A 144179-nucleotide genomic window follows, 5' to 3' on the forward strand; every position below is an offset into this window, starting at 1 on the left:
CTCATCCAGATAGACTGACTGACTTCAAGACTTAGACGTCCATCGAATATTATAACTTCACTCCGAATCTTAATCTTATACTTCGAAACTATTATATTCATCGTCTCCCGTCATATCCGAATCTTCATGTACTTCGAACTGTCTGTAGCTGAATATTGATAATTAAATACTTTGTGATTTGAACTGTACAACTTTCTCCAAAGTTTCTTCATTACGAGTCCCTAATTACCGATCCCATTCCCCAACACGACATGGCGGAGAACCCGGTTTTCTAATTGAAAAATACTTCATCATGGATATGTGCTTCGAGAAAAGACTGAGAATTGCTCTCATAAAAAGACAGTTAAGATATCATTTATCCTACGAGTGTTAGCACCGGCATGAACCCCTGTTAGAACTAGCTGAGCTACATCGGATGACAAAAAAAAAATCAACGACTACAATTACCGCACTACAGAAACGCACAGACGGAAGACAAAGACGGATGAACAGACGGAAGATACAGACGGAAGAGCAGACGGACGATACAGACGGAGGGACAACAGGACAAGGACATCAATGACAACAGAGATGACAATGGCAATAACTGGAAACGACAAGATGCCATCGTCAACGCCATGACGCCGACCACTACGACAACAACATAAATCATGAACTATTGAATGAATGACTTGGACTCTTCCCCTGAATATTTAAAAACACTGGACATTACTATAATTGTGCTATTCATTATACTTAATTTTATAATCATTCTTTGAAGACATCTTCTTCATCTCTGATCGGTAAGTGAAACCATTTTCTTTATTGTTCCACTGGCATATGAGAGAGTGCGAGAGGCTATATTTGATTTAATGTCCATTACATGTGTATAATTGTATTTTCATTGTACACAGTTACATTGATTTGTTGTGATAACATCATCTTTATCCTTTTTGATTTGACATTGGAAATAGCAATATTTGACAAACACTGACTCTCACCAGTCTCATTTAAAACTGACCACGATGAATATTAAACCACCTTTAAAACTTAAGACGAAGTCATTGACATTGACAATTCCAAATACTGAGCTAGATAAGGATTAACTAAGTTTATGTAACATGTGATATTTCATTATTTCTCAAACAACATTGGATGTGATGTAATCAAAGTAGATGATATTACGAAGCAAGAATATTTTATATTTCAATCAAAATCATGATGATGTTGTATTTGGTTAACATTAACATGTAAAGCAAAGCATTTTCCAGTGATGAATGATACTGGACTACACATAGGCCTAGTGTGTCAAGAAATACAATTTTATTTTGGTTTTTATTATTTTCTTTTAGTATTTCGCCGCTTTGTGTATAGCATGAAACTTGTCAAGTTTGAATGTACTTGAAAATGACCATTAAGACATTATCAGAGCAAATTAGGAGTGAAACTCATATAGAAGATTTGGTGCATAATCCTATGACATAAATATACTTCGGAATTTGAAGTGAAAATAGAAGCACATTTCCCTATGATGAGGACGCCCACCGCTCACAAATTGATTGATTTATATAATATTGTTGCGGAGTGTATAGAAACTACTTTGGTGACATCACTATTTTCTGGAATCTTACAAGTGTGAATATGCCCTTATCCTCAACACAAGGCAAGCTTTACCCCAATCCACCTGTTCTATTACAATATTCAGACTAGTTGACAGGTACAATGACATTAATGACATAAATGACCATTACTGAGAATTGCCCTATGACCTTTAAATTCCATCGAGACCACTAAAGTTTACTGTGACCTACTGACAAACTTATCAGACAGAGATTTTTCAGACAAATGTATTTGATGTAAATAAGTGATTGTTTAATGTTTTGCTAAATGTGTGATATGTATGTGATTGAATTAGAACTTAGTAGTAATTGTTGACAATGTGTTTAATTTAGTTTAGAATAATAAATATTTTATTGAACAAATATTTATCATCGCAAGGTTGATTACCAAGATAAGTTTGAATTTATACTTGTCATAATGATGATATCTATCAAGTTTGAAAGTACTTGTTTATTTTGTTCTTTTATAACATGAATAAGGAAAGATATTCTCCAACAGGATAGGAGTGATAGTAATAATTGAAATCTATGTTGATTGCTTCATTTGAATGAAGTACATACTGGCCTTCCTAACATAGAGAACTGTCAATTCTAGAGCGCACCTGTTAACTTTCCACTAATTATCATGTTGATCATATGCTAGGATTTATATAGCATACATTTTTTTCTTGTTATTACTGTTATTGCTTGAACTAATTTAGTGTTATAGTTAGAGTGAAATTGATCTGTATTCTTCATTTGATTTGAAGGAGTTTGTACTATGTAATTAATGAACGTTGATTTAATAATATTTGCTAATTGTTTCAAAGTGCATTTATAAGTCTGCACGAGTTAATGTATATAGTATCATTATTGGTTGATCAGTTGATTAATTTACTTTATTTCAATATTTTTTTGTGAATGTGTTCGATGTGTTAGTTATATCTTTACATTAAGTTGGAATTAGTTAAGTAGAATAAGTTTAATCCTCTTAGTATAAACAGTACGTGTGAGAGAGAGAGAGTGAAAGTACAGTGGACAATTGAGATACACTATTCTGGTTTCACTCACTTTTCAAAATATTTTTTGTAATCTATTTGTATACAATTCGTTTCCCAAATGAGGAGAGGAGCCTCATTTTCCAAAGAAAGGGGATGTTATGTAGGATGAATATAACTTCCTGTTATCCTTTCAGTCATTCACCCTCACTTGTTTACAAACTCCCCCAATGCCATCTTAGAATCCCAAAACCCCCAATACCATTTAACTGCTAAGCCTTGACCATAAAAAGACCAACCCTCAGTGACGTCAGCTAACTTCATGGAAGAAGTATGACTCACACTCCAACCCCAGTCACTTGCACAGAGCATCACCACACCCCTTGATACCAGAGAAAGTTTGATAGACAGTGAGCTGTAGACCAATCAGATCAAGTTTAGATCACTCCCACCTTTAATAGTTACACCCCAAAACCAATGATATAAATAAGACTTCTTGATTATTAGAATAGAGAACACCAACGATAGAAGACTAGACCCACACTCATCCAGATAGACTGACTGACTTCAAGACTTAGACGTCCATCGAATATTATAACTTCACTCCGAATCTTAATCTTATACTTCGAAACTATTATATTCATCGTCTCCCGTCATATCCGAATCTTCATGTACTTCGAACTGTCTGTAGCTGAATATTGATAATTAAATACTTTGTGATTTGAACTGTACAACTTTCTCCAAAGTTTCTTCATTACGAGTCCCTAATTACCGATCCCATTCCCCAACACGACAGCAAGTCCCCTGAAGGTGGCTGCACGATAGCGAGCCGTCTGTGTGTACGAGGAGAATTAAAAAAAAAATGTTAAAAAACTCCTCGAAACAGACGGCTGCCAGCTGTCTACATGCTGTAGCGCTGGCATTCGCACATACTGGCCGGTGCTATGCTAGCGCGAGCTAGCTATCATCGAGGGCTAGGGGGGAGGAGGGTTGCTTTGCTGCTGTTGTTGTTTTAGTTTATTTTAACGGCGCAGCTTGAATAATCGAGTTCTGTGCTCAAATATATCTCCTCAAAAGAGTTTCATATGAAGTTTCCGAAAGTTCTCATGTCGGGAATATTGTATTGCTATATATAGACTTTTATACAAATAAATGATGTCATAATAATAACAATAATAATAGCCAATTTTTATTAAGCGCTTTTCCCAGGATGGCCTGACAGCATATCATTACCCCGGTCATTGGATTCATTTCAATCAAGCATGAAAAGTGCACAATTTCCACTCCCTGGGGAACATTCTTTGCATTCATCGCAGCCACATTATATGGCGCTGGCAAAATCAAACATACAATATCTTTCGCATCCTACCTGGTACCCATTTAGCACGGGTCGTGTGGTCCAGTGGTTAGAGCATTGGACTCATAATCGCAAGGTTGTGAGTTCGAATCCCAACTCTGCCATTGTCTCCACTTTGATAAAAAGGCCCGAGAGTGATATCTGTCGTCTATAACGTCAGCCACTATGACTGATTAACCTAGACGTAAAATGTTTCCAAGGTAATTGGTTACATACCAGCTTGGCGTTTACCAGCAAAATGCTGTCCTGCCGAGTTCCTATACGGGAGTTACCACAAACAGAAACAGAAACAGGTTCGAGAGTGGCAAAGTCCCGGGGCAAAGTGTGAATTATAACAGATGTCAAAACATTTATCCCACATAGATAGACATCCCTCTTTCGTACAATTAGATGGATTCTCGACTGCACACGATGAAATTTATGCCTCCTTTTACACATGCCCCCATGCCCCAACTAAAATGTTTTAAAAATGACATATGTGACCATTGACATCGACCTAATTATTACCCCAATTCAAATTTAGGGGTTTTTCATCCTGAATTTCACGTTCTAGAGCGATTTGTTTTGTAATAGTTGGAATACTTCCTTTCTTGCTGGGAGGGACGTACACCCCCATTTTTTTTTTTGGGGGGGGGGTCGGGGCCAAAATCGATGATCCCACTCGTATGATGAGGGGGAGGGGCTGGTCCGCTTCCGGTGCCTAATGGACTTATATCCCCTAGCTATACCGTCCCTACGGCATTCATAATCATATATCTTCACTGTAATCCTACTACTTGTTTTTTTATTTGGCCTATCGGTTGACATGATTTTCATTAAAACATTCATAGGCGCAGGCTCATCAAATCAAGTTAATATCTATATATCTGCTGAAGTTTATTAGTTTTGAGGGACGATTTGAAGAGGTCAATACTGCCAATTTCGAGAGGGAACATAAAAAGAGTTCCAAAGGCGTGGAGCGATAGATGAAAAGGCAAGGTGCAGGGGCGTCGATCCATTTTCAGATGGGGTTAATGGGGGGGGGGGCAAAATCATGAATCAACGTCCCAAAGGCGCTCCATCGAAAAAACAAACAACCTTACCCAACCACACATATATGTGAGTGAGTATGTGTGTTTGCCCCGCCCCCCCCCCCCCAGGATCGACGCTTCTGCTGGCAAGGTGTATACTCGATCTTAATTAGGTGTGTCGTAATGGGTACATTAAGAACAACACTAGTGCCAGATGAGCACCAGTCAGGACCAGGGGCGTCGATCCATTTTTCAGATGGGGAGGGGGGGGGGGGCAAAATCATGAATCAACGTTCCAAAGGCGCTCGATCACACAAAACGAACAAACTCACCCACACACCCCTACACCCCCACACATAGGCCCATATTTTATATATATGGCTCATGAGAAAGATACACATAATCTCACCCTCACCAACAATGCGAGCGCTAAGTGCGAGCTGTTTTTTTTTAGTATGACATGAAAACAGGAAAATGTACCTGTTTAGATTTGTTTGTAGTAACTCATGAGGAGGATAGATACATGTATCTCACTAGAGAGTGAGCTGAAATTTCTTTATATTCTGACCTGAAAGCTTGATATTTTTGGTACCAATGATTAAGATGGGTTATCTAGAAGAACAATAAATGTGAGCGTGAAGCGCGAACGGAAAATCTTTATATTTCGATCTGGAAAAAAAAGACAGTTTAATGGACGCTTTTAATAAAGAACAAGATATATCCAACAGAAGATTATTGCAAATCGAAGCGGGAGTTCTTTTGAGGTTTAGAACTGAAAACAGGACATTCTATTCACCTATTTAATCATGTAAAGTATGGGGTTTTTGGTACAGAAATGATGTGAGCGCGAAGCGCGAGCTGAAAATTTTGAATTCCAATCTGAAAAGCAGACATTTGGAGTACGATAAATCAAAATCGAGTTGGTATCTCAATCTCGCTTGTTGATTTCAGTGTAGCATTACGATATTATTTTTTTTTTTAGTTGCACATGCGGAATTATTGGGGGGCAAAACGATTTTTTGCCCCCTATATTTTCAATGGTGGGATAGATCAACGTCCAACTTGAAGATTTCGTTGAACAATCTTGTTTCGCATTAGTCTTGATAAAATTCAGTACCATCCACTGCCGGATTTCTGCGAGGTAGGTAGTCAGACGTGAAATAGCATCAGCATCGTCATCTTTCAACCTAACTGGGTCGAAGTTCACATACAATTGCTTATCATCCGCATCTTGATAGAAATGAACTTGCAATCCATGATGACGAGTAATTTATCCAAGAGGTGTAATGTACAGAATAATAGCGGCCTGAGGACGGAATGTTGCGGGACACCATGCTTTGAGAGAGCCTCCTCTCACAAATTTTCTTTGATGTTCACCAAGCATTTGTCGTCTAAAGTTGAGATATACCACCGGCACCATGCTGATCGAGGCAGTGGCATCAACCTTAAAATCAACTCTTGAAAGAAATATCATTCAATCTTATTCATCCCATACTTCAAATAGTCCATATACCATTTGGTCTAATTGGACTAAGTGTTAATTGTGCAAAATGAATGAAAACGAAATGGATATTAATTAGACCAACTGGTTATGAGACGAAATAGTGTTTAGACGATGTGGTGATTGGACTAAATGGTTATTGGACGAAATGGTTGGTAGACGAAATGTTGATGGACGGAGTGGCATTAGATTAAATGAAGGTAGCCCATAAGTTTGTGGGGGGGGGGGAACCAAACTATTTCTGGTAGAGTAAGAGACTCTTCATAAATGTGGAAGGATTAAAAGGCCCTATTACAAGTACAGTGCAACAAAAACCATAAAAAGAAACTGCTTTTGACAAATTAACTTAAGAATCATATACATTTAATAAGATAAAACAATCATTTACAATAACACACTATTAACTGGACAACAATCAATTCCTATACACAACAGATAAATAAATAACTCGATAAAATATACTATCAAAGACATAATAATAAATGAAGTACGATAACGTCAGTTAAGTATTAGGATGTTGAAAATTCCTGTATCATTTTTAATCATCGTTAAAACTAATGATTCGCTTTTATATGGCCCTTAATACATCGGAACGATGTGTCTAAGCGCTAACGTTCAAAATGAAAGTTAATACGATTAAGATCCATAATATTCTGTCATTACGTATAGATATACAGTGTGCTAGAAATTTAGTGAACCCCACCACAAAATGCACTCCTTCATCAGGGGCCCGTTGAAGAAAGAGTTGCAATCAATCGCAACTCTAAAAATCATGCGCAATTTGATTTTCAACCAATCAACAGTGCGCATTTGGGACTTACGATTGATTTTTTGACTTGCGTTTAAACGCAACTCTTTCTGCAACGGGCCCCTGAAGTGTTGAATGGAGACAAGAACGCTACAATGGCAGGTGAGCCCATCAGAGAAACAAACATAATATTGAATGTAATATTTCATCATCTGACTTCACAATATATCTATAAAGGCAGACCTTGAACACTTTTAAATATGTTTATTTTTGGATGGGGTTCACTAACTTTAATGTTTCTCTGATTCTGGAGTATTTAATAACAAAAAAGAAAATAAAAATAGGGTAATGTTTTAATGAAAATTTTACAGGCCCATCGGACTTTGAGCTAAATAAAAAGAAATGTTCGGGGACACAAAATTTTACAAATAAACGCAGCATCATTACAGTATAATTGAAAAGCCACATAAAGATTCTTGGTAATAGGGGACATACGAGCTGGATTAAGTCCATTTACATTCTGCTCATGTTTAGCCCTCTCAGAGTCTCAGTACACCGTAAACTGGACATACCATTCTTTATACCATGGTCACATTTGTTCTACGGCGGCCGTACGGCGAGTCAAAAACAGCCGTTTTAACATTTTTGTACCAGCTAAATATAGGTGGTTTGAATAAAAATGAATAAAACGGCTGTTTTCGACTCGCCGTACGGCCGCCGTAGAGCAAATGTGACCATGGTATTAACCGCGTGTAGTTCGTTCAAAATGTCACTTAAGAAATTGTCGTACTTGATTGGAATCGCCATATAAATTTGTATAGCTTAAAGGGGAATGAAACCTTTGGAATAAGTAGGCTTGTGTCGAAAGAAAAATCAAAGAATAAGAACATAAAAAGTTTGAGAAAAATCGGACAAATAATGAGAAAGTTATGAGCATTTGACTATTGCAATCTCTAATCATAGAGCTATCTCTGTTGGCTCCATGCTCTAATGCTATGGAGATCCTCCCATTGGCAACGCGACAAGGATGTGTGATGTCACTGATGAACAACTTTCCCTTTGATGGACTATGAAATACCCTGAAAATGTGTCTTTTTGCTTTTTCGTATGGTGATACAAACTCTTTATCCATGATGTATTCTTTAAAAATCTGTATTACATGCCCTCCTATAGAAAGAATACATGTTCTACTGATAGATGTAATAAAAGAGGCAATTTAAGTGAAATATATACTAAAGTAATGGGGAGAGTTGTTCAAGAGTGACATCACACATGTTTGTCGCATTGCCAATGTGAGGATCTCCATAGCATTAGTGATTGCAATATTCAAAAGCTCATAACTTTCTTATTACTTGTCCGATTTTTCTCAAACTTTCGTTGATCTGTTTCTTTGATTTTTCTGTTTTCAAACAAGCTATCTCGGTCCAAAGGTTTCATTCTCCTTTAAAATTTGGTAAATCTACAAATCGTTTATGGAAGTTGGCTGCTTGTAGTTGAAGACAAACCGCGCCCATCCAAAGGAAAAGCGGATCCGTGAGTGCCGGCACTTGAGCTTTCCGTTTGTCCTGAAGATTTACCCCCTGTTAATGGCCTTGACTTCATGTAGTTAATTGAACGTCGACTTTTCTCGTCTTCACAACATTGACAACGGAAGAAACGGAGCCACTCATTCCGCACTGACTTCAGCCTAAGACCGAACATGATGAAGATAAATAGTCCTTGGAGGGAGTTAAAGACCAGGAATAACACATTGAAAACGGAGCGAGCACCGCCGATAGCGAGAAACCCAAATGCCCACGTCAGTCCAAGGAGAAGAGTGAAAGCCACCAGATTTTGTAGCCGGCGCCATGTTTCGCTTCGCTTATCTTCACCCGTGCTTTTGTTTGCCGAAATCGTCCACCGTCCACAAGTTAAGCGATATGCGACGAGGATAAATATGATAGTATTGATGAGGACAATGGCGGCTACGGGGAGGAGCACGGAGTAATAGAGAACTGGTCCTGGTTGCACAAAACAACTGCAATGAAATAAGGGAAATGTTTATCTTCATACTTTTGTATAAGGAATATGATTTTGTTTTGTAGCTATTTCTATTTGTATTCCCATCTGTTATGCTATTTTCTTTCAACGTTCATGGAAGTATCTTTTTTTAATAAATCCTCATAATGGAGCCAAGAGAACACATCAAAAACTGTGGTGTTAACCGGTGTACATAGAGGACCACATCAGTTATTTTACACCGGTGTTAAATTGGTGGTGTTAGTTTTACACCTATAGGTGTTATTACAACACCTATGGTTTCTTACATTAACACTCTTTGGTGTTATGTTCAATCTCTAGGGTGTCATTTTAACACCTCAGGGTGTAGTCCTCTATTAATACAATTGGTGTCATTTTTAACACCAGTGTTTACAATGAACGATGCGTTTCAATTCTACAAAAATCTTCATAATCAGTGTCGTTAATGTGGATAGGACTAAAAAATATACCCTTTCCGTGTATATCGAATTAGCATCATCACTCAATAAGAAGGTGATACTTAAGGATCTCCTATCCAACGAGTAATATAAGATATTATGAAAAAATATTAGTGGTGCCATACAGGCATACGTACTATGTGTTATCTCCAAGATAGAATTCTCTGTCGATACAAACTATGATGATACATACTATTAACGGAGAACCTGTGGAAATACAAAGGGATATACATTATGCACTCACTAACCCTTTCTAAAGACATGTGATTGCATCAAATATAAAGAGAATAACATGACGAGGTTCGGGGTTTTATTTTTCTCATCATCATGCTAAACAAACGACGAAATTTGGGAAAATATCTAGAATTCACAAATTTCTTTAAAAAGGGTGTTCTCTGATGATCTGAAATAGGAATGTTAAACAATAAAAGCGTTGTATCACAACATGTTCACACTAAAAAAATTATTCAGCCAATGACATGGCAAAATTATTTGCAAATTTGTACAGTAAACTTGGGAGTACTGAAATGAATCTAAAATCATAATTACGTCTTCAACAACATCAGTGGTCTTTGACAATCCTCTTTGAGGAAGCACTGTGAGGACCAAGATAAGAAAGAGGCAAACCTACCCCATGCTAAGACACTTGATGTCCTTATGTACTTTGAGACAGTACCACTGTGAACGTTGACGAATAGGATATACATGTAGACAGCTTCTACTAACATCCATGCCATGGATGAGAGCAAGAAGAAATGAAGAATGAACCCAGCAATGACACAGCCAATGGTTGGGTATCGGAGATCAATTCCCACCAGGAAGTCTAGATATAGACCAAGTAAAGCCAAGCATAGATTTATATGGATCCGTTGAGGTTGACTGCTTCGGAGTTTTCTGTTTCAAAGTTGAACAATGAAAATAGAACGAATAAAAGTTGAACATATAGAACGAATGAAAGTTGAACAATGAAAATAGACTTGATTTTGACAATGCAATCAGAATAATGATGATGATGATGATGATAATGATAACGATGATAATGACAATACTGATAATAATTACAGCAGTATAGCGCTTTATGTAAAATATACAATCAGGGGCCCGTTGCATAAAACTTTTTACCTGAGAAAACTCAGGTTGTTTTTACCGGAGTTTTTGCCTTGTGTTAAAGTCAATGGCATAAATCAGACTAACCTTAGTCTTCAGTTTTTACCAGGGTTTTCTCAGGTAAAAAGTTTTATGCAACAGGCTCCTGACCCCACAGAACGCAGTCTTTAAAAAATCAGTTGATTGTATTTTTGTGCAATAAATTTACATTAAATTGTGCATATAAAGGGGTTCCATCAGCCTTTACATTTCGATGTATACATTACACTGATAATCATCAGGGTTTTTGTTCACAGGATCATACCAGTTTATCTTTTAAGAAACGTCACATTAAGAAATTTGCTTCCCCAGTTTTCACCTTCCTCGTTGAAAAGTGCACAGTTGAGTAATAATTGCCAAGATCATGGTGCCCTCCCCCCCAAAAAAAAAACAACTTTGCCGACTTAAGATGAAGTCGGGTTATTCTCACTAAAATAAAATAGTGAAATTACATCGTTTTAAGTAAATTGGCCAAAACATATTCTTAATGAGGATTCATTATCTTTGAACATCTAAGCTAGTCATATCTCTAAACCAAAACCATTCTCATTTCCTGCATGGTCATCTTGGACTATGACTATTATAGTAGCTGGTGGTGGGACTGTTCACAGCGTCAGTTCCCATTTTCTTTAGTATGTTCTAAGTCTTCATCATTATCTGCCATCGCTTTTCCCTCTCCCGTATCTGTCTAAACATTCACTGAATAGTGCGTGATTTACATCAAGATATTTTGACTAACATGGAACTGAGTAGGGTTACACTTACTTAACACATATAAAGGTGATCAGTAGGATGACGAGACATAGAGAAGAGATACCGCAGCCGATCATGCTCAGAATATCCAAAACAAAAATATTAATGTCACCAGATACGTCCTGTCAATAAATAATTCATATCATGAACAATAAATAACTATACCATTTTCGATTAACAAATGTATAGAATGAATAAACGAGAAAGCAAAACTCCAGCATTATCAGACGAATAATGTTAATATATTATCACGGTTATATATTTAATTATTTTCGCAGTTTAGGAAATAACGTTTAACGAAGAAGTTACTACGACGTTGATTAAATTCAACGTTTTTTCACCCCCATATTCGTGGAAATGAAAAGGGTACATGTGGAGAATAGCGTCTGAATAAATCATAATAAAAATGCAAGATTACGCCCTCGAATTCATAATACAATTCAAAATCGTATCAAGTACTAAATGTGATAAACACTAAAGATCTATTTATTGAAAGTTTATAAGCCCTCGTGAAGTCAATTGTGTTAATAATGTACACACACTTGGATGACGTAATGACACTACACACATTTTGAATAAAACGGAAAATCCGTCGAATACCCGTACCAATAGAACAGCAAAACTCGTAAGATGATCGCAAAGACATCGTATTCTATCGATCTCCGGTAAATCTTCCCGTCGACACCCTCTCGTCGACCACTGACCACCAATAATGGTCTTTTCCCAGAATACACACGACCTATTATCAACTGTTTCATCGTCATCCGTGACCTGCCATAAAAAAAATATGTAGAAAGATGTAATACTCATTAATTCATATTAAATATTGGCATATTATTGGACTAAAACAATTGTTGTTTAACAACCCTAATGTTCTGAAACGCTCTCTCACTCTTTTTGAAAATTTCTACACTGTCCATTCAAATTATCCTTTGATTTCAACACTTTCCTCATTTTCTTATCGATTCAATATTGTGTTAGGCCTTCTTAACGTAACTGTGACACACTAGTATCGATAACCAATGCATCACTTTCCCAAGATTTCTAGTTAAAGACAAGTTGCTTGAAACAGTCATCGATGTGCAAGTGCAAGTTCCAGCGGTAAGTTTTGAAAAAAAAAGGCGGTAACTTTCATATCAGCGGTCAACGGTAAGATTACTTCTACTCACTGACCTTTTACTGTAGTAACACTAATTATACCGTAATCATGGTATGGTAACTATGAACATAATTCTAGTTGTTTGTTTCTGAGAGATCAAGGAGTCACTTATCTTTACCCATAAGTCATCCATATTGTTTTACATCATCTTTATCACATATTGTTTTTGATCACTCATGTCGCACGCTACACCCCTTTATTTTATTTATTTATTTTCAGTTTTATTTAAACAGGGTGGCTTCCTCAGTTAACAATCTGCTGTCCTTGAGGGCCCTGATTCATATTACGAGTAATTTATTATTTTTTAATTATTAATATACATTGTAAATCAACCATTGGAATTGGGACAGGAGGCTTCATGCCACACTTATTCTATTAAATTGTTTCTGTCCCTGGCGTTCCAATGGTTGATATTTCTTATTTTGTATTGTTTATACCGAAATGTATTTTTGTATTATTTGCCGAATAAATAATAATAATGATAAATAATGATTTTTATATATCACAGCCAGATACTGAAACAAGAGGGGCAGCGCCAGTATATTTTGAGAGAGGGCCAGAACTATTTGGTTATTTTCCCACTTGGTTTGCTAGTGCCCTTTGGTAACGCAAGAGCTCCCCCGGAGAGGACCTTAAGCCATCGATCCTCCGGTTGCTTGCTCATAAGCATTCATGTTTTCTTAGTAATCAGGTCTATAATCACAACCGCGTACAATTTATTACAACATTGTTTACATTAAAATTTATTGCATCGTACTTAACATTATGTTTGATGATAGTTACCATATATCAGCATTTGCGCTTATGGTAATTCAAATGATATGCAAAGGGAACCTGACCTTTCTAAGGATTATCTCGTTGCTCTCTCTGTCAAGAAAATTTGGACGGAAAGTCGAGGGAATAGATGGGAGAATTTCATCGGAAGTAAATAACAATTTGACTCCTACTTTAAGAAATCATGACCTGAAAACTTTTCAGTAAGTCCTCTGTACATTCATTTTTGGCTAAGTTGCAGGAGATGCATCTTGTTTGTCCTTTCTGTTTATTTAGAGACAAAGCAGTATTTGACATGTAATTACTTTCTCGACCTTTGCAAAGATTGACAGGAGTTAGGAATTTACATTAAGTTCCAGGAAGGCGGTTTCGATTTCCTGTCCCATCGGTAAATTCTGGACATCGAATCCCTCAATGGTTGCCGAGATGATTCGAGAACCAACGGCTTGTCGACGGCCAGGTTCTAAGGTGTTATGTTGGTTGCCACTCTGGAACAGTCGGCTGTTTTGGAATACGAAGAAAGTAATTGGTACCATGCTCTCGCCTGGTGATTGAAAGAAAAGGCTAGTTTAAATCACAAGAAAATCATGTTAATTTCACATTGGTGCTAATATTATCATAATGAGAATTCATAGTGGATATTCTGTCTACGTTTTGTCCTTTCCCTGCTCTAAGCAAACGAAACGCATGGCAGTGAGGGCATATGCCATTCAAAGCATTATACTTTATTTTCTTCATCTGGTATATATCGTATTATAATATTTCATGGGGTCCAATCAATGATTTGAAGCTCTTTAGTTTTTAATAACATATAAATATATATAAATTTTCAAATGTTTGAATGCTCTTCGATTACTAATCCAGTTCCCGAACTTTAATATATCAATTTATCTTCAATCAATACCTGAAGATATGGAATCCAGAATGCCGCTAGGGAGGCTAACAACAGCTTCAAACTCGTTAATGGGCATCGCATCTAAATCGAAAAACACCATAGTACTGTTTTCTCCAAGGACTTCATTGTAAGCATTGTTTCCTGATCCAACAACACTTTGACTTCCAAACCCGATACCTCCCTGTACTGTTGTTCTTGGAATATTCAGGGCCACTACGGCAATGCTATCATCAACGACAGTCAGGTTTGAACCATCACCCTGGGTTTGGAAGAGGGTTAGTTGATCTTCCAAAGAATCGAGGATGCGAGTAGGTGCTCCGGCATCGATGGCGATTACGAAATCCTCGTCACTAACCTGCAGAACGTTGTTGACAGTGTTGATCACGTTCACTGTTACCTGAAATTAAAAAAAAAGCGGTAGCAATTCTCAATGCACTTAAGCCATCTATGAACAGACTAAACGACAGTCTGAATTTGAAGATAGCAGGACAGAAATTGTGAGTTTCAGATATGAACGTGTAAACTAACCTAAACTATTAAAAAATGTATTACGCTTTTGAGAATCGCTAGGTTATCCTTATAGGCCCTAACTTATTTTCTGAAGGTGTAGTGAAGAGAAAAATAAAACGACAGTCCAGTAACCTAGTTACTACGCTATCCTTTCTAAATGACATATCCTTCATCAGGACCAGACAGGGTCGCATATTGACGTATGCCTATCTGTCCTGAGCCAAAGGAGAGTTACACGACGGAGTTGGACGCAACTGAGCAGCACTAGTAGACCATGTGCAATACATCTTGACAAGCGATCTAATTCTGTCTATTAACAAAAGCCTCTGAATGAAATAGAAATGATACTCTTGGAATAATCCCGAAAGCAATTTCGGACAAGCTTTGTGCATTTAATTTAAATTAATTTTGCTCGTACACGTAGGGCTAATATCCATCGAATTGCAAATTCAGACAAAAAAAAAGTATTTTCCTAATCGTAGCCAAAGCTACCAACATAGTCGATCAGAAAGTTGGGTGTAAGCATGGACCCAAAGGTCCCCATAGATAGCAGGTCCAGAAGGCCTACAAGGGAGAGGGTGGGGGATCTGAATATTCTATCATACCTACCTCCATTGACGAGTCCTGTACGCTGACAATGTTTTCCAGTGATGTCGCAATAGATTCAAGTCCATCGGCTGTGATCGAGGAAGTGTCATTGGTGACTTTGGCGAGGTCACTTGAGTATTCCGTTACGTTGTCTTTTGAAATGGGTGCCTTCGAAACGAATAAAATATTTAAAAAATCATTTTATATCACTTTTGTTTTATTATTGCTTCTTTATTTTTAATCAAATACCTCCAAATGGCGCCATTAACCTTTTATCAAATTTCATACATCATTTTTGTTCTCACAATATAACTTGTATTGCTCGTAATATAAAAAAAATCCCGATGACGAATCTTCGAAGTGTAATAGTGAATAATAATCCATGATATCACGAATCATAATATTCTTTATTTTCAATAGTCGAATTTAGCCACGTATATATCAATGTTGTCGCCAACTGAATTATGATTATCAGTCACGTCCAAGTACTGAATGGTTCATTAAGAGTTCTGAGAGGGATAACCTATCCATATCTGTCAGATCCTTCTCAGCAATGCATGGTAATGAATTATTGATACAAGCAATGATATTTTGCGTCCTAATCATGTAGAGATTAAATTATTGTAGGAAATGCTGTCATAACTCACATTCGCTATGTCATCAAGGACTTGATTAGTATTATCATTTTCGTCGAAGCATTCAGAGGGGACAGGGTCGGCCCAGTAAGCTTGGGTAATGAAATCACCCAAGCAAGTCCTTCTGGCTCGAGGTACAGGAGCTGAAGAGAAAACAACATGAAATGTGGGTTTTATATGTTGCAAAAAAGAATACAGATATAATAATAGTAATTATAAAGAGAGGGAGAGAGGGAGAGAGTATGTGTGTGGGGTGTTGGTGTATTTATGTAGGTTTTGTATTGGAAAAAAAAGAACGTACATTAAGCGAGAGTGATGGGCCGGTGTGTGTGTGGGGAGGGTGTGCGTACATGTATGGAATGTGTGCGCGGATGTTTTGTTTTGCAAAGAATAAAAGAAATTGAGAGATAGATGGATGGTACGTGTCAGGGGCGTCGATCTATTTTATAGACGGGGGCAAAATAATGAGTCATAAATCAACATTACAAAGACGATCGATCGCACAAAACAAACAAATTCACCCCGACACACACCCCTCACCCATACATAATACATGATATATATACACAACAAAAAAGTAAGTCCCCCCTAAATCAAATTGCTGTAACGTTTGAACCAAATTAGTTTGAGATATGAGATTTCATAGGTGGTTTTCTGCACTCATTAAGCAACTTCTGAGGAAAAGTGAGATCGATAGGTTGAGTCATGCACTCGCATCATGACCTTCGCCGAGTGAAGACGCAACCTTGCAGCGGCTCCAAAACAGCTCACCCACGTGTAATTGGAATAAGAAAATTTTGTGAGGAACACGCGGCAACACGAGTGAAAGAACGAGAACTATGGAATCTGGAAGGGGGAAGCGGCCGCGCCCTGCTAAAACGCCAACCAACCCTCTTTCTTCTGAGGCGGCAATTTTACCGGCTATTCAGCTTATGTTGAATGAACAGTCAACTAAATTTGAAAATCGTTTTTCGGTTTTGGAAAACAAAATTTTGAAAGAAATTAAGCTGATACGTGAACAATGCGCTGAGGTGGTTGCCACTGTTGAACATCATTCCATAGAGCTGAAGGAAATGAAACAGGAAATGGAAAAGCTAAAAGAAGAAATGGCTATCGCCGAAAAAGAAAATAAGGAGGAGCTCGACAAAATGGAAACCTATGTAGCAAGAGAGAACTTGGTATTCCTTAATGTACCGGTGCCTGAAAAGGTAACAAGAGAAGGAGGAAATGAAAATGTGGAAGAAACAATGAAAGAGTTTATGATAAATAAACTACAGTTCACAGAGCAGGAGGTGGAAGGTATCGAGTACCAACGTATACACCGTGTCCAAGCCGGAACGTCACCAAGGCCAATCAAAGTAAGATATCTACGTTATGCGGATAAGGTGTCTATTCAGCAGAGGGCGAATCTCTTGAAAAATACGAGGATGTATATAACGGATGATCTATCTCGGAGGGTGAGAATGGAAAGGAGGAGCCAGGTCGAGGCGTTAAAGGCAGCGACGAGGGGAGCGTGAAAGGAAAATTAGATTATGCAGAAAAAAAAGCGATTAAAAATATTCAAATTCAAGAGGAAAATCCTGTGAAATTATCTTCAACTCCATCAGATTATTTGGTCTCCTGAAGCACTTGGGAAATACATCGTTGGAAATAAACTGTGAAGACGGAGATGCTGAAACATTGTAAGTGAAGTTTGTTTATTTCGACACACAGTATCAAAAGGAAACTTGCTTCAAGATGTGAGATATAAATTTTATTTGAGAGTAATAGACATTTATTCATATCTGTTTGAGTATTGGTTAGGATGGTTAGTATGGATAACATGGATAATGAGACCAAATGTTTAAAACTTTTTGGGGGGTCAGTATATATGGTGGACACAGAAAAGAAACTTACTTAATAAGAAAGTGTAAAGAGTTTCTGGGAAATTGCCAGAGAAAGAAAGTGCTTGGAAACGTAGATAGAAAGAACGATTTATTTGCAAAGTCTATATAGGTAAATCTAGGAAAAAGGTGATTTGATTTTAGATATGATATCCTTTATTAAACTATACGTGAAACTGATGTTTATAGGCAACGGAGGTCCTGGTAAACTGTAGCAACATCCAAAAAAAAAGAGTAAAAAGGATTGTACAGAAAGGGAAGTGCTGTTTGATAGCTGTACAATATTTTTTTTCATTTGCTTGCTAAGTATACAGTACTTAAGTCATTTGTTTTTATTGTGAGATACATGTTTTTCATATCGTTGTGCAATTTGTTTTAAATCCCAAAGAGAAATACAGGGCGCCCCTTTGCCTGGTTCAGGCAAGGATTACTGAAATGGATAATTTTAGTGTTTTAGTAGAAATTATACTTTTTAGAGAAAAATTGCACATTTTGGAGGGTAACTAGTATCAGAAGATAATTACTTAGTCTCTTTAGAAATGGATGTGTTCATTGCAATATTGGGTATCATTTTGAATATATATACATATAACCTCCGCTTGTATGTCGCTGTTCATCCTTGCTTGAACAAATAAAAACCAAAATGAAGAATAAAATTGTCAATAGGCCTATTTCGCTATCCGGTTAGAGGTCTATTGTATGCAACGAAGTTTTGTTTAAAGGGCGAAATGGCGAATGTTTCAGGTATTGAATGAACATCGCAGTGACTTGCGGTAGGGAGTGGCCCATGATTGCACATCCTTTTCATCCTTGTATTATCGGAGTAGACTATAGTGAATTTATACAAATGAACAACTCTTATGACATTTTTATGTTTATTTTCAAAGCCAGTAGAATAGAAGGGCATATATTTTGAGAGTATTTGTAAAAAGAAATCACACAGTCCGGCCATTTTGTATCAGGCATATAGTGGCAGTTAAAAATAAGAGAGAGAAGTTTGAAAAATGTTGCAAATCCTCAAGAATGGCAAATTTTCTTGTTGTAAATGTAAACCTATTATGTTTGTTGAATAGTTGCAAGTGCCTATTTGGTTAGATTTCAAAATCAAAAGGAATAACAGTGTATCCTTTTCCCCCAATCAATGCAATGATGAATTTGGAACATCTGAAGGGGGATATCCTGAAATATCTTTCCCAAGAAATGCAAAGTTTATTCTTTTGAAGAACGATTATTTGGAACGTAAAGCATCGTATTGATTGTTAGAAGTATTTAATGTTAGATAAGCATTTCTTTCTCATAAGGCCTATAGAATTGGAGTGCCTATTTATACAGGATCAACACTATTAATATTGCTTGTCCCGGGGAATGTTGCTCATATTCAAGGAGGGATAATACGAAGTTTTTGTTTAAAAGTAGAACCATAAGATGGAATTTGGAGAGTTCGAGGCATTGATTGGGTACAAAACATTGCATTAACTTGACTAAAATTATTGTATGGTGAGTTGCGCATGATCGCTTCTCGTTTCATCCTCTATGAATTACCAAAGTGACACTATATAGAAACAAATAACACCTTGAATTTTCAATGCGTTATTAATCCAGTAGGTGAAAAGAAATAACTCTTGAGAGTACCCTACAAAAAATAAGCAGTCCAGTCATTCTTGTACTTAGGTACAGTAGAAATTAAAAAAAGAGAATTTTGAAAAGGACTGCAAATTCTTGAGATGGAAAGCTTTCATGTTGTAATGTGTTTAATAGATGAATAGCAGGAGTATGTATGCTTAAGTGTCTGTATGTTTGGTTATTAAAAAGGAACAACAAAGTGTTTCCTTTTCTTCTCCCCCAATAGATGCAAGGATGAATTTGAAATAAAAGAGTAGCCTGAAATGTATTAAGAAATGCAAGTTTATTGTCTTGAAGCATTGATTAGGAACACAAAGTATTGTATTGCTTGCTATAAGCAAGCATTTTTTTTTTGTTCTTCATTACACAAATTAGGCCAATAGAATTAGAGAAATGGCCATCAGCATGCTCACATGCATGCTTTAGGAATGTTGCACAAATACCAGAGAGACACTGAAGTTTTTTTGTTTGTTTATTATTAGGAACATGAGGCATTGATTGAGGTATGGTGACTTGCGTTAGGAGTTGCGCTTGGTCGCATCTCTTATTCATGCTTGCATCAGTTGGGTAAACCAAAGTGAATTCAAACAAATATGTAACGGTTTGGATCTCTATTTTTTCAGCAATATGAAAAAATCACAATTCTTGAGAGTTTCTTATAAACAACAACATTTGCAACATTACTGCAACTTTGCAATGATATATATATATATATATATATATATATTGAGCATAACGGACGTAGAAATGTTATTTCTGACGATGGTCCAACAACCATAGGTTTGAAATTTGTCTAGTGATAATGTTACTTGAATACTTTCTGTATATTACAAGAGCTTACTTGTTTAGATTTCAAAAGGGAACAATAAAGATTTTCTTATTAATGCAGGTTTGAATCTGAAACAATCAAAGGGCAATGCCATGATATATTCTCACCAACGAGAGGATTGTTGTGTAATATTGAAAAGAGGGAAACGATGATTGCTTTTGCGTTCATGATGGAAATGGAGTGATTGATTAGTAGGGGTATAAACAACAATATATGAAAGCATTATTGGTGAGTTGAGCAAGATTGTATCTCATTTTCAACCTTGCATTAATTAAGTAAACTAAAATGTGTATACAACTTGGTGAAATTATATCAACGAGCAATACTGACTTTGTTTCTCACATTCACAAGAAGAAAGGGACGTAAGTCTTGAGTTTCTTACGAAAGAACAGCATGTTGAATACCGCAGTTTAGACATTTTGTATAGAGCATTCATATATTTAAAAAGGAAAAGTTTAGAGAATGTATAACAATTTCAAGATGTGGAACATGCCTATTATTAGTTTGCTTTTTCATATTTTTTGGCTCGTGTATGCTCCAAGTGTTTGTTTGCTTAGTTTTTAAGAAAGAAAAGAATACCAGGTGTTCCTTTATGTAAGATGGAACTAAATAGTCAAAAGGAGGATATCCTCGATACAATGTCCAAAACTGCATGGTTTATTGATTTGAACCAGATTAGGTACATTACCAGCAGTGGAATTTATTGCCACATAAGTATTTTGTCCTTTATTCCTGACATTAATATGGAAACTAGTGTGTGTTTTTTTTTTTTTTTCTCTTTTAAGTATAACCCTTTAATATGCTAATATGGAATCCAATATCAGGACTAGCTTTTGTACATTGTTATATAGGAATTGGGTATTTAGTTACAGAAAGGTGAATCTCAGGACTGTTTGATTTTTTTTATCTATAGAGACTGGGGGTTGGGAGTGCCTTAATTGGGGCCTTGTTTGGCTATGTTTCAATGGAGCACGTGTCATTGTTTACTTGTGTTGTTTTTGTCGGGGATATAGTCTGTGTATTACCGGCGGAGGCAATGCGGGTGGGGTAGTGGCAACTGCGTGTTTGAGTTGGTGCGGCCGAGCAGGGTCCCCGGGCGTTCCTAGTCCCCTTGTTTCTATCATATAAGTTCTTATTAACAAGAAAAAATATTCTGGCTTAGTAGATATAAGTTTGAAATTTAACTTATTAATGTGGGATATGCTGATTGAATGCCAGTTGTTTTTTTTCATTATTAATCTTATTGACAGCTATTTCTTTATATTTAATAAGACAAAGAAAAAAGTCAAGAAGGGGTAGATTTTTATTATTGGAAATACTACAGCAACCTGTGAAGTAGGGTGAGCTGTGAGGGAGTGCTGCTTTGGAGAGGGTCGTATAGATGGGATTTCTTCCCTTTTTTTTTTACCTGCAGGAATTACGAGCAACTTATTTAGGATTTTTAGAGATAATGTTCTACATGGAAGGGATAACAATACTCGAATTAATCGACATTCATTTTTGTTTTAAACAATGTCGCAATAAATTAGATTTTATCATTCAATTATGTACTGCAGTTACACTAGGAAATCCAATCCTCACTCTCCCTATAAATAGCATAGTGAAAATCTTAGTTTTTATACAAAAAAATGGTGGAATGATCTTTTTAGATTTTTTTAATGAATAGATGTTTAAATTGTAATTTTGTTCCTTAAATGTTAGAGGAATAAGAGAATGCTCGAAAAGGGGACGAATACTTTAATGGTGCAAAGAAAAGGGGATGTAATTTTTTTACAGGAGACGTATAGTACAAAAGAAGTAGAGGATAGATGGAGTTCTGGGTGGGATGGGTCATGTTATTATAGTCATGGAACAAATCACAGCAAAGGAGTACTCATTCTTATCAAAATTTCGCTAGACTTTAAACTTATAAATATAAAACAAGATGACGAAGGGCGATACATACTCATTGATTGTGAAATCCAAGGACATAGAATGGTCCTTTGTAATGTATACTTACCGACGAGGGATAAAGAAAATCATCAAATAAAATTTTTAAAGGATATGATTATAAAGTTAAAAAAAATAATAATTGTAACAAACCTGTTTTAATGGGAGGAGATTTTAATATAATGAATTCTGATTTAGATTATAATGGAACAGTGAAACAAAAATTACATGATAAGGTTAGTAAAGAAGAAGAAAATTTTATGGAGGAACTACAATTGATAGACATATGGAGGAAGAGAAATCCATTGAAAAGAAAATTTACCTTCACTAAGAATAATCCATTTAGGAAAAGCAGATTAGATCATTGGCTAATATCATATGATTTTGTAAATGTTGTTATTAGGTGCAAAATTTTACCATCTATAGCTCCTGACCATTCAGCTATATTTATGTTTTTGTTTGATAAAATTGAGAAGGAAATGCGTAAAAAGAATGGTTCTTATTGGAAATTTAATAATAGCCTTTGTGGTAATGTAGAATATGTGAAAAAAATGAAAATAGAAATACTTACATTAAAGGAGTAAATAAAAACAGAAGTTAAAGATAGAAGAGTTGTATGGGATTATTTGAAAATGAAAATAATGTCTTTCACAAGAACTTTTTCGAAAAAAACTGGCTAAGGAAAAAAAATGAAAAAGAATCTCTCGAAAAGGAATTGGAATGTTTAGAGAGTAGTTGCGTAAATTCAGTAGATGAAGAATTAATTAAAAAGATAGAAAAGAAAAGGAAAGAACTTGCAGACAGTTACGATTACATTAATGAAGGTATTAAAATTCGGTCTCGTGCGACATGGTACGAAAGTGGAGAAAGGGATACAAGGTACTTTAGTCAACTATTACAATCTAACAAAAAGAAAAGTACTATAACAAAATTAGTTAAGGTTAACGGAGAAATTACTGAAAATGAGAAGGAAGTTTTAAATGAAATTAAATCATTTTATACCCACCTTTATGCAAGGGAATACACGGGAGATTTTAGGGATTTCTTTAAAAATGTACCAACGTTATCATCTGAAGATTCTGAAAGCTGTGAAGGGGATATACTAGAAGAGGAGTGTATTTCGGTACTGAAAGAAATGAAGCAAAATAAATCCCCTGGAAACGATGGGTTAGCAGTTGAATTTTATTGTACATTTTGGGCTGAAATAAAGGATGTATTGATTGGGGCATTCAATGAAGCTTTTGTTCTTGGAGAACTTTCGGCATCACAAAAACAAGCAATTATTATTTTATTAGCTAAAGAAGGGAAAGACCCACATTACGTAAAGAATTATAGACCCATTTCGTTATTGAATACAGATTATAAGATCATATCCAAAGTTTTAGCAAAACGAATTAAAGAGGTTTTGGAGAGCGTTGTGTTAGCAGATCAAATAGGATTCATTAAAAACAGGAATATAGGAGAAGCTATTAGATTAATTGATGATATGCTTTTTCATACGTTATATAATAATATCCCTGGGTATATGATAGCAATTGATTTAGAAAAAGCCTTTGATTCGATATCCCACAAATTTTTACATCAAACATTAGGTTATGTATGCAGATGATATGTCTATATTTGTCCGAGATCTAGATTCAGTAAAAAAAGTAATAGAAATTTTAGAAAAATTCAGAAAAGTGTCAGGACTCAAAGTTAATAACGATAAGACGAAGGTTTTATTATTAGGTTCCTCCCAAGGAAAATCATATGATTTATCTTTTGGCCAAAAGGTGGATTTTATAAAGATTCTTGGTGTATTTTTTTCTTTAGATGTAGAAGTAAAAGAAAGATTGAAAGTCGGGAAAACATTGCTATGTATAAAACATTATAAAGAAATATTAAGTAAAATAAAGAAGTTGTTAAACTGGTGGAAGCAAAGAGATTTAACTTTGATGGGCAAAATACAACTATTAAAGCAGTTTATCTTTTCAAAATTCATATATGTGGCATCTCTTACACCAATTCCAGAATGGGTTTATGTTGAGCTTGATCAGTTGAATTTTACTTTTGTGGGATGGCAGAAATAAGATTAACAACAGAACGATGTATTTAGATTACCATCAAGGTGGCTTGAAAATGATGAATTTTCAATGGTTAATAAAGGCACAGAGAGTTATGTGGATTAAAAGACTAAACTAAAATAATGCAGTGAAATGGAAACAATATTTCAATTATGCCACAAAACATCTGGGAGGAAATTTTATATTTTCATGTCATTACTTGCTTGGATTGTTGGAGATAGCATTGCCGCAATTTTATATAGATTTGTTAGAAGTATGGATAGAGACGAAGGATTTTCGTTTAAAATCTGAAACATTTAAAGGAAATGAGATATTTTTTAACAATAAATTTGTACGAATTGAAGGGAAATGCATATTTAACCAAAAAATATATGAAAAAAATATTTACAGATTGAAACATATTATGGATTATGATGGAAACTAAAGGCCATTTTCGTACTTCCAAAGACAGGGTTTAAACATAGATGATTTTTATTTGATAGAGTCAATTTATAAAACTTTTCCAGTCAACGAAATATGAAAATAGATAGCAAAGAGGCTTCTCTTAGGGAAGAAATATCATTTATATCTGGAAAAAGAATTTTGTCAATGGAGGAGTAAGTATCTAAAAACGTTTATGCAAATTTTATGAAATGCAACTTCTCAATACCTGATGTTTTCGAAAGGTTAAAATACAAATATAGTTTCTCTTATGAAAAGATTGAACACATTTTTATGAGACCAAGACAATGTACTCTGAACAGTAGACTAACAGAATTTCACTTTAAAATGTTACACGGCACTGCTTACACAAATCATCACTTGTTCCGTTTTAAAATCTCACAAAATAACCTTTGTTGTTATTGTAAAAAAGAGGAGGAAACATATCGCCATCTTTTTTGGGAATGTGAATATGCTTGTCTGGTTTGGGATAATTGTAAGGAGATGTTTGGTTTTGTTTCTACGGGTAATTTAAGCTGGGAGAAAATTCTTGTAGGGGTAGAATTAAAGGACGAAGGAAAAGAACGCTTAATCAATCACTTTTTAATCTTTGTTAAATTTTTAATCTTCAAAGGGAGGGAAAAGGGTGCACATATAACCATGGATGAATTAAAAGGAAATTTAAAGAAGAAGAATGGGAAGAAAGAAGGCTGGCGCTAGGTAGAGGCAAGATGTCTCTTCATTTAAGGAAATGGGAAAATCTAAAAAGAATAAATAGGGAGAGTGAGGCAAAGGTATACATACGAGAGACAAAGCCACAAAACAAAATAAATAAAACACAGAAAAAAAAACCAATACGGAGAATTGCAGTCCCTTCCATGTAGAGTATAGGCATAAATGGGAGAATGCTCCTAACCTGGGGACGGAGGGGAGGGGGGGGGGTGGGAGGTGGAACAACATTTTTATCTTTTTTTTCTCTCTGATCATGTCATACATTTTTTTTAATATTTCATTTTGTAATTGCTGAAATGCATTAGTATTAATTTCTAGTATTTTTGAAGTTTGATGTATAAGTTGTATAATTATATTGTAATGGATTTATTGTATAATTTATAATTATGTTTCAAATAGTTTGTACAAATTGTTTATAGAATCTGATTGTGTATTTTGATTTGAGAGAATATAATAAAACATCCTTAAAAAAATGCATGAGTAATTAAAGATTGAATTAAAAATGACAATTTTTAAAAGTCACAAGAGTCGTTTTTCAGTTTGTTCAAAAACAAAGTTGGGCAAAAGTTGTTTTCAGGTGAATTTTATGGTGTTATGCTGTTTTACTATCCATCATTCAACCACTTCAGACCAGATTTTGATATCGTATTGCAGGGGCTGCGGAAGCGGGGGGGGGGGGGGGCTTCGGCCCCAACTTTTTTCCAAAAGCATGTACAAAAATGTAAAAATTACCCTACGATTTTGATTTTTTTGCATGATCAGTCCCCCTAACTTTTGGCTCAGTCTCCCCCCTTCCCACTTTGAAAACCGTTCTGAATTGTGACGTATCATAGGGGTTTATGGTAGTATCCTCTACAACTTGTTAGATCATGTTAAAATTTGAAAATGTTGGTGGCTCCCCCGATTATAGGCCCCTCCCCCATTTTAAAATTCTGGATCCACCACTGATTTGTCCATACACTCAACTGATCCTGAGAAATTGTAAGGAAAAGAATACATTTATGCAGTATAAAGAGTATTCATTCTAAGTTTTCGATTGTGCTCGCTCAACCATGAAAATGTTTAAAATTCGGAAAGTGCGTGGTGATAGAAATGATGGATGATAAAAACAGCAATTAAAGTCACATTAAATTTGAAACCGAATTTGCCCCCAATAATTACTTTAAAATGCGTCTGTGACATTGAAAATACAAATTTTCCCATTTTGATGCATGCTCACTCATCCATAAATAAACAAATCGATTTCATTTTTGCACAGAATTTTGTCCATAGGTTGATAAACATTACTGCCAAACGACATTGCTAAAGACAGCCTTGAAAAAAAGTTCCACCATATTAAATAAGGGGTTACTTATTCGTTAACATATGCACCCATAATGTACACAAGTCTATGAGAGAGGAAGTCAACATTTTGAAATGAGGGTTTGTTTCATGGACGATTTTTGTCGTTACTTCTGCCAACAGTTATTTCATGAAACTTCGCACATGGCTTCAGAGTAACACTATCCAAAAGCTGCGCACACCAAAAAACCATTCGATATGGCACAGAGTGGGGCCAAGGCCTTGAACTTTTTTCTCATTTGCATTTTTTTCTCATTTTTCGAGTATTGTGTGCTCACTGATGTATATACATCGGGATTTTCACAAAAATCAAGTCAAATGAACTATGCAAGGAGGTTTGTGACAGATATCCATAGCATGAACATTCTGAGCAATGTTTCTGATCCTGAACAAGATGTGTATCAAGTGAATAATTCTTGCGAGCAGAAAATTGTTGTTATTCCGACCTAAAAACGGGAAATTCTAGGCTTGTGATCATGAACAAAATAGGGAAAAACTAAATAATTGATGCGAGCGGGGAAAATGACAGACCTATTGATGTTTTGGAAATCTTGAAAATGACGGGTATCTTCCTACATCCTTACATCTTGCAGGGCTACAATTTATATTTTTTGCCATATTCTAATTTCTGCTTTTGTTTGTGAAACTATTTATCACATTGAAATTCGGTCTATAATGTTTTAACAATGTATATACCATAATAGATTAGATAAAAAATTTCGGAAGTTCTTATCAACGAGAAGAGAAATTAGCGCGTAATGAAGCTATATTTGAGGGATATTGATGATATTTAGGGTGAAATTATTTTTCACATTGAAATTCGGTCTATAATGTTTTAACAATGTATATACCATAATTCATTAATCATGTTAATGAAACAGGCAACATGATTCAAAAGTAGAAAACATTCTTTATACCGGCCGAGATTCATCTAATTTCTAAATTATACTGATAAAGAAAAGTGACCTGTAGATGAACTTTACCCTTACGTAATATCAATTCTATTTCTAAACATGTTTATTTGAAATTTTTAAATGAATTTTGTTATTGTGTTTTTATAATTGCCAAATTAAAAATTTTACCTTGTACATATCAGTGCCTGTATTCTCATTTTGCAATATATTATGTGATCTTTTATCTTCTTGTTATTCTTCTTCAACTTTCTTCTTTTTTCATTGTTTTCTTCTTCTTCTCCAACTTCTTTTTCTTACTCTTTTTCCCCCCCCTCCTTCTCCCACTTATACTTCTCCCTCTTCTTTTCTTCTTCCTCTTCTTCTCTTTCTCCTTCTTCTCTTCTTCTTTTTCTTCTTCTTCTCGGCCGGTACAAAGAATGTTTTCTACTTTTGAATCATGTTTCATTAATGAATTATGGTATATACATTGTTAAAACATTATAGACCGAATTTCAATGTGAAAAATAATTTCACCCTAAATATCATCAATATCCCTCAAATATAGCTTCATTTACGCGCTAATTTCTCTTCTCGTTGATAAGAATTTCCGAAATTTTTTATCTAATTAGCTAAAGGACTCATGATTTATCTTCTTATTAAAGACACTTCATAGAAAAGACTATTTTACATGTAAATCAGATGGCGGGATCATGCCCGTTTTTCACTTGCAAAATTGGAATTGTAATTCTCAAAATTGCTTACGTGTAATCTCTATGTTATTGTTCTTCTTCTCCTTCCTCCTCCTCTTCTTTGTTTTAAATATGAATGTGCTTTACATTACTCTTTATCGTAAATGATATGTATGGTTTAATACGCAGTAGTATGTTATTTATTGCATTCAGTCTGTGATATATGTGTAGTTTATTTTTTTTTAGATTTTGTATATCCATGTGCAATTCAGTCTTTGAAACTGTGATTCATGATTGGATAAATACCAAAAAGAGTGAGAGAAGTGACTGATTTCTCTATTGGCGCACGAGTTTTCATATTGGCGCTTTGTCTCTGCGCCTTTGAATGTTTTTAACAGTTAAATGACACAATATAAATGCTGTGGATCATCGTCTCAGTCGTGAATTTTACACTCGTTAAAACCATGATCGACACACTGACAATCCCTGGACAGCAGGATCAATACAATTACATTCAGTATACTTACTATTTCCAGTATATACAGGGCAATGTTCCACGCTCTCCGATATCTGTCCTAAACCGACTGATGGGAATGTAAATGTACCTTCACTTCCAACGTAGACTGATTCAGGACACGCGGCTAAAGGAAACAATACAATGGTCCGAACGTATCAGTTTTCAAATCTATACCACCCTTAATCCAATCCTAAAAGGCGAGTGGAACATTTGTTAGACTTACAGGCGCGCAAAGACTACTTTTTGGAAACAGTTGGACAAAAGTCATCATTCTGGCGCATGTGTATTGTAGCGACTACTGAGGGACACATGTACATGAGAGAATGTGTCTAGCCCACATTTTGCTGTTTGAATTTTTTTCAAATAAAATGGAAACATACATATATTACTTTACAAACTAAATATCATAATACTGCAGGGGGTTCTTTCAATATGATACTAGAAGATGTGAAATACATGGACAGTCTATATTTATGTTTTATATTAAAAGTGCACTTACAAACACTTCCAACAGTGATGGAATCGAGAATAAGATCACGAGGAGTGGCGTCAGAACTCCCAAGATTATCCCTCAAAGCTGTCGTTACTTCCTCAATAAGATCAGTTCCATTTGCATTGGAAAAAGTAGCCTGATAGTCAACGATCATACTACCATTTCGAGTATTGATGATAGTTGGTACGTCCCCACCAAAGCCTAATCCACCACCTACGAGCATTTGCCAGATCGTTGAATCACGAAACAGTGCAATGCGAACCTAAGAAAGATAAAAACCGCAGCAAGATCAGCGATCAGGCACGTATGGGGGGGGGGGGGGCTAGGCGTGCCTTAAAACAAGTAAAAACTGTGGGAATTAAAGGACTATGAAAAACTGGTTGAAAAGTTATTCTCCCCTATTTGTCAGAGAATTTTGAAGGCCAGATCAACATTTTTTTTTCATGCTTGTCAGAATTTTTGAAGAAAAGTGGGTCTAGCTAGCTCTCTTGTCCCCTCAGACAATCCTGGATCCGCACTTTTGATAAAGCGGGAATACCACACTTCTCGTCTAATTTTTATTTTCCACATGTAGTCTGGTGTCGGGTCTGGTGTTCATTAAGACCATGGACCTATTACCTATTCGTAATAGGTCCATGGTAAGACTGAGAGTATAGGGTCCTGTTATTCGAACCAGAATCATCACCTCACTAGTCGACAATAACACTCATTCATGTCCAACTAGAGAAAGTATGAAAATTAATATACTGTAGTTATAACCTCCCTGACAATGAACAAAAAGGCTGGTGTATTGAGATTACAAATATCAACAGCATGGGACTATTGCGTGACTGGATGTACACATAAACGAGTGTGCCTTTGAATTAAATGAATATCACTTTAACCTCCAAAATATGAATATTGAGCGTGAATTAAGTGGGCAGAAAATTCATATACACGATTTGTCCCGAGGCCCGTAACACAAATTTAAAGCCAAGAACATTTTTTTTACTATCGATTGCATGAACTACAATAATGATCGTAAAAAGCGTATGATTAATCGTTAACCTTTGTGTTACGGGACCCAGGTTATATTCATCATCCTTTTGTAACTATACCATCGCCTCCACCACCACCACCGCTATCATCGTCATGTCATTATAATCATGACATCATCATCACATCACCACCACCATAGTCATTTCATTATAATGACGACATCATCACCACCACCACCACCATCATCATCGTCATGTCATTATAATCATGACATCATCACCATATCTCCACCACCACCACTATCATCACCATGTCATTATAATCATGACATCATCACCACAGTGATCATCAATCATCACTACAACCACCACAACCACCACTATCATCGTCATGTCATTATAATCATGACATCATCATCACATCACCACCACCATCGTCATTTCATTATAATAATGACATCATCACCACCACCACCACCACCACCATCATCATCGTCATGTCATTATAATCATGACATCATCACCATATCACCACCACCACCACTATCATCGTCATGTCATTATAATCATGACATCATCACCATATCACCACCACCACCACCACCACTATCATCGTCATGTCATAATCATGACATCATCACCATATCACCACCACCACTATCATCGTCATGTGATTATAATCATGATATAATCACCACAGTGATTATAATCATAAAATCATCACCATAACCACCATCACTGTCATGATATTGTAACTATGGCATCATCATGATCAATACCATCATCAATAATGATTAGCATTGCCCTTATTGTAATTAACTTGTATAGATACTTACAGGAGAAAGAAGGTCAAATGAAGAATCTGGGAAGATGGGATCGTCGATATCTATATAGGGTCGATCATATGTTATCGAGAATCCTAGCGTTGTAAACTCAGATGCTGTTGATAAGGAAAAAGAAACACTTTCTCATTTTCTAGCAATAAAGAGATTTGAACATAGTGATAATACCCATATGTGAGCATGAAATGGTAATATGTACCACTAACGGCGATAACTCAAAAAAAGGAATTATTTAATAATGATAAAGGAATTATCATAACCAGCAAATGCTGAGTCGTAGGAATGGAAAATATTTTATGGAGGTTAGTTACGTCACGATGTATTATGTAAATATAGATTTGTACGTAAATAAGTGAAATTTGCCATCATCGTCATGTCATTATGATAAGGAAGAATATGATAATGATAAAGGAATAATCATAACCAGCAAATGCTGAGTCGTAGGAATGGAAAATAATTTATGGAAGTTTACTTCACGATGCATTATGTCAATATAGATTTGTATGTAAATAAGTGAAATTTGCCATATATTTTCCACATAAATTTGATAACACCATGCATGACAACATCTAAAACTTTTCTCGACATCTTAAAAAACACAAATGAGTAAAACGGACAGATTTGAAAAAAAATGGCAAATGCTCCAACCGCTTTGGGATTAGTCTTTGATTTGAAAGAAAAAAAGGTTTTTCCATACGAAGCCAATATCTTACTTATCTTACTTATGACAAGCTTTCTTTCGTTAGGTTTTTATCAAATAACTGGGATGTTAATCAGATGTTTACCTTTATATGCGAGCAATACGGGTTCTGTTTCCAGAGTTTGATTATTACTTCCAACTCCTCTGCAGAAGTAATAACCTTGATTTTGAGAGTTGAAAAATTCAAATTGTAGAATGGGAGACTGTCTCACAAAGGGTAATACGTCTTCTCTACTGGTCCTTTTCATCCAGTAAGATTGCAAGTCCCCCGTTATAGGACAACGAAGGGTAAAGTTGTCATCAACTTTTATATCAGGGATGGTGAGTGGAAGTTCCATAAGAGCTGAACAAATAATGAAAAAGAAAAAATATCTTATTATTGGGCAAATATATATATTATGAATATCAGCAATTGTGGTGGCCATGAATTATATCAGACGACGTGATGTTTGTCAAATGTGTATTGCTGTCAGTTAAAAGAGTATATTCCATCGACATTTGAGTACAAATTGATCTTGAATTATTAATGGATTTATCAACTTTAATTCGGACGGTTTACAACTTACATATGTTGATCCAGACAGATACTCAGATACTAAATGTGGCCATTAGAAACAATTGTATAACACAAACGAAATAATGGGCATGATTCATTTGAGTGACACCACCTCCCCCACCCCTGAAATGTATTTCTTAACGCATTTGAGAGTTTGAGGTGTACGAGAATATATCCTTGTTAAAGTGATTAAGAAACGTCATGACTAGTGACTTGTAAACCCAGGTTCGAATGCAAATATTTGTAGTGACAAACGGTTGCCAGATTGTAACACTCACGTTCATCCTTTATCCCTAAGCAGTTCTGATAAAGGTTGAAGAGTGGAGAAGTTCTTCTCGTGCAACCCAACTCTATTAATTCCTCCTCGACCTCACGCCATTGATCATATATTGTGAAACACATAGTATCGTTGATTCTGTCTATTACAGTTGGACATTCTAAGTATCTTAAGGTAACCGGTCCTTCCGGTGGAAATGTCTCCTGGCTGCTCTCAAGACTTTCATAACTGATGTAGAACTGTTGAGATGTTATGGAAACCGGATCCAAGAAATGTATGCGAACAAGGTCATTTCCATTTTGTGTGATATCAAAGTAATCTCTCTCGTATAAGATAGGGACTACATATCGCTTTCTTCGTCTGCTTGGTGGTCCTAATAGGAAGTTATCTACGATGACCGATATCCGAAGACCAGCAATGGTATTACCATACGAGAAGGAGAATAAATACCAAGGTAGATCAATGGAAAAGAGATACCCATTTGATGGTGAACTATAAGCAATTGCTCTGAGCGAAGAAGAATAGAAAAATTGTGTATAAATAGCTCGTACATTAGGACATGATTGGTTAGGATCAGACGATGCTAGGAAATTATTTCGCAACTCCAACTTCTCAACACATTCATTACCTGAAAGCAAAAAAAAAAAAACAATTAAAACGTGTCATAGATCTCCATGTTTTATTTACGTACGTAATAAATGCCTGGGCTCCGTAACACAAATGTTTGCGATGGATTGCAAGCGATTGCAATTATGAAACAATCTTACTGATTGGTCCCTGGTCAGTATTTTAAACCAAATGCGCGTGTAACATTGATACTGATTGGTCAGTCTATTTAGCGATTGATCATTAATCTTTGTGTTACGGAGCCTAAGTCACACCGCCCGAGCGTTGTTGGAGCGGTCGTGGAGCGGTAGGGAGAGAGGGTCGAATTTCGCTCACAAAATTGGGGAATATCGAAAACAACGATCGAAAAAAAAAATCGAAATCGAAAATGGTGAACGGTAGCGAGCGGTGATCATTTTTTTTTCTCTCCGCTCCATGAACGCTCCAACAACGCTCGGGCGGTGTGACCAGGCCTTTAGATAATGCAACTCAATACAAAGGTGTGATTTAGATCGACTTGAAAACGCCCTGTTTCTATGTTCGTCTAATCATGAACATGATGAAGCATACCAAAGCAACCTAAACAAAATAATTGACATTGATCAATATTTTTAATGAATTCACGCAACTGAATGTTACAAAAAATATCACATTGACATTCGTAACACCCAACACGTTTCCCTGTTTTGAAGTTATCACTTTGAACAATCTTAGCAAAAAATATATATATTCTGAGAGAGAACACTGGAAGCAACTGTCATTCGGTGGACAGCATGCTCGTACTGGACTTTCATAATGGAGCCTAGACAAAGAATAATCCGTCCCTCCCTCACAGTGCACTAAACAGCATTTTTTTCATGTTTTCATCAAGCTAGAACATGCTTAAAGATTCTATTTTTGTTCGTATCCAGGGTTCAAAAGTATATTCTTTTCACATCGTACGCATAATGAACTACTCCTCTGTCCGGGATAGCAATCATAATTATGTTTTCCACAATCACACTCGGGGACTTTCTATATGATGTGTGATTACATTACGAGATTGATGCGCTAAATGAATGTCCTCATCAACATACCCCAACATACACATAACCGTGTTGTGGCAGTAATGATATGATTAAAGGAAGACTATCGTTCCTCATTGGTATATGGTCATTGGCCACAAACAATTCGAACTATTAATATGCATCAAACCAACCACCAACCGCCTACCCAAACCTTCCATCCACTCGAGGCCAGATTCACGCTTGTACATCTATAACCTGATAAATGAAGTGTGAAAGAATGAAATGCATAATATCGACTTACCTAAAATTGTGACAAAGCGTACAGCTCTTTTTTCGCCCACGTAGCTTTCTGCAATACATTCAAATCTGGTGATAAAGTCAAGTATGAATAAATTATAAATATGGGTTACATTGTAAGAAATATTGTTGAGAACTTCTAATAAAGCAGGTATACAGTGCCGATCGTATAACTACAATCCGCTCTGATTTAGGCTTATCATATCGAAACCAAAGATTTTTGGGGAATGGTCAATTATTAATAATTTGAATTGGAAGAACTAATATAACTTTTTTTTTTGAAAAAAAGAATCATGCATCCTAGATGGTAATATTGTACTACCCTCTACCTCTCCCAAAACTGATAAAGAACTCTGTCCCGTATGTAGTTTGTTTCTTTGGTGTTTTTAAAGTTCATTTCAGTGTGTTAATGAACAACATAAAGTTTGTTTCAATTTGTGATTTGTTGCTCAGCTACCTGTAGGTACACATGGTGATACAAGACGACTCAACAAGAATAAAAATTAATGACATCCAAAACATATAAGGCCTGCTTACCTGTACTGCATATTAGCAATTTCACCAGTAAATGTAATTGTAGATGAATTAGTGGTTGTTGACAGGAACAAATGATTGAATACAATCAGATCATCTGGGACAAGCCATCGGACCGTTGGAACAGGAGTACCTCTCGCTGCACAAATAAGGGACACTTCTTGACCGGGGACTACGGAGTTGTTTCTGGATATTTGCACAATAGAAGGCTCATCTGTAAGAAAATGCAAAAGAAAGTTCAGTTTGATTTCCATATTTAAAGAAGCGATATATAACCCGTTTTACAAAGAAGACCAATCTGTGATTGAAATGCAATTACTTTTTTTCTATTAATAGCTAATGTCCGGAATTTTTTTTTAAACAATTATAGATGACATGAATTGTCCCACGGTGATATTTTATAGCATTATGTGAGGGTGTGAGTGTGTGGGGTGTGGGTGTAAGGTTGAATCAATATTTCGTAATTTCGTTCTTTGCTTTTATTCTTTCCCACGAAATTTACAATACAGATATTGAAATTGTGTGCAAAATTTTGTCTCCATGAACTGTTTTAGGCAACGCATCATAAACGTACAACTACCTTGATACATATACGTTGCATTATTTATGTATGTTTGTTTTAAATCACCCAAATACATATAATTGATGAATGATTCCTTCAGACAATGGGGCTAATGTAGCACGAAATGAAAATGTTTTCATTCCCTTTACATTTATCTTGGGATTGTTTCATCAACATTTTGTCAGACAATTTGTAGGATCTCAATGCTTTATTTAATTTTGATTGGCTGAAAGCAAACAAAGGGACTTGTCGGATAAAACATATGACAAGACCTATCATGAAACACTCACTGATATCTTGTTTCTATTATATAAATTGAATTAAATATTTAAAAAATGCGATAGTTTCGCAAGCATTTCATAATAAAATATCGAGTGGCAGTTCCTTTATAATTTGCCAAAATATATTCTACTTTCTTCTATCTCTTCAATAGAAAACCTACCGAAGCATTCATTATACATATTTGAAATGAAATGAATGCGTTCCAGAGGTTGACAAGTAAGTCCCATTGAAAACATCCTCTCCGAAGCTTTGGTGAAATCCCAGGCTGATTGAAGGCATAGGTTCCATGCAGGTCCTTGCTCGGTTTGAGAAACTGAACCACAGTCTTCACCTCTGTAATTAACAAAGTTCAGACGAACAGCTCCAGTTCTCACTGAAACACCTTGGTATGGATTTTGGGGACTTGGCGGACCAGTCTCTAGGGTTCGTTGAATGTAAACCTCGATACGATCAGTAGAAGATACCGGTAGTGGAACGCGAAGAGGGAGAATGTGTCTAAAAACTCCTATATCCTATCGGGAAATAAGAGGAAATTGAACGAGATATTGATATTCCTGAAAACCCATTCATCGTGAAAATGCATTCAGAAATTGAATGAGCAAAATATCAATATTTTCAAAAATTTTAATCATACATTCAGACCTTTTTCAAAACATAGGCCGAATCAGTTCAATAGCTCAAATCACGAATCATCTATAACAATTGCATAAACGATTTGCAAACTAAAAGAAGTCGAGGGTCTCACCGTGACACGTAGCTCAGCAGTCAGTGTTGTACTGTTCACAGTTTGTCTTTGTTGATCTATGATGGCAATGCTGAACATGGCATAAACATCCCCCGACAAATTTGGAGTGAAGGCAGGAGTGGTGACATTAATCTTTTGGAAAGAACCAATTCCAGGCAATGATGATGAATATTCAAGTTCAATTTTTCAAGTTTCAAGTTTAATTTATTGAAAAACCAGACATACATGTATAAGTACAAATCAATGAACAGATAATACAAAAGGATAGATAACATAATTATATGAGAGGTTTTCGAGGACCCCTAAAAAGCAGAGTTTGTGAGTGGGGCCCTACAATAAATGATATGTAAACATTGAAGGAACATACTGTAAATCATAAGAATAAAATACAAAAAAATAGATTTGATTTAAAAAAAAGCTAAATTTTCAAAATTTATTTCTTAAAAAAATTTCAAAATGAAATGAAATTATTTTTTAATTTTTTTTTTACATTAAATTAAGTTTAATTTTTCAAAAATTAAATGTAGAATCGTGAATATAAATTTTCAATAATGAATATGTTTACAAAATTTCTTATCATTATGTCGGGTGTGGCATACTCCATCTCTCTTTTCCTCTGTTATCTAAGTTTCTCTTACCGATTCAATGTGTATGCGTGAGCCCTGTGGTGCTGCGAAGAGATGGAGACCTATTAATTGTATGTCATCCGATGTGAATGGATCGCGGAAAGACCTGAATTCTGCACAAAAGCTGTTGAAGAGACTGGCATTCTGATCTACTTCTTGACAAGTTGTACCTTCTTCGTCAGATAATGATGAACAGCTAGACTCGTCGAAACCAGTTCCACAGTCATCGTACGAGTCACAGACTTGACTCTGGTTAAAACAACCACGGCTGACAGGACAAATTTCTTTCACTTGGTCACAAAATGCTGTAAATTGAATTCAACAGAAGGAATATCATCATAGGCGGCGGAAGCGGGGGGGACGTGTCCCCCCTTAATTTGAGGAGGGGGGACGGTCCCCCCTAAATTTGTTGTTGATTAATTTTTTTTTTTTTTTTTTTGCTTGTCAATTTATTTTTCTACACTCTAAAAAATGGAATGTTAAATCAACATTTGAAAGGTTGGAGGAGTGACAACCTTTCCAAATGTTACATCCAACTTTGTATAAAGCTAAATCCAACATTTTAAGTGTTTGGTAGAACCATTTAAAGTGGTAAATGCAACATTTAGAAAAGGTTGTCACTCCTCCAACCTTTCAAAATGTTGATTTAACATTCCATTTTTTCGTCTACGTCCCCCTATAATTTTTGGGTTGAGAACCTTTTTTTTTTTACTTGTCCAAAAATTTTTGGTTGTCCCCTCCTAAAATTTTTTGCTTCCGCCGCCAATGAATATCATCCCAACCAAGATACGGAAATGAAGAAAATAAACATCTTTATCTTAATACGAATAATTCTTCCCATTCATTCCTTAATTCATTTGATGTTATTCAATTAAAATTCAAATGCACCCTCTCCTCCATGAGAAGTCGTTCAATTCGACGACATTATGGTGACCCTTCTGAACCTTTCATCTGTTCAGGGAAAATAGCAATTGAACATTCTACATCCTACTTTGCCAAGCATCGTCTATAAATTTGTTCAATATACCCAACGGGAATTAACGAATGGCCCCATTTTATCATTCATTATGATTTAACACAGCATATGAGCGTATACATATTTTGTGTAAGGTTTCTTGTCATATAGCTACTAAACATTAACAAAAAATACATACGTGCAAGCATAGGAGGACTCGTAGAAGCAGGAACAGTACTTGGTCCAGAGGTGGAAGGAAGTGACTGCCATGGTTGCATTGGTAGCGGTAATTCTAAAGGAAAACAAAATAAAAGAACCCATTAACTAAGGATATACTACAGAACGGGAGACTACCTGTGGAAATATTGTGGAAAAGTCTCTAATTCACAAAGTCCATCTCTTACATTTCTGTGAACATATTTACTCTGTGCACAAGTTGAAAAGTGATGGAGAAACCTCACATCCCTGGCGTACACTTCCCATGATTCGTATTATGAGCTTGGTGGCAGTTGTCTGCTCTCATTGACGTTTAGATTCGAGACGGAAATTCTTACAGTCTGTTTGCCATAGTGATTTTTTTTTGTATAATATTGTTTTCAGTTGGCAACAAAGCATTCAAATAATCATGGCTTCTCTGGTATTATTGCTTGGAGGTCTGATGAAATTTTGTTCTCTTTCTACTTCATTAATTGCCACTTTTGATCTTTGTTCCATTCAGTATTATTCAGCTTTAATTTTTTCACGTGGCTCATATAAGTCGGATTGTTTGAAAATCATCATGTATATCCATTGAAGGCTTCTTCACTCTTGGTACTGGTAGTAGCCTTTTCAGATATCTAGTAACAAGTGACTTAAATATATTTATATATAAAAAATGACAGGTCAGAGTTCAATCCTGAACTCATATACGGCCATTATTTCATTTATTGTTATCCCATCTAAATCTTCAGATTGAGAAGATCCAAATGAAAGCAGAATTCGTTTTAATTCTTATTCAATTACCCTGAGGTCCCCATTGTTGGTGATTGGAGACTATAACTCTGTCATCATCAATATTCTATATTCCACTATCACCCATTACTACATTTCTTGTGAACGCTATATATAGCCTTCTTACTTATGTCATGAAATTAAAGGAAATGTAGCTAGAGGATTGTAATTATGGATTAAGGTAAGCCTAGGGAATACATAGTTCGGTAAAACGTTAGACCCATCGGTTCAAAAGTTAGTCAAGATTGCGATCAAAATATCACTCACCGAAGCATTCTGAATACAAATCATAAGCGACTTGCACCCATTCTCTCGGTTCACAGTAAACGCGTTGAAGGGCCGCATCATTGGTATAGGTGGCGTAATCTTTGACAGCCAGAAGACAGGAGTTTTGATCAATCGGTGGGATCCCAGTCTCGCCCTCACTCAAGATACTGGCGCATTGATCATAGTAGAATCTATACCGCATCCTGAAGCTTGTCGTTGACAAGTAAAGTGGTGGAAGATACGGGTTTGTCGCACTGGGACTCGAATTGATGACATAAGAAACCTCTAGTCGAACCATGTCAATTACTGATGGATTCCCACGAATGGGAGAGCGTAATAAGATTTCATAGCTGCCATCGTTAAATGTCCACTATGATAATATAAGAGGAAGAAAAAAAACATGTACCATAATGATAGCTATCCCGTATCATGCATACATCCCCAGTTTTTCTTTAGATATATGAAGTTTCATTTTTCACTGACCTGACGAAAAAGATATGATCTGCAAAATTATTAATTTATTGACTTATAGGTCTACATTTATCCAATTATCAGTCTTTTTTACCACCTTTATATTTTTGTATATCTATAAGGACTACTGTGACAATCGATACCTTCATCATAACTATGTAAGGCTTCTTTCTGAGTGAATCAATGTGAGATAAATATGATTACGGATGTTATATTTGATTTTTTACTGATTACACTAATGATAACAACAACAAGAATACTAATAATAATAATGATGATGATGATGATGATGAATGATGATAAAATAATGATAAAAAATTATCAAGTGTATAATAATAACTGTTGCAGTTCTCTTTACAAAGTACGATATAATATGAATACAAATATATCAATTGAACAAATGTCAAAAGTATATTTAAAAAGATAGTAAAATGATTAATAAATTATAATACAGAATAATGCAATTTAGAAAATCAAAGAGAACGAGCAACCTGTGTATATTATGAATACCACATAGTCTAGGTCTGTAATATATGACTATTTTCACGTCTGCACCCGGATACGGATGCAGAAGAAGAAAAACAATCACACTCGTCATAATCCAGACCATAATGATAATTGAATGATATAAATCCTTCAATTGAGACAAAACAGACATTGAAAACGATTCAAAAGTATATGTTTCAGAACAGTGGATGATTATCACGATTTTTTTGAGGCACGTTGTCATTGTAACACTACAAAATAATTAAGAATCAGGAATTCAATTTTACCTCTATGGCGTCAGATAAGACGAGAATAACTGGCTCCAGTGAATCACTTGTCACAGAAGAGAATGGAGTAATGACCAGTCTTAAGTATCCGAATTCTCCCACAGGAAAATCTACCGTAGAAAAAGAAATCTGCAACAAAGATGATAATACAAGACACCATGTTAAGCATAATTGTAAAACAGATTTCTTTGCTTTGTGCAGATAAGTTGATGAGATCAAACTATTTTGATTAATTGAAATGTGTCTTTCTTTGAATTATGTCAATATCGACCTGTTTTTTTAATAACCATGTTACCATGGTAATGATAATTGGTCACGTTTTTACTAATTATGAAACTATTTCGATAATGATGATACTAACAGAATGACAGGAATCATAATTTACATTATATATATATATATATATAAGTAATGACAAAGATAATAACAATATTGATAACCATTAATGTTTAATTGGCAGATTCTGAATTTTCTTTCTGAAGAAAACATGATCATTTGTTAAAAGTCTCAGGATGTTTATCATAATAAAAAATCTTCATTGGAGCTAAAATGCACTACTTCGTCTTATTACACATACAAACACACGAAATTGAATCCACAGCCTTCTATTGATAAAAAATATCGAGAATCAACACACCACGACGCTTCCATATTATTACCATGAACTTGGTTGAAATTATTATTACATATTTATTCATTTATTTTGTCTTATTTATGTTATACTACAGGGTTGGCCTGTTATGTTTTAAAAACTACTTTACAGAGGTGCCCTGCAGTTAAACAAACATCATTCAACATGAAAGTGTACAGTATAAAGGTAACATCATAAACTACTCACAACAAAACATCGAGAGTGGATAAATTGTTATCTAAAAAGCGGATACATGGATTGCACTGCTAAGGTGCTACTGAATCAGTTTGAAAGGCTGTGTATTTTCTTTAAAATCTAAACAGCTAGGGATGTACAAGTCTGACTATTTACGTGGAGTCCATTTAAGAAAGGCCGCAACATATGAAAAATATTTTCTTTTATATTCTGTCTTTGCGTGGGGAAGTTGGAGGGCCGGGGAATTTGAAGAATGACATTTAGAAATAAATCATTAAAATAAATAATTACATTTGAGTTTTAACATTTAAAAACAATGAAACATCTCCTTGATCTTGGCAGGGCTAATTTATACATGCATTAGCATTACTCCCCTTACTGGCAAATTTTAATTCGTAATATAGGCTGTATAAACTTTTATGTCACGTAAGTGATCTACCAAAAAGAGCAACACAACAATCATATTCCTCCGTATATTATAAAGGACTTTGTTGACCCCATTTTTTTACAGGCCTATATATCCTCCCCTGATTTTCATTGAAAGTCATGAAGCATTTCCAAGGAGGAACAAAGACGAAATAATTATCTTACTGCGTCGAGTAGAAAATAGTTGTTGGCAGGTCCAGGAAAATGTAACAATCCATCTGTAACTATATATTCCTCTTCCGCTGGGACGTAAACTACACTCCGTGTACACGCATCCTGGAAAGCAGAGGAATTACCTAGCACATGCTGGCAAACCTCTGGCGCTGTGATAAGGTTAGATGAAATGATAATTATTTGCATGCTTATTCATTCACAAGATTTTATTCAGGGGGGGGGGTGCTGGGTATGTTATTTACTATATGCATCACTCCCTGATTGACAAGCAAAAAAAGGGGGATTATTCCCAAATGACGGGTATTTGGGAGCAATAATCTTTTTTTGCCTCTGTCATTTTTTCTTACAACCCCATCCTTCCCCGACAGCAGCACATACATATACACCACCCTTTATTCAAAAATCATTCACAGGGCCCTGTAGGTCCATTAGCTGCTCGCATGTCACAAAACTTAAAATCCACAAATCTTTTATTCTTTCACGGATGATCTCTCATCCTTTTTTTTAACTAGCCTAATGACCGAATGGACTCAATCTTTATTGCAGCATATTTATATGTCTCTACTTTCTTCGGGCGTTGATGTCAGTATTGAATTAATGATACGAGCTTAAAAATACATAGATAAAATTAATTTAGGAATACTTATTTTTCCAAATATTGCTCTGGATAGTTCCTTGAAGGCTATACTCACATCTTGGACATTCTATCTCGTCAAAAAAGTTTCCACAGTCATCGTACGAGTCACAAATTTGATAATTCTGGTAGCATGCTTTGCTTGATGGACATGTTCTTTCACCATCACTACATTGACCTGAATAATAAATACAACGCATGTTTATTAATTTGCATGTAGAATATCATGTTGAATATCATCGAATTACCTTCATAAAATGAATTGCTATAAAGAAAACAAACTTGTGGGTACATGTATTTTTGGTAATACATTTACACGATAACTTTGCTCAGTTATTGAGGTGGCCTGTATCTTTGTTAATCGTTGAATCTTATTCGTGTACTTTACCACAAACAACTTTGCAAAAGCTGGGTTGCAGGGGTGGCGGAACGTTATCATTTGAGGGGGGGGGGGCAAAGCCAAAAAGGGGGCGCTTCTAAGTCAAAATGGGTAAAAGGATTTTTTTCACCATAAGATTATCATTTGCTTAAAGTAGTTGTGTGTTTTGTAGTAATTAAGTTGACCAAAGCTATTTTGAAGTGATTTCTAATTTAAAAGATATGTAATTATAGGCTCATTCGCGAGCGATCGGTTTGAAAAAAAAAATGAGATTGTAAAACCCGCTTTTTGTCAATTGTGGCGCTAATGCTAATATCTGTTAGCCCTAAAGGGACTGTGCTATTTGAGATGTATTGAGGGCATGTGATGCCCCCCTTCTGATATCGGCCGCAGTTCGTGCGATCGCGCCGAAATTCTCAAAATAATGAATTAATTATGCAAATTTATTCATGAAAAACATTATTTGCATATTTAACACACAATTTCACTTCAAATTTTCTTTTCTGATTGCATGCGAAAGACTATTTTTCCCTATGTATTTCTTTGTTTTTAGAATTTCTTATATGTATTACTGTTTTTTCATCTTTTGTTATTCATTGTTTTTTTTTCACTGGAAATTATTTCAGACCATTTGACAACTAAATTAAATCCTAATTAATTAAGCAGACCAATTAGAACGAAAAATAATCACCCTTTTATGAATTTCATCTCCCATAGACTTTGAACACTAAGTATAAAATTCAGCCATTTTCAGTATGGCATTGTGTCGTAATAAAATAATGTGACGACGCGATGCCATACCCATATGTCGCGAATTTGGTCTCAAAAGTTGCGCGAGACTTAAAATAAAAAGGTCATACAATTTTGCGGCACTAGATCTTTCAATGTTTCGGAAATATCGCGCGAAGTGTCGAGGGGGCATCATGACCCCCTACCCCAGTCCTTTTAGGGTTAAAAGGGCATCCTTGCGAGATGTTGAAGCGCGAAACGCGAACTCAAACCATGGACATTTCTAGTAATAAGACATGGAAATTAAACATTTCGAGCAGTTCTTGTAATCTTGAAAAAGACGAGCCAAAATTTGTGATATTCGAACCTGAAAACTGGACATTCTAACAATGCTTGTAATGAACAGGTTGAATACCTTACTAAACAATAAATGATGCGAAGCGTGAGTCAAAAAATCTGTGATTTTTTTTAACCGAAAATGTACTATGTTTTACTTCAAAAGGGGTGTTTCATTTTGGAAAGAGTCATATTTCATTTTGAAAAAAGACACTTTTTCATACGGGGATTTTTTTGTGCCGCTTCCGCCGCCCCTGCTGGGTTGAAATGCGATTTATTTCAGATTCTGTACGTGATAATTGTCTGTAAAATATCGAGATATATACACAGATATTACCAAAGTATTGGTAGTTAATGTATCGCTAAAATTAACGTCTAAAGGTATCATTACACTTCTCTAAACTTCATGTATAACGCTTTTTCCTGTTTGGAACATCATGGTAGTTTTATTCTTTGAGCCGCGGTGACCTAAGGTAAGTCAATGCAATGGACTACATCCCTTATACATATATAGAAAGGAATAATAGATAAGATACAAAGATAAATACAATGAAAGAGAATGGAAAAGAAATGAAAAAGTCAATGGAAATGCCATCAGCAGATGATAATAATAATAATAAATTGAAATAAAAGGAAGATATGGGACAGAATGTTAGAAATATAGAGGTAGAGGAGGGGGGGGGGTTAAAATGAAAGGGGAAAAGGGAACCACTATAAGGATTAAAAAGGTGAAAAGGGAACCACTATAATGGGACTTCTCTGAAGATCGTGAAAAATTTCTTAATTCATTGCTTTATTCATACCGATGCAATAAGCCAATATCATCCATCATTAGCGTACAGGTGGGGGGGGGGGGGCATGGACTCCCAAAGGACTACTCTCTGTACGACATACAGACATAACGAATATAATTTTGCTGTATACGACCATACAATACGAATATACGTATTCTACAAAGAGATCTAAACTGGAAGAAGAGAAAGTGGAGAAGAAAAAGAAGAAGAAAAAAAGAAGAAGGCCAAGAAGGACAAATATAGAGAAAGGGAAAGGGTGAGATTGCAATATTATTATTCATAAATCTATCAAAAATAGATATTTGTATTGAAAAAGTTCAATATTTTGCGCGCTCTTTTCGCTCTCTCGTATCTTTCGAACTTTATCCATCCGCAATATCTGACCCCCTCACAGGGCTTTCCCTTTTCTTTTCTTTTTTTTACTCATTCTGCTACTGTCCGTCTGTTTGATCATGGAGCTATAGCTCTATGGTTTGATGAAAGCGACCAGTGAAGGATAACCAAAAAATATATATTGACTGATTGTTACTCGAAGATGATATTGCCTATAACCTCGTTTCTGCATGCGTGCTCAAAGATATATATATACATAGGCGGCGGAAGCGGGGGGGGGGACAGATCCCCCAAAATTTGAGGTGGGGGGACGATCCCCCCTAAATTTTTAGCTGATAACCTTTTTTTTTTTTTTTTGCTTGTCAATTTTGTTTCCTGCGTCCCCCTAAATTCTGGTGGACCCCCCTTAATGTCTCTTGTCCCCCCTAAAATTTAGGTTGATGACCTTTTTTTTTTTTTTTTTGCTTGTCTAATTTTTTTTACATGTGTCCATCACATAATTTCAGGTAGACCCCCCTAATTTCTTTGGGCTTCCGCCGCCAATATATAGATATACCTCTATTTCCTTGGTCTACTTACCCACACCGGACGATGGGTTGGACGATGGTGGTATCTCTTCACTTATCACGTTATTGAAATCCGCAGTGAAAAAGAAGAGTAACAGATACAACATGACACATCCTGTAGCAGACATTGTAACTTTGGGTACTTATTACTATTTTTTTTCGGAACTTTCTCTCTAACCGTCATGCGAGATGATTTTCAACACTATTTCAACCCTATGGCCTCCGTTAAAGCGTTTCGGTGTGTTACTCTCCAAGCTGCTGTTCCCTTTTCGGTACAAAACAGAGATCTTCTAATCATCCTGCATAAACCATGACTGTTTCCAACCATACACCTGAAGTATTATTTAAGGATATTTCGAAACACTTGCTGCGTTTATCAGGTAATGTGGAGCATGGGAATGCACGTACAGCTCTAAAAAAGATGGTCGGAGAGTGGACCTTGTTTATGCCAATTATGCGGCCTTACGTAACTCGCTCCAATCATCCGTTTAGTTTTGTTCATTCGTTGTGCGCTTGAACGATTACTACCAAAAGGTTTTACCAGTATATTTTTTAAGTTCGATCGGTGACGCACATTTTGTAAGAAAGACCTTTGGAAAATCGCAAGGTTTTACCAGTATATTTTTTAAGTTCGATCGGTGACGCACATTTTGTAAGAAAGACCTTTGGAAAATCGCACAACCATGAATCTCCAACGCCTTGCATATCTGGAACGGTAATTCCAAATACTTTGGTGAAAACGTATCGTAAAATAATATCTACTTAAATTCTTATGGAATACTCACTCTTTTTAGTAAAAAAATATTGTAAAGAATGTGGCTTTTTATCAGGCCTCATCGGAGATTGGAATAGGGCTTCTGTTCAGCTCATAGGAAAACCCCATGCAATGCCGGGAGGGCACTTCCATTGAGGAGTTGATACCACGTGAGACCATGGGGTCTCGAAAAGCACACTAAACAAGTATTTTCCATATTCGGAAAATGCACTCCTTAAGTGAAATACGTGTGGTCTTATAGTGAATTCCTACAAACAAGCCTTAAAATGAATGCCCCTCCTTAAGTCTATTTTTTACCTCGCGCTTCGCGCTCGCAATATTTGATTAGTAAGATGCCTATATGTTACTCATAATTACAATGACTTCAAGTGCGTCATGTGTTTTTAAGTAATTCTAACAAAATCAGCAAGCGCTTGGCTTTAGATGACTATGGTGATAGATGTATACTCTTAATGGATTCCTAAAATATAGTCCTTAAAATGTCCCTGTTTGGGGTCTCTACAAAAATTTCAACTCGCGCTTCGCGCTCGTATTGTTTGTTAAGCGAGACAGGTACGTGTCATGATTACAAAAATGTGCTTATAATGTCCCTTTTTAGGTCTGCATATAAAAAAAATCAGCTAGGCTTCGCGCTCGCATTATTAGGTCAGTATACCTGGCAACTGAGCGCGTTCGCTAAGTGACTCAAAAGTTTTGTTGGGTCCCCCCCATGCCGCGACCCACCGTACGCTACTGCGCGCCCCAATGTTGAATCTGGGTTTGTTATTTCGTATGATGTGAAAGTTTTCATGTAAATTAAATTTGCAACATGTTGATTTGAAAGAAAGAAGAAAAAAGTTCAGACAAATTTTATTTCATGAGAGAGTTTTGCCCTTTTTATTACATTTATATCACCAAAAATACAAAAAGTTTTCTTTTTTTTCCTGGATGGCATCATTATGATGAATTGGAGGATGAATTCTGTAATCATTTTCATTTTCATCGATTACATGAAAATAACCACATAATTGTTAAGTTTACGATACTTATTTCAATACTATACAGTTTGCATTCATTTTTTCAACAATTCGTCTTTTGGATATTTTCCCCTCTCCAATTAATAACTTTTTCATTGTCCGCAGATATTGGAACATCGGCTGCTACAATCTTAAAAACGCAAACCCTAAGAAGCAATTGCTTTTAACACCCCCCAAAAAAGGCTGTCAAACTAAAGATTAAACAAAAACCTAAGTGCTGCAGAAATAAAATTAAAGGTCAAGTCCAACCAAAGATTGGTTTGTATCAATATAGAAAAACCAAACAAGCATAACGCTGAAAATCTCACCCAAAAAAAGTAAAATAAGAAAGTAATGAATTTGAAAGTTTTGTTTATTTTTCACAAAACATTTTGTATGCACAACTCAGAGATATTCAAATGAGTGATTCGATGATGTCCCTCACTCACTTTTTTTATTGTTTGAATTATTCAATATTTCAGTTTTCAAAGATTTAACAATAGTAAAACAATGGTAATTCCACATATTCTGGGAGGAATAAAAAATAGTGTACATGATGATAGAACAATAAAATATTTCATAAACATATGATAAAATACGCAAAGAAATAGTATTAAAGTGGGTGATGTCATCAGTCCTCCACATACTGACCTGGCTTGAGTATGTAGTGTTCAGTGACATTAAGCAAAACTTTAAAATGTTATAACTTTCTTATTTTGGTATCGAAATTTTCACTCTCATGGCTTGTTGGATTTTTCTCTTTTTTATTGGAATAAACTTTTGTTGGGGATGACTTGCCCTTCAAGAGGAAAGGAAGCTTTCTATTAAACTAAACAAAAGCGAGTTTTAGCAAATCCTACTTGATTATATATGACGAAAGGGTTGTTTGCACATGAAAGAAGAAAATGTATAATACAGCATCCCATTCACGGTCGTCAAAATGTTCCTTAATGAAGTTTGACTATGAAAATATATTACACAAATTCGAGAAATTTCTCTTATTTTAATTTAGAATACACAAATCTCTATTAAAGAGCCAGTAGGCTACAGTTTAGGCCAATTATTTTTCTTCACGTAAATAGACCCCCTACCCTACCCCTCCGGAAGCCACTTTTGAGTATCCCGTTCAGAAATTATGAAAATGTTATCGAAGAGGGGGTTCAAGAATTATGGAAATGCTATTGAGATAGAGTTTCATCAAAAAGTGTGGGGGGGGGGTTAAATGGGAGGGGTTGGTACCAATAACATGGGAAAACCATTCCATGACATACCTATACTGTTTTAGTTTCGTGTTCATACAAAGTGCTCACAAAATTCTTTCGCTCTTGAAAATACGCTCATTCACTACACTCACTCGCTAATAAATAAACTGAAATACCTATAGAGGGCAATAACACAAATCCCCTTCCTGATTATTGGTCATGTCCCCAATGAAACTAAATTGCAGGCCCTGGGTATAACAGAGTAAGTATAAAGACAAGTTGAACACCTCAAAAATTGTGATATCATTGAACAAAAAGACACAATCTTACATGAGTTGCGGCTAATTTTCTTGTAAAATAATTTCATTTTGGTTGTAACATGCGAATAATCTATATCAAAATGATTTGTCATTCACACAATTTTGGTGTTTATTTATTTGAAAATATATTTTCAAGATTGTGAATCTGGGTTCACTCACTGTAGAAATACCTATAAATTGACTATTACATTACAACAAAGAATACGTTTCGGGTAATCTAAACGTAATTACCACTCACAAATGGTAACCATGATGGTAACCAACTGTTTGGGAGAAAATATTCTTTTGGTACATAGATTTCTGCAAAAAAAAATCAAATTAAATTCATGAGATTTTTTTTGCGTTTTCTTTATTATAAATATATCATTAGTTTGAACACTCACTGAAACATACATCATAATGCGAGATGAATTGAAAACAAATGTGAAAATACAACATGGTTCTATTAAAATACAATATCGATAAATTCTGCACAGAAACACTTATCATCACGCGAATCAAGTGAAATGCTATTAAATAATCCAAGAAGAAAACAGAACACCATTACAATCCCAAGTTTTTAGAGTTTAAGAATGATTTTCAAACAGAACACACAGGAATATCCACGGCAAATAGACTATAATCTTTTCCCCGGAGAGTAAATTTCTTTCCACGAATACAACAGTTAGATCCTGCCCTGCATGTAAACGGCGACAATAGAAACAACAAATTAAATTTAATCACAATTATTAATGGAAATAGAATCATATATAATAAATCCTAAAATAAATAAATCATATATATCATATAATAATATCACACACATATATACATATATATATATATATATATATGGAAGAGATGATCGTTTGTGACGTCACAATTTTTCTATATTCATGCTTTTATTAACATCAAATACCAATAGGGGTAACTTCCCAATATAGAAATTTTTATTGAAATCAACTAATTTTTTTCAACAGATAGCTTATGTATTTCATGACGAAGTAATTTTGACAAGAACATCAACTGGCAAGTGAATCTCTAATGAGTTATCTATTCAAATTTGAGTAGATGAAACCAAAGTCTATCGCCATCTTTTATCATGGGAAATTTTATTCTAGATGTATCTTCTAAAGGAGAGAAAACACTGACATCTTCGCCCGTTTCATTTACGTCTTCTTTCCGTTTTTCACAGTCCACTTTCATTAGGGCTTTGGTTTCAAACGATACAAAGTGTCACATAAAACTCATTCTTTGCTGTCATAGCTATAAAAAAAAGATACAGCCTGGTAATTTATATAATGTCTTTAAAAAGAAAATATATGAACATAGGAATAAGTCATTTCCCAAACCATCCATTTGCTACAAGAACAAAATCCTCACTTATTTTAGTTAGGAAATTTTGAATGAAGGAATGTAATCTCATGTTGTCAAAGAAGCAGTATATCTTGCTTATTAGCATCACCTAATTTCGACTAGATAGAAAATACAGAAGTATGGGTTGCCACCAAATATTTGCTCATGAACTGTTGCTAGTTTTACTGTTCGGCAAACTCCCCCGCCTAATGATAGGCAAAGCCCATTGAACAATTGCAGCATCAATTTCAAAAGTAAGTTCGATTCGGGAGGATAAGTTTACATTGAACGCAAACAGAATGACAACGAAATTGAAAAAAAGAATTCTAAAATAAGATTGTTGATTCATCAAATATTTTTACAAGTCCAATTCACATCCATTGGACGTTTTTCCTGTAATTATTACCTTTTTTGGGTTTATGTTAATTCGATCAATATTCTTTAAATTATTTAGGAAATATTCATTCAAATGGACAAGCCATCTTGTTAAGTAATTACAGAATTTTTTTTTTTACGTAGGCATTATGGCAAATTATGAATAGAAAATAATGATAATAGTTTAATTTATACATGTATAGCGCGTAATACACTGTTTCATTAGCGCTTGACATTTCACCCTAATCATCAGATCGTGGCATGCCCGCCCCACTCCCTGGGGAGCATTCTAATCAGGGTTCCAAGATTCACTTGCTAGTCATACAACATAGGATTCCGCATCCATTAAACACCTGAGTGGAGAGTGGCAAAATGTAGATCGACACCTTGCCAGAGGACGCTATAGGCCACGATGGGATTTGAATGCAAGACCCTCAATTCAAAACGCGAGAGTCAGAACCGCTACACCACGGCGCTTCAACAAAGAAGAGCAATATAATGCGAAAAGAAAAGATAGTCTCTCATCATTATGGCATATGGAATTGTGTTATACCAGCGATGCAATCATTGTTATTTTTTTTTCGAAACACTAAAAATCACTTTACACACGATTTTGCATACTATCTATATGCTTTTTTTTATAAATAAAGTAAGCATATGAATGTGTCTTAAATTGAAATATATTTTGAGTTTACTGGAAAGTATAAATCAATACATCATTGAAATATCAAATAGTCGTGTAACAAAATAAATAATCAGTATACACAGCAAGCTTCGTGGAAGCAGAACATGAAACGTTATTTACATAGGCCTATGTTATAATTGCACTTCCCAACAAACTTAAAGATAAATTGATATATTAAGCTTCATCTTTCTTCGTGTTATCAATAAATACATCTCTAACTGCCTCCTATCTGCCATTGTTCCTGTAATTTGCCTCGACCGTCCTCTATTCATGGTAGAGAGAGATATACGCCACACACTATTAGAATGTTGGGCAACATACTGTCCACTATGTAAGCTTAAAAGTGCCACTCAGATGTTCAGATAATCATCTCGTCTTGTCTACATCTTTTAGAAGAAATTATTAGGTGGCAAAATCTTGGACATCGTCATTCCAACATAATACAGATGATCAGATGGCAAGATCTCATATCTCGTCATGTCTACATCCTGTGGGAGAGATGATCAGATGACAAGATCTTGGATCTCGACATGTTTACATCCTGTGGGAGAGATGATCAGATGACAAGATCTTGGATCTCAACATGTTTACATCCTGTGGGAGAGATGATCTTGGCAAGATCTTGGATCCGAGATCTTGCCATCTGATCATCCCTTATGAAGATGTATACATGACGAGATCCGAGATCTAGTCATCTTATCCCTTTTCCTTAGAATGTAGACACGACGGGATGATTATATGATCATCTCATTCTGGGTGACACTTTGAAGCTTCCATAGCCCACACAAAAATAGATTTACAAATTCGTCCAGCTCTGGGTAGTTTTCAACCCCAAAACTGTGTAGTTTTCACCCAAAGCACACATTATTGGTTAAAAACTACCCAGAATCATTTTTATTCGAGCCACCTTTAAGTATGGTACAAACAAACTAAAACTGCTGTTTTCGACTCGCTGTACGGCCGTCGAAGGGGAAATGTGACTGCGCCAAAGCCATCACCGGTTTACAAGCACGTCAGATATTAACCTCTTGTCGAGGCCCTGGCAGCTTCGCTAATTAGGATATCCCTCGCTTCGCTCGGGAGGCAGCCGCCAGGGCCTCGACAAGAGGCTAGTCAGAAGTAAGAAGAGGCGCCAAACACTGCAGCTTACTATATCCCATCGCTTCAACGATTCCTTCATTTAGACCATTATGTATTTCCTGATCCTCAGATTACCCGCATTGACCGTTATATTTTAACAATCTAGTTTTACTTTACAAAATTAACATAAACCTTTTCTTTATCAAAACGAAGAGTACAAAACAAACAGAGAAAAAATAGTATGTATACTGCAAGATTTGCAAAATTGTGTAGCACGTTTCGTTCCGTTTTCAAGTTTTGACAGGGATCATTCCTTTCCGTATCGTTTTTCCCATTTCTTTCGCGATTGTTGCAAATGTAAGATCCAGGTTTGCTAAAGAATGAAAAAAAAATATATTACGTGAACATAATGTAGAGTAAGATGACATTCATATCAAGCATCTTGTTAGATTTTGAATCAGATGCAATTTGGACAATAAACACGATAAAGCAATGTTTATCATCTAAATATATTTCCTCTGGTGCTGGTTTTGAATATGAGCAAATGATGAGTAATCAATTACTTTATAACTATACTTGAAAATGTTGGAAGGGGTCCATGAAATGCAATCTCTATATCGTCAATAGACTCGTATTTATCAAAACGTCTGTAAATCAATTCATATTTAATGTCTGATTCATATATTTTTCTTTCATTTTGGCTCTGCCTTAATAATGTTGGAAGATAACAAAAATCGAAACTTTGAATAGAACAAAACCTCCCCGGGGAAAGAGAGCAATCGATTGGAATTTTGAAAATGTCAATATTTAAAGAAATTCAAGTAATAATTTTGATGAAAAATACGAAAAATAGAATTTATGATATCGTTTAAAATATTTTTTGTGGGATGTAGAGACCTCCAATGTCTCATAAATTATGTACATAGATCCTGAGATTGATACAACTTATCATTTCTCACCTTGACTTGTTCTGTAGTGCAATCAAATGTATAAGTTTCTGGAACGTGTCCATCTCTGTCCGTTTTCACCAATACCATTCTGTGCTTAACATCATGAGCTGTTCAAAGAATAATGAGTTTATCAGACATAGTCATTACATTTTAACATTTTTGTCGAAATGGACAATGGAATGCGGTCATCATAACATCAAACTTATACGTACATAACTATTGTGTAGGGATCCACACTAAGGCTCCGCTATAAAGTACTGAATATCAAAATCAGCGTGAGCAATAAATATTGAATTTGTGATTTTGTCTGTTTGATTAAGTCACTGCTTTTGATGTTCGGAAGTGGAGGAGACAAGTATAATCAACTTTGATGTTTTATCATCATTAAAAACTAGAACAACATAATCGTTGTGCGCTTGAACGATTACTACCAGAAGATTTTACCAGTATATTTTTTAAGTTCGAGCTGAAAATTAGACTTAAAGAGGGGCATAAATTCTGAGGCTTGTTTGTAGAAACTCATTATATTATAGTCGAATTAAGAAATGGTTAGCGAGGTCGGATGAAATGCGTCCTACGATCATGAAAGTTCATCTGTGTTGGTTGAAGACAAGTAAAAGTTAATCTTTGCCTTCAACATAAACATGATAAAGAAAAATCCGAGGGGGGGGGGTTATCTCGAATTTTCGACTGCTAACTGCTGCACATTCACATCGAAAAGAGAGATTTAGACCTAAAAACGGGACACTCTATTCATGTATGAAAAAAAAAATCATGAAAAAATGGGTAATTAAGTATCTTCCAACATTAATAATGCGAGCACGAATCACGAGCAGATATGTTTTTTGTTTTTTTTACAAATTCTGATCTGAAACTGGATAATTCAAGCACGTTTTCAATGAAGAACATGCTGTGTATCTTCAAAATCATGCATGTGCGTGTTATAGATTTAGACCTTACATGCCGGATATGGGCATTCTAAATACATTTTCATTATGCAAATCAATAACGCGAAGCGCGAGCTGAAAATATTATATATTCCGATCTTGAAAAGGGTCAATTTAACATTATTTCTAGCATTGTTTAGGAAAACTGGGAAGTAGATACGGATCGCACTTAAAGGTCAAGTCCACCTCAGAAAAATGTTGATTTGAATAAATAGAGAAAAATCAGACAAGCACAAAGCTGAAAATTTCAAAGTTTCGCTTATTTTTAACAAACTAGTTATATGAACGAGCCAGTTACATCCGAATGAGAGAGTCGATGATACTCACTCACTATTTCTTTTGTTTTTTTATTGTTTGAATTATACAATATTTCAATTTTTACGAATTTGACGATTAGGACCTCCTTGCCTGAAGCACAAAATGTTAAAATAATTCCACGTGTTCAGGGAGGAATGAAACTTCATTTCACATGACAATGACAAGAAAATAAAAAATATTTCATATTTCATATAATAAAATACAAAAGAAATAGTGAGTGAGTGATGTCATCAGTTCCCCATTTGCATACCGACCGAGATGTGCATATAACTGTTTTTGTGAAATGAAGCGAAACTTTAAAATGCCATTTGTTTGTTTGTTTGTTTTATTTCCGTCATAAAAGTACATAACAATATATATACAAGAGATACAAGGATTATAACATATACATACATAATGAAGTAAATTCTAAACATTGATTAAAAAAAGAAAAGAAAAAAAAGATTGATTGAAACATGTTAAAGGACAAGTCCACCCCAACAAAAACTTGATTTGAATAAAAAGAGAAAAATTCAACAAGCATAGCACTGAAAATTTCATCAAAATCGGATGTAAAATAAGAAAGTTATGACATTTCAAAATTTTGCTTCATTTCACAAAAACAGTTATATGAACGAGCCAGCTACATCCAAATGAGAGAGTCGATGATGTCATTCACTCACTATTTCTTTTGTTTTTTATTGTTTGAAATATGAAATATTTTGATTTTCTCGTCATTGTCATGTGAAATGAAGTTACATTCCTCCCTGAACACGTGGAATTATTTTAACATTTTGTGCTTCAGGCAAGGAGGTCCTAATCGTCAAATTCGAAAAAATTGAAATATTGTATAATTCAAACGATAAAAAACAAAAGAAATAGTGAGTGAGTGACATCATCAACTCTCTCATTTGGATGTAACTGGCTCGTTCATATAACTATTTTGTTAAAAATAAACGAAACTTCGAAATGGCATAACTTTCTTATTTTACATCCGATTTTGATGAAATCTTCAGCATTGTGCTTGTCTGATTTTTCTCTATTGATTCAAATCAACATTTTTCTGGGGTGGACTTGACCTTTAAGAAAGTTAAAAGATCAAACTTAAGACAAGAGACGGTTGGATAACACCAATTATATGTGCGGCTGGTCTTCCATGGGGACCAAGTAAAAAGAGTTATAGCATAGAGCTATTAACTGTTAGCTCCATGGTTATAGTGAGCGGAAAATGAGAACAGAAAAGAAAAGACATAATCAAGCCATAACTTTCTTATTTTACATCCGATTTTGATGAAATTTTCAGTGTTATGCTGCTTGATTTTTCTCTTTTTCTTCAAATCAAGCTATTGTTGGGGTGGACTTGTCCTTTAACATGCTTAATAAATATCATGCGATTGCGAAGCGTGAGAAATTTTGGCCCCCTGGATCTGTCTATGCTTATCTCACCTGACGTTTCGTTCTCTGGGTATACATCTATCTGGTGAAGCTGGTCCAGCATGATCGGGGCTTTACATACCACGAAGGTGATTCCATCTCTGATACGAGGTGGTGACTGATATCTCTGGTCTGGAATATTACCAGGGCATCCAGTAAACGATCGACGGGTCACCAACTTCCGCCGTTTTCTTGTGATCAAAAGCATATCGTCAAATAGGAATGCGTAGACGTCTATATGTTTGTCATGATCTGAGGAAAGAAATATACAATTCACAACTTTTTTTTTTCTAAAAGTAGGGGTTGCGATATGATTTTCAAATGGGGGGGGGGGTGGCTGAACATGCTCAAAACACAATTCCAAGATCAATTTCACGTTTATGTACACTTTGACGGATAAAATTGCTGGGGCCGAAGCCCCACGGTTAAAATGCCTCTAAAAGTAATGGAATACATAACTACAAGAATAATCCAACATAAAAAAGTAAAAGCTTCTATGCTTCAAGCATAATACATGTATATATATATATATGCTTATATATACACAACAAAAAAGTAAGTCCCCCTAAATCAAATTGCTGTAACTTTTGAACGGAATTATTTTGAGATATGATATTTCGTAGGTAGTTTTCTTCACTCATTAAGCAACTCCTGGAGAAAAATGAGATTGATCGGTTGCATGAATAATTAACGATTGAATTAAATATTATGACCATTTTGGAAAGTCACAAGTGTCGTTTTTTAGATTGTGCAAATACAAAGTTTGGCAAAAGTTGTTTTTAAGTGAATTTTATGCTGGTGTTAATGCTGTATTACTATCCATCATTTAGCCACTCCACGCACAATTTTGATATCGTATGTTCGTGGTTGAGTGAGCACAATATTGCAGGGGCCGCAGAAGCAGAGGGGGGGGGGGGGGCTGGGGCCCCCACTTTTTTCCAAAAGCATGTACAAAAATGTAGAATTGACCATACGATTGTGATTTTTGCATGGTCAGCCCCTCCCCCACACTTTGAAAACCGTTCCGCGGCCCCTGTATTGTGACGTATCATCATAGGTTTTTTTTTGGTAGTATCCTCTACAACTTGTTAGGTCTTATTAAAATTTGAAAATGTTGGTGGCTACCCCGATTATGGGCCCCTCCTCCATTTTTAAATTCTGGATCCATCCCTGATTTGTCCATAAATTGTTAGGAAAAGAATACATTTATGCAGTATAAAGAGTTTTCGAATGTGCTCGCTCAACCATGAAAATGTTAAAAGTTCGGAAAGTGTGTGGTGATAGAAATGATGGATGATAAAAACAACAGCAATTAAAGTCACATTTGTAACCGAATTTGCCCCTAATATTCAACTTATTACCCTTTAAAATGAGTCTGTGACATTGAAAATACCCATTTTCCCACTTTGATGCGTGCTCACTCATCCATGAATAAACAAATCGATTACATTTTTACACAGAATTCTGCCTATAGGTTCATAAACATTACTGCCAAATGACCTTGCTAAAGACACCCTTGAAAAAAGTTCCACCATATTTAATAAGGGGTTACTTATTCTTAAACATATGCACCCATAATGTACACAAGTCTATGAGGAAGTCAAAATTTTAACAAATATGAAATAAGGGTTTATTTCATGGACGGTTTTTTTTTTTTACTTCTGCCAACAGTTATGTCATGAAACTTCGCACATGGCTTCAGAGTAACACTATCCAAAAGGTGCGCACACCAAAATAACAATTCGATACAGCACAGAGTGGGGCCAGGGCCTTGAACTTTCTTCTAATTTGCATAATTTTCAAATATTGTGTGCTCACGGATGCATCAAGCATCGGGATTTTCATAAAAATCACATTAAATGGTCCATGCAAGGAGGTATGTGACAGATATCCATAGTTACAAATTGCATTTTTTACAATAACGTAAAAAAGAGCTTATCACATTCCACATGTTCATTCAAGCGTGAATGTTTAATTAAACGCCTTTGAATCATTGAAGCATGTTAATTGCTCATGAACATAACGAAAAAATTGATAAAAGATCAGTTTCAGTGACCAAAATGACACAATACTTGCCTATGATATTTGAAAATCGTATTTTTTGTTTTCAATAAATGTTCATTGAACCGTGAAACGATGAATATTGTTAAAGATACTCTTCCCAAAAATAATAGTCATCATATTCGATCATTTTTATTGATAAAAATCTGTAAAAAAAACCCAATTATAGCAATTTGGACTTTTAGAAAGTACCTTTTACTAGCCTTCTGACTATTTTTCATGATGAGAATGTGGAATCAGTTCCTATGAAATGGAATCAAAGTCATGACATTTGGCTTGTGACTTTTGAAAAGTGACATAACATTTACTCAGAGGGTAGCTTATAAAATTACCTACACGCTCATGTAAAAATATATCAAAAAATCGCATTGGTTCGGAAATTATTGATGTTTGTTAAAGGGGGACTTGCTTTTTTGTTGTGTATAGTTTGCCTCTGCATTTTACTCATTATATATATATATATATTTTAATATATTGTATTCATGTCTTTCTCCAGTCACTACATATAAGATTGTCACTTGGTTATGTACTTTATGCTATATTATGATTACGTCTCAAGCATTGTAAATTTGATTTGTATTATTAAAATAAATGCAGAAAATTTTGAAGAAATTGAAGAAAAAACGCAGTTATTTTCATCCATCATCATCCATCTTCAGGTATCGAGATTTCTCTTCTTATTTTGAACGTCATTAATAATCAAAACACAACCTCAATCAAACTACTCACGATACTCACTTTTGGAATAATTAGGTTGTAGCAACCGGATAAATTTTCTTATTTTGAGTGTCAAGGTAGCACAGGTGTGATATGATAGGCGTACTGATGGAGTAAAGTAATCCTCGGCTAATTCAAAAAGTTTCGTTAGATTTCATAATTGCAAACCAGTTGCAATTATGCTTAATAATGCTCTTTTGTCTAAGAGCTGAAGATTAGCTGAGAAACACTCACCGATCATTCGAAGTGATCCTTCGTGAATAAGAGTTCTCTGAGAGCTCACAAGAAGGCTGTTATCTGTTGATTCATCATCACTCGAATGTCGACACTAAGAATAAAAAGTCACCACACGAAAAGTCATGTGGCAGATAAAATTTCTATCATCATTTACTTGAATAATTAATATATTAATGAATTACTTTTCTGTTCACCAGATTTTATATGAAATTGAATAAACTGGATGTTACGTAAACTCGGGCTAATTTCCCTTGATATTTTTAATGCTTTATTACCCGGTAATCATTAGTTTGTATTTATGTTTACTATTTTGCCATGAAAACAGATATATGTAAGGTTATCACCTATCGTAACAAGAATGCATGTATTTGAACATTTCTAAATTTGTAAGAGGCATATTCCTTTTGATTCCTTGTCAATGTCAATATCTTAAACTTCTGGATGAAATTACCTCTGGACACACTCGTGATGACTCAGGACCATCTTGGTCAGCAGGCCAGGTAAGCATTTGCTGGATCTCTCGGAGACGCTCAAAGCTGGACAGCCATTTTACTTTGCCTTCCAATTCGTCTAGGAGTTAAATAAGGTAAAAAAAAGAAGAAGAGCCAAATCGATTCCATTCTTATCAATTACCCCATACCAGAGGCGGTATAACAGGTTTGTGCGCCGGATATATTGGAAGTCTTTCAACTGTCTAATTACTCGTATGACACAAACAAACTAGATTGCTATGAAGATCTCATCCAGACATTATCAGGGCGCTGTTGAAATTTCAAATTGCAGTACTATGGGTAAATGTCATTAAATTTCAGAAAGACGCTGACTGAAAAGGCTAGACCGTAAAAAAATGCAACCCTTACTTTATTTTTTTTTGGGGGGGATTTGTTTTGGCGATCGGTCATATAGGATTTTTTTAGATTTACTTTTATATAAGCAGGCCCGTCAACAATTAATGCAATTTCTATAGTGTTGATCAGTTGTAAGTACATGGATACAAATATTTCGATTTAATTTATGATTATGAAGAACGAAAATGTGATCAATAAACCTGCCTTAAGTTTGAAGTATAATGAACATGATGAATGGGAATAGATCATATGAAAATCATGACACCAAGCGGGCAAAATGGAATTACTTATGTATAACAAGAATGGCAAAATCTTTTGACATCTGTCATTCAATCGTTTCAACACATCTATTCTTCTTTTATACTAACCTAGAGACCTTTCGACGTTTTGTAAGGTAACATCAATTTGTGCTTGTTCGAGAGCATCTGAAATACAATCCCTGATGTCTCGAAGAAGTAAGGAATACTTGGTGATCCGTTGGATTGGTGTGATTAGTAAATCCACGAGCTTCAGTCGTTTGCATCGTTTATCCTGCTCACATAGCTTGTTTTACAAAGAAAACAGATATACAAAGACATTACAAATTTGCCTTATGACTTCGTTTCAAAAACATTCGTCTAATTTTATCACACAGACATACTGAACATTTTATTCCTTTGCGACAATAAGTACTGTTTGTCGACATTTTTGGTTTTGCGAACATAAAGTAACTTTTTACGATTTTTACGGACCTAACACATAGGCGGATCCAGGGGGAGGGGCCCGCCCCCCTATTGGTGGAGCAAAAAAAGGAAAAAAGGGAAAGAAAGAAAAAACGAAAATGAAGGAGGGAAAAGAGAGGAGAAAGAAGAAGAGGATGAAGATGAGTGAATAAAATAAGAAGACTTGTAAAATGAAAACAAAATCTTTCATGTCAGTATATCAAATTGCCTGTTAGGTGATTTTTAGATCTTGTTCAATATGGAGTTTGAATATCAAGTCAAGTCAATATACAAAACATATTTCACCTCGGAAACCGAACTTTCATTATTTTATGTCATCTTCAATTGATTCTTAAAAAGTGCTCAGTAAAAACGTCAGTTTTATAGTCTAAATAAGAACTTTTTCTGCTCGCGCTGCGCGCTCGCAAACTTCGATTTATCAGGTACCTATTATTTTCGTATATTCCATAAAGTTTTCAAAATATCCCTTTGTAGGTCTGATTGTCAAAACGTATCAGCTTGCGCTGCACTCTCGCATTTTGATTGGCGAGTTATGTATGTCTCTAAAGACCCCTTTTCATGATCGTTTTTTTTTTCTTTCAATCTTTATTGATCAAAATATAAATTACATTACATTGGCTCACAATTTGCGCTCGCATTAATGGTTAAAAGTATATTAACGGATGCATCCTATTATAATTATAAAAAAATTCCAGTTTTCAGGCCATAATATCATCAGATTTCGAGCCCTCATTAGGCATTAATGAATAAGATATTAATTTAATAATTAGTGCTTGAAATATAGAGCTGAAATTGGCTTTTTTCAGATCGGAATAGTTTAGGCTCGTGCTTAGCGCTCGCTTTGATTTTCATGATAAAAGATTATTTAGAATAGCTGGATTCTAGGTCTAAATATGAAACATGCGCGCATGTTTATACCCAGCTTGTTCTCTATCTAAATCATTACCCGGTTTCAGATCACATAATATCAATAATTTTCTGCTCGCACTTTGTGCTCGCATTATTCATGTAGGAAGATCCCCTATTACTCATTCTTTTCATGATTTACAATTTACTAATAGAGTGTTCCGTTTTTATGTCTAAATCTCGATTGTTTTCCGCTCGCGCTTCGCGCTCGCATCAATTGTTTAGTTATATAGCTATCCTGTTCACGATTACAAAAAATTGATTGAAATTTTCCATCCTTTATGTAGAAAAGTCAATTTTTTCAGCTCGCGCTTTGCCCTAGCATTATTTGATTGTTGGAACATGTAGCGTACCAAGTGCAAGCAGTCCTTAACATGTACCTTTTCGATCAGTTCAAAATGGATGTAAAAATTTTCTGCTCGCACTTTGCGCTCGCATAATTTAATATCAATAAGATCCCCAATTACTCATCCTTTTCATGGTTTAAATAACATGAATAGAGTGTCTCGTTCAGTAGGTCTAAATCTCGAAATTTTCCGCTCGCGCTTAGCGCTCGCATGTTTAGTTATATACCAATTCTGCTTAAGTTATAAAAAAAAGTGCTTAGAATTTCCATTCTTTAGGTAAAAATGTCAAACAATTTAAGCTCGCGCTTCGCGCTCGCATTATTTATCTATCTATTTTTTAAAATATGTAACGTCTCCATGGCTAACTGCATGCAGTCTTTATAACAGGTACCTCTTTCATCACTTCATTTCTTCTTGCGCATCGCGTTCGTTGTAGTTATTTAGTTGCATACACATCTTTTTTCAGGATAACAAACATTGCACAGAATGTTCAAATTTTAGGAAGATACATAAGATTTGCAAAAAAATTAACTAGCGCTTCGCGCTCGCATTATATATATAAGAGTATATGATATTGTATATTTATATTGATTTATAAGAATAGAGCTAAGAAGTGACTATTAGGACTACCACTTCAAAGAAACCAAAAATCATCTTCGAGCTGCCGATCGGGGAAAATATGGCTGAAAAAAAAATCCGTCCCCCCCCCCTATTGGCGAAGGCTGGATCCGCCCCTGCTAACAGGAACGGCCATGAAGTTCGCTCTGTTCGCAAATGTTCGCCACTCGATAATATAGCCTATATCATTTTCCCTTTGTCAAAACAGTTTATTTAGGTATTCATGATGATCTCTTGGCTTTCCACCGTTTGTGCATTCATCTAAACATTTTATTAAGGTATTCATGATGATCTCTTGGCTTTCCATCTTTTTTGCATTCATCTTATAAGAAACAGAAACTAAAATGTTTGATATAGACTTCTTAGAATCATCAAACCGTCAACAGTCCCCCATGACGCTTCATACTTGAAATTTGGGATGAAAGGAGTTTACCTTAATGAATTCCAAGAAATCCTCCTGCTCTCTTAGGAATTGTAGATAGTGTAAAGCACCAGAGTAGTTCATACAATATCGAGAGTATGCAGGACATAGTTGATTCGAGAACTAGGTAAGAAAATACATATATTCTACATGGACCACAGTATACACCGTAACTTACATACTGGGGAATAGCTAAAGAGGAGACAAAGGATAATTTAAGAAATTGTTGGTGCATTCATAGAAACGTTGGGAAATGACACGAAAGACATTTGGATGCAATACAATACACAAAAAATTGCATTTATAAGTAATATTATGCGTATATGAAGAAAATAAAGAAAATAATTTTCAAGGTACAAGATCAAGAGACTGTAGAGATTTCCTGCAGTATACAAAAAAGATTCTTGTACATGAAATAGAGAATTTACAAAGGAAAGCCAAAACAAGGGTCATGGTTTTGAAAAGTTATATTTAAAGATGAAATATCAAAGTAGACTAAAGACTTAAATCAAAGAGCAGCAAATCTATTTTACTTTGTTTCGTATAGGTCAAGCAATAAACACTGACAAAATGCACATACTACCCAAATACAATCGACATTTTACATCATATTCTGTCGCATTGCCAATCCTTTCTGGACAGATTCACGTGGCGACATAACAATGTTCTTTTGGCTATTTATAGAATTATTAAAGAAACTGCTACAAGCAACTTCAGTCTTTATTTAGAACTCGAAGCTTATTCTGTTTTTCCGTTAAAAGCCAACGGCCTGACATGGTCGCAGTTTGGAAAGACACAAAGAAAATGCTTTTTGTAGAGCTTACAGTCCCATTTGAGACTAATGTTCAAGACACACAGGAAAGAAAGTGCGAACGATACAAAAGTTTGCCTTCTGACTTAAACCAAACCGGTTACTCTATCTATTCGAAGCTATTGAAATAGGGGCAAGAGGTCACATATTTAATGAGAACATAGCAAGACTCAAAACAGTGACTCGGATGTGTAATTGTACCTTAAGACCAAAGAATTTGAAAAGATCATAAATAAGCATGCCTTTTATCATATTTCTTACAGTAGGAAGGAACAGCATTGCATTGGATAAGGTACAAAATCTTAAGTTATCATTTTTCCCCAATATTCAACCCATCTGTTTTTTTTTTTTTTGGTGTGGTAGCCCACTTATAAGTTGAAATATTGAACCTGTTATTTCTCTCTCTCTCTCTCTCTCTTCTGCCTTCCTTAATTCAGGGGCCACGGAAGCGGGGGGGGGGCCATGATTGTGATTTTTTTTGCATGGTCAGCCCCCCCCCCCTCTTTGAGAACCGTTCCGCGGCCCCTGAAAATACTACGTTATTATGTATAATGATTATTGCTACCATAACGGATGTATGGAATGCTATATTGATGATGCCATTTTTGTATGCCTTTGCTCATGTAAGCAAGTCTCTATTTAAAGCCATTTTTTTATGTTAATGCAAATTCACCTATTCAGTTTTATTGTATGATTGCTTTTTGTTTGCAATCAATATCTGATGTCCTTGTAGTGAACCAGTATTGGTTCATGGACCTGGTTTTGCTTTATACTCTTCCACTGTTTCACTTTGTTCATTTGTATACTGCGTTTCTTAAAATGATTACATTCAACACGTTTAAACATCGATAAAGATCTAGTATACCTACGTTTGTAAATGCAGCAACGACTGCGTGTGTACCGGCGAACTGGGTAGTACCTTCATCACATGTAAAATTCCTAAACAGCTCCCGACAAAACTCAGTACTGACCTGAAAAATGGTAAGAGATGGTAACACAACTTGTGAATGCAGCTCTAGCTATCAACATTACTTTTCAGCGCCAATGTGGCTGAATATTTTGACTACTGATATGATAATATAATCCCTAAAATTAATAATGCAGTATAAGGAGCCCGAGTGAAGGTGATTTGGGGATGTAAAGTTATGGGTCTTCAGCACGTTCTTTATCTTCCTATGACTACATAACATTTCAGCGTCAGTGTGGCTGAATGATTTGAATAATGGCATGGTTAAATAACCCTTAAAATGATGCAATAACAGTAGGGTCCTACTAGGAGCCCGAGTGCAGGTAAAGATAAGGCAAGTAAAATGTGAAAACATTGGAGGAAGTTGATTTACGGTTCTTCAGCACGTAGTCTTGCAATGACTGCATTGATAGAAAGAAGTGTGAAACACCTTTATCCATTTTAGTTTAATGATTTGGTCTATAAATTCATTTGTAAGAAGTTCATGATACAAATCTTATTTTATTCTGAGTTTATTGCAATTATCGCCGAGTTATAATTTTCGATCTTGGCATGATACCGGATACGCTCATCTTTGTCCATTTATAAAGTTATGGGTGAAGCACTTTTCTCTCTGAAGTACTCATACTAATCAAACCATATTCAAATACGTTTATAGTTACGATACTGGTTCCACCATATAACCATGGAGATATAGCTTCATGATATAACGGTTAGAGTGAAAAGCATGACTTTGCTGCGTGCAGTGATCGAAACGACCACCATCATTCAAACCATAATCATACTAGGAATCCTTTTGTCAAGCATGGTGTATAGATAGGTATACGTCAGAGTTTTCACAAGAGACGCCCCTGCAAGACCCTTTTAGCCGGTCTTGATCTAGCCTCGACACCATCCGTGTCTTAAAAATGTTACGTAGTGTGTACATTGGAATCTTGAATGATACATTAAAATAGATCATCATGAAGAGGTTGTACTACAAGGAGAATATTCAATCAAATTTCAGATTACATTAGGCGTTCCGCAAGGGCTGGCCCTCTGGCCGTTTCTTCTTCCTTACTTATATCAGTAACATACCAGCTAGGATTGGCTCAAATCATGGGCGGAAATCCCAGGGGGGACAGGGGGGTCGTGTTCCCCCTACTCAAAATAGTAGGGGGGACACAATATCAAATGTCCCCCCTACTATTTTAGGTCTTTTATGATGGTAAGAAATACATCATTCTAAATCGAAATAAAACATGTATTTTGGGACGAGGTGACCTTACTTTGGCGATGATAACCTTTTTTTTTATTGCTTGTCAAATTTTCCCGCCCCTTGTCCCCATAGGCGGATCCAGGGGGCCAAGAGGCCCGCTCCCCCTCTTAGCGGAGACTTGGAAAATAAAAAGAATCTTTCGTGCCACTGTATAAAATTTTCGCTCGCGCTTCGCGCTCGTATTGCCTGTTAGGTGAATAACATAGCTTGTTCAATATGGAGTTTGAATATCAAGTTTGGAAGTCAATATACAAAACATATTTCACCTCGGAAATCGAAATTTCATTATTTGTGTAATTTTCAAATTGTTTTTTAAAAATGTCAGTTTTATGGTCTGAATGTTAACATTTGCTGCTTGCGCTGTGTGCTCGCAAATTTTGTTTTATCAGGTACCTATTATTTTCGTGTATTCCATAAGCTTTTCAAAATATCCCTTTTTGACTGTCGAGTTATATAAATGTTTCAATATTGATTATACAACAAACTACTTAAAATTCCCTTTTCATGACAGTTTATCAAAAATTTTAGCTCGCAATTTGTGCTCGCATTAATGGTTAAAAATATGATAACTGGTGCATCCTATTGATAATCACAAAAGTGAAATGTCCATTTTTATGCCATGATATCATCAGATTTCGCGCCCTCATTAGGCATTAATAAATATGATATTAATTTAATAAGTAAATTGTCCCTTTTGTTTAATCTCGCGCTTAGCAAGAGGAATAGGAAGATAGTCATCATTTTCATATGATGACATTCCGTAAGGATGTCCCGGTCCTATGTCAAAATTTAAAGTAATAATAATATCAGCTCTTTTTTAAGTGCGATCCATATCCGCCTTACAATTTTTCTACATTATTAATTGAAATATAAAGCTGAAATTGACTCTTTTTTCAGATCGGAATATCAAAATTTCATGATTTTCATGATTAAAGTTGTATTTAGAATGCCTAGATTCTAGGTCTAAATATGAAATACGCTCGCGCATGTTTATTCAGATACTCAACTTGTTCTCTAATTTAAATCATTATCCAGTTTCAGATCACAATATCGATTTTTTTTCTACCCGCGCTTTGTGCTCGCATTATTAATGTAGGAAGACCCCATATTACTCATCCTCTTGATAATTTACAAAACATGAACAGAGTGGCCCATTTTTAGGTCTAAGTCTCAAGATTTTTTTTTCTGCTCGCGCTTCGCGCTCGCATCAGTCGTTAATTATATAGCTATCCTGTTCACGATTACAAAAACGGATTAAAATTTTCCATTCTTTCTTTAGAAAGTTCAAATATTTTTCAGCTCGCGCTTCGCGCTCGCATTTTTTTATTGTTAAAGTGTGTAACGCCTACATGGCTAAGTGCAAGCGGTACTTAACAGCCACAGGTATCTTTTCAACAGGTACCAGTTTAAAACGTATATAAAAAATTTTCTGCTCGCGCTTTGCGCTCGCATTATTAATACTACTTTTCAGGATTTACAAAACATGAATAGAGTGTCTCGTTCAGTAAATATTATAGGACTAAATCTCGAAATTTTCCGCTCGCATTAATTGTTTACTTATATACCTATTCTGCTTGAGTTACAAAAAGTGCTTAGAATTTCCGTTCTTTAGGTGAAAATGTCCCCCCCAAAAAAAAAAATTCATTCAGCTCGGGCTTCGCGCTCGCAATATTTGATTGTTAAATACTACTTTATTAGGTATCTTTTCCATCAGTTCATTTCTGCTCCCGCTTTGCGTTTGTAGTACTTATTAAGTTAAATAAGTATCTTTTTCAGGATAACAAACATTGCCCAGAATCAGTTCAAATTTTAGGAAAAATAACATAAAATTTCCAAAAAATAGCTCGCGCTTCGCGCTCGTATCATATAAATAAGGATTATGATATTTTATATCAATTCATAAGAATAAAGCTAAAAAGTGACTAATTACGACTACCCCTTCAAAGAAACAAAATCATCTTCGAACGCCCGATCGGGGAAAATATTGCTGAAACAAATCCCCCCCCCTATTGGCGAAGGCTGGATCCGCCCCTGTGTCCCCCGACCTTTTGGGAGAGATTTCCGCCCCTGCCCTGGCTCAAATGTAAGACTTTTCGAAGAAAACCAGTTTGTACCGACTTAAAGACGGACAAACGATACTGAAGTCCTATTCAAAAAGACCTGAACGAATTGGTCAGGTTTTTTTTTTTCAATGCCTCATAATTATATCTCTAAATGAGATTAACCCCAAAAGGAAATCCATACACATGAGGTACAAATTCGGTAGCATCTTGTTGGCTTAAGTTTAGCACAATCTCTTAACTGAGGAACCCACGTTGATCAGGGCCCCCATTTCATAAAATGTTGCAACGATAGCCACTCTTGATTGCTGGAATGTCAACTTTCATTGGAAGAACCATTTAGGAACCAGAATTTTCTCTGTTGTTGTGGTGGTTGAAATTCCAGCAAGAGTTGCTATATGTCGGATATTTTCAACCAAAAAAATGTTTTTATCCATCCTTTCAAAGTAGAACTCCATAGTTACTTGAAGAAAAAACGCTACAGGTTTCAGTAAGTTCAATTGATTTCTGGGACTATCAAGAATCCTTCAAGAACTTATCTTGCGTTAAACCCTATCAGGGACATCCATAAAAGATAAAACAATTGTCTTAATAAGTTTGACAAGTCATTTCGTGAAAATACACTTGCGTAACGTTTCAAAATCCAAATAATGATCGGACTTACTGCGCATAACTCATCAAGATTGGCAAAAAGTTTCGCCATTTCAATGTGCATGAGGTGACCTTCACACTGCAACCAGCGAAGACGTTCTTGAAAAATCTAGAGTAACAACAATTGTCAACAAAATGACAGTGCAGATACAAGCAAAATTAAATGGAGGGGAAAGGTTGTATTTAAAAGAAAAAAAATATTGAATTAAGAAAGAATTGAACTTTACATTTAACTGGATTTATGCTCAAATTCTCACCACATTATACCTGTTTTGTTTATACTGTTTATACGAATATTACATTAGGAGGCTGCATTCTACAAGCTCCGCTTTTCAGCAGCCTCTCATAAATTTCCAACCTCTTTGAATAGTTATCTTGCTTACTGTAATGCAATTTTCCTGTTCTATATGTATCAAGATTTATGAAATAAATCATATTGTGAATGTTGGAGATGCCAATAAATGAAATGAAAGAATATCATTGATTTTAATCATGAAAAAGGCACAATATGACTTGTGACACCATCGTAATTGGGATCATTGTATCAAAGTGGTGTCTTTGGAAGTTGCTGCAAGGGATTTCACATTGATGAAAGCGTATAAGCCGTTGGGAATTTATATTCCTTATTTGTTTTCCACTTAGCTACCATTCACTTATATCGCTAAGTATATTTCATGTGGACAGTTTGTCAAAATTCATTTTGCTGTCGAGGACTACCGTCAGAAAAAACCTACCATCTGAACTGCAGTAGAAAATTTCAGTACTTACCTTCCTCGCGATATATAGTTAGAATTTAAAACATAAGACTCATATGACTATAGTTTTGATTTATCTCTCTAACCTCTTTTAGAACGAGAATATGATCGACGAGGTAGATGCATTCACTTTTGAAGAGTTCCCAAACCTTATCACGTCGTTTTATTTCTTCTTTACTCAGAGGTTCTTGATTGATATGATCGGACTGTCCCAGACTCCATTCCATAAAAGATCGCCAATCCTTATCCTGACAATAAAAACACAGCAAACTTTTGACATTTATCATTATCTTATTTATATTTGCATATTAAATGAAATAAGTAAATCAAACCCATCAATCAAATCGAGGGCGGTGGGGGGGAGGCACAGTCCCCCCATTTTGAAGCACTGAAAAAGTGTCCTTTTTACTTAAAAATGCCCCCTCACGAACGTGTACAGTGCCCCTTTCATCGGAAGAGGACCCGTTTTATGTGTTACAAAGTGCCCTTTCTCGTATAAGCGCCAAATTTTACCCTATATATATATATATATATATATATATATTATTTAATACATAAAACGATGTTGATTTTTCAGAATTTTTTTCGTCAGATACATCCCCAAACCGATGTAATGATTATCTAACCTTATAGACTGCAAATTCTAGCTCATCTTTATCATGGATCTTGAATTTTGAGAATAAAGAGGTGATGTTATCTGCTGTGAAGCTGTCTTGTCTACCCTGATTATAAAATAACAATGAAAATGGAAAAGGATAACATTAGTGTGGTGGCAGGGATTATTATTTTAATGGTTATGATAGAAAGTAATTATCATCAGATTCAAATAGAAATAGCACACAGTAAAGCTATATGTGCGTATGTGTGTATGTATTACATTTCCAGGCATGACTCTAATAGACGTCAATTGTTTCCAGAAATTAAGGTGATTAAAACAATATATATGTATATGTGTGTGTGTGTGATGGTGTGTGTGTTTGTGTGTATGTTTGTCATTGTTCTTTTGATTAATGTCATAACTATCTCAATCGTATTTATTTACATTAATATTGTGAAATATATCAATTGTAATAGAATTATATTAGCAGTAGTATTAGAAGTATTTTATTGTCTTACCAGGGTTCTCTTAATTTTTGCCGAGATTGATTTTCGGAATAAGGTACCCAATTTCCTCTTTTTGTCTACAAGAAAGAAAACAAAACGATAAAAAGAAATGTACTGAAAAGACATAGACGACAAGGCGGTTACAATACCTAAACAAATCATAAAAACTTGCAAAAATCATTTCATGTACATGATTAAAATTTGAAAATTCCTATCGTGTGAATTTTATAAATAATCATTCTTGTAATTATTAAATCGCAGTTGTGACAAAAATATAAGTGCATGTTATGTGCTTCTAATATTCATCGTGTGATCAAGATGACGGAAGAACAAATAGTTGATGTTAAAAGCGATAGGTTTTTGCTGTCTTATTTACTTGTATGCAGCACAGAATGTGCATTTACTATAATGATTCCAAGCAAATATACAAGAGCTCAATATCACACTACGTTAAGTCTAAGCACCAGCCTAAAAATCAGTTCAGCAGATGTTATAGTTAAGTGATGCAAAAATCATAGAATACAAATATCTATAAGAAAAGTATATTACCTTGTTCACTTGCATGGCGGTTTAATCCTTGGGCACTAGCTTCTATAAAATCTATTGAAACCAATGTCATTAAAAAGATAGACGTTACTTATATACATCTTATGGCAATGATTTTTGTAATAAATATATATATATATATATATATATATAGATATATTTGTTTATTTTCTTTCAATTGACTTGAATTTCACCATATGATTTCATTAAAAAAGATATCAATTCCCTGGTTCTATTATCATTGTACATCCGAACAATTATTTTTTTACTTTTCTCTCATTGTAAACCATAACTTCTGTATTTAATTAATGTATATAAGCATTCAATCTTTACCTTGTAGATGAACAGCTGCTACCGCTGGGTAAGTAGAAAGAAAAAAAAATTGAGGAAATTACAAAATTATTTTCAATATTTTCTTCAAACGCTTTTCTCGAACGTAAAAGTGTATAAACAAATGGAAAACTCCTTACTAAGAAATTTAAGCGAATAAGTACAAGAAATAATTTTGGAACCATGACTGCAGTCACTCCTAATTTTCTGAATACAATTTTCTTCTCTCAAAAAGTTACTCCTAAATTTTTACATTAAAAATGTTAACAAAGTCTTTACAACATGATCGTACATGAAAGTGAGACTATTTCACGGATCATAATGAGATGCAATTTGATGCAACAAATTCAATAGTACTCGAGTCATATAGCTAGACATGCATCATCGTGCAGTCAGGCGTCTGAATTCAACTTCTTCTTCTTGATTTCTCTGTTCTAATTTTTTTTCCTGATTGTTGAGAAAGCAAGAATGTTTTAACCCCCAAAACCAAAGGACCAACGGCTTAAAGTCCTCTCCGTGGATATCATAATGTATTTCAAAAATATGGAATATGTAGGCCTACACTCACACGCTAGCGTTGGGCCAACTTCAGATATAGGCTGGTTTATGTCTGCTTCGTACATTGAATTCGGTCTGCTTGGTTTGAGCTGCAGTTGGGGTGAACATGGAGCTGAATGAGGAGTCTTCGTCGTTTCAGCCAACTTCCATGGAGAGTCATTACGATCACTAACAACAATGAAATCAATAATGGCAAGAATCTTATGTGGCGTTGAAAGAACTTACGTTCAATAACCATGATAACAAATAAAGCGTAAGTCACAAAATGATGAGAATGCGCAAGGAAAAAATGAGTTGAAATTAAAAGCAAATCAACTACAGATCTGCATATAATAAAATAACCTGCACATGATTTTGGGACACAAAATGCTTGAATTCAAATTTGGCGTAAGTTTCACACACGCCCCTTTAGTCACATCCCAGAACATGACAATAAAGTTAAAGAATACAGTTTAAAGGTATTGTTTAACTTTGGGAGCAACCGATTTAAACAATTCTCAAACCAAGATGAAACATGTATACAAGTGCATGTATTAGAACTAATAAACCCTGAAAACAACCATTATTGAGAATGAAAAGCTAAAACTACAAGGCAAACCCCGATTTTGTAAATAGGCGTCTACACATAAGTGTATGGGATGAAATTAAGATGGTGTTTCCGGTCATTTTATATTTCAATTTTTGAAGCACTTAATAATTATTTCCGAACGCAATTTTTTCTGGGCTTCATTTTTGTAAAATATCACAGACACAGGTGATAAGTGTGACCTTCTAGCTCAGATTTTTTAAAAGTCAAACCAATGTTAACCAATCACTTTAAAAAAATCAAAATTCCTTAAAGATAACTAAGGGGTATAGAATGGAAGTTTCAATTATAGGAATGATTCGAGTCATCTTGTCTGTGTCTGAGGTCTTGTCTGTCTGTTTTATAACCACATATATTATTTACAGCCTTCTATCATATGTCCCCGTCCCAGATGCCGCTGGATACAAAAACGTATGCATAAATAACACAGCGGACGAGTAAAAGTCGGAAGAGGCTCCAGAAGTGGACACACTTGGCGAAAAATGGCGAAGACAGAATGGAAAAGAAAGGAGGTGAGTAGTAAACGGATGTTCATCGGAAGCCCTGCGGATGAAGTGGATGACAGCTCCGAAGGGGTAATCTTGGATAATTACGAAGCGGACGCATAGCGGAAAGAGCGGATGCACCACGTACAAATAACGGAAACAAAAGGGGATGCCACGCGGAAGGAAACGCTTTGTCGGCGCTTTGTATGTTTTCAATAGAGGCCAACGAGATGCATACGCTTTACATCCTATCTATTTACGTGCTAATTATTTCCTCCCTCTTTCCGTTTTCAGTTGCAGTGGATCTGAAATTCGAGGGGGTGTTTCCCATGCAGGGGATGCAAAGAAAAAAACAACAGACGTTTAAGGCCTGTTCACACCGCCCGAGCGTTGTTGGAGCGGTCGTGGAGCGGTAGGGAAAGAGGGTCGAATTTCGGTCACAAAATTGGGAAAAAAAATCGAAAAAAAAAAGTCAATCGAAATCGAAAATGGTAAACGGTAGCGAGCGGTGATGATTTTTTTTCTCTCCGCTCCACGACCGCTCCAACAACGCTCGGGCGGTGTGACCAGGCCTTTATAACGGATGATAACGGACATAAAACGTTAACATTGTCGCTCGTATATGTCGTGGATTTACATCGTACACGGCGGAAAGTTTATCCGTTCTAAAAGTTTTGTGCAGCTCAATTTTTTTTTGCGCGGATAAAAATCACAGTGGACGGATGCTCGATGGATAAAGCGTATGAATCACGTATGCAATTAGCACACCACTCAGTACACAACGGATGCATAGCGATTTTCAACGGATGGCTAGAATTTTTTAACATTTACTCTTTGTATCATTAAGTAGATTGATTTGATTTAAATTCATTTTCATATGTCACTATGAGCAGTGGCACCGACCCTTAAAATTCTGGTGCATCTCACAATTATTGCTCGATGGATATAGCGTATGAAACACGTATGCAATAAGTACATAACAGATGCATAGCGTTTTCCAACGGATGGCAAGATTTGTTTACATTTTACATCTTCTTGGCATTTTTAAGTGCAGTGGTACCGAGCCTTACTGATTGATGCTATGAAGTTGTCCCCCAATGAAACAAATGATCCAATCTGCCTCTTTTTATTTATTCGATTCTCCCTATCCCCCATTCCTTATTTTACCTTCGACTCTCCCCCCCCCCGTTCTTACACACACGCACATACACACACTCACATATAATGCGCCCTCTCATTCTTGTTGTGTGTTAACGTACGTCAAAGTGGGGACGCATGCATGCGATTTATTGCACCGTCACCCTTAATTATATTAATCCACCATGTCCACTGACCATGCTGACTGGGTTCATGTACTTTAGGACAGAACGAACACAAAACGTGAACGTATCCATCGTCAACACAACTCGTCATATCCTCTGTATATTCAATTAGATGATCAAGGGTATAACTGACCTAAAGAGGACATTTACAAATTACGCATGAAATTTATAAATCTTGTTTAAGATATGATGATGTTTTGATTGGCATTACAATCTGGCTTTGGCGACGACCCCAGTATGCGGACGTCCCCAGTAAGTGGGTTATAGTCACAAAATTTTCCCCAGTAGTAGGTCCATACAATGAAACAAACACTCACACGCACAACCAACACGCACATCCATTTCAAATTTTTTGCCTCATTACGCCACTGCCTGTTCATGACTGTGATTTTTTTTGCTCCTGCCCCCCCCCCCCTGCAACCGACCCCTGTTACGCCCCTGTCTATTATATACATGGAAATACCCTCTCTCCTTTCTCTATCCTCATTCTCTCTCTCTCACGCACATTCTCTCTCTCTCTCTCTCTCTCTCTACATCACCTTAGTTAGGAGAACAAAATGTTTTCCTTATTCGTACTATATCATAAAATTCAGCTACAGTTAAGACCATTAATGCAATAATTATTCATTGGTTTCACTGACAATATGTATCTTTTATAATCACTGAAAAGATGCAGTCACCATTATGTACATGAATATGTCCGTACTAATGAGGTCATATAATTATGGTTTCCGTTGTTTTTCCTTCTTACTGCCTTAGCATTTGAGATGGTCCTTGGCATTTCTTTCTGATAATCATTTCCTCCTTTTCCTGTTCAGTAAACGAAGCTTATAACCACTCGCACCCCGCCCCCACCTCGGATAGTTTGAAATGAAAAAAAAAATTGACTTTAAAAAATCGATCATGGAGTGTTTAATCTTTTTGCACGCTCTCACTCTCATTTTGAATACTACAGGGAGAGAAAATTGATTTTAAAGTTACGCAGTATTACATATTTTATGAAAATGGTTATAAAAAATTATGAATGCTCCCATCGATGTGCAATAGTTGGTTTAATGTCATTTCCCCACTTTCCCTTTTTTATTACATTTAGTTACGTGCAATTTGCATTCAGCAATTCATAACCCATTCATGCAATGGTACAATTGCGACTGAATTCACTTCCAAAAGACTTGAGTAACGGTGCTTCTTAGGTTTGTACAAAGGTATTTTATAAGACATTGCCATATGTGACCATAGCATCCTACTATCATGCACCTTCCCAATTAGGTCGCAAACCAATCGTGAAATTTCCGGTGGGTTTAAATCACAGCGCATAATGTGATCCGATACGACGCGATTTTTTAATCAATCGCACTTTACATTAAAATAATGTTTATCTTCCAAAAGTTTTTTTTTTAAGTTGGGCATAATGTTAGGAATAATGAAATAATAATTTTTGCTTTTCGGCAATCCGTATGATCGAAATCCGCTCAAAATCCACTCCTCAAGTCGCAGCAGATGATGACGTCATCACGATTTTGAATTGAATTTGCTTTTAACAGGGAGGCTCGAACTGGATGGAATTTCGACTTCAGTTGTCCTTCCACTATTCTGAACTCTGATTACTGGGATTCGGATTGCAACAAATCGTATAGTGTGGGCCGCGGGTTTATGGAATCGTCTGGGTGCTAGGCCTGAATGGTTTAGCATCAAGATTTGCACATCACCACTATTCCCACTGTTAGATCTATGATCTACATAATCTATATAAACAAAGAATAATAAAAAAGAATCAGGAAGTGTGTGTGTTTTGTTGTCAAATATCTAATTGTTATAACTATTTCATAAAAGGAAAGGAAGGAAAATGTTCCAGACAGTGGTTTCAAACACGCAGATCCTATGTCATCAGGAGATGGACAGGGGGGGGGGCATTCTCTCACTTCCTCGCTTTTAAATGTTGTTGGCCACCATTTGCTTTGCTCACCCCTACACTCTTTTAATCAAACCCATTCTAGTTATTAAAACCTGTAATATCGTTTTTCATTCCGGGGGGGGGGGGGGACTTTCGTTGACGAGTGGATACCCTACCCTACCCTTAACAAGTAGTAGTATTGGAAACAAAACGATACTCTTGCCAAGTATTCCCTGAATTGACCCCTTAAACAAGTACAGAGATATTTTTATTGTTATGTAACGGACGTTGGTCGTCGGTTTTATGTTTTCAATTGGGTTTAGTACAACCCCACCTCCCACATCTCGCGCAAATCATACTGTAACCCCTCTAAACACGTAGTGTTGACTCTTGGGGCAAAAAGTACATCCTTTCTAAAACATTTTAGTCTTAATTTTTAGACCCTCGCAAATTCGACCCTAAACACGTAGCTTCCCTATAGCAAAATAGATAACCTTTTTTTCATTATTTAAGTGTTTTTTACACCCTTAATACGTTCCGTACGTAACGTGCCCTATCTTGAAAAAGACATCCTTTTTACGTGTTTTCTTGGTCGCTCAAGGTATCCAATCTTCAATGTAAGTGCCCCCCCCCCCCGGGTGCTCATTCAAATGAGAATCCACTGCATATACAATTTATTCATGTATATGTTTAATATATTTAGATTTTATGCTACACAATGCATTTGAATGCCTATTTTCTATATTAAAAATGTATGCGCCTTGTGAGTTGTAGCCCCCTCCCCCCTTCAGAAGGTGATAACGCCCACATGGCCCATTTCACCATTTATCATTCCACCTTGGTATTATAGTTCCTTTAAGTTTAAATGGGCAATCACGACTCATGCGTAGTTGTTGTTGTTATATAACATGCATACTGTATGAGAATGGAGCGCAAGAGCACTGTTTGCTGCTGAAGTATATATATTTCAGATGTGGCATCTTTCTGCCTATAAATTCTTTATGTCTAAATGATGGGATTGGGCCTATGCATCAGTGTTGTAGTGCCTTGATGCTCGGCCTTGGCCTTAAGGCGCCTTAAGGCCTACTTTTTCAAAGCCTTGGCCTTGAACATTCAAGCCTTGGCCTTAAGAGGGCCTTGGCCTTGGCCTTGAGGATTTTGAGCCTTGAAATTTCAAGGCTTTTTCAAGGCATTTTCAAGGCTTTTTCAAGGCATTTGGTATTTTGTACTTTTATTTGCTTTTATAAAAGTAAGTATAAATGTTTAAATTGTTCTGTATATCTAATGACACAAATGGTCAATACTACCAGTCAGCAGTAGTAGCAGCTGTATAGTAATATACTAGCAGAGCCATCAATTGTGACTATCACCATTATCAAGAATTATCATCACATAATTATATAACAAAGAGAAGTGATGAAAATAACATTATTTATTGGTAATATCATGACTAATGATGATAATGATATAATATTAATAATATTGATAATAATGATTATGATAAAGATTATAGTGATTTTATGACAGGAATAATTGTAACAGATCCGACTGCAATTTCTACAATTTTCAGACTTTAGAAATAGCTAACTCTAAAGAAGGATAACAAGGTTGATTTCTATTCCATTAGGATTTTCCTTGTATTATTTTCTTTGACCAACAAGAATGTTTTAAGTCTTAATGATTATCTGAAAAGATTTGGTAAACTTGAACACAATCTTTAATTTTGTCATTTCCAAATAGGATATGTCAATGGCATGATGAGCCAAAATTTTGAGGAGCTAAGCATGGCATCTAGAGCAAAATTTCTGCCCCAAAAAGTCAAAAGCGATTGAAGCGAGCACAATTTTTCACCCTTATACTATTAGAAAAGCTAATTTTGTGATATTTTGACAATATGTTCAGAAAATGATATCAAGTTCCTTTTATATGTTTATTCTTGGTGGTGGAACTTCTTGTCTCGCTCTTTTTTTTCGGGGGGGGGGGGGTCCTCTTATTTATTAAACAGGCGAGAAAGAGGAATGGGAAGAGAGATAGAGAGAAGGGGGGGGGGGGGCTGGTTTGGCAGAAAATACTGCAAAAATCAGTTAATATGTTGATTGACAGTACATCTAATTGAATTGTTTATATTTTGTTTTGGGTCTAGTGTCTCAGATTGACAAAACAAAATATTAAAGAAAAGCTACTTATTTTTAATCATATGGTTTGACAGTGAATTTCATTTCACTAGTTTCAAGGAAATAAACAAACAAAACTGACAAGATTCCTAAAAATGACTCGTTTTCAGGTCAGCATTTGAACATTTCAACTTGTGCTTTGTGCTCTCTTGCCCCCCCCCCCCCGAAAAATTCTCTGTAGGAAAAAAAATGCCTATTTTCCAAAATCAAAAATACCTTTTTTTCCCAAATTAAATATTCCCTTTTTAAAAAAGAAATACATTTTTTATAGTAAAACATGATACATTTTCGGTTACAAAATCACCAAATTTTTGGATCGCGCTCGGACGCATGAATTATTGTTAAGTAAGGTTATCTTTCTGTTCCCGTTCACACACAAATAACGCTAAGAATGTCCAGTTTTCAGGTTGGAATTATCAAATTTGTAAATTTTGGAGCTCAGCTTCCTATCTGGTCACTAAAAATTTAAGCTCACGCTCAATTCTTTAGTAAGATGCACATCTTTTTCATGATTACAATAACAGCTCAGAATATTTCATTTTCATTTCTTATTACACGAAATGTCCAGAAGTTTGAGCTTTTGATTTGTGCTGGCAACATCTCGCAAGGCTGCCCTTTTAACAGTGATTATCGCAATAATTGACCAAAAATCGAGTTTTACAACTTCAGAATTGATTTGTTTTTTCAAAACCGCTTGCTTGCTATGCTTTCTTGCAGAAAAGTAAAGCCTAAGTCAAAGTATCTGTCCTATCAATTAGAAATCACCTAAAAAGACTTTGCTGAACTGAAATTCTACAAAACACACAACTTCTTCATGCAGTTGTTAATCTCATTTGAAAATATCTGTTTGCACTAAATGCTATTTTTTAGCTTTGACCCCGGCCCTCCCCCAAACAAAAATATGTTCTGCCTCTCCTGTCTCAGGGAGTAGAGAAAGACAAATGTTGAGATTGGTCATGCCAGGATCAGATCACCTTGGAAATAATAATTAATGCAATGTAAATCGCCTAGAAAAATAAATGAACAAAGGTAACTATATCATTATTTTAATAACATATGTCTAAATCTGTCATGAAATTATTTTCATTTATGTACAAGGGTTAAAATTTTCACTCGCTCACACCTTTTATACACTTTGTCTTGTGCGTCATGTCTGCTGCCTAAGAATTGTTGTCCCATTGTTACATATATATTGAAAGTTTGAAAATGCCTTGGCCTTGGCCTTAGCCTTGAGGTTTTCAGGCCTTGGCCTTGGGTTTCCATGCCTTGGCCTCAGCCTTGGTTATTGAAGCCTTGGCCTTGGGTATTAAAGCCTTGGCCTTGGCCTCGGCCTTGGAGGATTGAGCCTTGACTACAACACTGCTATGCATAATAGTTAGGGGTAAGAATTTTCGGACGCTCAATTAGCTCATTTGACAAAACAATATTCCTTATATAAAAATGCATTCTACAACTATATATAAAATGAAAAGTTGTCCTTGCTTTGAACCCCGCCCCTTCCCACAACCACCACAACTGAAATTGGACTGTAATTTCCTGTAATATTTTGACATTCAATGGAGGCTTAATGATTTTTGACCAAAATAACCAATGACACTGAATTCGAAAAAGAAAACAACATCGCCCTGTAAATATGACGTTTTGTGACAATGGGGGAGTTTCCTAAACCCACACTCGGATGTACATCGCTTTCAATTTCCTGTCTTCTCTTGTAAACAAATCAGTCTTACAATATAAGGGATACAGCGTTATCGTACAACAACAACAACAACAACAACAACTCCTTTCTTTCGTAGGAGACTGTTTAACTATGGAGAGCCAATTGGGGCACAAATCTCTAGCAGTACACATTCATTTTATTAACTTATGTGACACCCAAACTGTTCATAATTGCCTAGAAATGAAAACTGAAGTATTTTTCTTCATTATGAAAGCAAAAGGAAATAAACTAACATGAGAAATATATAACATAAACAGAACTTTTGAATTTTGACTCCCCATAATTTTAGCACAGAGTTGTAGACCGTGGTCTAAGTTAATCCTCCCACTGGTTAAACCTGACTTCAGAATACGAGCTTATAATTATGTATGGAACCCGGGGTATGGAAGTATGGAAGCTTAAAAGTGCCACCGAGATGTTGAGATAATTATCTCGGGAAGTCGACATCTTGATAGCAAAAGATAAGATGACGAGATCCTGGATCTCATCATGTCGACATCTTTCAGAAGAGATGATGAGATGACAAGATCCTGGATCTCATCATGTCAACATCTTTTAGAAGAGATGATGAGATGACAAGATCCCGGATCTCATCATGTCAACATCTTTTAGAAGAGATGTTGAGATGACAAGATCCCGGATCTCATCATGTTGACATCTTTTAGAAGAGATGATGAGATGACAAGATCCTGGATCTCATCATGTTGACATCTTTTGGAAGAGATGATGAGATGACAAGATCCCGGATCTCATCATGTTGACATCTTGTAGAAGAGATGATGAGATGACAAGATCCTGGATCTCATCATGTTGACATCTTGTAGAAGAGATGATGAGATGACAAGATCCTGGATCTCATCATGTCAACATCTTTAGAAGAGATGTTGAGATGACAAGATCATCTCATCATCTCATCATCTCTTCTACAAGATGTCAACATGATGAGATCCAGGATCTTGTCATCTCATCATCTCTTCTAAAAGATGTCAACATGATGAGATCCGGGATCTTGTCATCTCATCATCTCTTCTACAAGATGTCAACATGATGAGATCCAGGATCTTGTCATCTCATCATCTCTTCTAAAAGATGTCAACATGATGAGATCCGGGATCTTGTCATCTCATCATCTCTTCTTCAAGATGTCAACATGATGAGATCCGGGATCTTGTCATCTCAACATCTCTTCTAAAAGATGTTGACATGATGAGATCCGGGATCTTGTCATCTCATCATCTCTTCTAAAAGATGTTGACATGATGAGATCCAGGATCTTGTCATCTCATCATCTCTTCTAAAAGATGTCGACATGATGAGATCCAGGATCTCGTCATCTCAACATCTCTTCTAAAAGATGTTGACATGATGAGATCCAGGATCTTGTCATCTCATCATCTCTTCTAAAAGATGTCGACATGATGAGATCTGGGATCTCGTCATCTTATCTTTTGCTATCAAGATGTCGACTTCCCGAGATAATTATCTCAACATCTCGGTGGCACTTTTAAGCTTCCATATGGAAGAGTTTATAGCGGTACGTGTAGCATCCGGTGTGTTGGCTCAGTTGGTAGAGCGTCCGTCTCACAACCGGGCCGCGTCAGACCAAAAGATGTAAAAAGATGGGAGTTGCCGCTACCCTGTTTGGCGTTCAACGATTAAAGGGATAGAGCCTCGTCGATCTGGCGCTGCACAGTGGCCGCCGGGCACACGATCAATTGGGCAAAGCAAATTTTCGGAGTATTTCATTTCATGTCTATTTCGAACAATAAATTATGGATTTGTATTATATATTTTTTTATTTATCTTTTTTAAAGAGATTGGGAGGGGAAAGAGAGGGGGATGTGTATCAATGCGCGTGGGTGGAAGGGTACGAAGGGTATACAATAAGGATACGTGTCCTTGTGAGTGTGTGCATGTTCGTAATAGGTCCATGGTGTGTGTGTAAGGGTGTGCGTGTGGTATGAGTCATAGGCGGCGGAAGCGGGGGGGACAGGGGGGACGTGTCCCCCCCCTAAATTTGAGGAGGGGGGACGGTCCCCCCCTAAATTTGTTGTTGATGACCTTTTTTTTTTTTTTTTTTTTTTTTTTTTTTTGCTTGTCAATTTATTTTCCTACGTCCCCCCTTAAAATTTTTGGGTTGAAAACCTTTTATTTATTTTTTTTTTGCTTGTCAAAATTTTTTGGGTTGTCCCCTCCTAAAATTTGTGGCTTCCGCCGCCAATGGTATGAGTGCTAGATGGAGATCCGAGGACCGGGGTTCGATTCCCAGCACGGCCCTTGAGCAAGGCATTTTGTCCACATTGCTGTTTTATCGTACATCAAACAAATGAAAATGCGATGTGTATTCCCGTGTGTATTATGAATATAAATGTGTGGAATTAAAAAAAAAGTACATGCGTGCGTTTGTATGTGGGGAGTGATGGGTTATGTAAACTTAATTTAAAGCTTGAAAATTCCAAAGACACATTTCTCATGGCTCTTCACTAACCATATCACCTCCAAACCTGGGGATATGTTGAATAAGGGTCAAAGTATCGAATGTCACATATTGTTATGATTTATTAGTGGCCCTGAGATGAAAAAAAATAAGGCAAAGGTGATGTAAACACCGTTAACATTCTTGCGATTCCTGTGAAGTAGAATGTTAAAATATACCTGCAATTAGCTGAACATTCTGAACTTGAAACTTGAAACAACTCAATATAAGCGTCTTTACAGGAAGGAGAGAGAAATGATCATAACTTATAAGCGGGTCAAGTTGGTCAAAGACATTGCAGTGCCTTGTACATAATCATGAGCCTGATGACTGAGTACCTTGCGTTACATGCCTAATGTCCTTACACACATTACAAGCAAAAGCAGATCAGCTTAAACAGTATTTGCTCCTAATTAATGGTCAAATAAATCAGAGGGGATATAAGGTAGCAGTCACCAATCGATTTAAAGAAACTATTTGTTTTACACTAACATTGTCTTTTAAACGATTTTCTATTTCACAAGATGTTATATTAGTTGAAGAAGATGGTCATGAATTTAAGTAGAACATTTAAGTCATCTTTAGAAGGAATTTATTGTTTTCCAGTAATTCATTTCACTTCTTTGAACTTCCCATCCATTTCCATTTAATAATTTATAGAAATACACACAATAAAGATTTACATGTGACGTAAACATAATGTTTGTATAACCTATTTCGTGCCACATTGTACTATAAGTCTATAAATATAAAAATCGAATCGATATCCAGATCGTATCCATCCAAAATTTCCAAGTTTCAGGTTTCTCATCATCATAATGACATTATTTGAAGGATAGATTCAAACTAATGTTATTATAACTAGAAGGATTGACATCAAGTTTATCATGCAAGGTCGTAATTATCGTAATGCATTATGTGTTATGCAATTCGGAGATGGAGATCAACATTATGAAGAACAATAATAAAAAACAGAAACGAAGATGTGACGTATTCTGCACCAAACTATTTCGCAATATGCAAAACTTTGAAAATCCATAACTTCGTTTTTCTGTTTCAATTAAATTCTTAGTGCTATGTTTTGGTCGATTTCATTGTTTTTTTTTAATTCAATTTATTCAGGTCGGGGAACTACAAATAACTTCTTGAAAAAAATCAGATATTTACAAGACCCCTTATACATGTATAAAATAGAAAATATATAGCATTTCGACAAATGTATTGTTTTTCTTTTCAAAAGATCTCGTCAACCATAACGTTTTAAAAAAAACGTACATGATTGAAATCATAGTACATAAACCAAGTCTATATGCGTACAAACCAAGTCTATACGTATACGATCTGATGTGATAACCCATTTCGAGGAAAATTCATGGTCAAACATTTTGTTGTTGGTGGTAAGAATTTTTTAAGGGGGCTGATTTGGTATAATATTATATGCCAGAATGGAGAAACATGGCCTCTGAAGGTATTTTTTCTGTGACTCTATTTCTTGGTAATGGCATTGACCTACCTTTACGCAAAGAAGGTGGATTTTTTTTTTACTTACTGAATCTCTTCGACAGATGTTTCGCTTGAAGCGGGTGATAGGTCGGAGGTTACAGCTCCTCTACGGGATTTGATGCGATAACTCTGGGGATGAGATGATGGCCCCCATTCCGTATCAAAGCTGGAGGATCGTAACTACAATGCAAGTTTATAGAAACATAAGAAAGGAAACTAAAGTCTTGCTGAGTCCATTCAAAACACATTTTACTTCCTTTAAGTTTTCTTTCTTTCTTTCTTCATTTTTTTAAACTGAAGGCGAGAATTGATCTTCACATCTCCTTGTAAACATTTTATACCGGCGACCTCTATTTTTAGACCCTGTCACGTTCTGCCATGTAATGATAGGCTATCTACAAAAAATGTAGTAGTGATATCATGCATTTGTTTCGCTTTGTTCAATTCGTGTTTTATGTGGTTTACATATGCATCTTGACCCTGACAGATAGCATTTTATAGCCATTTTAATCTCTTGACTGTCTCAAACCGTTTCATGGGGAGACTTAAGCGCGGGGGGGGGGGGTTAGACGACCTATGAATTCATTCAGAATGACTTCGAATCTTCTAGTCTATCGATTAATATTTGTCCATGATAATCTCTCGAGAAATGAAGCGTTGGAATAGAGCGATTACAAAAGCAATCTTATTTGATATTGACGAGAATGTGAAGGAAAGGGTTTTGAAATAATAAACCCATCAAGTCAGCATAAGATAATAAGAATTTAACAACAAAACCAACGTAACGAAACAATGTTTTAATTCATAAGATTTCTGCTTTATGTATTTCTCCTATAAATAATTTAACTCAATGAATTTTCATACGAACCGGTTGTTGATTTTTCATAATAATATTCCTCCGATTTAACTTGGAGTATCTACCACGAAACAGCCCATCATTGCATTTCGTTTCAGTTCTCCTAACTGGTGCACTCGAAGTCGTGTTCGTCTCTGAATAAGAAGTGTTGCAGTATTGATTATCAAAACTGTTTGCGGAGTTCAACGATCTCGGCGATGTGACTGATCGACAGATTACGATGTCGTCCATTGTCATTCGTTGACTACTTGTTCCAGGTAAGTTATGTGATATGATCTCCATGTTAATAGATGGTTGGTATTTGACCCGTATTTGGAAATGTCCAGATTTGTTTGCTAATAATCGACTCGGTACCCCCACTATGGCACAATATTGCTTTCAAACCGAGAACGACAATACAAGCTTTAACGCCGATGTCTTTAGACAATTATCATCCGGATTATCCTCTACAAGATGATATCATTACTTCTGGACTTGTTGCGTCTCAGGATAGCGCGCACGACAGTCCGTTCTCACTCTCACTCTGTCTGAAGCTCCTTGGTCTGTGCAATCTCCTTGGTGCAATCCTCTAATTTATTCCCCTGATATTCTCATTCTGACGTGTGTGCATCTTAAGCGTTTGATAGCCAATTAGACATGCATTGTTGAAGCCATACATGACGTTGTAATGGATGGAAGATAGCAAACCGAACATGAGTTCCATTGGTAAAATCCTCATTAATTGATGTTGATAACGAAGGGAAGTCATATGATATACATAACGAAAACAAGAAATTGAGTATAGAATTAATCTCTTCTGTGCTTCGAAATATAGGGATCAAATCGCTAGTGCCAAATAGTAGATGATTCGAAGGCTATAATTCTAAAGTAATTGTAACTTGATAATTAAGCAATTTTCCGTTGTCATGGTTTCGCCAAATATTCATATACATGTAGCTATATACGGATGTACATAAAATATGTGTTCAAATGTGTTCAAAAAGTGTGATGAAGTCAGATGTTTGTTTTTATTTAGGAAACGGATGTATTACGCTAATGAAAACGAAGTCCACGCATTTTCACCTTGAACTTGCATGATTTTCAATTACCAAAACAAAAATGTCAATATCAAATCACATTTCAAAACATGCTCATAGAAGACTAGTCTAGTAACGTACGTGTATACATTCAACTGATACATTGTCTGTATATTGACTTCTGAAATCTTCTTGAAGATTATAGATTTTAAACCCCTTTCCCCTCGATTTCAAAAGGTACCGACAATCTTAAAGAAATGTCAATCTTAAATCGTAGTTAAATCTCACAACAACAAATTTCTTATGTGTTGTAAGAGTGCAATATTGTATTGTGTGATGTCATATTGCGTGAGTGCAAGATACATTTCGAAAGAAATGTTGACACGACATTTGCTCCGTTCTCAGAGGATTATGAGTTATGATTGTAATAGAGTTTATGGTTCAGAATGATGTAAAGGATTTATTTATGTTTGGCTTAATGACTGTGTGCAGATTTTCAAGCGGAGCAATTGTCGCCGGAGTAAATGTCATGGAACCAGTGAAATATTATGCAGTTCAGTCACCAAAATACTTTACCTTTTATCCTGTATACTGGGACGTAAAGGTAAACATGGTAATTTCCTTTTCAAATAAAAATGTTTCCTTATTCAGTTTTTTTTCATTCCACCCTTACTCCTTTTCTCTGTGCATCCTCAGCGGCGTCCGATCCATTCACCCCTCTGCCTATTTACAGACAGCTTGGTCAATTACCTTTAGCCCAACACACATTGCGCGATCCTACACGACGCGGATTTTTTTTAGATGAAACATTTAAAGCACCAAGAAGTAAAGTCATTATGTTTGAAGTTCGGTAAAATGTTATAAATAATAAAATCATAATTTTGCTATGCACCAATCCGTATGGTCGGAGTAAAGTCCAAATCGGCTTCAAGTCGCAGCCGATCATGACGTCATTATGATTTAAAATGAATTTGCTTTTATTCCCATACAGGGAGGCTCGAACTAGACTGAATTTAGATTTCAGTAGTACTATACTGCTATTCTGAACTATGGGTGGACCCCGTCTTAAGAAGAGCTACGATTGACCCAATCAATCGTAACTCTATGGAAATCCATCAGTGTTTATAATTTCTTCTGCAGGAAATTTGCGAAAAATGTCCTTTGTAAACCAAGGAGAACACACCAAATTGTCAAGAAATCAGTGAATTTATGGATATATACATTCATGTCTAAAATAAAAAATAAAAAACACGCATTTTAAATGTTGGCTTTGCTGGCTTCCATAGTTGCTCTTGATCGGATCAATTGCAATTCTTTGTAAGACGAGCCCTTGACTGCTGAAAATTGGATTGGCTGGAATGTTCATATTAATGTCGTTACGATTTCTTTGAAATTCAGATCGCAATGAATAGCATATTGTATGCTGGGCTTCAGTGTTTCATGAACTAGTTCTATACCGCATCATGATTTCTAAGATGAATTGGGCCCCTTTTTGGGACCCTTTCCTAAGAAATCTTGGATCCACCTTACAGGGGCGCAACAAGGGTCGGTGGCAGGGGGCCAGGAGGGGGGGGGGGGCAAGAGCCAAAAAAAAATTTCCGGTCATATCATTGTATGAACATACAGTGGTCTAAAGAGGCAAACATTTTCAAGGGGGCCAGATATGGCGTATTGGGCAAGATTTGTCTTTAAAAAGAAGTTCCGAGCGAGCGAAAGACTTGATATTTTTATTACAAAAATCAAATTTCGTGATAGATTTTGACATAATATACAGAAAACAGTAATATATTTCATCCTTCTCTTTTGCTTTTCTTTACTTTCCTTTCCTTTGTTGTGTGTTGTTGGTCTATACGCCACTGTGAACAGGATACTATTTCTTTGATTGTGCGTGAAGCTCTATGCGGCAGTAGCGTGAAGAGTAAAAAAAGGGGGGCAAAATATGGCGCATATGCCAAAAATCTGGTAAATATAAGCCCCATCTTTTCGAGAGAATAACTTTGAGATATTTTCTTTCATATTCAGTAAATAACGTTATATCTTACACTTTTCCTTTGCTTTTCTTTCCTCCCTTGCTTTTTTGTACTAGGTTATAGAAATCTGGGGAGCCATGGCCCAACCCTTCCATCTGTACGCAAGGGCTATACGGGTGGGGTCCGGGGTGGAGCCCCCAGAACCTCTTGATATCAAAGCCGTTTTAAAGCTTACAGATTGCCGCTATTTTTAATCAAATCGCGGGTATATACAATATATTAATAGCTTTTACACAACACATTAATTGAACGCATTGCCATTGCTGCGTATACTTACAAATATTTTGAGGGCCACAACATATAGCAATGTGGAAACAATTGTAAAAAGTCTCCAGCGAGCGAAGCGAGCCCGAAAAAAATTGCCTTTTGAAGAAAAATTCCAATTATGTGATAGATTTTCTATGATATTCAGCAAATAACATATTTCATTGCTTTCCATTCATTATTTTTATTAAGTTGCCTCCTATTTCTTTATAGAGCCCTTTGAGGGATACAGATGAAGAGCCCCTACTGCTGCATGGGGTATGGAGCAGAGCCCCCGGTAGCTTTCGAGATTTAGCCAAAGTAAACTTTGGGAGATTTTTTTAAAGGTAACATTTACCAGCTTAAAGCTTTACCTAATGATAAGTAGGGACATAGGTTGTAAAGTATAACAGGAGGATATTTCAAGCCTTTGGCTAAGGACTTTTTTGTCCTGATTGCGACCGTTATTGAATAAAATTTAGCAAGTTTATAACACAATATTATTATGCAGTCCATCTTTCTTCCCTTTCTTTATTTTCAATCATCGGTCGTGTTAATAAGTTCTTTTTTTCCATGTCGCTTATCTTCGTTTTCCAATAAAACTTTTTGTTCAGTATTTATTTTACTTTCATTTCCTGGGAATTTCCGCTATTGTTTGCCATTTAGTCATCTTTTGATTAATTTCCCTTTCTTACCATGGTCAATAATAAAAAATGGTAATGTATTATAGTAGGCCTATTTCGGAATGATTTTTTCTTTCTCACATGTTCTTTTTTCGTTCCTTTTCCCGCTTTCCTTCCGTTTTCCATGTTTTATGTTTTTTCTCAAGTTTTTATTTCACTTTTTCCTTTCCCTTTTTCCTCCTTTCCTCTTTTCCCATTTCCCTCCTTTCCCCTTTCTTTCCCTCTCTCCATTTTCTCCTTTTCCCGGTGAAATCCGCCAGGGGGGGGGGCAGGCTGCCCCCCCCCCCCCGCCTGTAACGCCACTGCCACCTTGATTAAGTAATGAAACTCCGTTAATCAAAATACGTTAAGAGCAAACGTTGACTTAACCCAAATATCGAATGTGAATCATAAATCATTTATTAAACAATGACAATAAAAATTAAGGTGCTACTTTGCGAAGAACCAAGGCCCAAAGTGTAGATAATGTGTGTTACAAAATGCCAATGAAAATTTGTCACTATCAGAGCCCCTATATGTGACATGTAGATTTTTTTGGGGGGTGGAGGGTTAGGCTTACGAGTTTGCTTAATAAGAAGTATTTTCCTCTACATATTATTATAAATATATCCATACAGTTGCTTCGCTAAATGGTTGATAAACCCGAGTATTTATATGCCATTATAATCTGACAAAAGTGTAGAGATTATTGAATTTCATTCAGGACTTGTATAGGCGTACTGTTTTTCTTTAAAAAAGCATCCTTTACACACCTTTATCTTACAAATTTAGTAATTGGATACCGGATCGCTTTAATCCGGTACACAATGATTTTCCTGACATTGCATGTAGATCATTTCAAACTTGATCATACATGTCAAGCATGGATATCTTTATTTTGATCTACCAGTTCGCATCTAAACAAATATTCCTGTAAAGGAGCTATAACATGCTTTTAATTCATGTCATCCACGTCATAGTTTTAGGACAAACTGGTTCAAGAAATGCAGCAAATGACCTGAGACGGTAAACGGTCACTTTAAGGCCTGGACTTGAAGAGATTCTGGGTGAATCAGTTCATGGAAAGAGCAGGATTTCTCGGTGGTGTTGACGAGTTATGTAAGAAAGTGTGAACGTTTGCATTATGTCAGACATAATAGAACATCATTCGATCAAGAATGAACGCAGGATCAAAATGAAGTTGTGAAGAATCAAGCGATAAATATGTAATTCGGGGAACAACTCTGATGTGGAATACCACAAAATCAAGAAAAGCTGACGTAGTTTCGACGGGAGTTTCGATGGGAACCTACATATGTATGAAATAATGAGTGACATGACATTTTGAGATTACCATGGCTCATGAGATGAGATGGCCTCTAGATATTATTGAACCATTCTAATATTCCAAGGAACACTTATCTTTATGTCATCTGTATTGTAATGGGGCAATGGACCTGGTCTTCGTGTATAGGCCTATTCTAATTTATAACATTGCCCTGGACTTGAATGAATTCATGATGAAACAGCATAACTTAAGAATTATTATTGTATATAGTATTTTATACTTCGCAGAAATCTATGAAATCTAAATGATAAATGTACCTTGATCGTTCATGTTTGTAATAAAAAAAATAAAAATTGTATTATTAGTTACACAGTTAAAATCTTTGAAATGTATGCTTTAGAAAATACAGTTATACTTGTCGGTTATGGAAATGAGTAAGCCTATTGGCAATACGGTATCATAAATGTTATCCATATTTAAATCATGATTTTGTTATAAATAATGCAAGTGTTTCATTTGGAGTATATGCCTAATTATCATCAGTATAGTCGGATTTTCTGCATAAGAAAACGAATTGTATTGAGTAGTATAGCTGGCTATATTGCTTGCATGCGTCATCGATACGCTCAAATGGAAAAGGTGATTTGATTAATTATTCACACTTCTGTAGGATTTCACTGCTCCTTGGATGAGGTGCAGGTCTTTACCATGATATTCCATCTAATCAGTCTGCAATCGTGGTGCCTCCATGGAGAGGGTGCCCCATTCCAATCTTCATCTTGTTCTTCAGCATCCCCATTATTCAGTGAATTCAATCAATTTATGTTTCACGTTTATTTTGACAATTACAATATCTACACATTTTCTCTTATAATTCATTTTCAAGTCAATAATTAAATCATATAAATAAAAAAAAATGTAAAAGAGGGTCATCTAAAATGAAAGTTAAGCTTGTTATTTGTAGGTCCATCTATGAGCTTTGATTTTATGTTTTTATTTGATTAGAGAATACATTAACTTTGTTCAGTACAAAATGTTCTCTTTTCTTTTGAAAAAGTACATTTATCTCGTTTAAAATTCATATACATAAGAAATGAAGAGCGCAGTTGCAACTTGCAAAAGGGGTTAGATCAATTTTTCATCAAATTTGATTTTGTTATAGCTCTAGTAGAGGATACCAAAGAAAAGTTAAACTTCCCATTAAGGGTGAACAAAAATTACAAAGAAAAAAGGGGGTTTAATCCATTTCAGTTGGCTTGCATATAAGGCGTTAGATCTACAAAGGATTTTTTTAAAAGAATATTTAAATAGATATGAAGACATGTAGATTTCTTTTATACCCAATTATATATTTATGTGGAATAGAGTGTCATGAAAATTTAGTTTCTCACAAGAATATTGCAATATGGGAGAATAAAAAAAAGATTTTGTTGGAGTGGATTTAACCCCTTTGCAAACAAACTCTCCTGAAGAGCTCATTTGTCAAAAAGGGTTAGATCCATTTTCATAATTTTTTTTAATTTTTTTGTCTCAAAACCTATAGATTTTTATTCGCTCTGATAATACCAAAGAAAATTTGATATTCCCATCAAAACGTGAATTGAAGTGTCAAAGAAAAATCAATTTTTTTTATTCAAAAGGAATTGGATCTATTTCAGTTTGCTTGCAAAAAGGGTTGGATCCCCACAATGGTAATTCTTTGGGGAAAAAAATATTTCAGAAAATTGAAGACAGGTAAATTTCTTTTATACCCAATTTTATGTTCACATGGCAGGGTATGCAGTACATCATTGATATATTAGTCTCTCATAAGAATATTGCAATATGGGAGAATGAAAAACATGATTTTTTTTTCTCGGAGTGGTCCAAAGTGGATCTAATCCCTTTTGTAACAAAACTCTTCAAATACAAATTTATTTGTATTCCAGATTTTATGATATATCTGAAAGCAGATAAAACAAGTGTATACAAAAATATCCTCTCTGTTTTAACTATAAAACATACATTGAAGTTCACCCTGACGGAAAGTTTGTTGTAAAAAAAATGTTGACATGCGAGATCAAGAAAGAGTTTTATTAGAGTTTATAAGTTTTGATTAGTGACGTCATCTACGAGCAGCTGCCCATATTTATGTTGTTATGAAGAATTGTAAAAGAAATTACATGTATATTCATCCGTTTAGTTATTCTCTTTTTCTCATATAAGGAAGTTCATTGCATAATTAGAATATTCCAGAATGTCTCAGTTAAGCGTTGTTAGGCACATATATTTAATAAGGCACTGCCATGTCTGGTATTTTTGTAATTTACAATGGACAATAGACAATAGAGACTGCTAGCAGGGAAAAAGTACAATAGGATTAGCTATGTTGTTTACATTGTAAATTAAGTTTTCTAGAATTAGGATCGCTCTTGAAGGATCTTAAAAACAATACTAGAAGCTTCCAGAATAGTGGAAATTTAGGTATATATATACACACACACACAGCAAAAAATGTGGGGTTAACCGGTGTACATAGAGGACCACACCAGTTATTTTACACCGGTGTTAAATTGGTAGTGTTAGTTTTACACCTATAGGTGTTATTACAACACCTTTTGTTGTTACATTTATACTCTTTGGTGTTATGGTTAATCTCTAGGGCAGCCATTCTCAATTACTTTTTTTGAAGCGCCACATTTCTTGTTAAGAATCTGTAATGCTCCACTATCCATTACGCAAACCAGCAATGTATCAGCGGAGTGGGTCCAGGGCCCCTGGTGGGGGTCGAGGGGGCAGAGCCCCCAGAAGTTTTGGAATATGAATCCTTTTAAATTGTCCAGAGGGGCTCTAATTAATATCAACAAAAGAATACAAATGCCAACAAACTGCACAATATTAATATTAAAAGAAAAATGACCAGTGACTTTTTCACATCATATACCAATGATACCACTAGTTCAAAATGTTCAGCACCAGATGTATTGGCTAGAGCAAGTGGCGTAATGAGTAAAAAAAATGAGGGGGCTAGATATGGCAACTGAAGCAAAAATATTGAACTTTTCAATACAAAATTCTATATTTTGACATAATATTTTTGAAAATAATACAATGGTCCACTCTTTCATTTTCCTTTTTTTTCTTGGCCGTAAAACACTTGGGGCCCCCCAATCCCCACCCCAATCTGTACGCCAGTGGCTGAAGTTACGTTCCCCGATTTTGCAAGGGCTGAAAATTAGGCCTTGCACTGCACTAACACCCAAAACTGCCCCCTCTCTCTCTCTACAACTCACATGCGGTATCATTCATTCAGTTCGTGTTATTAAGCAAGAGTGCATGCAGGCATGCAATCACGGCAGGCAATACATCTGAGCATACATGTATTTCACTTTTACAACATCGGATTTTAATCGGCCCCGGAAACAAAGTTTCTGCTTGTTATGTCCCAAATTCATATTCTTCTATGATCAGGATATTCTTTGAATATCTTATTATTTGATGTTTAACTCTTAACCAAAACGTATACTCTGGAAATGCAAAATTTCTCACCGTTGAAATAGAAATTCTAAAAACGGGGTTTTCAATTCACTTGTGTGGCACATAAACTTTGTACATAGAATAAATAAAAAGGAGAACACCATCGATCCTCCATAATAGGGGGTTATCGCGGTGCTAAATTGGACAAAATTTGAAGAAATCAATTAACAATTAAGTGTCAAATAAAGAGTTTTTGTTTTCTCTTCGTATTTAAATGATCACCAAATCCTTATTTCCAGGTTACTGGTAGAAACATTTTTTACTCCCCAATTTTTCCTTATTATTTTTTTATATACCGGCTCCCAAGCGCCACTCCGCAAGGCTCGGTGCGCCACAAGTGGCGCGCGCGCCACCATTTGAGAATCCCTGCTCTAGGGTGTAATTTTAACACCTCAAGGTGTGGTCCTCTATTAGCACCAATGGGTGTCAGTTTTAACACCGCAGTTTTTACAGTGTATATATATATATATATATATATATATATATATATATACCTGGCAGTTTCTTCAATCATAATATCAGATCAGAACTCACAGTTCCACACCAGACTTTAGTTTATTTCCAACTGTATTACAACGTTTATTTTCTGTGGAACTATTTTGCACACCTTCAATGAACTGTTTACAATTATTTTGATAAATTCTCAGTTCTCATCGAGATAATTGTCAACCCATGCTGAAATCGGCTGTTTATCATCATCATCTTCATCTTGTCTTCACAGACATTTTGGCACTACAACACTACTCTAATCATCCATTGCATTTCTCCATCATCATCAATTTAATCATCGCCAGCTTTGTGAACTTCAATTTAAGGAATCTTCACCAGCCAACCTGGAAATCATTTGCATTTAATATTGCATGGAATATACATTTGTGGACTAACCAGACCTGATTCTTCAAGATGTGTAAGATAACTCAGTATTTTATTATTATTATTTTGTCATTTGTTGTATGTAAATATATAAGAAAGAAGAAGATACCTTAATTAAAAATCATTTTGATTATTTGTTCCAATATCATAACAATGTATTATCATTTCATAATGGTGCGTAATGTCTGCAATTTTACAAACATCTGGTGTGAAATTATTTGTCTGTCGATATACTGAATGTACAATAACAACCATTATATTTTAGAATTTTTTTTTCAAAGATTTGTTTACCACACGATTAACTGGCAAACTGCTCGCATAAGACGTCAGAAATAAAAAAAATATAAATTGAAAAAAGTTTTTAGATCTTTTATGGATTTTTGACAAACATTCACCAATACTTTTTATTTATTCATTTATTCATTTATTTATTTATCTATCTATCTATCTATTTATTGATTGATTTATTTATTCATTTATTTTTTGCTATTTTTTTAAATTAAACTTTTCGTCTTAGTGAACTTCCATTATTAATCGGAGCATTTGAATACCTTTATGCATTCTCACCGTGCCACACTGTGTTTTGCTGACCCTCAAAGATTGAACAAACAAAAATTTTCAAAGCCGTACATGTACAAGTACCCTATGGAACGTATTGAAAAATAAAGAATTGATATATCAAAATGAAAAGTCCGGAATTTTTCACTATTGGTAGTCTTCGAAAAATGTATAGTCAGATGCCGACAGATGGCGCGATTACTGTGAGTTTAGATCGCTACCACTACCACCTGTGCCATTTCAGGGGCGAGGATCGGCACCAGTTTGTAAATATTGCGTTGTATGGCTGCCTTGCAACCAGGATGTCACAGGACGCTGACGTACCGGGTGAAATATGAAGAAAACCTTTCCTCTAATCAGTGGTGGAAGACCATAGAAAGCCGCGACTGTCAACGGAGGAATACTTCCTGACAATCTGGTGTGAGGATGGAGGTTTTTGAGGCCAAGTTCGATTATAAGAAACAACGCAAAGACGTTTTAAGTTTCAAGAAAGGAGACAAGTTTTACGTTATTGACAAACCAAATGAGGAGTGGTGGAGTGCGAGAAAAGTAGATGATGACACGTATGGATATGTACCCTCTATATATTTGGAGGTAATGTCAACATGTTTCTTCGTCGGCTGAAAATTTAAATGATCTTTGTCATGTCTGTGTGTTGTCCTTCCTGAGAGTGATAGACAGAACTGTCAGAAACCCAAGAATAATTTGGTTTCTTCATGATCATTGCCCTAGAAGAGAGCTACATGTATATTAAAAAGAATTAAGGGAAGTGGTGGGGCCAAGGGAGGGATTTTCTAATACACGCGATTAATATAAAACTTTCATACATTTTTGACGTTCTTATTTCTCATCCAATTTTGATGAAGTTTTCAGCATCATGCTTTTTTGTTTATTTTTCTTGTTTTATTTAAATAAACTTTTCCTTGGGTAGCTGGATTTACCCTTATGTCAAGTGGGATGTTTAATAAAAGGAGAACAAATGGGAGATATATTTATATATTCTTGAAAAGAATGAATGAAGAAAATGAAGTTTAAAACTTTCTCTGTTACTAATCATTATTCTATAAAATTCCATTTCACAGAATTAAAAAGGTTATACCTTCAAAGAGTACAATACATTCAAGTTAACATAGGCCCAGTCCACTCATTCAATGAACAAGTTTATGATGTCCCAGTTTATGCACACATTTCTGTAAGGAAACCAGTGTTTTCAGCCGGGGGGGCACTCGGTATATAATGCATAGTGGGCATGTGCCGCAGAGGGGACCTCCATTTTACACTCAAATTTCGTTCCAAGGCATAGCATCTTCTTAACGAGAAAAAAAAAGAAATCCGCTCCAAAGCTTCACATATTTTTTGTAACGCCGTTCCAGTCACATTGATCCGCTACAATGAGCTGCAATTTCGGTGAAAAGCAGAGCACTGTCCGACCATCGCCTCTGTGTGAGCACACCCGGCGGCCGTGGGTGGGCATGCCACCAGGCTAGCTGCATCATACACGCATACCCGTTCCATCGGGATGCATACGCACTCACATCCGTTCCAAGGACCCCCGTTTTTACAAACATTTGTAGTTCCGAAGCCCGTTCCGAGGACCCTCCTTTTTACAATAAGCCCACTCCAAGGCCCCCGTTTTTTGTCTCGCCCGCGGCACACCCCCACCACTTTTTTGGTTGAGTGCCCCCCCCCCGGGTTTTCAGTCACCATTCATGAACCATTACAGGAAATTTATGGAATTTGTGACATGGTAAAGGTAGCATGCATCTAAGAAAAGCAAACCCTTTGAAGTCAAAGAATTCACCAACTACCGAGTAGTAACAAGACTGACCCTTGTGATTGCATTACAGTTTTTATTCCAATTCGCACCCCCCCCCCTACAGACAAATGCGCTGCGTCACTGGCCTTGATTTTTTAGTTTTTGCATATTTCCCTTTTTTCCAAAAGATATAATTAGCTGGGCTGGAATTCTGATGATTAGTTTCTCTTATTTTTCTGTTTTTTTAGCGCAAACTTGATTTCAGGGTGTGATTTAGATAATAAGGAAACATGATATTTGTAAGGCAATTAAAGATATGTGTAGAGTCTATTTTAATTGTCATCAATTCATTCTTTAAGCCTACGTGTTTTCCTAGAGAATACATTTTGTAAATATTTTTCATTTATCATGCAGAAGAGTAAGGAGCAATTTATTGGAAGATTGATACCAGAAGGAAGGCGAAACACGGTAAGATTTTGTCATGCAACCATTTTCTAAAATTTTGGTATCTTTCTCTTAAATTCTTTATTTTTACTATTTTATAGGAAATAAGGCATGGTACATGTAGTTCATCCTTTTAGACTTCTTAGTTGTGATATAAAAAAACGCAAGATAGGTAGGCTATAGGTCATGTCTCAAAATATTAGCTTATACATTCAAAGCATTAAAGTGTTTCTTTTGTTTTTACAATATGTGTGTTTCATGAGACCATTGCATCTAAAATTCTAATTTACCTTCTTGGAGTACTTTGGTTTATGAGAGGTTTCATGAGATATATAGATACTTGTGTTTATATTCTGACGATGAGGGTCCCTGATGAAGCTTAGCAATTGATCATAACAGTTGATTTGATTGTTGTTGCAATGATTAATTGAATCAATCATGAAATTGGCGGTATTATCTATTTTCAAAGCTTGATATTTGTAGGTATTCATTCCATGCTCATTTTATATATAATATCAATTGCTATCTCTCCAAACTCCTACTGTGAACTACCACTGTAGTCAAGATTAACTTTGATTAGCGACTAGCGAGTAATTTAAAAGAAATTGCATTGGACCATGCATGCAACCATCTAAAAGCCAGGAAGCAGATGCTCTCTGATTGCTCTACTGAACTTTGATTATCACTTCATTACACCTACATCATAAATTATTCAACCTCACTCTGTTGGTTGAGAAAAGAGATGACTACAACACGTATCTTACATGAAGGAAAGTGACAATTGGAAAACAATGTAGAGATGAGATATGGCAATGTAGATTTTGAATACAGTGTATATTACAGAAGTTCCTAGAATGAGAGCACCATATTTTACAGTCTCTTTATTGAATGCTCTCTCTGTCATTATTATATATAGATGCAATGATGTCACCCTCTTCATTTCTTTCGATCATTTTGAAATTGTGATTTTGTGCTCACCGAAGCATGTGTACAAAATCCTTCTGAACCCATGCCATGTGTACAGGAGTTATTGTACAGTGGTAAATTTCTATTCAATGACTCTTTGGTAGATATGGTTCAGTAGACCAATTCATAGAATCTAACCAAACAGTATATGCTATGGGATCTTGGTTGGTCCATCATTCTAGACCATTGCACACTCTTTAGTGTAGTTCTATAGTGGGACGCACAGATAGAATGCAATTGTGCATACTTGGCATAATTTGTTAGTTACACAACCATATTGTACCTTTAGTTTATTCTTTGATTATCACATTTCAGCTATTGATGATGTAGTGTTATACTGTAAATACTAGGAGCAAAATAGAAAAAAAATTAATCAGAAATACATCGTGAGTGGTTGAATGACAATGTACATGTACCTCTTGTTAATTCTCATTTAATTTGATATGATTACTTCTTTGCCTTCATTATTTTACATACCAAATAGCCAGAGCATTGGATATACCAGAATGTTTCAAGAGATTCATATTATTTCTATGAAACTCAGCTCTATCATACTGCACAGGCATGCTGTGCCAGTCAATCTCATTATAGAGTAAGCTTACATGTAGTCTGGTAGCAACATGTTTTTTTATTTGTTACACCATCTTTCCAATTATTAAGACCCCATTCTCACTTGGATGCCAAACTACATGTACATGTAGGGACTGGTCCCATGATAATTATGAAGCATGTCTGGAAACAATATCCTGAAATACATCATACATGTAATCATGGACCTATTCCATGATGTTGATCAGCATTTTAGACAGGATGAGTGATCTAGTTGAGATCGGACTGGAGAAATAAGTGAGAATGGGGTTGAAAAAACCTAACTCAGATTTGTAACCCATTAATGAATATATAATTGTCATGTCAGTGATTGGTCACGGTGATGGAGGCTTCACCACATCTGAGATAGGACCTACAACTAGGTCATGTTCAAACATTTTAAGACTTTGATTTATATTATGACTAATAATGTGACATTGTTTTTAAAATTAAAAGGATACTCCAGACTGAAGATGTTTATCTCAATACATAGAGTAAAATTCACACAGCGAAATGCTGAAAATTTGATCCAAATCAAATAACAAATTACAAAGTTATTGAATTTTTAAGATTTGCATTATTCCGGTGAAACAGTTCTAGATATGTGTTCATGAATTTTCTTTAGGTTGGCTGATGATGTCATACCCCCAGTAGTTCTTTTGTATTTCATTATATGAAATTGGGTTTATTCAAATTTTTTCTACCAAGAACTAAAACAATTAAATTGCCAACTGATTAAGTACATTAGTTATTTATTACTGCAACTTATTTCATCATAATGGAGACACATCATTTACACACGTATGAAAAAATGAAACAGTTATGATTTCATGTAAAAACATAAGCAAAAGGGAAGTGGGGATGAGACATCATCAGCCCACCTAATGAATATTCATGACAGCATGTTTGCACAAAATATTGCTAAACTTTCAAATTCAAGAAATTTGTTATTTGTTATCGGATTTTAATGAAATATTCAGCATTTTGCTCTGTTAATTTTACGCTATTTATTTAGATATAAATATCTTCAGCCTGGAGTATCCCTTTAAACAAGTGTAAACTCTTATTTAGTCTTGAGTGTTGTAAGCATGATGTAAGACACATATATGAGCAACTTCATTACACTTCAGACTACATTCAAAGCATCACACACCATTCAGAATATGTTCGAATAGGTTTACTGAGTAAATCAGATATAGCGGGTAATCAATATTAAGTTACCTAGGCAGAATAAATTTCATAAACTAACATTTAGCTGTTGGAGAGAAATACTGTGTCCCCTAAATAGACATTATAGTGTTGTATGTCATAGTAGACCCTTTTTTTCATTTTATTTTTATTCTTGTTTATTTATTCTTTTTTTTTTTGGTATGGTAGGGGTACACTTAGTCCTACTTTCTTGCAGGGTCAGCTAGAATGGGACGATCATTGAGGCAAGCCCAATTTTGCAAAACCAGTGTCAGTACCAAATTTTTGTTTATCTGCGACTGCAACGTAGTCCTAGTTTACCAGAAGCGGTGACACCGCTCTTTCAGTTTCACATTTGTACAATGATGGAAGTAGTTTTGATTTCAGTTGATGTATCCATACCAAGTAACAGCATAGATCAACATGATAGCGAGCAGGCCATAAGCCGATGCTCGGGCCGGAGCATCAGGCGTAGCATCGTGCTACGAACTGGTGGGGCGACTTCCCAGGGGGGGGGGGCCAGTCAAATGTATTGCTGTACAAGTACACACGCATGACCAAATTATTTCCAAACACCCCCTAAATGAGTTTTTCTCTGTGTGCAAAATAAACCCCTATAAAACAATTTTTTTTGTGTGGGCTTCATTTACAACGTTTTGCCTCTTAACAAGTTGTCACCAGAATATGTCCCCAAATATCACTGGAAGGATAGTGCTTTTGTGTACGACTCTGAGTAATGGATTTTTATAATTATATCTTGCCACATGTACGTATAACAACTTGCCACATGCAACTACTTGCAACTAATTGAAACTGACAGTGTGGAGCATACAGTTTATTCCCTTGGACCGATGAACAGGCATAGTCCTACAAGCATGGTTGGATAAAAGTAAAATAAAGTTTTGTCTACTTGCTAACAATAAGCTTAAATAGACAATACTATATTCATGGGCATTGCATGCCCCCAGTGCAGTTAGGGTAATAGGGTTAAAATACCACAAAGAAATACAATGTTAAAGGTCAAGTCCACCTCAGAAAAATGTTGATTTGAATCAATAGAGAAAAATCAGACAAGCACAATGCTGAAAATTTCATCAAAATTGGATGTAAAATAAGAAATTTATGACATTTCAAAGTTATGCTTATTTTCAACAAAATAGTTATATGAATGAGCCTGTTAAATCCAAATGAGAGAGTCGATGATGTCTACTCACTATTTCTTTTGTTTTTATTGTTTGAATTATACAATATTTCAATTTTTACAAATTTGATGATTAGGACCTCCTTGCCTGAAGCACAAAATGTTAAAGTAATGGAATTCCACGTGTTCAGGGAGAAATGAAACTTCATTTCACATGACAATGACAAGAAAATCAAACTATTTCATATTTCATATAATAAAATACAAAAGAAATGGTGAGTGAGTGATGTCATCAGTTCCTCATTTGCATACCGACCGAGATGTCGATTTTGATGAAATTTTCAGTGTTATATGCTTGTTGGGTTTTTCCTCCTTATTCAAATCAAGTTTTTGTTGGGGTGGACTTGTCGTTTAACAAGTCTGTAAATAAATGTCATCCAAAATTCATCAGGTAATAATTTGAAAAGCCCCAGGGAAAAAGCTTGGGGAAAAAACATAGGCCTACCCTAAACACGTTTGGCTAGTCTTTGAAAACAAAGCTTTGGAAAAAAATGCCCTAAATATGCTTGACCAATAACCAGTCTTTCAAAACCACCCTTTTTTGAAAATCATTGTTTTTTATTTTGATACCCTTAATGAGTGCATGCATGGCCTGCATCCAACCCCCCCATTTTGGGGGGAGGGTTGGATGCAGGCCACGCCCCAAGCACCCCTTTAAACACATTTTTTGGGTCTTGCATGTGTACAGCAATATATTTGACTGCCCCCCCCCCCCCCGGGCAACTTGAGGGTGCAGTAATTGCACTCTTTCTCTTCGAATGCTTAAAAATGTTTTTACGTATGTGAGAACATATTCCATTATGAATCCCACAGTGTAGACAACAATTTAAAATGATATCAAGAGATTTGATTGTTCAATTTCCACAGTTTTATGCTAATACACTGAAAATATTATTTTGAGGAGAGATACATGAATAGCGGATCTCAACGGAGTTAATCGCCGCAATCCTGGTAGAGTCAGGCTGCCATGCCTGCTGAGTGCTATCGCAAGCTGAGCTTTAGAAGCTGGGTGTGCAAACGTGGCGCAAATGCCCCAAAAACACAGTTGTTTGGAAATAGAACGTGAATTACCTCCCAGATATGTAGTGGAAAAAGCTGGCAATAAGCAGTAAACTTCATTCATTTTTGCTAAGATAGCTAGGATGACATCATTATTAATGAACTAGCATTCGTTCAGGCACCATGACACCGAACATGAAAACCCTCAAATACGAGTCACAGATTTGGGCAGTGAATGGGAAGGCTCGTCGCAGATTACTTCGCGCATGCGCAGAGCTCCCCAATTCCTTAATCCCTTATGTTGTCATCATTCATTGCACAAATTGAAAGGTGCCTAATTAGTCTTGTAATGGTATCCCATAGCCTCTTGGAATTGTATCATTTGTATGAGACAAATGAAATTTGAAACTGTTAAAACACTCGTTTAATCTGTAGTGTTTCATTCCCTGAAAAAATTTCTTTATGATTTTGGTACATGAATCTTGTATAGAAATGTGATGTCATTAGTCTTATTTTGAAGTTTAATGAGAAACGTGTTGTCTACTGTATGTCTACATACTTGTATAGTTCTTGTTGTTTTTACTTATATGGTGCATATCATTCAGCATTTATCAGCAATGAATATTTGTGCCATGCGTACTTGTACAGGAAATGTGATATCAGTAGTCTTTTGAAGTTTATGATTAAATCATATTTTAATGCAAAACATATTGTCTACTGTATGTCTATGTACTAAGCAGAGTATCTTTTGTATCATTTCTCCTGCTAGTGCCATTTAGAATTAAAACATACCTATTTAGTACGAATGTACATGTACATGCTTCACATTCTTGTGAATTACATTTTTACTCAACATAGCCTTATATGTATAGGCCTACATATAATTCAAGTATTGTATACCATTATATATCTGTTCTCATTGAACTTGTATGTTTCAGTCCTATTTGTATCCATAAAATAGGTTCTTACAAAATTTTAGTTTTCATTCGGATTTTGTTCTAGTACTCATAAATTCCTTACTCCAGAGTCATAAAGTATGCAAACCAACCAAATCTAATAAATTGCATGCACACTTTGGTCATACTGTACACATGCTCTTCTGTCAAACAAAGTCTTCATTTGATATTGTCTGTTGCCATTTTCCATGTTATTATCAAGCAGTCAGGAGCAGTACAAAAGGTAAGCACATTCCACTCACTCCATAGTCATATCATCAATTGTTTAATTATTGCATTCCTTACATTCCATCTCTCACCTATTAACAATTTATAACTTAGTACCATGCAGTGATCATGACCCAGTTGCTTATTCATATTTCACTGTGTTCAGATATTTTCTGAAACTTAATTACAATGTAATTTCTTAGTCCACATTCAGACATGTAAATACATCATAAACCAGGCCTGCATAAACTATGGAACATTGTTTTGGTATACATGTAGATGCATTATGATATGGCTAGTCTTGGAATGCTGTAATATAGTGATGTCGATAACAGATAAGAATAAAGGTATTTACAATGTGTGATTATATTACATTGATTAGCAAGTGATGATACCGTTTTTTTCATTAGGGTAGGTCGAAATAGTTTCATGGCAGAGAAAGGGAGGGGAAATAATAATTACAATGAAAATGATGATAGAAAGGAAGGAAGTTGAAGAAAAAGAAGTAAAGAATAATGTTGATTTCCAAATGAAAATTGTGTACATGAATTTAAACATTGTTTAGATTATTTTTAAGAGTGTTGCAAGGAAATAATGAGCATTATTTTCATGATAATTCAGTGCCCTTTTCACGAGAGGAAACATGGACTTTTTTATGATTTTTAAAAATGAGGTACAATGTAGAGCAACCGAGTAGCCAGGATTTCAATTTGGTGGGGCGGTAAATGCAGCCGAAGCATGATGCCAACACTTACAGAGCGCGCAAAGCGCGCTCCCTAGGGTGTGAATGCAGGGAGGAGGAGCTTTCGATGTTTCATAAATTGAAAAGGAGCCATCCCTCTTGTCTCTAGTAGCTATATGCAGCTCTTATTCAGTTGACTTTATTGTGATTTTGAACCTTGTTTTCAAAAGTGATTCTGAACGCACAAAAAAGGACAAAACGGAAGAAATTTTAATTACCGAGCTAGAGCGTTTTACTATTGTTTTAAGAAAATAGTTTTCTCTTAGTTATATTGAATACATGTACTTCTCTTGGGAAGATCAGATTTGATTACAAATGATTCTAGCGACAGTGTATAAGATTTAACTTGCAAAACAGAAGTATATATGCCAGGATGAAGATATTCCTCCCCTCGCAGAGCAGTGAAACTCTAAAATTTCAAAGGGCAGATGATTCATCAAATGCAGATATCTTTAATACACCATGGGCTCTAATTCCATTGATTTTTTTAGAATATTGAACTTCATTACGTGGAAAATAAAGTGCAAAGTCAAAACAAATGATTTGATGAAATTATATAAAAAAGGATGATGCATAATTTCTTTCACTCATCCTGAAGCGCTTCATTTTGAATGATAAAGAAACTCAAGTGTCATTCAAAATTTCAAACTGAGAGAGCAAAACAAGACAGGAGATGAATGACATAAACTTTCATAATTTAATAGAAATATTGTACTTTTTATTAAATACGGTACAAATTTTTATAACTTCCTCTTTTATAAATGAGGAACCAGTTTGCCCACAAATTATGATTGTATATTAATGAGCTGAAAAGCGGCAGAAGTGGTCAAGTTTGGGATGACGGCAGAAATCGATATAAAGATTTTACACGCCCAGGGCCTACCCGACCAGAAGTCCAGAAAGGATACGTGATCAATGTGGAAAAAAAAGAAAACTTCATATATTTTGGCCTAACCTTACTCTAATTCCATGCCCTAATGTATACATTCGAACTGTAACAGGCAAGAAACACACAAGTCCTATAGCTCAGGTAGAAAACAAGGTTAGAGAAAGAGTGAGAAACAAAGGAGAACTGCTATATTGTCATTCAACCGCGAAAGCAGAATATATAAATTTAGAGCGAGAGTGAAGAAGTTTTGTTAAGGTACTAATTATTCTGAGAACAAAATTAAAGAATGAAAAGAAAAACGCACATAGCTTCATTACTTACCTTTTCTCCCTTTGCTTTTCCGTTTCTCCTTTCTTCCCCCCCCCCCTTTTTTTTGGGGGGGGATGTTTTGGAGGGGGAGAACACCCCCACAAGCCACCGCCCTCCTCCCCCCCTCCGGTGCGTTCGGCTTTACACCTGAGGTAGAGTGTGGATCAATTCTTGTAACAGCAGCACTAAAAAATTTTTATTGTCCTGGTCCTTGAGACCTTTTACGGATAGAAATACTGAATCGCATCTAATCTGCATCCACAAATTCATGAAAGAAAGAGTTGTAAGATTATGAACATTAAACTTTCAAGTTATTCAATATGTCTCTATTAATCAAATTGATTAATTTAATATTAGGGTTTATGCTGCCTTTGATAAGTTAACTTGAGCTCTATATTTTCCCATTGTACTAGAAGGAAGGATGTTGACTGATATTAGGGAGTAATTCCCGGTAGAAAGCAGATGACACATCCAGATACACATATACTTTTCATTTGTCCCTCTGGTAACTAAAACCCCAAAACAAGGAGAAACGACTTTGGCCAAAAAGAAGACTAGGAATGTGTAGGGTATTTCCCTGTCATGCTTCCTTTCTTTTAACTTGAATGTGAAGTGCTTTCAATGAGAGTGTAATACTCTGCTACAAGCCTAAATTTACAACTTATGGGAAGAAATTATTTAGAGATTAAATGTTTCACAGATCTATGCCATAAACATGAAACATATTTTAACATTGTTTGCGTGCATGTGATATAGTTTGGTTTATTGATCTTAAACGAGTGGTGTTTTGCAGTTGAAATGTTGCTTGTGAATGTTGCTTAATGTTTCATAATGAAGACATAAGCTATTGCAGGTATTATTTTTTTCCTTTACAAAATTATGAAAAATTGTACAAGAAAGCAATATGCTTAATGATGGTTTTTATTTGTTATTGTTTTGTAACACAAATACAACCCAAATCTCAGGACTGCATCTGGCCATTCATAGTCTTGAAAAGAGAACTGCATCACAACCACATTTTAAAAAGAATTTTTTTTTCACAATTAGATATGTAAGAATGTCATCAAAATTATGTACATTTCTGATGTTTTCTATATCCAATAATTTCTAATACTTTGGAATTTCATCATTTGAATGGTCAGTAGGGTCTATTTATTCATTATACCAGTTTATGTTGTTTTCATTCCTCACAATTTTATATAATGCATGTGCCCTTCCATAATGTATCCTTTTTATCATGGACCAGTGTACATTGTATGTAAAGTGAAACTTTAAAAGTAGATTGTAGTGCATGTATTCATTGTGGATTGTGAAGTAAACTAACCAAAATATATTTTTCTTGATTATTCATTAAAGTTATTCTATGATAGCATGTTACATACATTCCAGAGTATTAAATGAAGCCCTGAAAATAATGCTGCATTTTAAGAATCATAACTTGATCAAAAGACAAGAAATAGGTAAAGTGAATAGAATTTCCAGATGGTTTCTCCCTCACAGTGATAATGAATATTATAATGAAGTTTTTATAGTACCACTTCGTACCTAATCAGCCACTCATGATGCTTTCTCTAAATAAAACACAATTTTGTCCAATTTCACTACTTTTGGCATATATTTCTCAGTTAATCATTCCAAAAGAAAATCTTCCAGTTTGTTCAGTCCTTTACAGTTTGTTATTAATGGGTAGATGTCCTAATTAAAGGGGCTAAAACGCAGTGTTTAACAAAGATTATCTTGCAATATTGTCAAAGAGGTACATCTGTATTCCTGGATCTTAATTCATATGAATATACATGAAGATATGACCAAAAACATTAAAAAACGAAGTTGTCAGAATAAATGGGAGGATCAACAGTTCAAATGATGAGAAAAGAGAAATTATGCAAAAGTAATTTTTGTCAAAGTGGAAAGAAGATTTTTTGTTTTGTTTAAAATGACGGTTGAATCCAAAACCATTGGCTTGTAAAAATAATCTTAGTTTCTGTATCTTATGGAGTAAAATGAAATAAATGACTTTCAATTTCAGCTCAAAGTTGCTCAGAATTTCTCACAATATCTGACATGAGCCTACATCAAGCAATTTAATGCAGTTTAAGTCTGTGCACTAATACTCATTAAATCTGGAAACAAGTAATTAAAAGCAGTGTTTTGTCAACCAACCATTACAAGTAATGATTAATAGCCAGATACTCCAGTGTGTCCCAGGGTTTGTGGTAGGTCTAGGGATGTCTGGTTACCATGTATGGTCATTGATTGTATAAATTAATCATGTGTTTACTTGGTGGTTTATGATATTGCTTTACCTGCATATTCAGACTTAACTAGATCACTTTGAATGAATTACTACAATATCCATCCTTGTAGTTGAAGGTAAATGATCCCACAATAGGACAGAAATTGAGGTAAAAAAATTCCCATGGTTGCACATTAATTCTCTCCTTTCTATTTGTTCCTTGAGCATTTAATTTCACCTGGTGCCTTAAACACTAAGGATTATAATAATTTGAATATTAGTCTCCTGTTACTTTTTCAATTAAGATGCTTAAATCCCAATTCACCATCTTCAGCCTGATTCAGGACTGAACAGTTCTGTAATCCTGAACATTTTTCAGTTTCAACTGAATCTTTAGTCACTGCAAATTTCATTAGTCTATTGTACCCTTTTTACAAAGTTTACTTCACATCAATAATCCAGGGTACTTCATTATTTATGTTATTGTGGGTTTTTTTTTACTTTTAAATTTTGTATAATTTAACATATACATAAATGAAAATTACAGTGCAGGTTAACTTATGCACATATTTGTACTCCTTACACAGTATCCAGACAATGGGAAACATACTTACTCTCATGTATCATATTATTAAGAATTATCATTTAAAGGTCAAGTCCACCTCAGAAAAATGTTGATTTGAATCAATAGAGAAAAATCGGACAAGCACAATGCTGAAGATTTCATCAAAATCGGATGTAAAATAAGAAAGTTATGACATTTCAAAGTTTCGCTTATTTTTAACAAAATAGTTATATGAACGAGCCAGTTACATCCAAATGAGAGAGTCGATGATGCCACTCACTCACTATTTCTTTTGTTTTTTATTGTTTGAATTATACAATATTTCAATTTTTACGAATTTGACGATTAGGACCTCCTTGCCTGAAGCACAAAATGTTAAAATAATGGAATTCCATGTGTTCAGGGAGGAATGAAACTTCATTTCACATGACAATGACAAGAAAATCAAAATATTTCATATTTCAAACAATACAAAACAAAAGAAATAGTTAGTGAATGACATCATCGACTCTCTCATTTGGATGTAGCTGGCTCGTTCATATAACTGTTTTTGTGAAATGAAGCGAAAATTTGAAATGTCATAACTTTCTTATTTTACATCCGATTTTGATGAAATTTTCAGTGTAATGCTTGTTGAATTTTTCTCTTTTTATTCAAATCAAGTTTTTGTTGGGGTGGACTTGTCCTTTAACATCCAAAATAGATAACGGACAATATCATGTTTATTATGAAATTTTTATAAAAAATATTTATGACTGGTTGAATTGTCTTGACATTAATTTTGTTGCTTGCCTTTTCTAAAGCTTGTTCTAAAATAGTTAAGTACATCTACTTGACAAAGTTGAAAACTTGAGATTATTGTAGACAGGTCTTCTAATAATACTCCATCTTCTAATGGGACATTTGTATGAATATATAGTATCCCTAATTATGTGATTCAATACCAACTGACAACTACCACAAACAAAACTGTAATATTTCATTATAAATTATGTTTGAAAACTAATTTGGAGGGAAATTGATTGAGATAATGATCTCATATGACAATTAATTGGCCCTGGATCATACCAGTTTTATTTATATTCTTGTCTGTTTTTAGAGGGAGCATGACATTCATCTTCAAGCCTTATCTGAACTGCATCAACGTGTTAAACCATTACCAGGTAATTATCCAGGATATACTTTCGTATTTATGGAAATAATGACATTATTCTAATACCATTTGATCATGTTTCAGTATTCCAATGTACCATGGTGTACTCTACTCATTTCATTTCTTTTTATGTGATTAATTGTTGAGCAAATTGCCCAACCCATTTAGCCTTCCATTGACCAGTCTATTATATTATGATTAATGATTGCAATTGTTGTATTCTCTCTTGATAAGTATTTATGATATACTTTTAATGTCACTTCCATTAATTTTATGATAATTGTACTTCAGTAATTTCAATTCAGTATCCTTTCTATTTCCAAACTTAAGTTTGATATGACTCTCAGATTGATACTCCTGCATAGGCATATATGAGATCATTATCTGGTGGGTGTTTCACAAAGCTGTTCATGAATTACGAATGAATAACACACATGTCCCTTTCAATGGTACAAGTATATCAACCCTGACTTATCACCTAACAACATGCTGTAGTTGTGCTTATGTTGTAACTTATGTACAGCTTCATGAAACACCCGTATGGTATGACCCATCTTGTATTTTGATAGTTATACTGATCTATGATGACTATGCAGGAAAATAAATTAAACCCTGATAACTGATTGTAGCCATGATATAATGTTCAACCTTTTATTTCAGATCATCTTCAGGAACTGTTTTTAAGTGAAATGAACTGAATCAATTAAGTAATAGAAGAAGAATATAACACTAAAGAAACATGAACTTCAATACAAGATTGAAAAAGCATTGGATTGAATAATGCTAACAAAAGCTGATGAATAGTAATTAACAAAACAAAAAAAAAACATATGAAATTTATACACAAATTTAATTGGTATTGGATTTTGCAGAATTGATGACTGCAGATTTGATTATTTGATTTGATTATATCCCAACAATATTCAAATGTATACAGGTTATAATGAAACAAATAAGAGAAGTCATGCATATGAATATTTACATGTAAGCAACTGATGGAGACAGGGGGTGGGGGAAGCAAGTTCTAAAAAATGTTTTTTTTTCAATGAATTAAATAAGAGGAGTAATTTTGAGACACATAACCAGAGACCAAGATTTTCTTTGTTTCATTGTTGTTTCTCTTCTGCTCTTTCTCCTATTTTCCCTTGTATTTTGGAGGTAGATGTACACGTATATGTAGCGTGTTCCAATTAACGTAAGGAACTAAGGATTCTTCACATGAACAGATATCATTTGAAGAAGAAAAATTGTCATGTATAAATTAGGTATTGAGTCAGGGGAGGGGGTACTTGAATTATAACATGATACCTAAGTGCTGTCAAATTCGAAAATATGGGGCTCTGGAACTAAATCTTGGTCTTAAAACAGGCGTCTCCGGAATGGGTCTTGGATCAACGATTGCTAAAATTGCAATGCTCTGGAAGTGACCACATAAAAAAGGGGATTCTCCAGAACTCATTAGGTTATAGGCATAATTGGTAGTGGCTACGTAAAACAAACAAACGCACATACATGTACATCTTGCTAGATTCATAAAAATAGGAATATCTATGGCTTTCTGAATTGGTGATGATCTGGAACGGAAATTTAGGCTGAAAATTTTTGGTCTCAACTTTGGCACATTCGTATCATACATTTATATTGAGGATCAGGTACATGTATGGTTTTGATCATTGTTGCACTTGTACAGTACATTACTACATTACTATGAGTTCATTGTGAAATATGATAATAGGAGAACTAGAGACATTTAGAAGTCATGTAAATTATAAATGAAAGATGAATTTTTTCAAAGCCAATATCCACATTGCAATTCAAAACTTATTGGTCTGTGCTACAGACCATACTTACTACAACCATGTACAGAATTTATGTGTACAGAGTGTCACTCAGCTAACGTTAAAATCATGCCTAGTCAACCATGAATCCATTTCTAAAGAAGGAGAAATAACAGTGCACTGGAATAAACATTAAAATAGCTTCTTTTTGGTGTTCTTTTGCCATTGTTTACTTTGCCATGCTTGATGTACAATAGAGAGTACATAGCAAATACTTCCCAATGAAAATGTACATAAGTGAAAATTAGCTTCCGGTGTCAACAATATTTTGTAGGTTAAACTATAGAAATATAAATGTATGGACTCTCCATGTTGACCCTCTTTATATCTTAAAAACTTGGCTTGTGAAGGTTCAATTATGTGCACACTATCATCTATCATTCCCGGCCACCATACAAAAATGTAGTATCTGTTCTTGTGTTAGTTTTCATCTACTCAAGATATTCAGTGCTCACTTTAATATTTGTAAAATAAATTCACTTTGCACGCTGCTCTTGCAAATATCAGAAAGCTACTTAAGGTTATTATCTTGAAATCCCAGCGCATTTTATGATTAAGAAGTGGTTTTATGCCAAAAGGAAAGAAAAATGCAGTTTGTAAAGGCCATTGTTTTTATTGTCTATTAGTGAATTCACACTTTGAAATGAAATTGGGAGCTTGAGTTTGACCAATTATTGAGACTTGAAGTGTACATATTTATTAGATTTAAGTGGTGTGACATTAGGGAGTTTTCACAACCACTATGCAGATGCTTTCTGGATTAGACGGTAGAGAATCTATTATTAAATGCCCATCATCACAATGCAGTCTTTTTTTAGGGTTGGTGAATCCGATCAGAAGTTTCATCAGTAACTCTTGACAAGTGACATGTATATGATTTTTTGTCACCTCTGAAATGGACGATACTGCTGTTCCGATTCACCAAACCTCAACAAAGACTTCATTGTGATTTGACTTGATTTCTAATATATTTGCTGTGTTGTAGGATTAAACAAAAACTTGCTAAAGTTGCTAATAAGTCTCACCATTTGTTATTTAGGCCCTAGCTACGATATTTAAAAATGTTACTGAGCTTTGTTTCATTATATCTTATGAAGGCTTAACAGCTCTTTGTATTTTATTGAGATAATGAAAAAAATACCACAAAATTTAAAGCAAATTTTGTTTTGGCAACACACTGAAGTAGAATGCCATGCTTAACTTCATTCTGCCCGGGGGGGGGGGGGGGGGGCACTTCCATTCATGAGTGGATACCATGGGCGACCATAGGGTTCTCGAAAAGCACCCTAAAACACATAATTTCCATATTCTGAAAATGCACCCCTTAACAAGTATTGGTGTGTGAAACCCTACCCTTAAAAAGTATTGGAAACAAAAAGATACTCTTGGCAAATATTCCCTGAAATGAACCCCTAAACAAGTACAGGAATGTCTTATTGTTACAGGTCCTTCGGTCGTCGGCTTTACCTTATTTGGTTTAGTACTACCCCACCTTCTACATCTCGCGCAAATCGGACTATAAACATGAAGTGTTGGGGCAAAAAGGACATCCTTTATAAAAAAAATGTAATTTTGTTTTATCATCCCCGCAAATTCGACCGTAAACACGTAATCTTCCTTGCGAAATAGATACCCTTTTTTCATTATTTTTGTGTTTTTGACACCCTTATCATGTTACGTACGTAACATGCCCTATGGTGAAAAAGACATCCTTTTTATGTGTTTTTTTGGTTGCGCATGGTATCCACTCATCAATGTAAGTGGCCCCCCCCCCCCGGGCATTCTGCACACAAGAAGTATGAATATATTTCAGAAGATAAGGTCACAACATTCTGTAATAGACTGAACAAAATCCTATTGATGCAAACTCCTCCCTGTCTGACATCCCCATTTAAATTTATTCAGTTTGAAATAAATTTGTCTATGTCAGTAATATAGCCATACTGTGGTATTGTTTGCTTAGCTTTCATTTCAGGTGTTACCCCATATTTTATTCTGAGATGTACATGATCTGAGAATTTAATTTGTTACAAGCATTAACATATATTACACCATCTGTAACTGGAAATGTTAGTGTCATTTGTTGACTAAGATAGTGAGGAAAGAAGTTACAGGTCTACCTTGTGATTTTTTTTTCTCTTTGACCATAAAACCTTGTTCAAGTGTTGTATCTTGAAATGAAACTACCTGGTTTGTTTGGACAGGAAAATAAATGCTTGCAAACTTGTGAATAGAATAAAACTTGTGGCTCAGCGAGGATATTTTTGAAAAGATTGCACACAATTGACATTCACTTCTTCTGCATTCACAATTTGATTGAAATGCATTTAACCGTAAATGGATGTAATGGAAAATGAAATACCGAGACAGTATTAACAGTGAATTACAATATTACTTGTGTGGGTGTGCAGGGATAAAAGCAGTACATCCATGCATAATGGATAATGATTTAGAATTATCATGGTTTCTTGCTTTGACATGATATTCTTATACATGGTATATTAAGAATCATTTTGCAGTAAAGTAGTAGTAAGATATTTGTTTACTTCAATATGTTTATATGAAAGTAAAGCTCACATTGAACATAAAATCACCATTGAAAGTTCTTAAACAATTCAAACCTCCAATTGGAAAAGCAGGGAAAAATAGTGTTGTGAGGAAAACATATCCATTACCAAATTCTTGTAGTGAATATCAAATGTATTTGATGAATGGCATGTACAGAATACTATTTTATAAGAACAGATTTAATGTAAATCATAATAAAAAAAAAACATATTTTAAGGTAGCAATGAATATTTCCTTTTCTTACATAATTGATGTGTACTGTTCTTGTACTAGGTATGAAAGAGAAGTGACATATGGTCCCAAAATAATGTTTGAAACAGAATGGTCAGAAATCAAAATGCATTCCACATACTGAATCAATTACCACTATGAATACTGTTTTTGTATGGATAGATCTGATCTCGGTTAGAATGTTCTCACGTTTTACAACCCCTCTCTTAACCAAATATGAAATCCAATGTCAATAATTTCGGTGGGACATTTCACAGTTTCTTTTAAGTTCAGCAACAGAAATACATTCTCATATGTCTAGTCCCATTAGACCTGAGCTTCTATTGTAGGTTGACATACACTGTAAAAACTGTGGTGTTAAAGCTGACACCAATTGGTGTTAATAGAGGACCACACCCTGAGGTGTTAAAATAACACCCTAGAGATGGAACAAAACACCAAAGAGTGTAAATACCTGTAGGTGTTAAACTAACACCACCAATTTCACACCGGTGTAAAATAACTGGTGTGGTCCTCTATGTACACTGGTTAACACCACAGTTTTTTGCTGTGTAAAAACTGATTAGAAGACAATGTTAAAGAGTGTTACATGTATATTTGATGTTTTGTTATTCTATGGGTAATTTCCCATTTTGTCGCTATTTTGTTGTTGTGCTTGAGCCAAAGTGTCTAAAGTTGGAAGATTTCATGTTTGAATTATTGATATTCCTGCATGGCCTAGCTTTTGTTCATCTCCAGTTATATAATTCAAGCAGATAACTATTGTCAAATGTCAATATCTTACATCAAAGATATCTGTGTTTTATAGATAAGAGAATACTTTGAATAAAGACTGACTGGGAATTCCCAAAGCTTGATCCTTTATTCAAATATTCAAATGAATATTATATAGAAAGAGGGAATTGAAATCTACCCTGAATAGGAGAAATAAAAAAGGAACAAAGAACTGTACTACAACTTAGAAATAATTGTGTTTCCTTTTGGAACTAGTTGCTTTTTGTTACATGCCTATTGGAAGTATCAAATTCAACTGTAAACTGTTCAGTACTTAAATTCTAATCTGAATTTTTGTTTTCCTTTAGAATAATTCATAAAATGGTGTGCACATTTATGCAAATTTTTTTCTCTTTTATACTGTCTTACTTTGGCAAAAGGAATCAAGTTACAAAAGTATTTTGTTGTAAATGAGCAATATGTGTTCGTCATTTACATAGGCTTCAATTCAATTTAACGGCATATTTTCTTTAATATCTTTCCATAGAACAATCATTTTTTCCTTAAATTTTGCCTGAACGTGCAACATACAAAGGATGTTTTATGAAACAGCGATAAGTCAAATTTGACTAATGTGTCACTTGCTTCCTTTTGTCGAATTTGGGCACTATAGACAAAATTGGTAAAGAAAGATCATTTAAATGGGGAAATGAAATAGATTTGTCAGGAGACCTACTATGCAAATGGGAGTTGAACTCGTAAGGCAATTCCTATTTGATCTATCACAAAAATCAATTGATTCTTTACTACATGTAGGTCTGTTTGATTTTTAATCAGAATTGTTGAATGTTAATTTTGTTTATTCTTGTAGATAGTGTAATATTTACATGCAGTCAAACATAGTTCATGCTGTTGTTACACAACTTTTATGTAATTATTTGTTCTTTTTAAGGAGAAAACGGTTTTAACTTACAACAAAAAGTGTCAATAGCTAATCACACATTCCTGGGTAGCAGAAGAATGCTCATGCCGTAATTAGAAATCCCTATCTAAAAACAAACAATAGAAGAACCCTAAATACATTAAACACATCTTACATAGCATTAGGAAGTATGGCATTCTCAACATGTCTTAGGAAGGTACAGTGTACATACATGAAGCTTTTATTCATTTATTTATTTATTTGGTATTATTTAAACAGGGAGACCCCATCAGTAGTCAAATAATGTTGTACTTGGTGGTCCGTATAACATAAAACATAACAAAATACAAGCATATGTATCATAAACATAAACAGATGGAAATTTCAGGTATAAATCTATACGGAAAATTGTGTATGAAATTGAGAACAATAATTTAATCCAGAGCTACAAGTAGAAAGTGATAGAAGAAAGAAAGATAGAACGTAAGGATGAGTTGAGGTAAAAAAAAAAAAAACACAAAGAGCTAAAGGGGAAGAAGAAGCATGTATTAAGCCGGGGGGGGGGGGGGGTGCGGCCACTTCCATTGATGAGAGGATACCATGCACCACCATGGGGTCTCTAAAAGCACCCTAAATACATATTTTCCATATTCTGAAAATGCACCCCTTAACAAGTATTGGTGTGTTAAACCCTACCCTTACCAAGTATTGGAAACAAAACGATACTCTCGGCAAGTGTTCCCTTAAATGTACCCCTAAACAAGTACTGCGATGTTTTAGGCTACGTTTATGCAACCTCAACCCAGAATCATGATTTGAATCATGATTCAAAACAGCAACATGAATCACGATCCGACAGAATTAGCGTTTATACGACCATCTTTCTAACGCTGTTTCTCCCTGAATTCGGGCCGATCCAGTGCGCATCACAGTGCGCAGTTTGACACAGGAAGTATAGTTGCCTTTGGAACTTGAAGACAAGATTGATGAAAACAATGAAATATACAAATGATGCTACAGAACAACCCCGGGGGGTACAATACACAGAATGATAATTCCTAAATGCATGTGACAATTGGCATATACCGGTACTACACTGGCAATACTGCTCCATGAAAATTAACCTGCACGAAACACAGCGCGCGCCTTTGAGTCAAACCCGGAAGAAGCACGACACAATGACGTCATAGAATCATGATTCAAATCACGATATCGTTCATACGACCTTTTTCGTTCGTGATTCTACAAAAACGTCTTTCAAAACGCCCCTTTTTCCGTGTTTCATGTTTGTGATTTGAAAGATGTTTATTTCCACTTTTGACTAAACGCAATCGTGATTCTGCAGAATCGTGATTTGAATCATGATTCTAGGGTAAAGTGTCGAATAAACGCACCCTTATTGTTTATGTCATGGGTACGGCGGTTGTCGGTTTTACCTTTTCACACCATTTGGTTTATTACGGCCCCACCTTCCCCACCTTGTGCAAATCGGACTCTATAAACACGTAGTGTTGGGGCAAAAAGGACATCCTTTATAATACATTTTAATTTTGTTTTATCATCCCCGCAAATTTGACCCTAAACATGTAGCTTTCCTAGCATTCATTGTATCCCCCAACAGACTTCGGAGGATACTATGGTTTTGGCCTCGTCGCGCTGCCGCCGCGTCCGCCGCAGAGATTTCCTTGTGAGCGCTCTATCAGCTGCATTTCTTCTCCGATTATCTTCAAATTTGGCATGAAGGTTGAGTATGGTATAGCAAAGAAGCTAATTGATTTTGGTATGGGCGGAGGTCACATGGTAAGGTCAAAGGTCATTTTCAGCTCAACATTAAAGTTTACATGCAAAACTCTCTTATGACACCTAAATCCGTAACCGTAAGTCACTTTTCAACCAAACTTGATTGATGGATGGACTTGGGGGACCTGCATGTTATGCTGCAGTCAGAGGTCACATGGTAAGGTCAAAGGTCATTTTCAGGTCAATATTAAAGTTTACATGCAAGACTCTTATGACACCTAACTTTGCAACCGTAAGTCACTTTTCGACCAAAGATGGATGATAGGTGGACTTGGATGACCTGCATGTCATGCTGCAGTCAGAGATCACATGGTAAGGTCAAAGGTCATTTTTAGGTCAACGTTAAAGTTTACATGCAAGACTCTCATATGACACCTAACTCTGCAACCGTAAGTCACTTTTCAACCAAACTTGAATGGTAGATGGACTTGGGGGACCTCCATGTTATGCTGCTGTCAGAGGTCACATGGTAAGGTCAAAGGTCATTTCCAGGTCAATTTTGAATTTAATATGCAAGACTCTCTTTCTCCGCAACCACAAGTCACTTTTCAACCACACTTGGATGATAGATGGACTTTGGGGACCTTCATGCTAGGGTCATTGTCGCCATGATAATTGTATTTTTTGGTCAAATTTCTGTGTGAGCTCTATATATCGCAATGACGGATGACGCGGTGGGTTTGGGGATACATGTGCTCGGCTGCGTGACCCGCCGAGCATCTCTAGTTAGTTTTGTGTTTTTGACACCCTTATCACCTTACATACGTAACATGCCCTATCTTGAAAAAGACACCCTTTTTACGTGTTTTTTTGGTCGCGCATGGTATCCACTTGTCAATGTAATTGCCCCCCCCCCTGGTATTAAGGCTGTTTTACATTTTACCCAAATGTAATGCATGTACATGAGAAGTAATAATAGTAATGATATAAAGTTAGATTTGGCCAGAACAGGGTTTGATATTTCATGGAGAACATATGTCCCACTCCCAAACCTAACACCAGGTAAATCGACCTACATCACACATTGTATAGCTACCATTCACATCTGATGGTGCTTGTAGTGTGGGCTCCTAGAGTTCCATCAGACAATGGAGACACCATTTCATATTGATTTGACCTTACATACAATTGATCTTGGTTGGAAGGTTGAAAACTAGGATATACAGTATACTACCACCAACAGGAAGGGCTGGGTGTGCTCATCTTTCTTTTGAACAAAGGTGTGGTTACACAGTACTAGAGGATCATGGGTTGGAGGGGGGGGGGGGGCATCAGGGTCTCACTTTCTTTTCAAAATTCTGCAACAAGCAACCAAAAAAATTCTTGTTAAACAGAACCCGCTCCCTTGTGTTAATAGATGGGGCACTGGCTTTTAAAGAGTTTTCTCTCCTTTTTTCTCTGCATTTTTTATGGGGGGGGGGGGCAAGCATGCCTCTCCACCCCTTTCCCGGGATTTACTACCTGTTACAACTACAATGAACTGCATGTAGGTCCACCAACCAATGGGACTGCGTTTATAACAGAAAACCTTCTCTGATGAAGTCTGATGAAGGTTTAATAACATATATGAATATATACAAATATATATTTTGATAATAATCATTCGTTTTGATTCTGTTCTTGTATTTGCTTTAAATGACTGCAGATTAATGTCACTTCTCTTTAATCTTTATTCTTTCCCCATTTATTTAAGGACTAACATTATCTCAGAGCTGTCCAGGTACTGTAAAGGATTTACTTTATTCTCTTGGTGTGGCTCTATCTCTGTAAATCTTTCAGCATGCTGTACGGCTTCCATGTTTCAATATTTCTTGCATGTTTTCACACATTTTACATTTTTAATCATTTTCTTTGCTGCATGGCCCTAACTATACAGAATTTGCGTGACAGTTTATGTTTATATATGTTTATATATTATATGAATGCACTGGTTTTGCTTTGTCAAGAATATATCTCATTTTAAGTTAAGCGTACTTGGTAAATGGTAAGAAGAATGGGCTGATTTGATTATGGGTACACAAGGTGACATTTTTAGAAGCTTAGATTCATCTTTGAAAACCTCATGTTGTTTAAAATCAGTTCTCCTTGTAGAATGTCAAATTAGCTACCATAAATATTCATGCACAAGTTACAGCAAGCATCATTGTTCATGAGATTTATTATCAGTATTTACAAAAAGTAGTGCAGATCTATATTTTACTGGAATAAAGTAAATTTTAAGCAGTTCAAGTGAGAAGTGTTTGGCTAAGAGAAGATAGTGTTCTGAATTGTATATAGTATTTTACATGATTCAGTAGGTTTATTCAAAGTTATCTCTTGCCGTTATTTGATTGAAATATTATAGTTTTCATCACTGAAAACTTTTTGCGTCAAGAAAATTCTGTTGCTTTGTTGATTTTCATGTTATTTTTTAGAATAAAGGAATTCTGTTAATTAGTCAATGTTTATTTTAGAGAGATATCTCAAAATTCCAGAATCTTTCTTTTTTAATGTACATGTATATATCTTTGGATTTATGGGCTCTGGATGAGTAGTATTTTGAAGGAAGATACCAAGCTTTCAGAACCAGCAATGAACCGCTTCTTGACAGAAATAATTTATTGATTTTGTTACATGTGTAATGCTATATTAAGTTAAATCACCCAGTCATTTTATTATTTAGTTTGGAAAAAATACTCAAACCAAAATTAAATCTTTGAAGAGCAACTTACACTCAGTCTGCATTTATTATTCAACCAAATATGACTATTTTTGTGCAACCTGGCTGTTAGAGACTGAATGATTTTGCTATAATGCATGTTTTTCATAGACTCCAATTTGTATAGGCCTACATGTATATGCAGGGTCATGAATAATGTTTGTGAGAACAGGGGCTCGTTGCAGAAAGAGTTGCGTTTAAACGCAAGTCAATAAATCAATCGCAAGTCCCAAATGCGCGCTGTTGATTGGTTGAAAATCAAGTTACGCATGATTTTTAGAGTTGCGATCGATTGCAACTCTTTCTGCAACGGGCCCCAGGATTGCACCAAAAAATGCATTGTGGTACTTCCCTGTGCTGGGTTTCTATGATCTCTAGTGGAGTATTTTTACATCATTTGATTGTGTTATGTCTCATTCACATTTGCTAGATTAATATAAGTGATGACAATAATGAAATTATGCAGTAAAACTAATCAGCATAAATTCCCCTATTTTATTCAAGCATTGAAAGAAACCTTGTGATACTAACCTCATATATTTGTCTCCATCTCAAATTGATAGGAACTCGGGTGAATAATCTTAAGTATATTTTACTTCAGTTCATTTATTTTTGGCAAAGTAAAATGCTTGGTGATGACTGATTCTGAATGGTTCATTTATTAAATCCAGATCAAGTGCATGATTAACTGGTGCTGCAATGGATGCACTTTTCATTTTCTAAAGTGCCGGGTTCAATTCACTATTGTAAGCCAGCCTTCCCATTAAATGCTTTCTTTTGGTGAAGAAATGACTACTGGTGCACTTATGAGTATTATTGGAGATAGAGTGACTTGCTGCTGGCTATGTGTTAATGTTTTCGGATTGCTGGAGTAGCAAGTTATCAGAGAAAAAATGTTGCATTTCTAAAGATTAATTTCAACTTGGTGCTATTGATGCTACAAAGTGAAATGGGGGTGTATTCTGCATTTCTTAAAAACATTTTAGCATAAAAGAGGAAAAATAACTAATATATTGAATGATATGATTGATTATTATAAATATATGGCATTTTAATATGCATTAAAAACACACATTTTGGTCTCCATAATTTGCCTATACCCAAACACATTCCATAGGCTTATGAATGTACAATACTTACCATTCAATTTCATGCCAAATTGTTTAATGAATAATGATTGTTGAATATGTTGGATGGCTTTCTTCATGGAATACCAGAAATGTTCCACTTGTATGGCCAATATTATACTCAACGCTGATTCATGCTAAATTCCATCACTGGTGGAATGCGTTTGGTATCCCAATATTTTGTGAGCTATCCAATACAATATCAATATACCTGGTACCCTATTGAATGACCACTGTTCTCAGTTGTTGTGTTTTTTTAATAAAGGACTCCATTAATTGCTGCTACCGTCTGTAACGGTAGCTATACAAAAGAAAATTCTGGAAAATTAACATTGTGAATGAAAAAATAGACACATGTTCCATTGTGGTACACACATACTTTGTTAGCAACATTGTGTAGCACAGTATTACCCATCGATATTGAAGTATATTTCAAGCTTACCCTCCTGACATGTTTATCCATTAACTAATGAACTTTCACATATTTACCAACTGCAGATGGCAACACTGTTTACAGATGTAATTATTCAAATGTGATATGTACTACCTTGACCTACACATTTCAACTAGCCATTTATAATGGTTGAGAAATGCTTAAGTGGTTTGAAGTAGTTAAGTGTTTTATTTTAAGTGTGTATTATCGGCATTCAATGCATCTATAGTAGAGTACCTGGTATTATGGATTTTCTCAATCAATTTGCTCTGACATCATTGCATGTTAGGTAACTGCCAGAAATATTGAATGCACTCTCATCGCATTATTAACTGAGGTTGGATTTGTGTGTTGTGCCTTGTTTGTTCAACTGTATGTTTACAAATGTAACTATGTGTTTTAATTACTGCTAAATATGTGAATTTTTATTGTGATTTCCCTTTTCTCATATAAGCTTATTCACAACCAATTCAAAGGCCCAACTGTAGTCCATCAAACTTTCTTGAAAATTGTACTTCCAAGTATTATGTATTTATAACAGCATTGCTATGAAAATGAAAGTTGTAACATTGCTGGAAGAATGGTGGTTAGTTTCATCTAAAAAAAAAAACTCACCCAAGTGTTTTGTGAATGGTTTTCAAGAACTGTATACTTGCTTTCAGTGTGGCTATTTTTATAGCCATTGATGTGCATGTGTGTTTTTGTTTTGATGTGATTGCTTTCACATGTCTGTGTTTTCACACAATTAGAAATCCTAATATTATATGCAATGGAAACATGCAGGAATGTGTTATGTGCTAATTGTTTATGTAATTCATTTCTTTAATGTTTGAATGTAATAATCTATTCATTATGATCTATACTGTTATATTTAGCTTTAATGTGGGATTTAAGCATAAAATTATGGTTATCACTTTTAACCTCCATATTTCCCAATAAGTCATTTTTTATAGATATATTTCATGGCATGATAAAGCATTTATATTCTATCCAAAATGAGGAGTTATGAAGTGTTTATATAGTCTTTTAAGTTTGTCAACAATGTTTGTTGTGACAATTCTTGTTTCCTTTGGTTATGAAAATGATTATGAGATGTGCAGTGAATTGTACATTGCATGAATTCATCTAAATCAGGTTTGATAGCTTTATTGATAAATGATTTAATCCCTTTCATATTAAAATGCTTTTATATCATTTTCATCTCTTATATTTTCATGTTTGTCCATCCTCACTTCATACCCATTGGTACAGCTCATGTATTGGGTCAAGCTCTAGGAGTTGAAGTCCCCAAGGAACCCCCAACCCCTCAACATACTCCAGATACACAACATCATAAAAGTAAGTCATCTCATACTCAATCCATTGTCTGTTCCTGTGTATCAATTCTTACGAATATGGACGATGACATTCATTTCATTTACATTTTTATTGCTGCATGCCAAAATTGTAAAATTTGTTCAGTACTCATTTTCAGCAATTACCAACCATTTAGATTCAGGAGTTTGTTTGAGTTATTTGTATACTTTTATGTTTGAATATTTTTGTTTGTTTAATCTTTTTTATATTGGCTGAGAAATTTTACCCCTAGCCTTGGAAAAAAAAGAAAGTGTGAAGTGCATGTATTTGTTTTTATTTCAGTTCAGCAACCAAAGGATGCCAGTAAGTTATCTAATATGGTCACAAGTTGGGGGGGGGGTCAAACAATATGACAATTAAGGTAGAATTATGGTTAAGGCTAGGTTTTATGTCAGATTTTAAGTTTGATTTAATGCAAGATGATGTTCAATGGCAGCAGTAGTCGTTAGGATGACTGTGATGGAATCATTTGTATAATGAAGTGGTGCAAGTAGTAACTTGGTAGTTTTCCCCCTAATTTCTCAGTCCCAATACCAGATTTACATGTGGATGACTCAGAGACTATCAGTGAGAGACTGCGAAGCCCTCCACCCCCTCTTGCATCACCCTCATCCAGATCACCCCGAAATAGCTTTAAGGGGGGTTTTCATTCCCCTCGGGGCAGGAGCCCCTCCCCTCAACCCTTCCCTAAACCCAAATCTAAAAATGGGTCTTATAGACATGAGGATGATTCCCTTCCATATCATCATAAATGTAAGTAGAGAAAGATTGTGATCACTTCTCACTTTCATTTGCTGTGCTTTGGAATCCACTGTCTTTACTAACGTGGGAACATGTAACAAAATCTGTAGTTACCTTTCAGTTGCCATTATCCTATCATATTGGTCTTTTCTTTCTTAAATCTTTTACCTGATCTTTTTCGTATAATCCTAAATCCTATTACATTCTTCAGAATGTAATTCCTTTTTTCATGGTCAGCTGGATAGTCTGTTTAAGAGAAAATGTAGGACACTTCTCTATATATTCTTTATCCTGCTTTCTTTTATAGACCCAGACCATACCCAAAAGTGAAATTAATCATATACCAATTGAAAGCTTATAAAAAAACACAGCAATGCAAGCTCTATGATTCTCACTGCTTACCAGTTGCGAATTTCAAGACAATGACATCATGTTGTGATTCCGCATTTTGTCAGCATTTTAATTTTCTCACTTCTATCATATAGAGATATCATAAACTTATTTTCCAGGATGCTTGAGTTGATGAAATCTACAGTTTCTAACTATTTTGTACCCTTTTTATTTCCTGTTTGTTTGGCGCAGCTTTCCAGTTCAGTGTGCATTCAGATTATATATGACAATTTTTCCTGACATAGCATTTTATGCCAAATAAAAGCCAAACAAACAAATCACAAAAACAGTGAAGAATTGAAGTTTCCATGCATTGAGCAACTAGAAAATTAAGTGCCATTTTACTCTACAAATTGAAAAAAAATTAAATTCATAATGTGGAAATTATCTATATATGTACAGACCCATTTCACTTTTAGCTCTGGTCAAGGTCCTAAATAGATGATGTAAGGTGATGGGATTCCTTTCCTTTATCTTTAAATAAACTTTGACTTCAGCCTTCTTTTTTCAAAATGTTCATCTGGTTGATGCTCTGTTCCAGTGCTATATGATATTTTCCTTTATATCCTAAATAAATAAAATCCTGTATGCTGATTAGTCTAAATAGCATTCAATTGAATTGAAAATAAATAGCATTCACTCTTTTGCAATGATGTTGAAAATTCAATGCGCACTGAAGAAAATTTGCTATTCCATGACGTCAGTGATGGAATAGTGCATTATTCCATTATTGACGTCACAGATCATGCTATCTCTCCGACTGGCGCACCGGTCAGCGAGGTATTTCTACTTGGCAACTCCTGTGAAGGGACAGCGCAGGCACAAATCTGCCCTCTGCTGATCGTGTGGCTTCACGAAAAGATCAGTCAGTGTAGCGAGTTATCAATATTTTGGTTCAGATTAAAAAAGAATGAACTACATGTACAAGAACTAGATTATCAATATCCATCATTCTAATTTATTAAATGTAGGGCATGAAGCAAAAATACCAGGCCTTTATTTTGAAAACATATAGGGAATTATTCATCCTCGGTTGTACTGGCAAAATTACTAATTTAGTAATGCCAGTCCATCCTCTGACAAATAATTCCTGCTTTACTTGGTACAAAGCCTGGTACATACAATACAGGGTTGAGCAATACTGCACATTTCGTCGCACGCACCACAAACCGTCCTCTCTGCGTACTTCTATGCGAAAGTTATTTTTGCAGAAAACGCATTTAAAGAAATTTTTCTTTTAAACCAGCAATAAGTGCACCTACTAGGAGAGCAAATAATTTACAAGTGTCTTCGTTAAAAAGTTCAGGTTCCAAAGTTTCATCTTGTATCGTTATATTTTCTTGAAGTTAATTATTTACGCCACAGTGGGCAACGTAACAGAGAGGATGGTTCGTGGAATAGATACAGTGCACTTAACTTTCGCATCGAAGTGCGCAGAGAGGACGGTTCGTGGTGCGTGTGACGATTTATTATATATATATATGTATTATATTGACTGTTTGTAGGTGATGGACTTATACATTGTATCATATCTTGATGTGCCTGAAACAAGAATTTCATTAACCTATATATCACAATATCATTTTACTTTATTGTAAAAACAAAAAAATATATCATGATTTATTCTCTGCTTCTGGACACTTTGCTGAATTAATCTTTCGGTTGAACATGCCTTGAAAGACAAGCTATAAAGGGTCTAAATGGAAAGTGAAGTGAAATGTTTTTTTATTTATTTATTACGTCTTATTTTACCAGGGTGACTATCAATAAAGAAACAATTAACACACATAACTTTGTATGGGCCTTCTTTTGCTATATTACCTTTATGACCTTTCCCTTTATCAGTCTTCAGTAGTGTTGTGTTAAACATTATTATTGATTCATTCTGAAAATACACTGTTTGTTTGACAAGCTCTACTTCATTTTTCAGTAATTCTTGAAATTAATAGAAGTCTTTTTGAAAAGCATTATAAACTGCATTAATATATTCACATTTAAGTTTGAACTAATCTGTGAGCTCTAATTTTCCAAGTAATGATGCACTCTTGGATTATGTATGCAGCGTCAACATTGTAATCTTAACAATGTAAAGTTTATGAAGTTCACCATAACTTTGGAATTATATGGACCTAGTTTATGGACCTTGGACATATTATGGGAATTCAAGTATCACCGAACATCTTGCATTAGTATAAGATCACATGATCAAGGTCAAAGGTCATTTAGAATAAGTGAACTGATCATGTTTTGGTATTAAAATGGAAGTTTTGAACTGTCTTCATGAAGTAGGAAGTGTATGGACCTATAGTTCATGATACTATCAGCCATCTTGCATGAGTTTCAGGTCACATGATCAAGGCTATAGGTCATTTAAAGCTGACAGACTTAGGATTTTATCATCAAATGAATGTGTTTTTTTGCAAATGAGAATGCGAGTGGCATTCCACTTGATATGTTCATTTTTTGTCTCACCTGCGAAGCAAAGTGAGACTATAGGCGCCGCTTTTCCGACGGCGGCGGCGGCGGCGTCAACATCAAATCTTAACCTGAGGTTAAGTTTTTGAAATGATGTCATAACTTAGAAAGTATATGGACCTAGTTAATAAAACTTGGCCATAAGGTTAATCAAGTATTACTGAACATCCTAGTAGAGTTTCATGTCACATGACCAAGGTCAAAGGTCATTTAGGGTCAATGAACTTAGACCATGTTGGATGATTCAACATCGAAATCTTAACCTGAGGTTAAGTTTTTGAAATGTCATCATAACTTAGAAAATATATGGACCTAGTTCATGAAACTTGGACATAAGGTAAATCAAGTATCACTGAACATCCGACTTTCACGTCACATGACCAAGGTCAAAGGTCATTTAGGGTCAATGAACTTTGGCCGAATTGGGGATATCTGTTGAATTCCCATCTTAACTTTGAAAGTTTATGGATCTGATTCATGAAACTTGGACATAATAGTAATCAAGCATCACTGAAAATTGTGTGCAAGTTTCAGGTCTCATGATTAAGGTCAAAGGTCATTTAGGGTCAATGAACTTTGGTCGAATCGGGGGTATCTGTTGAATTACCATCATAACTTTGAAAGTTTATTGGTCTAGTTCATTAAACTTGGACATTAGAGTAATCAAGTATCACTGAACATCCTGTGCGCGTTTCAGGTCACATGACCAAGGTCAAAGGTCAATGAACTTTGGCCGAATTGGGTGTATCTGTTGAATTACCATCATAACTTTAAAAGTTTATGGATCTGATTCATGAAACTTGTACATAAGAGTAATCAAGTATCACTGAACATCCTGTTTGAGTTTCAGGTCACATGATCAAGGTCAAAGGTCATGTAAGGTTAATGAACTTTGGCCATGTTGGGGTTTTTTGTTGAATAACCATCATATCTCTGTAATTTTACTGGTCTAGTTCATAAAAAGTGGACATAAGAGTAACCATGTATCACTGAACATCTTGTGCGAGTTAGAGTATTATTCAAAGTCAGCACTGCTGCTATATTGAACCGCGTGATGCAGGTGAGACGGCTAGAGGCATTCCACTTGTTTTTATACGCGGCCGTCATAGACGGGACCTATTATGGTATCACGCTCGGTGTCCGTCCATTAACTTTTCCTTGTAAACGCCATAACTTCCGTTTGACTTAAAACCTAGGCTCACATGATTTGGTGTGTATGATACTAGTATGGATCCCAGGAAGCCTATTCAATTTTGAGGACAAAAGGTTAAAGGTCAAAGTTATAGTGATGTATTTTCATCTTCCCCTTCTGTGCAGTCCTTGTAAATGCGATAACTTCAGTTTAACTTAACCTAGGCTCATATAATTTGGTTTGTATGACACTAGCATGGATCCCAGGAAGCCTATTGATTTTGAGGTCAAAGGTTAAGATAACATCTGACCCTTCTGAAGTCCTTGTTAATGTGATAACTTTTCTTGCTTGACCAATAACTCCATTTTCCACTTTATATGCAGGCGTATTATGTGCTCGCCCTCGCATCACTCTTGTTTACCTTTAGAAGGAAGCAACTTGTAGTTCAAGTACGAGTGATTAAAAGAAGAATTGAGAATGGATTTTGCTTTGATGAGTTGTGATATTGACTTACTTCCAGCCAGGGCCAAGGTGATTTGATACAAATGATTGCTTGATGTTCAGGTGGAATAATTGCAAGTACAAAAGTTGTTAGCGCAGAAAGTAGGCTTGTGCCATCACATCGGATTATACTGTCAGTAAGGCTATGTGTTACCTGACAAATTGAGTAAAGGGTCCCCTTAAGGCTTAATCCTTGAAAGATTGGGTCTAGTTTACCGAACCATGGTTACAATTTTCACAAAACATCAGGTAAATTGGACCCAGACTTTCAGGAATTTAGGAAGCCCTTTTCTTGAAAAGTTGGGTTATGCGATCACCGGACCAGATGCGTTAACCCGATGTGATGGCACAATTAGCCCATAAGTATATCTTCTGCATTAAGAGATTGACAGACCATCATGATAGAAATTTTGGTATTTTTCATGAATCAGAGTTACCACAGTGATCAGAGCTTTTTGGTCATTTACACCAAATTATCACTAATAATGTCAGAGATCACGATTTATTCAGCATTGGCAACCTCAATGAAATTGTGCCTCATTCCTAATTGACAGATGTTCACCCTTTTCATGTCAGTGGATGTCATATCTTGTAGCTCCATGGTCACATGATAGAACAACCTTGTTACCATGGCTACATGTAAACATGTGCACCATGGGAATTCTTTTCAGGTGCAAAGTTTTTTGTTGGATTGACTTATGAACTTCTTGCTCTCTCAAATCACTGAGGTCAGGAGAAGCTCTTTATGAGAATGAAGTATTAGGGACGTCTGAAATTTGTATATTCATATCTTGAACTGGTATTAAGTTCTACAAGCATGGTTAGATTGTGTTGGATTAGGCAATAGAGTGAATGTTTAAGGTGTGTGATACTGAAGTTATCAAAAGTTTACTTAGCATGGTTTGAAAACACTCCCCAACTTAAATAGAATATTTGGTAGAGAGACGATAGACAAACAACAGATTCCAGAGAAGTTACCAGTAGGTTTTGAGCATGTTATGATTTTTATAAAGCATGCATGAGCAGATGACCAGATTTTAAAGGGGCCTTCTTTGAAAGGATTATGAAAGCATGTAATTGTACTTATGTTATACTCTTTATATTATAAGTAGACCCCTTATTGATCTCTATTACTGTTATCACCATTATGTGTTGGAAGGTTGTATTCTAATTTTATTTAATTTAACAGATTCTAATAGATTTTAAAGAAACATGCACAAGGTGATTGCAACTTAAATGTATATAATTTTAAAGTGAACATTTACATTGTATAAATTTCACCAAATGATCTAATTTTATATTTCTTAGAATTTCGCGCATGTTTTTTGTTTAATTGCAACCTTGGTGTTAGTTCACATTCCCTGTCTCTCTTTAATTTCCTGTACAATGAATTGTCTCACCTGCGAAGCAAAGTGAGACTATAGGCGCCGCTTTTCCGACGGCGGCGGCGTCAACATCAAATCTTAACCTGAGGTTAAGTTTTTGAAATGACGTCATAACTTAGAAAGTATATGGACCTAGTTCATGAAACTTGGACATAAGGTTAATCAAGTATCACTGAACATCCTGCATGAGTTTCACATCACATGACCAAGGTCAAAGGTCATTTAGGGTCAATGAACTTTGGCCGAATCGGGGATATCTGTTGAATTCCCATCATAACTTTAAAAGTTTATGGATCTGATTCATGAAACTTGGAGATAATAGTAATCAAGCATCACTGAAAATTTTGTGCAAGTTTCAGGTCTCATGATTAAGGTCAAAGGTCATTTAGGGTCAATGAACTTTGGCTGAATCGGAGGTATCTGTTGAATTACCATCATAACTTTGAAAGTTTATTGGTCTAGTTCATTAAACTTGGACATTAGAGTAATCAAGTATCACTGAACATTCTGTGCACGTTTCAGGTCACATGACCAAGGTCAAAGGCCAATGAACTTTGGCCGAATTGGGTGTATCTGTTGAATTACCATCATAACTTTGAAAGTTTATGGATCTGATTCATGAAACTTGTACATAAGAGTAATCAAGTATCACTGAACATCCTGTTCGAGTTTAAGGTCATGTAAGGTCAATGAACTTTGGCCATGTTGGGGTTTTTTGTTGAATAACCATCATATCTCTGTAAGTTTATTGGTCTAGTTCATAAAAAGTGGACATAAGAGTAACCATGTATCACTGAACATCTTGTGCGAGTTAGAGTAGTATTCAAAGTCAGCACTGCTGCTATATTGAACCGCGTGATGCAGGTGAGACGGCCAGAGGCATTCCACTTGTTTCTTATTGGTATAATTTGAGTACATGCCAGAGATTCTAGGAAAAATCTGAATAAAAGCTTTCATTAAAGAATTCTCTAATTGACTGCATCACCAAGTAAGAACTAATATAACTTGTCTCTGTCTAATGTGAAGGATGCCTCATAATAAACAATCATCCATTGAAATGCAAATGTTTTGCACCCTGCTCAGTCAACACTCTTCAGGCTACCGGAAGCTGAAATTGACTTTAAGTGGTTAAGATTTCTTGAAGAAAAAGTTTTATTCAAGAATTTTCTGTATTTCTATGCAATATCATCCGTTGGGTTCTCCTTCATGTACATTTACTAGTCAAGTGGCATCTCTTATTCCTTGGTATTTTTCTTTGATTGATTTATTGGTACTTCTGTAAAATATTAACCAGGAAATATCAATCACTTCAAATGAGCACTTGACCCACAATCACCTTGTAAGATTCTTATTGTTTGCGTTGGTGTAGGTCTTCAATGGGTAGGAGGGGTATCAGCTCATATTGTTGATTTCAAATTAAGTCTTTTAGTCCAATACAGTATAGAAAATTATGAGGCCGTCCTCATTACGCTTTGCTAGCATTCCCACTTGATCACACGAAAGTGGTTTTCAAAATCACTTCACATAAAGCGATCTTGTTGCTATGGAAATGCTCTCAGTGGGGTGACACATTTGTGCGAAATTCGAAATCTCAGCGTAGGCATCCTACACCTGTCAAGGTGAGCAGCGCGCTAAAAATGTGCGAAGATCGCTTCCCGAAGAACCAGTTTAACGAGGCAAAGTGATCTTGAAAACTACATCAAGAGGTGGTTTTCTGAACTGGTTTAGAAGATCACTTTCAAGATTGCTTTGACCGTTCTCACTACACATTAAACTAGTTTCCAGTGGAATAGTTTTAGGAAGGTTCTGAGAACAGTGTCTTGGAATGAGCTAGATCACGCCACCCCTTTGCCCACTTACACACACATGCACATTCATGATGTATGGCAATTTTTCTTACATCAGTTTTGTAAAAAAATAACTTGCATGGGCATACATTAAGTTGGAAGACTTATTCAAAGAGTTTGTTTCAAGACTTTTAAAGCAGTACGCTTTATGCAAGCCTAACAAATTGAAATAGATATGCTGTTGTATAATGGTTTAAGGTTTTACATTTACACGGTGATGTGGATTTAAACAATATTCATGCTGCCTATTAGGTCATGTACAGGCCTAATGTTTATAAAGGAACTTAAGTTTTGAAAAGATTAATTCCTGATTCTCACTGCACTTTTTCATCAATTTCCGGATGTCTTTTCAGGTATGAAATATGCTCTTAAATGAAAAAGTTTACACTTGGGAATATTTCCTTTGAGAACTAGAGATATTTACATTGCAGAAGAGTTTACCTTTCTTTTTCATATTCCATGGAATTTGTACCTAGCTATTGCTTTTATGTTTTACTGATTTTGAAAATCAGAATATCAGCATTGGAATCTTTTTGTTTGAGTAAGAACTAAGAATCATGATGGTGGGATAATTTCTACATAATAGGCATTTTGACAAGATAGGGGAAAAAAACCTTTCTTCATGGTAAAAGAAGATGCATTATGGCTACATGTCCACTTACTACTACTACTACTACTACTACTACTATTACTACTACTATTACTACTACTACGACGACTATTACGACTACTACTATTACTACTACTACTACTACTTCTACTATACTACTGTTACTACTATATACTTCTGTTACTACTGCTGATGCTGCTGCTACTATACTACTACCACTAAAATTGCTACTGCTCCTGTTGCTACTTTTAAAATTACTTATTTCTGCTAATTCACTAATTATTCATATTTTCTGTTTTTGTTTCATTTGATTATAAGACTTTTTGTGTGTTATCCTTATGATATTTATCATGTGTCTTCATGAATCTATTTTGTATTTGTTTAATTGTTTAAATACATGTCTACACTTTAATAATTATAGCAGCGTTGTCTTCTTATTCATAAACATTTCCTGGTACACATTGTGGTTTCACAACTGAAACTGTACTGTATAATAGAATTAAAATTATGCTTTAATCATGAGAGTGAAACTGTTTAATGTGTTTTTGAGGTGCAGAACTTGCGATGAATTTGAAGATTTCACACAAAATAAGAATGCTCTTTTCTTGGGGATGTATTTGCTGCTGACCCATTGTTTTAATAGCATTTTTAAAAAGGTATCTTTAACATACTGGGCCGGTATTCTGAACATTGTCTTTTCTCCATATTTTATCTTATCTCAGAGATATGGCAAAATCAGTATTCTGGTGGATGTCATAACTTTTGTCACAAAATTTGTCATAAATTTTGTCTCTTCTCTTTAGCGCGCACCAAAAATACGCAGCTTTAAATGCGCGTAATCCTTTTATACAAGCAAAAGATATGACAGGGGGTAGCAGTCATAAATTTTGTCATATCTTTTAGTACCAAATATCCCGATACCCTACCGACTGAATGTCAAGCAAATAATGATATTATTTAGATTAGATTGTGGAATTAGTTTCACTCATCATCCATGACAATTTTCAAAATTATTTTTTCATGCTGCAATTAGTTAGGCCCTACTTATTAATTCCTCCTTTTCTTCCTCTGTTTTTCTTCATTTTCTACTTTTCCTCTAAAATCCGTCACAGTTCCCTGTTTCTCTTTGTAAATAAGCGCATCAATATTCGCGTAGTTGCGCGATGCCAGCAACTGTATTGGGGATACGCCCTACCTGTCATGGGGCTTTCCTATTGGCTAGAAGGGCTCCCACCGGGAACTGACGATGATTTTGATTGGTTTGCTTCCAAAAAGATAGGCGGGAACTTATAAAGATGTGACAGGGAAAAGACAATGTTCAGAATACCGAATTGTGACAATCATAGCGGTGTCACATCTCGGAGAGAAATGACAAAATTGATGACAAAAGTTATGACAGTGTTCCAGAATACCACCCCTGGTTGCTAAGTAAAGGACACCCTTACAATACTAGGAACATCATTCTTTTGGGCAATTTCATCTCCAATCCTTGCATCTCTTTTAAGACAAAATGTATAAACGAAATGATGGGAGATGAAGGAAAAAGTAATTGCGATAGTCTTTGTGGCTGGATAACTGCTAAAAACTAGATTGTTGGTTGGTTGAGTTTAGTGTGGTGGTGGCGCTATTCGATGATTTCCGCCAGGCAGCTAAGCGAGATGTATTCCACCCTCCCAGGCTGTACAGCTCTCGTCATTCAAGACTAAGAATTTTCCATTTTTAGAAATTAATTTATTGAATCAGTGAAAATTTCCCTATTTAGTAGTGATTCTGTGCACTCAGCTTTTTTTCATTAAATAAAAAATGTATTTTTTAGTTCATAATCAAATATAAAATATTTTTTTCTTGATATGATATCTGGCTTCTATCATCAGATGATCTATAAAAATGCTGAAATGCACTGAGATGCTTTGATATATAGATTCCTTGCCTTTTCAACATTTTTTTTTCAGAAATCAATATCAACGAGTATGGTTATCTCTATACCATAATCTTTAAAAAAAATATTTTTGCAATAATTGCTGTTTTGATTATGTGTTCTGTATATGTTTTGTCTTTTTTCGAAGCTATATATCAACTATAATGTAGTAAAGAAATGTACAGGCCTACCTTTGGGAATGGTCAGGTTTACAATCAATTTTGAGGCAAAACTGGGTGTAGCAATTAAATCATTATATTCATATTTCAGAGGAATGGATGGTATCACCTTAAATCAAAAGGTAAAATTATTACTTTTATTTTATCTCACAGAAGTATACATATTTTTCTACCAAAATAAAATCATTCCAACCAAGTTTCTCAATAGAGTGAATGAATGAAACCCACTGGTGCATGTACAGTAAGCTTGTGCATGTATACATGAAGCATATCCCTGCATGAAGGTAGTTTACTTTGTTTTGAACACCTTAAGAACATCCATTCACAAAGGTCATATTTCAACTATTCATTTACTTAGCAAACTTTTATTTACTTAGCATGGATGAGCATTGTAATCCATTGAGACTCTCAGGACTTGAGAGATAAGTAAATACATTTAGTACAACTCGTCTTATATGATAATTGCTCAGCTACATTATTGGGAAACAGGTTTGAATTTATAGAAAAGTTTATTAGTCTTTTTTGTAACTACAATATATGCTTGACCCTCCCAATTTTAAACTTGTATTATAAAACACCATGATAGGACTAGGTGAAATATGTGGGATAAAATAAGAAGAACACACAATGTGTGTAGAGTTAGTAGAGCATCATCTCACAACCAGGTAGGGAGTACAAACCCAGGCTGTGTCAGACCAAAAGGCGTAAAAAAAGTTGGGAGTTGCTGCTTCGCTGTTTGGCGTTCAACAATTTAAGGGATAGAGCAACGTCGATCTGGTGCTGGTCAATTGCTGCTGGGCCCACAATCTGGACAAGATGATTTTTGGAGGATTTCTATTTCTGATTTCTTTTTCAAATGAAAAAATATGGATTTTTAGAAATGAAGCAATATTATTTTGTGTGTTGAAAACAAAGATTGTAATTCTTTGTGCATTTAGGTAATGCTGCAGTAGACATCAAAGATGAAGATGATGAAGATGAACTACCCCCACACCTCCGTATGAGTGAGTTTGGAAAACAGACAACCATTGGCTTCAGCTATTGCCAACTACATCTTGACTTCATTTTAATTTCTAACAGCTTTTAATACCTAACAGCCATTTTGTTTTGTAGAACTGTGTGATGTTGAAGCATTCTTGTGTTGTCAGTAATTTGCTTATATAGTATATGATCATAATTAACCAATGATGCTTATTATTTGTGCAGTGTGATTTTAACACTGGGTGTGAATGAAAATTGTGCAAAGCAAGCATTTTTGTTTGTATGCACTTTGTTTTCATTTATAAATATAACTATACTTATTTTTTGCTTTATATACTCAGTTACATTAAAAGTATCATTATCATTATGATGGTTGTAAGTTTATGTGTTAACTTTAATGTGATATGCGATATAAATTTATTCCCAGGTATGTAACTGGCATAAACTGTGCATGTCTAGACATTGACATGATGGAATGAGACTTCCAAGCTTTATAAGTTTCTGCAAAGTATTAGTTGATGTGAACAGGGAAAACCTTGGTATTGCAGCTCATATTTGTAAAGCAAGTTTCCTGATTTTCCTCATAGAATATACATGGCTGTTATTTCTGAAATAAAACCCTCTTGATGTGAGATGAAGAATGTCATTTATAATTTTGCATTCATTGTCATTCCTCATAAGGACCCTTATTTATGGTATGAAATGATAGGTCACTGTTTATGAATACGAGGAAGGGTGTTTTGCTTTTTTTTTCTTTTCCAAATCATCTTTGCTTCATGACAAATTTTTGATTTACACTAAAACAAAAATGTAGAAGTATAGCAAAACAATACAGCTAAAATTTGATGTTTGCATAATTAGAATATTGTAAGAAGAATAAATCTACATTTATCAAATTTGTTACTTTTAAAATGTGATACCCAACAGAGCGATAAAAGTTCAACATAAATGTAAAGAGTTTAGTGATAATGTGCCATCTTTTCATATTTGTTGGCCAGAATCTATCATTTGTCATATATGAAATTGAATCAAACTTCTACAATTCCATAAATTCCTTTAAAAAATTATTTTTTTTTATCTGTCTTTTAAAATGCTTGAGCAATTTAACCTCAAGTAATTGGACAATCCCCAAATAAATGTTCTATAGTTTCCTCTGACTTGTCTCATATTCATAATATAATTTTGAGGGTACTATCCATGCATGAGGATGCTACACTTTACATTATTATGATATGCTTCTGAGCAACAGCTATTAATTATGCTTTTATCACCCCTGACCAGCATGTAGCACTGCTCCATTCTGTATTGTTTGTTTTTACCATGTATAATGTCATATATGCTTGTATCATGATTTGGTCAAATAAATAATAATAATTATTATTATTTTCCTTCTCTTCTCATGAATAGCATTTTTTTAATAACCCATAAAAAATAGATAATGGATATTGTCTGCAAATTATGAATTAAAGCTATATTTATATCAGCTACACTTTGTATGGTTTTCAAAACTAATCTTGTCTGTTTGCTTTTAGATATAGCACTTAACAGTAAATAAGTTGTCTATTAAAATTGTTAGGAAAGTCACTTATTTGCACAAAACATGAGCCCCCCCCAAAAAAAAAAAAAACATTACAAACCAGCACGTAGTGGGTGCTGGATTGTGTCATTGACATTGGTACAGGAATCGTGTGCATAGATTTTCTTTTTTGCTTGATATTGATAGCATACTGTGGCATGTGTATTGACTTGACAGATTTTTTATATGAGCAAGCAACATTCCCCCCCCAAAAAAAAAAAATGTTTTGAAGAATTACTGCATTAAAATATTGATTTGGTTTGAAAATCTGCTTAGATTTGGGTCTATGGTTTTTCATATTTGCTCGAGTTATGTCTCATATATTTTCATGACCAATGATAATGAATGATAATGATAATAAGTTCTTAGAGACACATGATACCAGATGAATAATCTCTATGCATATAATGAAAACATCGAAAACAGTGGAAATCTTCAATTGCAATTTACTTGAAGACTTTTTGGCATATTTGGTATTGTGTGCTACTTGGTGATTTCAAGGACAAAATACATGAATATTGCAACAGATGAAACTAAACCAAAAACATGTCAACATGCCATATTTGATAATGTTCATATAAAATTTGATATTTTTGTAAGATTTCATAAGAATTATGAAAAATTTAGAATTAATACAGTCTTCAAATTTTGCAAAATGATAGATTATTTTATCTGTAGTGTGTAAAATTAACAGGTTGTTTTCAGTCTAACACTTCATAGTTTTTTTTTCTTATTTCACATTTTTTTGCTATTATTTCATTGCCATGTCAAATTCAGGATAGGAGTCTGTCTAAATGTTTGCAGATCATTGTCATTGGCTTCAATATCTGCTCTGTGTTCATGGTTTTAAACTATATTTAGTGCACAAACTGCTAATTGATCATTAAGTTGCATACATCTTTTCTATTTTTTTAAATACTAATACTGCTTGCACTTTATCTTTATCTTTAAAGTTATCTTTAAGTAATGATTATATACAGGAATTGTTCAAGCTTGCTTTATTTATCCCTTTTTCATTATTTACATGACATGTTTGGATGTTATCCTTTGTATTGCTGTATACTTATCTCTTGAAAGTAATCTTCCTGTCATCAGTTTATCAGACAAGAAAAATCATGCTTACTTATTTTTGTTATCAATATTCTATTTCACTAATGATTTGATGTTTCATTCCAGATATAAACTTGACAATGATTGTGATGTAAATATGTTGATTTGAAGTAATTAAAACATGGAGGCTAAAACTTATATATGGCCATGAAATTTTTATTACTGAATTTGATTTTCAATTATATTTAGTAATGAAATTTCTTGTACTGCTTCGAATGTTTTTTTGTAATAATTTTTATCTAAATTTTGTTCACTGAGCAGTTCTAAATGCAACTAGAATTGTTTCACTATTTAACTGTGGACTCTCTCCCTAGATCTGAAATGTCAACTCACGCTGAAAATCAGAATGTTTGTTGCCTTTGGCATAATCTTCATCATCCCATCAATAAATGTTTATGAAAGTCATTGTACTTTCCCTAATTATGCTTATACTAATTTATGCATGAATTTGTATAGTTTTTGCTCTAATTTACTAAATAATGCTAACAATGGGTTGATTTATGGTTCACTTTTTTATATTCTTATGAAATTACTTGAAAATAACTGCTGGATTAATTCACAAAGTATACATATTTTTTTAATTTCTTCATGTATTTGCTGTTATACTTTTGTTTTATTTTTTATATTTGTTTATGACAGCTCTGCAATAAATGATAGCATAAAACTTTCATATAGTAATTAAAAAAAGCAAAATAATCATTTACATTCATAGATTTCAGCTTAAAACTCAATTTATGTTCTGATGTACATCTGAAAAATGCTGCATAGCTTCAAAACACATACCCAGGAGTCACAAATTGGTCTTAAAAATATGCAAGACTCAAAAGAAAATGAGTCCTGAGCTGTTCCAATGAGAGCTTTTTTGTTGAAGTTAAAATCAAATCTGTATCTCTCTATTTTTATTTTTTGAGGGGGAGGGGGCTCCAAACCTCCCATTTGCAATAAGGTTAAGAAGAATGTATTTTTCCTGTTACCTCTGTACATAGTTTTTAAAAATCTTTGTAAACTCTACCATTTAAATGAGATTATACTGTAGATGAGATGAAATTGATTGTAGTAATTTACAAAGCAACTAACTACATTATTCAAACTTTCAATATTCTGAATTATTTGGTCATTGTGAATATCTAAAGGTCAAGTCTACCCCAGAAAAATATTTGTGTGAATCAATAGAGAAAAATCAGACATGCATAACACTGAAAATTTCATCGTAATCAGATTTGAAATAAGAATGTTGACATTTGAAAATTTTGCTTATTTTTCACAAAACATTTATTTTGTATAAAACTGTCATATGCAAATAAAAAGGTATAAGATGTCCCTCATTCACTATTTTTTTTAATTGTATGAATTACATAATATTTCAAGTTTTACAGATATGACAATAGTGACCAACTAGACTGAAGCACAAATGATAGAACATGTTAATTTAACATGTTCAGGAAGAAATAAAACTTTATTTCACATAACAATAAGGAGAAAATTGAAATATTTCACATTTCATGAAATATACAAAAGAAATAGTGAGTTGGTAGTGTCATCAGTCCCCTCAGTTGCATACCAGACAGGATGTGCATAAACTGCATGTAGCCTTTTTTGTTAAAATAAGAAAAAAAATTAAATATAACTTTTGTATTTTATATCTGATTTTGATGAAATTATCACTGTTAAGCTTGCTGGATTTTTCTCTTTTTATTCAAATCAACCTTTTCTTTGGGTAGACTTGTCCTTTTAAATGATGCCAGTCGAAAAGTAGTGGACGACTTTACCTTCAGTTCATTCCTTGTACATGATTATAAATATGGTAAAGATTATCATATTTTGAAAACAATGATATGCATAGTGTGGTAATATATCAATTATTGTTTGTTCTCCACAGCCCCTCCCCCTCCTGTATCCAGTCCTCCACCACCAGACTATGATTTCGATGATGAAGATGATGCAGCTAATGGAGTGCCTTATCATCATAAATGTAAGATTATTGAAGTACATGAACAGAATAGTACATATTTAATATCATATTCACTTGAAATCCTGGGGCTTGATTTATAAACTTACAAGTATGGTAAATTTGTCATTGTAGCTGCTACCATACAGAGCCGACAGCAAATCACAACCATGGTTTCATGGTAGTTACCATGGTGCCAAAGTTGCCATAGTTGTATTCTATTTGACATTGATCCCAGATGTTGATCAGTAGGGAGCTTTCAAAAACACAGCATAAGCAAAGAGGAAAGATTTAAGCCAAAATGTAACGGCCTAATTTTTTAATGCATTCAATGTAAAAAAGAGGACATCTACACCAGTCCACGCATGACTAGTATGGATATAACTTTTTCATGACATCACAGCATGCTAACGCAGTGGTGCTCATGTTCCACCTGTAGGTTAGCTACCAAGGACACACCCTAGCTGTCATCTTTTAATATACCCGAGGACTGAGCATTGCAGGTCACTTATTATCTGAATCTACAGCCCTCTTCCAAACTTGTTTGAAAGCTCCCAAGTATTAATGCTGTGATACATTTCAGTCCGATGATTTTACACACTTACCATAGGCAGTACCTCATTTATAAACATTTTTTTTTACAATCATAATGCAGTAAACTTATCTGGAAGACAGGAGACTGGTCGATTCATCGAGGTCGTTGATGACAGCATGGATGACCCTTCCAGTATTCCACCTTCCTTAGCGGGACGAGTAGATGAAGATGGTCTCATCCATCCAAAGCCTTTACCTAATCCAGTCATGGACTCCCCTATGCATAAGAGCCTCCACAGAGAGCTCAGGATAAGGTATTGCTATACATCTTTGTTAGTAAAGAATGTTTGCAGTCACTATGCAGACACTTTCTATAACACAGAATCTTTTGTCACAACTCCTTCAATGACAAAACAGCCTTTGTAAAAAAAAATGTGAATCAAAACAGCAATTTCATGGAATCTGGACATACTGCAAAATAATATCAAATGTTTGATAGAGTTTAAACTAGTGCCTCAAGTAAGCTCTGTTCTTAATTTGACACAAGATGCATTTTCGTATGTAGCTATAAATTTCAAGAGGCTATTAAAGTATAATGTTTTAAATCGTGTCAACTGTTACCATATTATTGTTGGATAATGAATTTAAAAAGTCATGAGAAAAGATTTTTTTTAAGTTCAATTTTTTTTTCTCTGCATTTTGCGATTTGTTTCAGTCACTGTGGAAAACTTGCAGAATTTGTATCATTCATCACACTGAAGTCAAAAGTTCCTACCTCTATTAGAGTGCACATTTTGCCATTGAAATCTATTTTATTTGTGCAATTATAAGTGTAAGAGCTTTAGGCCCCCATATTAAAGGAAAGATGATCAAACAAGAATTTGGTTTGGCTTTGAAAAACATTGTTTTCATCTTGCCTTTGTAACCAGGCCTTCAAGAAGTGAAGTGCATTTGAGAGTCCTTTCCTTAACAATATCAGATCAGGGAAGTGGGAGGTTCCCTGATCAGTTAGGATGAATATGACTTGTAATTATCTGTCTTTCATTTCAAAATTTATATTCTTTTACTAATCAGAGAGAATGAAACCACTTGCTTAAATTTTTTTCTTTCAGAAGGGTAGAAGAATAGTATTCTTAGAAGCATTTTGACTAAAGGATTGACAAAAAAATGGAAGAGGAATCGGATGGATGTAGGTTTAAAAACTTAAAATCGTTAATAGAAATTGGCAGCTTAGGCACCATTACCAAATATCAGTACCTTCTTTCATTCAGGAATCCCTCTTGTGTTTGTTTGTCATTGATAAACCAATGAGGAATGTAATGAAAGCTGCTATATAGGCACTATACATCTATCACAATCCCTCCCCTACATTCTGCATTATATCTACAGTATGGTGGATGTCAAGATTAGCAATGAAAACATAGTTACCGAATTCATCTGTATAGATGAGATGCTCTGACTAATGGTTGGTTTATCATAATTTCATTGAATTCATATGAGGAATAGATATGTAAACATCAACTAAAATGGAGGAATGAAATTTACATATATCTAAGAAAACATATATTGTAATGACAAGTTTACTTTAGTATGTAAGATATTGAGATGAGGGTCAACTCAAAGAATAACGCAGGAAACCGTATAGTTTCCTGTGCCATCCTTTGAGTTGACCCTCATGTCAATATCTAAGAAAAATATATATATAATGTAGATTATTTGTTTAAAATTAATGACATTAAATAGGCTTGAGGTAAAAATGCAGGATATAGTTTGTAGAATCTTTGTGCTGTTGCAATTGTTTGTTTTATGTCACTGTATATTATAATTCTTTGAATTGATTCAATATAATTATTAGGACTTTAGGTAATTTTTTTTAGTGACCAGTCAGTGATTGAAGAATACTATTTGATAGACTCTCTTAAGTTAAGTATCTTTGGGACATTAAACTCATATCTCATTATATTATGACTATTCTGCCCCTTATTGTTGGTCACATACTGTTTTTGTACAAATATAAAGCAATCATGATATGGCTCCAACCACCCGAGAGAAAGAAGGGATTTAACTCATCTCATTTTCCAAGTAAATAATCTTCTACTTTTAATTAATTTATATTGCTGAGACTGTTAATGCCCTACTATGTTGGCCTGTCAATGCTGCCTTTATATCTGATTAGCATAGTTGATATCCTTATTTTATCCCTTTTAAGATCCCATTATCCTAGAGGTGAAAATGCAGGACCGTTTGAAGCCAGGTGAGGAATAGAAGCGGTTCATTTTGAGGAATACAATAAAAGATTTTCATCAAATCTTTAAACGTTTTTCATCACTCTCCTCTTGTGCTGAATAACACTTTTTGCTTACGTGTTCAGCTTTTACCTTCTCTGCTGGCTTTATATTGATTCTCGGGTCTATTAATGGCTGCCCTCCATCAGACTTTTAAAAATAATGTAAAGGTAGTGTTGTCAAAGAAAGAACAAAGTTTTTGACTATTTACTTTCCTGATTCTGTAGTTCTTTTGGAGTGATAGGTCATGCTAGTTGCAATTTGCATTTGTTGTTGTTGTTTTCCCCTGTTTGCATTACTTTAGCTGTTTGATGTTTTGATTTTTAAATGAAAAAAAAAAACAACAGATTAATGGCTTCTCTGTGAAAGAAACTTTCTTATGTTGTTTCCAATGGCTGTCTTGCTAATACTAACTCTCTCCTAAATCATTAAAAATTTAACAGTTTTAGCTAAGATTTGTCAAAATCTCTCTGCAGCTACTCTCAAATTCTCTTCCTTCCAATCGTCTTCTGCATTTTGTTTTAAAGTAGATATATGTCAAGGATGTCTTCTTAGACTTATCCTTATGTCTATTATTGGTTGATTAACCATTTCAGGTTGGTGTGGTATGTTGATATGTTTTAGATGCTGAATAATAAAATGTTTCTCAAATGTTTTTTGGCAAGTTTGTACCAATTGATTAGCTCTGTTGTGACGTTGGTGCAAGAACGTCTTTAGCATCTTGTTTATGTTCATTGCATCCATACGGGAATGTATGGCACTAAGGGCATCCTTGCAATGACATTACAGCTCAATTCTACATTCATATACTTTACTTTGAATTTTCTTATTTTTATTGGTTTTAATGTTAAAATCTACATTCTCTGTGCCTATTGTACATCTTCAAATAAGTATTTATGATATTCACCTTGGAATGAAAGAGCTCTTTTCTATCACAGAGTATGCAAAAGATGTTTAGAACAG

The 144179-nt window shown here is 35.1% G+C and overlaps 3 protein-coding genes across 11 annotated transcripts in view; 1 reads left to right on the forward strand and 2 right to left on the reverse strand.

The window, feature by feature from the left end:
- Positions 1–8600: 8600 nt before the first annotated feature.
- LOC121410460 lies at positions 8601–46656 on the reverse strand. The gene is made up of 25 exons (XM_041602563.1): positions 46218–46656; positions 43126–43245; positions 42425–42582; positions 41008–41136; positions 39764–40133; positions 38706–38798; positions 37564–37856; positions 36926–37057; positions 36341–36692; positions 35340–35550; positions 34807–34871; positions 32894–33520; positions 32145–32402; positions 31354–31457; positions 29547–29802; positions 29058–29171; positions 16141–16271; positions 15515–15661; positions 14405–14792; positions 13848–14044; positions 12174–12338; positions 11580–11689; positions 10300–10562; positions 9806–9875; positions 8601–9208 (listed from the first exon to the last, which is right to left on the reverse strand). The coding sequence occupies exons 1-25, from the start codon at positions 46330–46332 to the stop codon at positions 8662–8664; spliced, it is 5415 nt and encodes a 1804-aa protein (XP_041458497.1). The 5' UTR covers positions 46333–46656; the 3' UTR covers positions 8601–8661.
- A 5886-nt stretch (positions 46657–52542) lies between these two features.
- LOC121410461 (pleckstrin homology domain-containing family G member 7-like) lies at positions 52543–86050 on the reverse strand. Its single transcript, XM_041602564.1, has 17 exons — positions 85545–86050; positions 84723–84856; positions 72527–72684; positions 71962–71985; positions 71632–71682; positions 71095–71159; positions 70605–70700; positions 70065–70226; positions 69237–69332; positions 65157–65258; positions 63489–63599; positions 60831–61005; positions 60066–60184; positions 59612–59705; positions 56612–56851; positions 53931–54028; positions 52543–53344 (listed from the first exon to the last, which is right to left on the reverse strand). Exons 1-17 carry the CDS (start codon positions 85812–85814, stop codon positions 53279–53281), a joined length of 2061 nt encoding a protein of 686 aa, XP_041458498.1. The 5' UTR covers positions 85815–86050; the 3' UTR covers positions 52543–53278.
- A 9896-nt stretch (positions 86051–95946) lies between these two features.
- The window catches only part of LOC121410462 (DENN domain-containing protein 2A-like), a 61273-nt gene continuing 13040 nt past the window's right edge, over positions 95947–144179 (forward strand). Inside the window, exons 1-11 of one of the 9 annotated variants that reach the window (XM_041602565.1) lie at positions 95948–96312; positions 97889–97942; positions 104022–104039; positions 109864–109927; positions 119684–119710; positions 123500–123586; positions 124130–124357; positions 135721–135786; positions 140329–140421; positions 141053–141245; positions 143141–143185. In XM_041602565.1, the coding sequence (XP_041458499.1) occupies positions 96145–96312; positions 97889–97942; positions 104022–104039; positions 109864–109927; positions 119684–119710; positions 123500–123586; positions 124130–124357; positions 135721–135786; positions 140329–140421; positions 141053–141245; positions 143141–143185 (1043 nt within the window). In that variant the 5' untranslated portion in view covers positions 95948–96144. Of the gene's footprint in view, positions 96313–97888; positions 97943–104021; positions 104040–109863; positions 109928–119683; positions 119711–123499; positions 123587–124129; positions 124358–135720; positions 135787–140328; positions 140422–141052; positions 141246–143140; positions 143186–144179 lie in introns of all 9 variants that reach the window. The other 8 variants (XM_041602566.1, XM_041602572.1, XM_041602570.1 and 5 more) reach the window with 8 other exon arrangements.

Source organism: Lytechinus variegatus, chromosome 3, assembly GCF_018143015.1.
Source record: "Lytechinus variegatus isolate NC3 chromosome 3, Lvar_3.0, whole genome shotgun sequence".
Taxonomy (NCBI): domain Eukaryota; kingdom Metazoa; phylum Echinodermata; class Echinoidea; order Temnopleuroida; family Toxopneustidae; genus Lytechinus; species Lytechinus variegatus.

What these genes read in the sequence shown, in the direction of transcription:
- LOC121410460 (XM_041602563.1), bottom strand. Translation starts at nt 46,332, where the DNA reads ATGTCTGCTACAGGATGTGTCATGTTGTATCTGTTACTCTTCTTTTTC. An exon ending in CATTTGACCTTCTTTCTCCT is followed by an intron (nt 29,803 to 31,353) that starts GTAAGTATCTAT and finishes TATCTTTCTTAG; the next exon opens with GTTCGCATTGCACTGTTTCG. An exon ending in TACAGGACTCGTCAATGGAG is followed by an intron (nt 14,793 to 15,514) that starts GTAGGTATGATA and finishes TTTTAATTTCAG; the next exon opens with GTAACAGTGAACGTGATCAA.
- LOC121410461 (XM_041602564.1), bottom strand. Translation starts at nt 85,814, where the DNA reads ATGGAGATCATATCACATAACTTACCTGGAACAAGTAGTCAACGAATG. An exon ending in CCGCCATGCAAGTGAACAAG is followed by an intron (nt 71,160 to 71,631) that starts GTAATATACTTT and finishes TCTTTCTTGTAG; the next exon opens with ACAAAAAGAGGAAATTGGGT. An exon ending in CCCAGAGAACGAAACGTCAG is followed by an intron (nt 54,029 to 56,611) that starts GTGAGATAAGCA and finishes TTCTTTGAACAG; the next exon opens with CTCATGATGTTAAGCACAGA.